Raw genomic sequence first — 109,404 nt, forward strand, 5'->3', positions numbered from 1 at the left:
AGGGAACCTTACCAATGGTATGAATGGACCGTCCTACCTCAAGGGATGACTAATAGTCCTACAATGTGCCAATATTTTGTAGCTGAGGTTTTACGACCCTTTCGACAGCAGTTCCCACAGCTCTACCTCATTCATTATATGGATGACATCTTACTGGCAGGGCCCAAGAAAGAAAGGCTTCTTCAATCTTATGAAGTCCTCCAATCCCTTCTAAAAGGGGCAGGGCTGGTCATAGCACCCGAAAAGGTGCAGTTTCAACACCCTTACAATTATTTGGGATACATCATTAATAACATAGGAATCTTTCCCCAGAGACCCCAGTTCCAGATAAATCAGCTCAAAACTTTACATCAGTGGCAGACATTCCTCGGAGAAATACAGTGGCTGCGCCCATCCTTTCATATTCCAACTGGAGAGCTCAAACCCCTGTATGACCTCTTGCGAGGAGATCCTTCTCCTACGTCGTATAGAGTACCTACACCAGAAGCCTTACGAGCACTGAGGCTAATAGAAGAGGCTCTGCAGGACATGCAGATTACGCAGATAGATTATTCTCTGCCCTTGTCATTTATAGTTCTACCTTCTAAAATTACTCCCACAGGAGTGTTCTGGCAAACGGGTCCCATTTATTGGGTCCACTTGCCGGCTTCTAACCCCCGGGTATTGACTCCCTTTTATGAGCTAGTTATTAACTTAATTTGGAAGGCTAAATATTTGGGTGATGCATTGTTTGGAAAAACCTTTGACATACTTATTCAACCTTACACTCAAGATATGATACACAAGTTACAACAAGAACATGACCTTTGGTGTCTTTTCCTGTGCAGCTTCAAGGGTCAGATTGATAATCACTTCCCTAAACATAGACTTTTGGAGGGCTTTAAAAGGTGTCCCATTATCTTTCCAAAGATTATGAAAAGGGAACCTATTCCAAAGGCCCAAACTGTATATACAGATGGGGCCAAAAATGGATTTGCCGTCGTTTTTGATGGATCTCAAATTCTCCGACAACCTGTGTCAGGTCAGTCGGCCCAAAAGGCAGAAGTTGAAGCTTTAATCATAGCTCTCAAAGTCTATAGTTCTATTCCTCTTAATGTATATACTGACAGCTTGTATGTAGCCAATCTGACTCTAGTCATAGAAACAGCATCATATATTGGAAAGCAATCCACCATCACAGAACAACTACAGGTAGTTCAGCTTCTCATTTGGGCTAGACGAGATCCTCTATACATCGGCCACATCCGAAGCCATTCAGGGCTCCCTGGACCTTTGTCAGAGGGCAACGCAAAAGCAGACGCTGCTACTCATGCTGTCGGCCTTTCCTGTGTGACGACCAAATATGATAAGGCCTTACAATTCCATAACAAATTTCATTTAAATGCACAGTCTTTACGCTTCCACACAGGATGTTCACGAGACCAAGCTTTACAGATTGTCTCATTATGTCCAACCTGTGCACCATTTATTCATTCTCCTTCCCTTGGGGTTAATCCAAGAGGACTACAACCTAATGATGTCTGGCAAACTGATGTTACACACTTCCCTAGCTTTGGTAAGCTCTCCTTTATACATGTTTCCACTGACACATATTCTGGCTTCATTTTTGCCACCTTACATACTGGAGAGAAGGCTAAGGATGTAATCAGTCATCTTCTAAAAGCCTTTTCCTCCATGGGCACCCCACGATGCCTCAAAACCGATAATGGTCCCGCATATGTAAGCCAGGCAGTTCAATGGTTTTGCACCCAATGGGAAATTAATCATAAGACTGGAATCCCTTATAATCCACAGGGACAAGCTATCGTGGAACGAGCCCATCAACATTTAAAAACTTATTTACAAAAAACAAAAGAGGGGGAGATATACCGGAATTGTCAGGGACCACAAGCACTTCTAAGCATAACCCTATTTACTTTAAATTTTTTACTCACTGACACTGGAGGGCACACAGCTGCACAACGCCACTTTTCCCCTCCCACTGTACAAGATGCTCAAATAAGGTGGAAAGATTTATCCACCGGAAAGTGGCAACCCCCGGCTCCACTCTTAGCTAGAGTGAGGGGAGCTGTATGTGTTTTTCCCCCAGGAACTGAGAAGCCCATTTGGATCCCGGAGCGCTGCACCAAACCGGTGAATGAAAATTCAAGACAAAATGAAGTTCCCAAGATGGCTGATCCTGCCGCTGTTGTTCTCACCCCTTCAAGTGAGTGCCGAGACACACCTCATGAACTGGACCCCGCTTGTGGCATTCCTTCTGGACAGGTTTGCTGAAGGAGGGCTTGACCCCCCACCTGGGAATATTCATGAATATCTTTTTGGAGCCCCTTGTGAGTGTAAGGGAGGGCCCCGGCACTCGGCCCCCTCTGGTTATATCTAGAGCATTGATTGTGGGACTAAAGTAGCCTACATGGCGGCTGAACTCAATGAAAACATCGGAGGATTTAAGCAACCAAAATGGGTATGTGTTAATAAGCCCGGACTTGTTGTCCCTAATCCGACCGAGACTCTTGGAAGCTGTTCCACCACTTGTCATTACACCCCGGCAATGCACATCTCCTGTTATACATCGGCCTCAATTTGTGTTAATAATCAAGGAAAACAGTATTTTGAGGCCATCCTAACTAACACCCGTGGAGAATGGGGGACCACTTATAATTATATTCCTTTTCTTGGTGACCGGGGAGGGGAGGGCATCACGACTCGGTTAACGGAGGCGGGATGTGAGGGCGTCGTGGGTAAACCTTCCTGCTGGCCCATGCAGGCCCCTATCGAATCTCTGACGGAGGGGGACCCACTGATGCTATCAAACACCTTCAGGTGATTAAGCTTTTAAAGCCGGAGATCCCTAAGCCTACATACCACCCCTTGATATTGCCCAAATCCCAGTTTCCTGATTTAGATGCCAATACATTAGATATCCTAGAAACTACCTTTTCTTTACTTAACAGTTCCAACCCTACCCTTGCTGGTGATTGCTGGCTCTGCATGATGGCAGGTGCAGTCATGCCATTGGCGGTTCCCATCAATTATACCATTGATGATGACAACACATGTCAATCTGGGCTACCCTTTAAGGTGCAGCCTCTAGGTGGTTTTATGTCATGCCTTCTAGGCATGATGCAAAATAATACCTATGATGTTGATGTTGGAGTCTCTTCCTTTGGAAACTGCTCATTAGTAAAGAATAACTCCTCACCTACTCCGCCCATTTGTCCCCCTAATGGTACAGTCTTTATGTGTGGTGAAAATTTAGCTTTTCCCAGGCTCCCAGCAAATTGGACTGGTGGTTGCGTTCTGGCATTACTGCTTCCTGATATCACAATTATCTCAGGAGATGAACCCCTACCCATTCCTAGCCTAGACATCTTAGTTAGAAGACACAAGAGAGCTGTTCAGGCCTTACCACTCCTTGTTGGCCTTGGAATAACCGCTGCTGTGGGTACAGGCATGGCAGGATTGGGTACGGCTATACATTCTTACCGCCGCCTATCTCAACAGCTTATAGATGATGTGCAAACCCTGTCGGGAACCATTAAAGACTTACAAGACCAGATAGACTCCCTAGCAGAAGTAGTTCTTCAGAACAGGCGGGGTTTAGACTTGCTTACTGCCAATCAAGGGGGAATTTGTTTAGCCCTTGGGGAGAGGTGCTGTTTTTATGCTAACAAGTCTGGCATAGTTCGCACAAAAATTAAACAACTCCAAGAAGACCTAGAAAAAAGGAGGAGGGAATTATTTGAGAACCCTCTCTGGACTGGACTTAATGGATTTTTGCCTTATCTTCTTCCCTTATTGGGACCATTGTTAGGCCTCCTTCTAGTAGTGGCAATAGGACCCTGCATTGTAAATAAGATAGTACAATTCATTAAGGATCAAATTAATATCTTAGCCTCTAAGCCGATACAGGTTCACTATCAACGCTTGAAGATAGATGATCGCCCCTCTGAGATATACTTCAGACGGATCCGAAGATGAGTGTCCTCCTTAAAAGAAGAACTCCTGCCATATCTTTTCTCTATGCATACCTCTCCCTCTTGCCTTCCTGTACTAGGATCTTTGCTGTCTAATCTCTCGGTCCAATCACATCTGCCATTCGGCGGTGACGGTCGTGGGTCCCGTAGGTGGAGACGGTTAAGCGTTCACCGCAATAATGTCTTGATAGGTCATAACACCTTGAGCTGATCTTGTAGTACCCAGTGACGGGCAACTTTCACGCTTGCTGTGCGACCTAAGCCAGGGAATCGGGGCCTTCCCAGAGACGGGTAAGCATCGCAAGGGCTGTGAACGACCTAAGACAGGGGCTACTTGATTCCCACTGGCATGCAAAAAACAAAAGAGGGGGACTTGTTGGCAACAGGTCCACCTTGGCCCCTGGAGCCCTACCTCCACTAGTTTGTTCTGCATGCCAGTGTGGCCAGCTCACAAGGCCATGGCGAACTTGCGGTTTTTCTGTTCCTGCTTGTCCGTCTGAGACATATGTATCCCACGGGAATGCCTTGACCTTTTCTGGTCTGATGGACTTATTGTTAAGGGAGGTTTCGGTACCTGACAATAATAGATGTTGAAACTAAATTTCTCCCCCCTCCCTCCTGCTTTTGGGTAGTTTTCCACTTCTGCTGCTTGGGGTATAAAAAAAGGTGTGTTAGCAATAAAGATTATTGACTCCTGGATGAAGAACCTTGGTGTCCTGTGTGTCTTTTAACCTCGCCGTCCCTCGCCGGACTCGGCTCCCTTGGCCGGACGCGGCAGGGAAGGATAAGGAGAATGGTAATAAACAAGTTAACCAGTAAATAATTGCGGGTGGTGAGAAGTGCTCACCATATAGTAGCCAGGTGACAGAGGTGGCTTCTTAGTTTCTTTCTTTCTTGGTACCAGGGATTGAACCCAGGGACGCTTAACCACTGAGCCACATGCCCAGCCCTTTTTTTATACTTTAACTAGAGACAGGGCCTCCATAGGTTGCAGAGGCTGGCTTTGAACTGGCAATCCTTCTGCCTCAGCCTCCCGAATCTTTGGGATTACAGGCGTTTATAACTGTCCCCCAGTGAGATGGCTACTTTAGACAAGGTAAAGGAAGGCCTCACGGAAGAAGTGGCATTTGAGTGGAGATCTGAGATGGGTAAACTTGGTGAGTTCAAGTGAGTGCATTTACCGAGATCAGCAACTGCCATATTCTTTCCCCAGTGGTTGCACCATTTCACTTTCCTATCAGCAATGTATGAGAAACACTGTTTTCTCCTCATGATCAGCAGCAATTGGTGTTATTGCTTTTATTTAGCCATTCCCGGAGGCCTGCAGTGCTGTCTCCTTGAGGCTTCAATTTGCATTTTCCTAGGCTAATGGTGTTGAACATCTTTTCATGAGAATATCTGCCACTTGTGACATCAGTGAAATGTCTGTTCTTGTCCTTTGCCCATCCAAGCTAGATTACTAGAAGGCAGGAATGAGACACGATTGAAATTTTACAAAGATGGCACAAGCAGCTTTGACAATGAACTACAGTGGCCATCCACATGGAGGCTGCACTCTAGAATACTGAGTACACTGGAGGTAGAGTTTACAGGACTTCCAAGTTCCTGAAGCTTCTTTTAGAAGGAGAAAACAGGTTTGGGCCCGGTGCGGTGTCACACAACTGTAATCCCAGTGACAAGGTAGGCTGAGGCAGGAGGATCACAAGTTTGAGACCAATAAAGCAACTTACAGAGACCCTGTCTCAAAGATTGAAAAAGGACTGAGGATGTAAGTTAATACTAACGTGTCCCTAGGTTCAATCCCCAGTTTAAACAAAAACAAAACAAAACAGGTTTGTGGGAAGGAGAAGCAAGGCTCTGGGCTTGAGTTGGAAGTGCCTGCACTCTCCAAGGGGAGAGGTCACAGATAAGGAGAGCTTGACCCAGGCTGCGCCAGAGGAAGGATTTGAGAGGCACCGGGAGGGGGAGAAGGGGATTAGCAGGAAGCGGCTTCAAAATGGGGGTGGGGACGTGGAAGTTTCGCACTTCTACGCTTGACTACGTGGGGACTCGGAGGCGCCCAGAAAAATGAAGCCGACCCAACCCTGGCCCGAGGGACGCTCCAGGGCGGCGGAGCAGGGAGGGCCGGGCCACCGCTCGCTGTAACGTGAGCCAGGCTGCGGCGAAGGGCGGCGGGGGCCATCCAGGGTTGACTCCGGGAGCAGCGCGACAGGAGCCAGACAGCGCTTCGTCCTCCCGGGCGAGGCCGGCCGGCGTCCCCGAGGTGGAAGAGCAGCAGAACTTCCAAGGTCGCGGAGAGACGCCGGGGAAGGACCTCTGTGCAGTTGGAAGGGCAGGGTCCTCAGGACCCGCGCGGCCCAGGAGAGGGGCGGGACCCGGAGCCACAGCCGGTGTCCACTCGGGAATCTTCGGCCGACGCTCGGCAATCCCCTTCACCTCCGGCCTGGGCCGCGGGTACGGGGCCGATCCGGAAACAGCCGAGCGGATCCGGAAACAGCCGAGAGGACCCGGAAGCGGCCAGCGCCGTCACCAGGGAGTGCGGGAATCCGCCGTTTGCACTGAGGTAATGGCGGCAGCTGCGCCGGCGGCCGCGAGCGAGGACGGGCGGCTGCTGCGGCCGGGGGCCGGTACGTCGGGGAGCGTTCGTGCACGCAGGGGGCGCTGGAGCCCGAGGCGGAGCCGAGCTCGGCCGCCGGGGGGTGGGGGGAGGAGAGGGGAGGCTGGAGAAAGGGGCGGGGCCACGCCGTCGGGAAATGGGGCGGGGCCTTGAGCCACCGGCGCAAGGGGCGGGGCCTGGTGGCTCGAGGGGAGGGCCAGTGGCAGGTGAGAGGCGGGGCGCAGTGAGGAAGGGGCGGGGCCACTGTGGAGGTCGCGTTGAAGGGAAGGGGAGATTGGGTGAACCGAGGACCGGCTGTAGGCATCGCCAGGCAGAATGAAGTGGGAGAGAGGCGAGGAAGGGGCGGGGACCAGGTGAGTGGGGCGGGGCCAGGTGAGTGGGGCGGGGCCCGGTTGAAGGTGGCGCTGCAATACCGAGTTGAAGGACTTGCAGATTTGGTGGGTGGCCCGGAGTGTTGGGGATTCGTGAAGTAATGGGCATAGAGACTGATTCCTGTCCTCCACAGCCATGGACCCCCAGTCCCTTGAAGGTGTAAAGGTTGAGACCGAGTCAGGTGAGCTCAGCCGGCTTCGGGCTGAGCTGGCAGGCGCCCTGGCAGAAATGGAGACCATGAAGGCGGTGGCGGAGGTGAGCGAAAGCACCAAAGCCGAGGCTGTGGCTGCAGTGCAGCGGCAGTGTCAAGAGGAGGTGGCCTCGCTGCAGGCCATCCTGAAAGGTGAGAGGGGCTCTCCCCCAGACTCCCCACCAGCCCATAAGAGGGAGTATCCGCAGGATAAGAAGGAGGACAGATCAGTGGTGGGAGGGTTGCAGGGTGGTCTAGCTCAGGGTATGCCTATGGCCCAGAGCTAGGGCCACCCTTTTCTGATTTGCATAGAGGAACCACACGTGATGGCAGCCACTCTTGTTCGTTATAGCTAAGTTTAGCTCCCTGCTCTGTCTCTTTCCTTGTTCTCTGTCATTTCTCGTCCCTCACTGATGACTGATCAACCTTAAAGATAACCAAGAAACTTTTCAGTTCCCTGAATGAGTCTTATTTTAGTCTGGGCTTTTGGGTTATAGACTCAGCTTGGGGGCCCAGTCTGTGAATGTGATCCTCCAATTTCTGACCTTCCCCAGGCACCCCTACCCACCCCTCCCTCACACATACACCTCCCTCCCTCCTCTCTACTTGGGAAGCACCAGCTCTCTTGCTCCCAGGTCCCTGAGATTCTTTTCCTAATTCCTGCCTCATCATTTAGTCAGTGGCAAAAGTCTTTGAAACATATGACAGACCTGTCGCCACCTGCTGTAATGGGGCTCTGTCTGCTTTCTCCTAGACTGTTGTCCCAGCCTCCTCACAGATCTCCCTCAATGATCTGGCCTTGACCCTGGTTTCCAGAGTAAACTGCCTAAAACTCCCATCCCACCATGCATTTCCGTATCTGGAGCTGTCTCCTACATTTCCAGGCATCCATACTTATGCAATGTAGTTATATCTTCATACAACTCATCCTGTTATTGACTTCATGTTCTTTAAAAAAAAAATTTTTTTTTTTTTTGGTACTAGAGATTGAACCCAGGGGCACTTTACCACTGAACTACATCCCCAGACCTTTTTATTTTGAGATGAGATCTCACTAAGTTGCTTAGGGTCTTGCTAAGTTGTTATGGCTGGCCTTGAACTTGAGATCCTCCTGTCTCAGCCTCTCAAGTTGCTGGGATTAGGGGCTGTGGTTGAGCGCTTGCCTCACATGTATAAGGCACTGGGTTCGAGCCTTAGCACCACATACAAATAAATAAATAAATAAAGATATTGTGTCCATCTACAATTTAAAAAAATATTAAAAAAAAAAGTTGCTGGGATTACGGGCATGTACCACCATGCCTGGCAGTATTTGTTCTTTTAATAGATTTACTTTTTAAAAGCTTACATACATGTATTAAAGGAAGCTTCTTATCTCTATAAAAAATAAAAAGGTGTGTCTCAAATAATAACAATAGCTTTTATTGAGCACTTATATATGCCAGGCACAAAGCTAAATATTTTATGAGTATTTCATCTTCATAACAAACTATGAGGTAGGAACTATTATCCAACTCCATTTGACAGAGGGAACTCTGAGTCCTAGAGAGTTTAAATAACTTGCCCAAGGTCACACAGCTAGACAGGAGCAGATTTGGCAGGTAATCTGGCAACTGAACCTTTACTCCTAACATTAGTACACATTAAGATAAATAAACGTCTGTGCCGATAGAAAATGTTTTTGTTCTACCTACTGTTAGTGCCACAGACCTGTAGTGTAAATTCCAAACCTCTTGGTGTGGCATTCAAGGCCTCGGGAGCCATGCACTGCCACCCCCTCCACCCTTCCCAGCATCTCTCCTCAGGAGCCTTCACTTGGGCTTTTCTAACATGCCGCTGTGCCCAGACACATTCGCCACTTTCCACCTCTGGGCCTCTGCTCCCGCTGGCCCTGTTACCTGGACATAGCTCAGTGGTAGAGCACCCCTGGGTTTAATCCACCCCAAACCAAAAACCCTAAAATATTTGTTGTACTGATACATATTAATAGGAATCGCGGTTGTGTTTTCAGAGTCTATTATAGGATCAGTTGGACAGTTTATCTCTGAAGATCAGATTCTTCAAATTCTCCCAGTGATTCTGTATCTGAACAGTGTGCCCCTGTAGAAGTTACAGAGATGGTAATTACTGCTTTAACAGAAATTCTGGCCCATCCTGTTGTCAGCATATACAGTTTCCATCGTGAAGTATCCAAGCATTACTTTGAACTGTATCCAAAACAGCTTGGTGGCCCAGAGAATTTCTTGCAAATCCAGTCCTGTTTTGACCACAAAAGCAAGTATCATCACACTGTGCTCCAGAGCACAAAATAAAGGTTTCTGGTATCTTAGATCCTACCCATCAACCAGCTGTTGGTTATCTGGAAATTGTTGGCAACCATTCTGTCTGGTTGTGCCACCCACCCTGATTCACGGGCTGCGTATCACCTTCAGTCCCTCCTTCACTCTGAGTATGCCCAGATTAGCTGTCACGATGCCAGCTTCTCTGTCCTGTCACTTCTTGGTGAATTTATGTGGTACAATTGATTTGGACATAATGCTTCCAGTATAAACCCAGGCAGTGTGGTGACTGAGCCTTTACTTCTAAAATTAGTCCACATCAAGAGAAATACTGCAGCCAGGCGCAGTGGCTCCATGCCTCCCAGTGGCATGGGAGGTTGAGGCAGGAGGATCGTGAGTTCAAAGTCAGCCTCAGCAACCCCAAAGTGCTAAGCAATTCAGTGAGATCCTGTCTCTAAATAAAATACAAAGTAGGCCTGGGGATGGGGTTCAGTGGTCGAGTGCCCCTGATTTTAAAAAATCTATCTATCTATCAATCAATCAATACTGCATATATCAGAATCGTTTCCTGCTAACTAAAATGGTGTTTGACTTTCGGTTTTAGTATAAATGTCAGGGACCAGGTCTTTAATCAAATACATCTGAGAGACAGATTGGCCATTGGTCCCTGTCGTGTGCCAGGGAGAGGGCTGAGCACCTTACCCATGTCATCTCACTTGGTCCTGTAACCAGCAGTGGGTCAGCAGCACCCCGTTTTGTTGCTGGGGATGCTAAGACACACAGAGGCCGAGGCCGGCCCAGCTCTGTGTGCAGAGCCCTGTGGTGCCTACCGTGGTAGATGGCCTTCCAGAGGAAGGCAGCGCATTGAGAGCGCCACCCTTCCCCCCGCAGACTCCATCAGCAGCTATGAAGCCCAGATCACGTCCCTGAAGCAGGAGCGGCAGCAGCAGCAGCAGGACTCTGAGGAGAAGGAGCGAGAGCTGGGCCAACTGAAGCAGCTGCTGGCCCGGGCCCACCCCCTGGACTCCTTGGAGAAGCAGATGGAAAAGGTTGGGGTCAGAGTGGCCTGTGCTCCCCCTGGGCCTCGGGAAGGTGTTGGGTGGGAATCACTGAGGTGCCCGTCCACAGTCACTGGCGCAGGATGCGGAGCGATGACTCCGGGCGGAGCACAGGGCACCGCAGACTGCTGACCCCTTGGCACAGTCCTGGCTTGCCCTGTGCTGGTGGGGTGACGACTTCGTTACCTCCAAAGCCAGATCAGCCATGAAAGGGGGAGGGAACTAACACTTCAGGGAACCTCTCATGCACCAGGCGCTGGGTGCTTGGTGCTGGGCAGAGCTGGGGCCTCCAGTCTTTGCCCACCTGTGAGGCAGGACCATCAGGTCCATTGAGCAGGTAAGGGGAGGCTCAGGGGGACTCAGTGATGCTCCCAGCTTTTGCAGATATAAAGAAGCGGAGTTGGCATCTACCAGTCCAAGCAGTGAGGTTCTGAAGTTTTGTTCTTAACTCTATGGTACCTAGCCTCCTTTATTATTGTTGTTATCATTAAACAAAGATAGTGAGCTGAGTGTAGCTCCAGCCAGTCAGGAGGCTGAGGCTGGAGGATGGCTTGAGCCTAGGAGTTTGAGGCCAGCTTGGAGAACCTTGTCTCTTCAAAACAAAAAAAAACATATCTATCTGTATATATGTTTAATTTGTATGTGTGTGTATGTTTGTATACACACACACACACACACATTGGGCTGGGGATGTAGCTCAGAGGTAGAGCACTTGCTTAGCATGTGCAAAGCCCAGGGTTCAATCTCCAGCACCACGTAAACACACACACACACACACACCTAAAAACAACAATAGGAAGCACATATTTTCAAATGTTTCATCTTTCAAAGTGAATTTATACCGCTGCCTTGTTTGATCCACACAGTAGCCCTGTGAGGTACTCAGTTAATACCTCATTTCATGCTCCAGGAAGCTGAGGCTTGGGGAGATGGAGGGAACTGCCCAGTTAGAAAGACAAAGGTCAAAACAGGAGCCCAGAAAGGAAAGCCTCCCTCTACTCCTCAGCTTCCGGCAGAGGCTGCTACTTGCATCCAGTGTTTCTCGGGGAACATTTGCAGAATGGTAAGGAGGAGGATCTCGCTCAGTGACAGCCACCTCCTATGGAGGAAGGCAGTCCGGTCTGCAGTCAGGCAGGGGCTAGTTTGGGCAACCCCTGTGTTCAGCCATCACTGTCTGTTGCTTAGGCATCTGCAGAGTATATTCGAGGGCTGCAGATGAGATTGGGGTGTTTTGTTCTGACCACACAGGTTTATACTGCCCATTGCAGCTGTTCCTATAAGAGATTTGGAGGGTTAAATTGAGCTTATGTGGAAAAGTGATTCAAGAGATAGATGGCATGGTGGTGCTTACCTGTAACCCCTGAGACTTGGGAGGCTGAGGCAGGAGGATCACAAATCTGAGGCTAGCCTCAGCAACTTAGCAAGATCCTATCTCAAGATTAAAACAAAAACAAAGAACTCAAAAAGGCTGGGGATATAGCTTAATGATAGAGCCTAGCATGCACAAGGCCCTGGGGTCAATCTTCAGCACTGGGGGGGGGGGGGGGAAGAAGAACTGGATGAATTGGAAGACGGTGGTAACAGAAAGGATGACTGGCCAATTTCTGCCTTGAACACCTGGGTGGATGACAGGGCCATTCTCAGTGACCTGGCACTTGTGGCGGGAGGAACTGCATTGGTGATATGGCCCAGTTTTGGTTGATTAGGTTAGAGAAGCCAAGTGGACACATGCAGGGGCTCTTGCTCTGCAAGCTCAGCAGGAACAGAAAAGAAATAATCACCCTTAGGGTCGTGTTGGGAGTGTGGGAGGACATATCAGTTAGGTTAGGATGAGGTTTGTCTGCATGTAATTGAAGATCCAGTTCAGCAATGGCTTAAATAGAAGTTTATTTTTCTTAAAGTCCAGACTGGGGTAGCAGCTCAATAAGTCATTAGGAAGCCAGGCTCCTCCTACATTGCTATTTTGCCATAGAGAGCAAATTGCCTCATGGCCCAAGATGACTCATTGAGTGGCTGCCATCACATCCACATTTCAGCCAGCAAGAAGAAGTACAGAAAGACATATCCTCCTGTTCCTTTAAGGAGTTGCCCTGGAAGTTCACATGTGGCACATCTGCTTACACCGCATTAGCTGGAACTGAGTCATAGGATCGTGTTATAGGAAAGCTGAGAAATATAGATGGTGTGGCAGAAGTTACGCCAAGTGCTCGATTTAAGAAGTTTTAGGGTTAAAAAAAAAAAAAGATGTTGGAGAGGAAGTGGGCAACAGGAAGATAGTCAGGACCTTGACCCTTTTACCTACCTCCTGCCCCGAAGCGCTCAGAGGAACCTTGAACAGAACTGAGGGGCCCAGGGGCTGCCCGGTGCTGTCCTGCCCACTCACCTCCTGACGTCCCCCAGGCCCACGAGGACTCTGAGAAGCTGCGAGAGATTGTGCTGCCCATGGAGCAGGAGATCGAGGAGCTCAAGGCAAAGCTTCTGAAGGCGGAGGAGCTGATTCAAGAGATCCAGGTGAGGGGCGGCCGGGGGCGTGGGGCCGGGAAGGGGCGCCCAGGAGCCGGCTCCCCAGCCTCTTTCCTGCACCTTTCCCTAGAGACGTCCCCGGCACCCCCCTTCCCTGCACGGCTCCACGGAGTTGCTGCCGCTGTCCCGGAACCCATCTCCGCCCCTGGAGCCCCTGGAGGAGCCGAGTGGCGATGGGGGCCCAGCCGCCGAGGCCTTCGCCCACAACTGTGACGACAGCGCCTCCATCTCCTCCTTCTCCCTCGGCGGAGCTGGCAGCAGCGCCTCCCTGCCCCGCAGCCGCCAGGGCCTGAGCCCCGAGCAGGAAGAGACGGCCTCCCTGGTGTCCACGGGCACCCTGGTCCCTGAGGGCATCTACCTGCCCCCTCCTGGGTACCAGCTGGTCCCAGACAATCAGTGGGAGCAGCTGCAGGCCGAGGTGTGTGGATCGGGTGGACAGGGCAGGTGGCCTGTGGCAGCATGCCACCCTGACCCAGGCCCCGAGCTAGAGCTAGAGTGGGGAACGCCACGAGGAAGGAGGCACCGTCCCCTAGGGAGCGGGAGTCAGACACCAGCACACGTGGACACACAAAGTGGATAAGGTCACAGGGCGAGTCGTCCAGGACACAACGGAAGAGGGCGGTGGGGCAGAAACTGTCAGTGTGGGACCTGAGACCCAGATGGTGGCAAAGTGGCACTTTGCAGGGGCAGGGGCAGTGGGGCTTCGAGTTCTAAGGCCCTGAGGATGAGCAGGCCCTGCTGACTGACGGCAGGAAGGCCCGCCAGGAGAGAGGTCAGGAAGGAGGCAGGGGCTGTGACCGGCCAGCGGAGCCTGCACTTCACACAGGCCAGGAGGAAGCGCCAGGCCCAGCCAGGGAAGGCCTGTCTGGCTTCCTGCCTGGGGAGCCCCTTGGGCCTGTGTGTAGTGTGGGCTGTGGGGGGCTGGGGAGCAGCTGGATGACCAGGACTGGTTGGGACTGTGGCTTAGGAGAAAGCAGGGACTGGACCAGGAGATGGCAGCAGAGACAGGAAAAGTGGGTGGGGCTGGAATCCAGGCTGGAGGAAGAGTGGGCGGGGCCTGCGAGGGAAGAGTCGTCCCTGAGCATCTGGCTTGAGGGGTCCAGGGGACGATGGCACCATGCCTGCCGGAGAGGGATGGCCTCCCTTGGAGACTGAGACAGGTCTGGGCCTCTGGCAGGGCCGGCAACTGCAGAAGGACCTGGAGAGCGTCAGCCGCGAGCGGGATGAACTGCAGGAGGGCCTGAGAAGGAGCACCGAGGACTGCGCCAAGCAGGTGGGTCCCAGCCTCTGCTGTTGCCCTCAGAGGGCCTCTGGCCACCTGCTGCCCCCAGGTGGCCCTGACCTCACTGATGCCCTCCTTCCACCCCCAGATGCAGGTGCTCCTGGCCCAGGTCCAGAACTCAGAGCAGCTGCTTCGGACCCTGCAGGGGACCGTGAGCCAGGCCCAGGAGCGGGTGCAGCTGCAGATGGTGAGTGCTGGGGACGTGTGGCAGGAGGAAGCGGGGTCAGGCTACTTGGGGCACCTGTTCCTCCTCCGGCTGCTCTGGCCTCCCCAGGCATTGGTGCCAGGTAGGTAAAGGGTTTGGGGGCCGCCCAGCCATAGCCAGCGCTCTTGTGATCTTGAACTAACCTGCGACCCCAGGGCCTCTGCTTCACCCTCTGTGAGGTCGAGATAATGAGGCCTGGATTGCGGATTGTGAAATGGAAAACAAGCCCCGTGATTACCGAGGCCAGAGGACGGGGAAGGGATCAGATGGCACCAGGTGCCTGGTAGGAAGGTGTGGTGGTGGCCTGGCCCAGGAGGAGGGGTGCTGAGGGGACGACTGCTCAGTTACTCAGATCCTTCCTGCCTGGAGTGCCAGCTCCCTGCAGCTAGACATTCTGATTTTTCAAGAGAAGCCAGAAATCCCCATACCTGTGTATCAGCTCCCAATTTTCAAAGTTGGCAGCGACTTGAGGGTTTTAGAAACAGTGTGGACCAAGTAAGGCCCAGCATGGAGTGCAGCTGCCCACCTGTGCTCCAGGTCAACAGGAGGGTGTCTAGAGCCTGGAGCCAAAGCCAAGCAGTAAGGGGGCGTCTTCCTGCCTCAGCACATCAGGAGCCAGCCTGCCCTCCTCACTGCCATGTTTGTCCCCAGGCAGAACTGGCCACCTCTCACAAGTGCCTGCACCAGGAGGTAAAGCGGCTGAATGAGGAAAACCAGGGGCTCCGGGCTGAGCATTTGCCCTCTTCAGCCCCCCAGAGCCTGGAGCAGCTGGAGGGCGAGGACGAGTCACTGCCCAGCTCCGTGCAGGTGAGCAGGGTGTGGGCACCAAGAGCCCTGGGCAACCTGTGGGCCCTTCCTTTCCAGGCAGAGCAGAGCATCTGGGGACCCCGGGGACAGACCCTGGCTGCTGTTTTGGCTGCTTTGCCTTGGCCAACCCACTTGACCTCTTTAAGGCTCGGTTTCCTCATCTGAGAAATGGGACCATAGTGGCTTCCCAGCATTGACATGAAGAAGAGTTAACAATTCCTGACCCAGGAGGCAACAATTTGGTTTGTTTCCTGTTTTTAAGAGACCTGAGATCCTTAAACTGAATTCATCGTGATCTTTGGTTCATAAGCCCTCATCATTGATCTGCGCATGGCCTTTGCTGATGTAATTTATGAATAATGTAATTTATTCAAAATGCAAAGATCCCCGGACCTGTCCCTACCTGGCGGTTACAGCGCACATCCACTTCTGCGGTGCCCATTTCCTGGGCCCTGTTTCCTCCTCTCGTTCTTCTTTGGTTTACTTTTCAGTCCATAAATAACGGAGGGCTGGACTCTGTTGCTTGGGGGCTTGACCCAGGGGTCTCTTGGTCCTCTGGAACTCCGGCCCCGCCCCATTTCTGAGTCCCTGCGCTGTGCGGTGGGCGCGGTGCCTTGGGGTGTTATGCGCCCTCCCACCTGGCATTTGGGTTCTTTCCTGTTGGGGCAGTTTCCTTCCTTCCGCTTCCTCCCCGCAATCCCGCTCTGGCCAGCGGCCCCGCCGGCCCCTGCCCTCCTGCTCTTCTGCCCAATGCCCAGCGGGCCACTCGCGTCCCTTCCAGGAGCTGCAGCAGCTGCTGCACCGCACGCGGCAGGAGGCGCGCGCCCGGCTGCAGGCCCGGGAGCACGAGGCCGAGCGCCTGCGGATTGAGATCGTTACTCTGCGGGAGGCCCTGGAGGAGGAGACGGCGGCCAGGGCCAGCCTGGAGGGGCAGCTGCGGGTGCAGCGGGAGGAGACAGGTGAGGGCCCAGCCAGCTCCCCTGCCGCCAGGCGCCTGACCTCCGGTGGGGCCACCTGGGCAGAGGAGGGGAGACGTGGGAGGACAAGCCTCCACAAACTCTTCTTTCTCTCCTCCCCCCACCCCAACAGAGGTGTTAGAGGGTGAGTATGGGAGGCGCCCTGGCCGGGGCTGGCCGGTGGGGAAGGAACCAGTGGGGGCCTGACTTGCAGCCTCCTTGCGCCTGACTTCCCAGCCTCCCTGTGTAGCCTGAGGACCGAGATGGACCGGATCCAGCAGGAACAGAGCCAGGTGAGGCAGAGCCCAGGGAGCAGACCAGGGTGTGAGGGACCGCACTGTGCAGAGAAGGCCTAGCAGGCCCCTCCTGTCCTCTGTCTCCTTCAGGCCCAGCGCCAGGAAGGCCTCCTGCAACAGCCAGGCTCTGGCCGGACAGAAGAGGTCAGAGTCAGCTGGTGTGGAAGGGGTGACTATGTGGGGACATCTCGGTGCTTGGCCACACCCCCTCCTGGCTGGCCCAAGGCTGAGCCAGGCCCTAACTCAGCGTCTTGTCCCCACAGGCCCAGCTCAAAGACCTCCTCTCAGAGCAGAGGGCCAAGGTGCTGCGGCTGCAGGCTGAGCTGGAGACCAGCGAACAGGTGCAGAGGGACTTCGTGCGACTGTCCCAGGCCCTGCAGGTATGTCGCCCCCACCCCCCCATACTGGTGTGGTTTTCAGTGACTTGCCTTGTGTCTTGTGAGGACAGTCCCTCAATTGGGGGAGTCCCCATCCTCCGCCCAGGGCTGGCATGGTATGTAGCCCTGAATTATTGCCCCCAAAGCTGAAGCTCTTTGGGTATATCTTGTGTCGATCCCAGGATGCCCTTAGCACAGGCTTGGTGGCACGGAGGGTCTGTGCCATCAGCACCACCAGTGGCAGCTTGGGCTTCCTCGAGCTGTCCTAGGACCCGTTCTTTCCCTTTCCCCTGGTGGCAGCGGGGGCTCAGGGGGGCGGGGTGCCCCTAGGTGCACTGGTCCTGGGCCCTGCCACTGGGGGTTGGCAGGTGGGGTAGGAGCTGTTTCCCTACCAGGGACTTCTGCGTCCCTTGCCTGATTCCCCAGGTGCGCCTAGAGCGGATCCGCCAGGCTGGGACTCTGGAGCAGGTGCGCTGCATCCTGGATGAGGGATCCCTCAAGGATGTGAGGGACATCAAGGACACCTGAGGGGCCCGGCGAGAACCATCGCTCCCCGCTTCCACCCCCCCTGGGGAAGACTGCCTTCCTCCAGTCCAGACCCTGAGGCCTGGGCTTTGGGGTGTCAGGACGGAGCTCTCACCCTCTCCAAGCTTGGGATTGGGGTGCCAGGGCCACCACTGCCCAGCGCCTCCTCCCAGAGTGGCTGGGCCTTCTGCTCTCAGGGATGACACCGCCCCCTCCTGGAACCAAAGGGCAGGCTGAACCCTGCGGCTCTCTGGCTGCCGTGCTGCCTCCAGCGCCCCCGCTGGCCAACAGCCACGCTGGCACAGTCCGTCCCCGTCTGTCCCGAGGCACAGCCGAGCTGTGTGGTGGCTGGCAGCCTCTGTCAGCATCAGTGGGTCCCTCATGCACACCCTGAGACAGGCAGCTGCTTTCTGGACGCATGACACTAAGACGCTTGTCCACGGGGCCTGACGCAGGCCTCGAGACGTGCACGGAGGCGAGGCCAGAATTTTCTGTCATTTATTTTCAATAAATAAGCAGCTCAGCTCAGTCGGTCGCCTTGTCCCTGCAAGCCCCACGGGGTTGGGAGGGGAGGATTTCCAGGGTGGGGAGGGAGGACAGGTTGCGGGGGAGGGGATGTTGTGTTTATAAACAGAAACATGTCGGGTTGGGAGGAGTTGGTGCCACAGCCCTGGTGAAGATGCGTCGCTATCAGGGAGGAAGGGGCAGCGGACGTTACTTCCTTCTCTCATCTTCTGGATCTGGAAGGAGAAGGGGAGGGATGGAGCATGTGGGGTGGGGAGAGGGGTCCCTCCCAGTGCCCGTCTGCTGGCGCACAGCCTGGAGGTCACCGCGGCCCCTTTCCTCCCTGCACTTACCTGTGTCCCCAGCTCCGGACCCTCCCACCCACAGCCCCAGCAGCAGAGGCAGCCAGCGCCACGCAGCGCAGCCCAGCGGACAGTGGTGCCCGGAGGCTGGGCACCACCAGGGTGCCCGGGCCCTGGCAGCGGTGCTGGGGCCACCGCGAGGGCAGAGACCAGCCGTGTGGAAGCGCGGCAGTGGCAGCAATGGCAGTGGCTCCAGGTGGAGCTGCGAGCGCAAGTGACCTGGGATGCGCGGGCGGCTAGGGGCAGGCGGCGGGGCGCAGCAGCTGGCGCGAGGGCAGGGAGGGAGGGTGATACCTGTGACACGGGTTCAAAGACATGGAGGAGGGGGACGGTTATCCTATGGCCAAGAGGACAGAGAGAGCTGGTGTCAAGGAGGGAGGTGGCCTGCGGGCCAAGAGGGCTGAGCGGGCTGGGGGCCACCCAGGAGAGTGACCCTGCCTGGAGCGGCTGGAGTAGAGAAGGGGCCTGGGCGCCCCTGCCTGGGGACACTGGTCCTACCAGGGCCACAGAGAACTTACCACCTGCAAAGGAAGAGGGCGGGGCGGGCGCGCTTCGCCGCGCGGAGGGCAACGGGTGCGCTCAGGGCCTGGGGCTCCCGGGGCCAGAGGAGGGGCGCTCCTTACCCTCTAGGTAGTTCCGAGCAATGAACTTGAGGATTTCGTCCAGCCCGATGACCGGAAGGGAGATCTTGAAGACCATGAGCCACTGGGTGACGTCCAGGGCCCTCAGCTTGAAGATCATCTGGGGGTGGGGACGGCAGCCGTGAGGAAAGCAGGTGTCCTCTTGGGAGGAGGTGGAGAGGGAGCAGGGGGCCAGGCACCATCTCGGCCAGTCCCACCTTCTCGTCAGCACCTCTAGTGCAAGTAGCCACAGGCCCTGTGTGGGCTCCCCGGGGCTGGGGGACAGGTGGCAGAAGGGGGCTCACCGGCAGAGGGTCAACATAGAGGATGAGGAAGTGGAGGGACATGGACAGGCAGATGGAGCCCAGCAGCCAGATGTTCACCCAGGGCGGCATCCGCAGCAGGGACTGATTCTCAGACAGGCTGCAGCAAGGGCCGAGCGGAGCCACAGAGGGGGACACAGAGAGAGACCGTGAGGAGAGGAGGGCAGGGGGTGGAGGCCCAGGCGCTGGCCCCACATGGCACTGGGGCGGGCAGGAGGCCCTACCTGTTGAGAGCGTTGCACATCTCGATGGTGACCAGCACGGACAAGGCCATGGTCATGGGCTCGGGGGCCTCAAAGACCTCACAGTCGAGGCCATCAAAGTCAGGGTTGTGCTCCGTGCACTGCATGAAGTGGGTCTGCAGAGGAGGGGACAGGAGCCTGAGGTCCCGTGGAGGCCTCTACACCACCCTCCTAGGGCCCAGCTCTCTGTCCCCTCTTACCAGCTGGTTGTAGGTGACATGAGGCCCGTCGTCTGCATACAGGAACCACCAGGCAGCTGCTCCCACAGTGGCTGCACCCACGTAGCCTGTGTGGGAAGATGGGGAGGGGTCAGGGCCAGGAGGTGGCCAGCGCGGGAGGGCCTTCCAGACTGGTAACAGCTGGGTGAGGGAGAGGACCAACTGGGGGGCTGCACTGGGGCAGCTGGTGTCCTGAGGAGGGGGTCAGTCCCAAGGGCTGGGAAGGACGGTGGGGCCCCATCTTGCTTACCCCCGATGGCCATGTAGCGGAAGAAGAGCCACCCGCTGATGAGGGGCTCCTTGGGGCTCCGGGGGGGCCGGTCCATGATGTCCAGGTCTGGGGGGTTGAAGCCCAGGGCCGTGGCCGGGAGCCCGTCGGTCACTAGGTTCACCCACAGCAGCTGCACGGGGATCAGGGCCTCAGGCAGCCCCAGGGCGGCTGTCAGGAAGATGCTGCCAGAAGGAGGTGGTCACACACCTGTCCAGGCCCCGCCACCCGCCCCGCCACCGGGCCCTGGCGCTCACCAGACCACCTCGCCCACGTTGGAGGAGATGAGGTAGCGGATGAACTGCTTCATGTTGTTGTAGATGGCGCGGCCCTCCTCCACGGCCGCCACGATGGTGGAGAAGTTGTCGTCGGCCAGCACCATCTCAGAGGCCGTCTTGGCCACCGCCGTGCCAGAGCCCATGGCGATGCCGATCTCGGCCTTCTTCAGGGCAGGGGCGTCATTGACACCGTCCCCTGTCTGAGGGGAGAAAGAGGGGGGCTCAGGGCCCCTTCCACACCCCTCCTTGAGGTTCTCCCCCCAGAGCTTGGGTCCTCCCGCCCATGCGCCGGACTCCGTGGACACTCGGGGCCCTCACCATGGCTGTGATCTCGTCGTAGGACTGCAGGTACTCCACGATCTTGGACTTGTGGGAGGGCTCCACGCGGGCGAAGCAGCAGGCGCGACGGCAGGCTTCCCGCTGCTCAGCCAGGGGCAGGTCGTCGAACTCGCGCCCCGTGTAGGCACGGTCCGTCACCTGCTCGCTCTCCGAGAAGATGCCGATCCGTCGGCAGATGGCAATGGCCGTGCCCTTGTTGTCTCCGGTGATCATGATCACACGGATCCCAGCGTCGCGGCACAGCTGGATGGAGCCTGTGACCTCCTTGCGGGGCGGGTCCAACATGCCCACCACCCCCACGAACGTCAGGTCCGTCTGGGAAAGAGCGGACGGCGGTCAGGGAGGGACTCGGACACGAGCCAGGCGGGGGGAAAATTTGAGGAGGCCCTGGTGTTGGACCTCAGCAGGGACAAGAAACATTTCTCATTCCTACATGTCCCTGCAGGTCCTCGCAGTGCCAGGCCAGCCACAGTGCCACCCTGTGCCCTTCACAGAATACATGCTAGAGGTAAGAGCAAGTGGCTTCTGCTATCAGCAGGGCCACCTCTTGACCCACAACTTCCAGCACATCCCTGTGACCTGCCAGGCCTCAGTCTCCCTCCGTGAAACGAAGGCAGTGGGCTTTTGGTGCCATTCAGAGTCCACGACTAATACGGGGCCTACACCAGAATGCTCATGCCCACCTTGAGACATCCTGGTTATGGAAGGCCCATGAGCGAGCCCCTCCATGCAGTGACACTGATTCCCCCCCTGGGGCGAGAGCCTCCCTCCCCTGGTCGCAGACCATCCACTGGTCACACTTAACGTAGCCCAGGAGGCTGGGGAGCAGCTCAGCCACGGTATGTTCTTAGCATGTGTAAGGCCCCGGTTCCATCCCCAGCACCACAGGTCAATAAAATAGAGCAGCACTGGACTGGATGCTTTCTAGGGCTCTTTTGAAGACTAGTGTCCTGTGATTTCGTGACCCGTACAGAGCCACCGGTTTGAGATGAGAGGGTGCAGGGAGGCAGGCAGTGGGAAATCAGCCTCTTGGTGACGTCTAGGACAACGGAGCCTTCCCCCACTCACCTCATACTCCATGAACCTGGAAGAATCATCTAGGATCATCTCCTCTTTCTTGGGAGGGGTATCCCGGGTGGCCAGGGCCAGGCAGCGCAGGGTGTCCCGGCCAGTGCCCCACTCCTTGATGACCGACATGATCTTCTCCTTCACGGGGCCAGTCAGGGGCACCCGGGTGGTGCCAACTCGCACATAGTTACAGCGGTCAATGACGCCCTCAGGGGCACCCTAGGAGACCAGAACAGCGTTCAGAGACCACTGCCTGCCCGCCAGGACACAGTGAGAGGGGTTGGGCACAGGAGAGGGGGCAGGATTAGAAGGAGAGGGGTGGGAATACATTCCAATTTCTGACCTTGACGAACATCTTGTTGCCCACAGCAGCCCGGGAAGACTTGGCCGGTGAGCAGTAGACAGACATGGACTTTCTGTCCCGGGAGAACTCCAGGGTGAATTCCTTCTTCATCAGCTGGCGGATCACCTGGGAAAGAGGAGACCAGGCCCCTTAACACAGTTAAAAAGGGTTTGGAGGTCACAGTGGACCCCCAGACTAATGCTAAGGCTGATACCTGAAGTACAAATGGAAAGAATTCCAAGGCTAATGCTGCCATAGTGTTACAGTGACTGGTTTAAAGCACAACAGAAACAAGATGGTCTTGTGTGGTATGGTCCAACAGGACTCTGAGAGGTGACAGAGATCGGCAGTCCGCACTGTTCAAGCAGGTGAGCCATGGCCACTGAGCACTGGGAATGAGGTCAATGTGACTGAAAAACTGCATTTTCATCTTTGTTTAATTTTAATTAATTCAAATGTAAATAATTGCATGTATTGTTGGTTAGGCCTCATACCTGGCATGCAGAAAAAAGCACTCCTCAAAAATGAGTGAAAGGGGGCTGGGGCTGGGGCTCAGCGGTAGAGCGGTTGCGTAGAACGTGCGAGGCCCTGGGTTTGATCCTCAGCACCACATAAAAATAAATAAGCAAAATAAAGGTTTTGTGTCCAACTACAACTAAAAAATAAATATTTAATTTAAAAAAATGAATGAAAGCTTTTTTTTTTTACCAAATACACATGGCTACCTCTCCAAAAATAAGAGAAAAGTCAAAATAACAAAAAATGAAGTAAAAATGAATTTATATCATCATTTGTAAATCTTTAAAATTAAGCTTCCCTGGCTGGGTGTGTGTTGTACGCCAGTAATCCTAGTGACTTGGGAGACTGAGATGGGATCACAAGTTCAAGGCCAGCCTGGGTGACTTAGTGAGACCCTGACTCAAAACATGAGGGCTGGGAGAATAACTCAGTGACAGAGCATGCCTGGGTTCCATCCCATGTACCAAATCATCATCATCATCATCATCTTCAATAGACCTAGATTGTTTTTACTTTTTTAAAAAATTAGATTAAATAAAATGGCAATGAGATTTTGCACATGGCGGGGAACTTTGCCTAGGATGCTCAGGTTCCCGGGTTCAGTCTCCAGCACCTCATGAAGAAATGGCAGAAGAAATGTAGGAAGCTGTGTGCAATGGCACATGCCAGTAATCCCAGCAGCTCAAGAGGCTGAGGCAGGAGGATCACGAGTTCAAAGCCAGCCTCAGCAACTTAGTGAGGCACTAAATAACTCAGCAAGACCCGATCTCTAAATAAAAGACAAAAAAGGGCTGGGGATGTGGCTCAGGGGTCCCTAGGTTCAGTCCCTGGTACAAAAGAGAGAGAGAGATGTAGGAAAATAACACCTCAAGAGACTCAATATGGAAATTCAGCCAATATTAATAGCAAGAGCTCCGAGTGAGTGTAACGGAATTGGCCTTGGTCATCTGGACAAGGATGGTCCTGGCCTGTAGGTGCAATGGCCACATATGCCCAGTTCTAAATCAGGACCTGAGATCTGATGGGACGAGTATGCTCCTAGAGACAAAGGGATCAGGCTTGAAATGGGGGCTGGCCAGGATGGGCCATGTGGTGTCTGTATCCACCTCTGTCCATTTCAGCTTGGGACATGACTGTAAGAAGTGACCTTCCAGGGCACTGTGGCCAGGCAGAAGAAAAACCCATTTAACTGCAGGGACAGTGGGTTCCCCTGAAGAGCAGCAGGTCCACCTGCGAGAGTTGGGGTCCCAGCACGGGGTGCCTGGCCCGGGGCTGCTTGGGGCTGTGTGACATGAAGCGAAGGCCCAGGGAGGGGTGTCCAGACTCACTGAGTTGCAGGCATTGGCCCTCTCCACCTTGGAGAGGCTTCTCACGTCCGTGTTGAACACGTTCATCTTCTCCACCAGCGTGGTGAGCGCTGTCTCCGTGGCCTCCCCCACCTTCTCATAGACACCTTTGGTCTGAGGTGGGCAGAAGAGGAAGAGGAAGTGGGTGCCCTGGCCCCCACCATCACACCCACCTTCCACTTGGACGGAGTGAGAAGGGAGCCAAGAACTCCTTTCCCTCGAACCCTGGGGCAGTGGCCTCAGCTCCCTGCCCCTTCCTGTGACCCTCCCTCTGGGCCTGCTCAGGAGGCCCAGACTCCGAGCCAGCTGGAAGGGAAGAAGGGGCCGCTTTGGGGGTGGGGAGGTTACCTCATTAAAGTCCAAGGATGAGTCATTGCAGAGGGCACAGATGGTGGCCAGCTCCACCAACCCATCATACTGCCCTGACCGGATTGGCTTATCGTTCTTCATGCTGGCAGCAGGGTGGGGAGGAAGGAGGGAGAGAGACAGTGGAGAAGAACCCGGAGTGAGACGCAGAGAGCAGGGCTCAGGGAGATGGCAGTGAACTTGGAGATCAGAGATGGGCTGGGAGGGAGAACGGGAGGGAAAGGAAGGGAAGAGAGAGAGGAGGGCAAGAACTGAGGTGGGGGCAGACAGGGGCGCTGGGGACTCCTGGTGACTTACACCTCTCCCTCGGGAGCATAAGTGGAGCCAGTGATGGAGAACTCGTTTAGCTGGCACAGGTCCCCGTCCACCTTGTCAATGATAAACATCTGCAGGGGAGAAGGACACACATCCATGTCACCTCTTCCCCTCCTCGAAGGCAGGCATTCGCACTGAGGCCCACGCCCCGAGGTCCAACCCCCTGGACCCCACACTCCGAGCAGACTGAGCAAACTTCCTGGCATCTCCCTCCAGATCCTTCCCTGGTTCCTCCCTGTATCCCCCGCCCCGCCATGGCTTAGCAATCAATCATTCTCCACGTTCTGTCTCCATGGACTTCAAACAAAAGTTACTGCAGGCCACGTCGGGGCTAAAGAAGATCAGTTAATAAAACGGGGCAGTCCGGGAAGGTATGGGGTGGACTGCAGCGAATCCACCCGTGAGCACCTTGCCCACCTACAGTTCCAGTCCCTTTTGGCCAGATCTTCCAGTTTTGCAGGAAGAGCTAGAAATTCAGGTTACTTTTCTATGCAATCTCATCTCTTCAAATGTCAGCAATTAATTTGTTTTTATGAAAGAGGACAGGAGCCAAGGTACACAAGCCTGTGGCCTGGCTTTGAAGCCTGTGCATTAGAGGGATGAGGAGGAATGACTTCCAGAGGGCAGCAGCCCAGGGATCCCACAGCAAGCTCCAGGGGGGACTGGGTTTGTCACTCCTGAGAAGAAAAATGCTTTCCCAGGTTCCTGGGAAACTCTGGTTAGACAAAGTGGAATCCATCATTTCTACAGCTGGCCTCTCCAAAGCTTTCAGATGCTAAGAGGGCTCTTGTGGGTCTCCACAAGGGGTCAAGGGCACAGCCTTTCTTGCCCTGATCTGACCACATAGTCCTCACTCCTCAAAGCAGGTACCTTCCCCACCCCCACCCCATTCTGGGGATCAAACCCAGGGCTTCACACTTGCTAAGCATGCCCTCTGCTACTGAGCTAAACCCCAGCTCTATAGAGCAGCAATTTCTATGTCAAGAACAGACAATTCTGTAACCAATGTGATTCTGCAATCTGTACACGGGGTAAAAATGGGAGTTCATAACCCACTTGAATCAAAATGTGAAATATGATATATCAAGAACTATGTAATGTTTTGAACAACCAACAATAAAAAAAAAAAAAAAAAAAAGAACAGACAATTCCACAGAGCTCTGTTTAGGGCAGGGATTCTTTACCTAGGGTCCATAGTCAACCTCTCAGTCTGTGAACTTACTCAGAAAAAAAAAAATTACATCTTTTATTTTGTCTCTGACATATAGCAAGCATTTCCTTTCAGTTTGGGGTTGGTAGTCTACATTAGAATTAGTAAAACCTAGCTGGGTACGGGGCCACAAGCCTGTAATCCCAGCAGTTCACAAGGCTGAGGCAGGAGAATTATGAGTTCAAAGCCAGCCTCAGCAAAAGCGAGGCACTAAGCAACTCAGTGAGACCCTGTCTCTAAATAAAATACAAAATACAGCTGGGGATGTGGCTCAGTGGTTGACTGACCCTGAGTTCAATTCCTGGTATGCCCCCCACACACAAAAAAAGAATTAGTAAAACCTGTGACTTTGATCTGAATGTGGTCCCAGCTACTTGGGAGGCTGAGGTTGAACCCAGGAGTTCAAGACAAGCCACAGCATTACAGAGACCTATCTCAAAACACAAACCAAAAATCCCCCAAACTAAACTTTCAACTTTGTCATAAATATAATCACAGCTGGGCTGGGGTTATGGCTCAGTGGTAGAGCGCTCACCTCGCATGTGCAAGGCCCTGGGTTCGATCCTCAGCACCACATAAAAACAAATAAATAAAATAAAGTTACATATATATATATATATATATATATATAAAATGTCAGTCTGCTGGTCTTCAAGGAATAGTATTTTTTAAAAAATATATAATCACAGCTGCTTCCTGTCACTTTACCTTTGCTGCGGATCTCTCAAAAGAGCATCGTCACCACTTCAACATTGTTATAATTTTTAAACCTGCTGCCAGAGCTCACTATTTAAATGCATTAATAAATAAACACATGTTACCAAATTACATGTTTTTAAAATATTTTGAAGAGGCTGAGGAGGGAGGATTTCAAGTTCAAGGCCAGCCTGAGCAATTTAGTGAGAACCTGTTTCAAAATAGAAAGGGCTGGGAGTGTAACTCATGCTAAAGCATCCCTGGGCTCAATCTCCAGTACCCGCCCCCAAATATATATATATATATTTATATACCTATAGATAGATAACTGTATTTCAATCATTTCAATCATTAGTTACTTCTGTAATTCTATGTATTTGTTCTGTTTCTTTTCTTTCTTTTTTTATTTTTTGTACGGGCAATTGAACCCAGAGGTGCTTTACCACTGAGCCATATCCCTAGCCCTTTTTATTTTATATTTTGAAACAGGATCTTGCTAAATTGCTGAAATCCTTGCTATGTTGCTGAGGCTGTCCTCAAACTTATGATCCTCCTGCCTTGGCCTCCCATGTTGCTGGGATTACAGGCATGCCCCACCATACCTAGCTGGTTTTTTTTTTTTTTTCCTACTTCTAAAACAGAATTCTGTGGATTTTGTTTTACATATTCAAAATTTTACACTGAGGAGCTCAGGGGTGTAGAATGCTTGCCTACTAAGCATGAGGCCCTGGCTTCAATTCCCAGCATTATAAAAGAAAAGAGCTGGGTGCAGTGGCGCAGGCCTGTAATCCCAGTGGCTTATGAGGCTGAGACAGGAGGATCTTGAGTTCAAAGCCAGCCTAACCAATTGTGAGGTGCTAAGCAACTCAGTGAGACCCTGTCTCTAAATAAAATACAAAATAGGGCTGGGATGTGGCTCAGTGGTTGAGTGTCCCTGAGTTCAATACCTGGTAGCCCCCACAAAAAAGAAAAAAAAATATTATATATACAAACATACACATTATATTGAGAAGTCCAACTGCCAAGGATCTAATACACAGAAAAGATTAAGAATTCTCAGTTTAAGCCGGGTCACGATGGCGTATGCCTGTAATCCCAGCAGCTTGTGAGGCTGAAGCAGGGGGACTGAGAGTTCAAAGCCAACCTCAGCAATTTAGCAAGGTCCTAAGCAACTCAGCAAGACCTTATCTCTAATAAAATACAAAAAGGAGCTGGGGGCTGTGTTGTAGTTCAGTGGTAGAGGCTCACCTCTCATGCATGAGGCCCTGGGTTCAATCCTCAGCACGGTATAAAAATAAATAAATAAATAAATAAATAAATAAATAAATAAATAAATAAATAAAAATAAAGATATTATGTCCATCTACAGCTAAAAAATTTTCAAAAAATAAAACAAAAAGATGTTGGGGATGTAGCTCTGTGGTTAAGTGCTCCTCAGTTCAATCTCTAGTACAAAAAAAAAGTTTTCTTTTCACAAATGCTGCTCAGGAGCTGGGGATGTGGCTTGGGGGTGGAGTGCTTCTCCAGCACCCTGAGTTTGACCCTAGTAACCACAAAAAGGAAGGAAGGAAGGAAAAAAGAGAGGGAAGGAAATGCTGTCCAGGATGGGCGCGGCTGGGCCTGCTGGGGGCGGCCGTGACCCGAGCTCTCTGGAGGCAGGTAATACACAGGAAGGAGCTTGAGGGCTGCACAGACTTGGGTCTGGCCCTCAGATCTGCTGCCTGTCTTTTTGAGATGGGGTTTTGCTATGTCGCCCAGGCTGGCCTCAAACTCCTGGCCTCAGGGACTCTCCTGCCTCAGCCTCCTGAGCGGCAGGGACAACAGCATGCAGCTGTGCCACCCGTTACCTGTGCATCTTTCAGCCGGCCACTGACTCCCAGAGCCTCAGTTTCCTCCTCTGAAAAACTGCGTGACTGAGCCCTTCCCCTGAAGGGGCTGTCACAGAGGATGCGAGGACATGCAGCCGTGACTGGCAGGGGATGGTGGCCCTAGCGTACTGGCTGACTGGTCCCTTTCAGAGTGGCAGGATGGACCCCTCTGCTCTTTGAGCATATTCCAGGCCAGGCAGAGAAGCTGCCAGCGAAGAAGGGATCACCCCATGTTTGGAGGGCTCATTTCACCCCCAGAACAGGCTTCTCTTCTGCCCACACTGCTCCTGACCTTGCAGACAGACATCTGGTTGGTGGTGAGGGTGCCGGTCTTGTCGGAGCAGATGACAGAGGTGCAGCCCAGGGTCTCTACGGAGGGCAAGCTCCTCACGATGGCATTCTTCTTTGCCATCCGACGAGTACCCAAGGCCAGGCAGGTGGTGATGACTGCAGGAAGACCTGTCAGGGGAGAGACGGGTGCAGGGTCAGTGCAGGGCAGGAGGGAGACCTCAAGTGGTCAGCTAAGTACCTACTGACCCCAAGGCGATCAGCTTTGTATTTTTTTTTTTTTTTGTGTGGTACCAGGGACTGAACCCAGAAGCTCTTAACCACTGAACCACATCCCAGCCCTTTCCTTTTTTTATTTTGAGACAGGGTGTCGCTAAGTTGCTGAGGGCCTTGCTAAGTTGTTGAGGCTGGCCTTGAACTTTCCATCCTCCTGCATCAGTCACCTGAGTCGCTGGGATGACAGCATGCGCCACCACAACCAACAAGATACCAACTTTTAACCCCTGGAACTGTCACTGTTTACTTTATTGTGCAAAAGAGTCTTTGCCACTGATATTAGGAAATGGAAGGAGAGAGAAAGGCTGCCCCATACCTTCTGGGATTGCAGCCACAGCCAGGGCCACGGCAATCTTAAAGTAGTAGATGGCCCCACGGAACCAGGATCCCCCGTGGACAGGATCATTGAAATGGCCAATGTTGATGAGCCAGACAGCCACGCAGATGAGGGAGATGACTTTAGACAATTGCTCTCCAAATTCATCGAGCTTCTGCTGCAGTGGGGTCTTGTCTTGTTCCGTAGCCGCCATTTGGTCTCGGATCTTCCCAATCTCAGTGCTCACACCAGTCGTGGCCACGACGCCCAAGGCCTTGCCGGCAGCAATGTTGGTGCCCTGGGTAGGTGAAGAAGAAGCGACAGGTGATCTTCATGCCACCTCCGCCCAGTCAGAGGGCTTCAGCTCTTCTCAGGCCACCACGTTTCTCTCCCAAACCAGGCCCTCGGCTTGAGGGCATGATAGCTGGCCCTGGATCGCTCACCGAGAAAAGCATGTTCTTCTTGTCCTGGTTGACAGCTCGGGGGTCAGGGACGGGTTCTGTGTGCTTGATGACAGATACAGACTCGCCTGTAGAGAAGGGGCCAAGGGGACACTGAGATGACAGTATGTTCTTCTCCTTGCCTTCCTGTCCCTAAGTCCCTCCCTGCTCAGAAGGACAAGGTTGCCAGGACCAGGCAGCCTTCTTGGAGGGAGTCTGGCCTCTGGAACAAGCTGGGCAGGGCAAACGGAACTCCATGGCACTTAGAGGAAAAGGGCTTTCACCTGACTCTGATCGGTTAACCACCTGCTCCCTGAAATGCAGACAAGATGGGGTACACTTGAGACAAATCAAATGAGCTGGTAAATGTGGAGGGCGCTGTACCGTAGAGCAGGCTCCTGGGAGGAGGGGCTGTCCCCGGCTGGGATATGGCCTCCTCCTCCCTAATGGCAGGGGCTCAGGCATCTTTGCCTTCTTGGACCTAAAGTAATGTCCACAGTCCCCTCTCCCCCCAGTAAAGGGAGAAGCAGCCATGGTTTGAAGAGCATCTGAACCCTCCACCTTGTCGCAGAATCTTATGGCTTCTCACTTGGGCACTTTTGAGCTTCTAGAGGAGACAGGACAGTTCTTGGGTATGTGTGTCCCTATGCCTGTGTGGAAGGGGTGGGTTGAAGGCCATATGGGGAGTGGGCACGAACATCCAGCTCTCCCCCATGACCCCTGTGGAAGAGCGAAGGCCGAGCCATGCTGTCTTCGCTACGGCCAGCCAGGAGGAGGCCTGTGGCTGGCTGTTCTACTTTGTCCACCTGGAACCTCGTCCCTGTCCACCCAGCTTCTCCCTCAGTATGTCCTCCCACCCCGGCCAGCGGACCTGTCAGGATGGACTGGTCAACCCGGAGGGTGGTGGATTTGATGGTGAGGATGCGGATGTCTGCGGGGACTTTGTCCCCCACTGTGGAGAGATTAGAGAACAGTGAGATCAGTTGGGAATGGAGTTGTGTTCCTTCCTAAGAAAAACCCAGTCCATGTTTGACTCTTCACCTCACCCATCCTCAGGTCTGGGTATCCACCCCGGGCTTTCCTCAGGCCCTTGGCATATGCTCCTGCCACCTCAGCAAGCACACCCCTCCCACTGTATAGCACCATTCCTTCTGCCCCCCTTGTTGAATTCTTTTCTTCCCACTAGCTCCAGCCTGGGAAGGGAGGGCCTGGTGTATTTCCTGGCACATAGTATGTGTTCATTAAAACAACCAAGGGGAAAATCAGGGACAATCCAGCTAAAGCTGGACAGAGAGGGAGACAAGGGTGAGAAAGCTGAGGAGGGCAAGGCAAGAAGGTAACTCAGAGAACAGGCTGCGTTGGAGAGAAGTAGCACCAGGCAAAACAGGAAGCGGACAGTCAGGGAAGGCAGGAAGAAACAGGAAGAAGTCTAGAGTTGAGAATATCAAGGTCAAACTAGAGAAAAAGTGGAGTGTGAAGTAGGAGAGGAGTGCCCACGAGGGAGGTCAAAGGAGGATGTGGGAGGAAAGGAAGGCGCACCCGTGGTCACAGAGGAGATCACACATCAGAACCTGGCAGCCAGGCCTGAGCATCTGGGGGCATGTGGGAGCCAGGGGTGAGCAAGTTGAGGGGAGAGGAGGATAGTCTGCAGGAAACAAGGCTCAGGGCCATGGGAAAACCCACAGGAGAGCCAGAAGGCTGTGGTGGGCGAGGGAGGTGCCCAGGTAGGAGGCCCCCACACCAAAAGCACCTGGGAGGAGCTGAGAGGCAGATGCCCCACAGACTCAGAGACCTTTGGGGGAGGCTGAACAGTTCCCAGGGCCTCTGTCTAATTCTACCCTGGTCCCACAGATGGCCCAGGGGACAGGGTTCACTGTCTCTCCTTCCCTCAGTTTCTAAGGTCCCTTTTCCTGGGCCAGAGGAAGCAGACGGAGGAGGGAGGCGGTCAGTGATGGAGTCTGACACCCTGTCACCCAAGCCCCGGTGATATTTATAGATATCCATGGCGCTGACTCCAAACTGTCACCGGGGCAGGACAGCATCGGGGTCCTTGGCCTGCCTGCCCTCCTCCCTGTGTTTCCCGTGGTGGTGACATGGGTGTCTGGTGAAGGGAAGGAGGCCTAGAAAGATACCTTCCCCATGCCAGGGGCCTGGAGACGCGGGAAGGCCTGCGCAGGGCAAAGATAAAAACCGCTGAAGGGGGCAGAATCCCAGTAATCTTAGCCACCCGGCCCCCACCCCTCCCTGGGAAGGCATTAAGTGTCCCTTGCTGGGGGCGGGGCCCTCCTTGAGCTCCCCTCCTCCCAGGTCCCGTGCTCTGAGCTGGGACCAGAGTTTCCCTTACATGGTCGGGGGCTTGATCCTTGGCTCCCCTCCTCCCTTCTACCCTCGCTCCTTCCCCTTTGAGAGGCCTCAAGGGCACTGAGAGGTCAAGACTGAAAGCTGACCAAGCTTGGGGGTGGGTGGAAGGAGAGGGAAGCCAGGCCCCACGAGGGGGTGGAGACGGGGCCGTTGGCAGAGACTGGGTTCCACCTGTCGCTTGCAGTGCTGGGGGAGAGGAGGGGGAGCAGGGGGTCTGCCTGCAGACTCAGGGACAGGACTGGCTGTTCCTGCGGAGGCTCTGACTACTGTGGCTGCAATGTCCTGGGGTGACCTCTTAAGGAGTCTGGGAAGGAGAAGCCACCCCACCTTCTTCTTGGCCTCAGACCCAAGACCTCCCATCCTGGACCACTCATTCCCATCACTCACCGGCCACCTCCACAATGTCCCCGGGGACGATGTCCCGAGCCTTGATCCTTTGCACTGACTTGCGGTCAGCCCGGTAGACCTTCCCCATCTCGGGTTCATATTCCTTCAGCGCCTCAATGGCGTTCTCTGCATTTCGCTCCTGAGGGACACAGGTGGAGGAGGGCAGGGTCATCAGAGGGAAGAGGAGAGTAGGGAGGGAGGGGACTGGTTTAGGAGGATTGTAGGTCACAGGTGAGGGGTGCAGAGATGGAGGAGCAGGGACCCAGATTCTAGGGGACTTAAGACCATCATAGGCAGAGTTATGTAGTTCCATCTGGGCACAGCAAGTAGACAAAACCCCACAGGTGTGTGTGTGTGTGTGTGTGTGTGTTAAAAAAGCTGTCACCTATGGCTAAAAACAGGGAAGAGAGTTTTGAGCAGAGAGAGAGAAAAAAAAAAAAAAAAGAAAAACAGGAAGCAGGGACAAGGTCAGTAGAGGTGGTGAGATAAGAGGAGGAGGAAACCAAACTAGACCACTGAGCTCCTACTGTGCACCAGGCACTTTCACGCTCATCCTGTTCAATTCCACCACAATCCTGAGGGACAGGATTATTGGCCCTATCTTACAGATGAGGAAACTGAGACTCAGAGATATGAAGGAACTTGCTCAGGGTCATACAGTGAACAAGTGACAGTGGATCTCAATTCTTTCCAACACTCCATCCTATTTACAAACTAGGTGAGAGGACCACAGGAACAGGAAGACCCAGGGAAGCCAAGGAGGAGGAGGAGACTGGAGGAAGGATGGGCCTCATGATGGGTGTCAGGACTCAGAGGAAAGGGGAGGGGTCAATGCTAACCTGCCAAACCCCCACGATGGCATTGGCAATGAGGATCAAGAGGATGACAAAGGGTTCAACAAAGGCGGTGATGGTCTCTTCACCTTCCTCAAACCAGGCCAGCACCTGGGGAGCAGGACAAGGGAGAATAATAGATAATAAAAACCTCCCCCCAACCTGGGCAAAGAAAGGAAGTGGAAGGGTTCCAGGTACCACTGCAGAGGTCCCTGTGCAGGAGCTTAGGGGACACAAAGGGACTGCAAGCCCACGTCTGTGGGAAGTTCTACCCACTCAGAGCATCAGCAATGGCCACTGCGGTGATTCAACTTGAATAGGCCAGCACAGACATGCACAATTTCAGGATTAGCTGCGAGTGCTTTCAGGTTTCCCTCACTGAATTGTTGGCTTGGGAGCAAAGCTCAGGGGACACCCAGGCCAACTACCCCCACAGCCACATCCATCCCAGGGGAGCCAAAACCCATAGGAAAAACCCTGTGGTCCTCAGAGGCAGGCGCCCAGCCCACCCGCAGCCCTCCCCCACAGGCGAGGTAAGGAAGCTCCAATTTCACGAGGGAGCAGGAGGGGGGATAGTGTTACCCGCCTCCTGTACACACCCCGCCCCAGCTGTTGCCACTGCCAGGCAACAGCCACAGGCAAATGTCAAGGAGCAAATCTGAGAAGGGAGGCCCTGCCAGCTTGCGCTCAGGGGCGGTAGGGCCTCCATTAAGGAGACCAATGGACAGGGAGGCTTCTAAGCCTCCAGAGCCTTATCTTCCAGCAGGACTAAGAAGTCAAAGAAAGTCCGAAATACAGGGTGGCCTGCTGGGATGGTGTCTGCGGAGGAGCCACCTGCAGGGTCCGTGGACACTGGAGGAGAACCCTCAGGGCAGGAGAGGTGGCAGGGGTCTGAAGAGGGGTGGGGTAGCCCTGCGGCTGTGAGGGGCCTGGGGCGGGGGAGAAGGGGTAGGGGTGTCAGCCTGGGTGGGTGAGGAGGAGTCCCAGGTTCCAGCCCTGTGGGGGTTGGGGTGGGGGTGACTCGTAGAGACAGATGAGGAGTTGGGGCGTTGGGGGCGCATCGGGAACCACCCTCGCACCAGCAGCGCTTTCCCGCTTCTCTGAGCCGAGTCTTTCCCTTGACCAATCAGCGTTAGAGAACGGGGAGGGCGGGGCAGGGGCGTTGGGGTGCTCTGTGATTGGTGGAGCGGAGTGGCCCGGGGCATGTCGGGAGTGGTCATTGCCCAGGAGCCTCAGCGCGCGGGCGTCTGAGCCCCGAGTGCAGCGCTAGCGGGGTAACCCGAGCCCTCGAAGCCCTTGAAGCTCCGAGGGTGGCTTAACTTCAGTGTTTTGGCTGAGAAACAGGCTTACAGCTTAAAATAAAACCTGCCTGCGGGGTGCGGGGGAGGACGGAGGGCGCGAATCAGCACTCAGCCCCCCTCAACTCTGGTTCTGGAAAATAAGGATGCTCAGGGCTTGGACTAGAGGATCCGCGACCGGGAGCCTTGCTAACCTCCGCCGCGAGCAGACTCCTGATCCCCCATCACACCCCAGCCAGCCCCCAGATGCGCTCCTACACTTACAAAGGAGATGCAGGCGGCCAGCAGAAGGATCCGCACCAGGAGGTCTTCAAACTGCTCTATCACCAACTCCCACAGGGACTTCCCTGGGAGGGGGGAAGGGAGAGGCAAGGGGAAGGGTCCCCCGGGTTAAGATCCAAAGGATGGAACTCTGGGACTTTGCATATAGGCTGAGGTCCAGGGAGTGTAGTGTCCTGAATCCCTAGGATGATGGGCAGGCGGCTTGTATGAGAGAATGGCAGAGGGAGCTGCCCGGAGTCCAAAAGGCAGGCTCCTCAAAATAGTGGGCAGTTATTCAAGGGTGGGACGCCTCAAGGAGAAAGTGCCTGGAGACTTCTGCCTTGGGTACTGCAATGTCTGGGAAGGGGATCTTTGCCTTTTGGAAAGGAGTGTGGGGTCGGTATGGCAGGGAGAAGGGTGGGTCATTTATGAGGGCTCAGGGCTTCCAGTACTTACCTTCCTCTGCAGGGAGCTCTATGCAGGGAAAAAGGAGAAAAGGACATGTTCATTTGGGGTTCAGCTTCATGGCCCCCACGCCCAAGAGTTTGTGGCTAAGGCCACCAACAGGGCACCTGAGGTTCACAAGGTCATCCCGTAAAACCTCCCCAAACTCCACATCTCAGACCCAGTTTGCTCAGTATCTCCCTGCTGCAACCATCAGACCATATCCCTAGGATACTCTGGAGGAGCAGCTCCAGGTATGCATGTGGGTGCTACCAATCTGTTCTCCAAGGGACACTTACCATTGGGGCCGTATTTCTCCAGATGCCGCTTAACTTGGTCCGGGGTAAGGCCCGTGGTCTCGCTCACCCCAAAATAGGCCAAACATTCCTCTGTGCTCTTGGCATGCGCAGCCTCCATTGTGCTCCCTTCTTGGGGGCCAGGGGGCGGTGTGTTCCTTTTTGGGGGCTCTCAGGCTTGGGGGCCTTCCTCAGTGTTTCTACCTGCCTATAGTCTGGGTTTCTTCCTTTTTCTCGCCTGCCCCCCCCCAGGTTTTCCTTCCCTCCACGAAGCTCTGACCCCCGTCCCACTTGCGGCAGCCGGCCACCCCCCCAGCCCCCAGCTGGTCCTTATGAGAGAGTGGGGGGGGCCAGGCTCCCCCCTCCCCCAGGTCAGGGATTGGCTGGCTGAGACTCCAGCAGGAGGGGTCAGAAGAGAGAGATATTTCTGCTGACAGAGGGGAACAGTGGGGCTGCAGCCTGAGATGTCACTCATGAGGGAAGCAAAGGTGGCCTGGCCCTGGGGGGGGCAAGGATAGACTTCATTATCTTCTGCTACTGACCCCACCCCCAATGGCCTCAACTTCCCCTGATGACTGAATTTCCAGTCCCAGACTCATCCCCCCAGTTCTTCCCTTTCGTCCTCTTCCACTCTGGGGCCTGGCTCTTTGTTTCAGTCACACCCTCTTTCCATCTCAGTCTTATCTACCCTGAACCTGTTTCCAGTGCCTGCCTACTGTCTCACCTAGTGTGTTGTGGGAGTAGCAGCAAAGATACTCCAAGCCTTCAGGGGACCAAAGCAGGGAAGAACATCTTTTGGGGACCAGAGGAAGTAGTTCTAGAGGGACAAGGGGAAGTAGGGAGGGGAGAGGGTCAAGGGGACAGGGCTGAAGATGGTAACCCTACCCTAGGGAGGGGTTGCTGCAGCCATCAACAAGGGATTTAGTGTCCAGGGCCCGGTGAGCAAAGCCAGCACTGCCTGTCTCTCCCCTAAACCGCCTCCCCCCATCGCTCAAGCTCAGCCTCTGGGAACACAGCCTTCAGTGCCCCCCCATCCCTGACAGGGAATCCTGACAGGAAAATGGGACACTCAGGCAGCCAGGTAACCCAAGAGGCTACAGAATGTGCTGATGGCAGAGGGGAGGGATAACTGTTTCAGGATGGGGGCGGGGGTCACCCCAAGTCATGGAATGAGTGTCGCTTCATTTCCCACTGTGCTCGCTCTGACCCAGGGGGGTTATATGGTAGACCCCAAAGCCTGTCGTCATCACTGTACTCTGGCACTGATGCCTCAACACCCTTGAGAGGGAATGAGGATCAGACCTCATTCAGACCTGGGCCTGCCCCACTGACAGGCACCCGGGAAGCTGGATAGAGCAGAGGCTCCGGTCCAAAGGAATGGGGAGGGGGCGGACTTGGGGAACAGGTCTGGGAGACAGGAGGAAAGGACAGAGCTGGGAAAGATGGGAAGTGTGAGAAGCAGTGGGGAAAAGGGACAGCGGGAGCTGGCTAGTGGCCGCCAGGTGGGCGGGGACCCCAGGGTTGGGTGCAAAGCCACAAGTTGTTGCTGAGCGGCTGGCCTTGGTGTCAGCTTCCTGAGAAGAGCAGCTGCTCTGAGCCGCCCTTCCCCACCCTGCGTCTTTTGGTTTCCACCAAGGCAGCTGCTGGAGAAGCAGACAGGGTACCAGGGCGCATGTGGGCAGGGGAGGGAAGCCAGCAGAGGTTCCATGAGAGCAGTGTGAAAGGTGAGTGACAGCAAGCAGCCCAGTGACCCTGGGCTCAAGTCCTTCTGTCTGGGCCTCAGTTTCCTGCTGTGAACAAGGAATGTACAGATGACTGAAAAGTTTTTATTATTATTAATTAATTAATTCGGTACTGGGGATTTAATCCAGGGGTGCTTTACCATTGATCACATCTCCAGTCCATTTTTGTTTTTTATTTTGAGATAGGATCTCATTAAATTGCTGAGGCTGGCCTCGAACTTGCAATCCTGCCTCAGCCTCCCGAATCACTGGGACTGAGATTGCAGGCTGTGCTACCACACCTGACTTTTTTTTTTTTTTTTTTTAGTACTGGGGATTGAACCCAGATGCTTCACGACTGAGCTACATCTCCAGTCCATTTTATTTTATTTTGAGACAGTCTTGCTAAATTGCTGAGGCTGGCCTTGAACTTGTGGCCTTCCTATCTCAGCCTCCAGGGTCGCTGGGATTATAATCTGAAAGGGTTCCTGAGGCTGCTTCTCCCCCTGGGCTCCAACTTGCAGACAGGACCAGGAGGCAGTGGGGCAGGGCACAGGGAAGCCCCTGCACTGGGGAGGGTATGGCCAGAAGAGGTGGATGCAACCGAGGGATTTGGCCTCCTAGAGTTAGGACTTGTGCTTGGAGTTGGGGAAGGATAGCCTCCAGGGTGAGTTGAGGACAAGGTGTTCCCTCCCCCTTTTCACAGTTCCCACAAACCCCTCCCTTGGAGTCCTGCTGTGACCTGGGAGGTGGATGCCTCAGACAATGGGGTGTGTATGTATTGGGGCTCACACCAACAGGCACCTCCACCTGGCCCAGCACCCGTCTCAGGCCAGAGTCAGGCCCAGCACTCGCCAAACTTTTTGGCACTGGCTGGCTTCTGTCCAGCAACACCTGGAGGAGTGACAGGGCCACTGTCTTACAGCAGCAGGAATGCCCAAACATGGAGAGGGGGAGACAGGAGATGGGTAGCTTCAGGGGAGTCAAGCATGAGACAGGGAAAGAGGCAGGCTTTACAGGCCGCTCCTGCCAACAGGGCCCTTTGAGGTTATTTGTTTCTGTCTCCTCCAGCTTCCCAGAGGGGCAGAATGAAACCAGAGAGGGAAAGCCAGCAGCCAGGAGCTGCAGGAGGCTTTCCACCAGGGAGCCATGGCTACGGTGGGGACTGGGATGGGGAGAATGGGCAATAAAGGGCTCTCTCAGACTCTCGACGGTGGTCTCTACGCCCAGGGTTGAAGGTGTTCTTCCTCCTGCTTGAGGGCTGAGCTGCCCATCCCCGACAGGTTCTGAACTTCAGTTTATAAAGAAAGGCTTAGAGGGAAGTTGTCTGAGGCCCCTCAGCTGAGATGTGCTTGTCTGCAGAGTGGGTAGGTATCTCTGCGCCCATCCCTGCTTCATCTCTGGAAGGCAAGTCCCTGAAGGCTAGCAGGGTTTTGGGGGAAGGGGAGCCTCAGAGGACCAGTTGCCGCTAAATTAGGAGGAGATCAGGCCCTGCCTACCCCAGGGGTGCCACCAGCCATCTTGCTTTGAGAACATAGCACCCAGGTCTCCAAAGCACTTCCCCACCCTTTGATAGCCAATTCTATCCTGTCTCCTGAGGCCAAGTTTTGGGGGAGCCCCAGGGATGAGACAAAACAGGGAAAGCCAGCAGGCTTCCCCCAGCCAGTCCCCAGCCTGGGTGGCCTGTGTGCCCAGCTGTCTCCTGTCCATCTCCCACAGGACACAAGGCCCAGAATAGCAAGGTCATGAGCATGGGTAGGGCCTCCTGGAGATGGGGCAGAGTCTGGGGGCTGAGAGGTGGTGCTGGGGTGGGAGTGAGAGACATGGTAGGAGACAGGGAGAGGGCTGAGCACAGAGGTGGGATTCTCCAGAACCTGAGTGTCCCCTTGTTGGCACCCATCACTCCAGCATTGCAAAGTCCAGGGGTGCCCTCTGTCGGAGGGTACAGCTGTAGCACAGAAGATCAATTCAGAAAGCTGAGTTTAAAAATGGGGGCACTGCAAGAAGAGAGGCCTTGTTAGCTCCATGCCCTCAGGCCAGGCCTGTAGGTGCAGGCAACGAGCTGGTAGGGATGTGGCAGATGTGGAGTCTGGACCCACTCGACTGGATCTTCTGACTTTCAAGGGAAGCCAGTAATCTGAACGTGTTTGTGACACTCAAATGGAAACATTATCCAGACCAAACAAATCACTTCAGCAGCATGACTGAGATGAAACCTCATCTTGGTTAAGGACACCAGGGCCCAGAGCAGGAATACCTGGCCCCCAGGGCACACAGCAAATGAGAAAAGAGCCAGAGCTGGAAGCCAGTGCTCCGCCATTCAGCTTGCCCGTGTCCCTCTGCCCATTAGCTCTCTGCCTGCTTTCTCTTCAGGCAGGAAGGGCCTTTAACAATCACCAAAGTCCTGTCCCATTAGGACACCTTATTGGAGACCCCAAGAAGCACTGCTGAGCTTAGCACTCGCCAAGTCAGACAGGTGGGGAGCCACAGGGACCCTGGCTCTCCAGCCTCCCAGCTCTGGAGCTCACAACAGTGAGTGGCCTTCCCGACTCACCTGTCCTGCTCCCCGCTACAAACACTAGCCACAGCCATCACGGTGGAACTGAGATAAACCCTTTTATTTATTTATGCTTCTCCATTTTGTTTAAAACAACAACAACAACCACCTTAATATAACTGACAGCCCTTCCCCCCATCACCCTTGCTTGGGCTGGGGGGTAGTTGATGGGGAAATGGCCCCCAGGGATGGGGCTGACCATAAGAGCCCCTCAGGGAGGTAATGGAGCCCAAATCCCCTGCCTAGGGGATGGGCGCCTGTAGTGTACGAACTAGGGAGTTGACAGGGCTCTCGAACCTCTGCTTGTACCAGCACGTATGCCCTTGACTGACAAGGTCAGGAAGCCTGTGGGAAGGGGACTCCCAAGTCTCCTCTATGTCCCTACCCAGCCCACCTCACGACCCGAGGACTGAAGAGCAAGAAGAGTGGAGAGAGGGTGGGGTGGGGTGTCTCACACCAAGGAGTACTGGTTGTTAATGGCTCTGGGATGACCCCCTTCTTCTCCGTTGCCCCCTAGTGGTAACTGCTGGAGCTGCACAATTGGGGTCACCCCAATGTCCCCACCAGAGCCAGCACCACCCTGGGCCTCCATGCCTGGTGCTATGGCCTCTTCCAATTCGACCACGGGGACCAGCTCAACCACGGGGACCAGCTCTTCCTGGACCCCTCCACTGCCCGTTTTCTCTTTCTCTTGCCTCTCTTTGGCTGCTGGGGCTGCTGCTGCCGCCACTTCTGGCGCCCCCGACGCCTCTTCTGCCCCAGGATATGGGGAATCTGTCCATGAAGGGGGTTCAGGGGGCTGGGGTAGGTCATGGGAGGTGTTCGGTTCTGGATAGGAATGGTAAGAAGACAGACTGATGGCTCCTGCAGGACCTGCCCCTCGTTCATCTCCCCAGGAGCCATGTGCTATCTCCCCCCAGCCCATCTCCTGAGCACCCCCCATGGAAGATGGATCATGGGCGGAGGTGAGAGGAGGACCACACTTACACACAGTCACTCGCTCCGAAGGGCATGAGGGTGGAGGAGGCATCGGGGTAGCATCGATCTCCCTCGCACACCCCTGCATGGCTCCCAGCCTGCTCCCGGCCTGGGGGGGAGGGGCAACGTGGGGACAGATGGGACATTGGGGTGGGGGAGAGGGAGAGATCAGACAGGGACATCAGACATCAAGGGAGGAGGGAGGGGGATCAGACCAAGCATCCCCCAGGAGGGCAGGCCCAAGGCAAGGTAGTGACGAGGGGCAAAGACAGGGCTGGGAGGATGGACCAGGAGACAGACGGACGATGGAACGGAGGAGTCCGATGGAATGGGGATGCACCAGCCCAGCTCTCCGCTGCCGCCCGGCCCTGGCGAGGAGCCCTCCTTCCTACACCCTAGCAGCCTTCCTCCGTCCCTTCCAGACCCCTGGCAAGGAGCCTCTGCTGCCCTGTCTCCCCAACAGCCTCTCCTCACATCCCCCCGCCCCGGCTTTCTGGCACACACACCTCACTTCTTGGGTGCACGGGCACCTCCTCCCCTGCAGACCTGCTCTGCTCACCCTGCTGCCGCTGGGAGGGCACATAGCTGACAAGGACAACATCACTGGAGCCTCCAGACTCCAGAGGGATGGGGTGCACCCGGAAGTGCTCGAGCATGTCGAAAATGGACTGGAACCACAGATGCTGGACCCGGCACTGGCCCTCCTCGTTCAGTGACAAGCGCAGGTGCTGAGGGCCGGATGAGCAAGTGAGGTGGGAGCCGAGGCCCCTGCAGCCACAAAACCCTCCTCCCCTGGACAGCGGTGTCCCCCAAGCTCCCCAGTCTGCATAGAACAGAGCCTGTGCCTCAGGGGCGCTCACCTTGGCCTTGCCCTGGAAGTTGAAAGTGAGGACATATTCACCCCGCCTCGTTTCGCTCTGACGTACCAGGAAGACACCGTGGGAGCCGGTGCCTCCTTCCAGCACTAGCTGGGCGGCCTTGAGTCGAGAGAGCATCCCGTGGAACCAAGGATATCCTGAGAGGGGCTGGTCCCCCTCACCTCCCTCTGACTCCCCCTGGAACAGGAAGGACCCTTCAGGGAGGAGAGAGGAGGGAAACCTGGGTGTTAGGGAAGCTTCCCCATCCTGGGAGGAAAAAGCCTTGCCCGCCGCTTGTAGTGCCTCCTCCCCTCATGTGCCACTCCTTCCTCCAGGGTCACATCCCTTGGAATCCCACGACAGGAACGTCAGGAAGGCAGGCAAGTGGCCTGGAGAGACACCCATGCACCCCTCTGGTACCTGTGGCTGTTTCCGGAGTGTCCAAGGGAGGGTAGGGAGTTGAGAGGGGATGAACTGTTCCTGCAGGGGGGCCCTCCTCAATGGGGATGCGGGGGGGCAGCTCTGGGGGAAGCAGTTCCATGGAGTCAAAATGGGAGGCAGCAATGGAGGCCGAACTAGGGGAGATGGATGCTGAGGGCCGGTCTGAGAGGCCCCCATATGCCCCTGAAAAAAAATAGGAGGGCAAAGTTGAGAACCGGAGAAGAGTCTGTTCTGCAGGCCTGGCCTCCTGCCCGTTCCCCACTAGCAATCTACCCAGACCCCTCTGAGGCAGTGACCCCTGCTGATTTCTAACTGATGGCTCCTGACTTCCACTTTCTGCACTGTCGAGGGACTGCAGTTGTTGTAAGAAGGTCCTAGAATCCAAATGTGCCTATAGCTTTTCTGAATCAATAGCGGAAAAATTGCTGCAGAGGTGTGGGGATAGACTCTCTCAAAAATTCTCACATAAAAAAGGAGTCCTTTTTTTGGAATATAGGACAAAGTCCCCAACTCTCAGAGGCATCAAAAAGCCTCCTTCTAGCTGGTGTGGTGCCACATGCCTGTAATCCCAGCACTTGTGAGGCTGAGGCAGGAGGATTGCACATTTGAGGTGAGCCAAGGCAACTTAGTGAGACTCTGTCTCAAAATACAAAGGGCTGGGGGTGTAGCTCAGTGGTAGAGCACCCTAGAGTTCACTCTCCAGAATCTCAGCAAAAATTAAGACTCCGCCTACTTCATCTTTACCTTAATTTGCATCCATGTGGCTTTCACTTCAGCCTATCCAATTTTTCGAAGTATCCTGAGCCCTCCCCACCTCAGATCTCTGCACTGGCCTTCACCTGCTCCGAGTCATGTTCTCTTGTCTCACCTTCTCTGTGTAGCACTCCGTCTACTCCACTTTCCCTGTGCTCTTCCTCCTGAGCTCCTAAGGACTTCCTGCTTGTGCTGTTCAGAGGATACTAAGCAGACACTGTTTTGGGACCTGCTTTTTCTCAGGAGTGATGTTGTGCCAACCCATGGAGGGTAAAGAGCTCATCTCAGACATCTGAGTTGCCCCTTCCATCCTGCCCCAGGGCTAGCACAGGGCCCTGTATGGACTAGGGCCTGCCTGAATGTCTGCCGAGTGGCAGGCCTGGGCCATGCTGAGAAGCCAGGCAGGTGTGGCGAGGAGGGCTAGGGATCAGGAATGAAGATGATGTAGCCCATCTTTATCAGTGACTCTCAGGTGACCTCAGAAAAGCCACTCCCTCTCTCTGATCTCCGCTACTTGAGTTCTGATGCTGTGTGAATCCATTCTAGCTCCAAGAGTCTATGATTTCTTTGTTCATTTGCTGAATAGAGCCGTGTGCTAGGTACTGTCACATTGAAACCCAGAACAGCGGCCAGAAGAAAAGGGTAGAGTGGAAGTCAAATCTAGAAAGGCGAGCCGGGCTAGGCAGACACGTGTCTTTGTGTTTGGTCAAGCCAAAAGATACAGAGATAAAAGAAAATTTGGCGACCTCAACATATACAGAGTGAGAACAAAACAGAAACGCCTACAAAGTGTTTTGGAAGCTTGGAGAAGAGAACCATTATCTCCAGTAAGAGTAGTGGCCTGTGGGAGACTTAGGGAAAAAGTGACAAGGCTGGGCACAGAAGTTGACAGGGAGTTTCCTTGGGGCCTGTGTGGGATGGTAACAGTGGTGGTGCTAAACGGCAAGCTGTGGCTTAAGAGTGCTTGGCGTGTTTGGAGACAAGAGACAAGCAATTGGTGGGGCAGCTGGGGGAGAGGATGGGGTGCCCAGGAGAACCTGGAAAGAGGGTGTGGGGCCTGACAGCAGGAGCCTTGCACGGAAGCTCCGAGGCTCCCAGGTCTGAAGGCCCCACCTTACCTTGCGAAAGGCGATCATTGCTCTCACTGGGTCCCAGAAGCAGATCCTGGCTGGGCAGACTCTCTGAATGGTTCAGGCAGGGCAGCTCCAGGCCATCTGTGTTCTCTTTTGTGAGGAAGGAGGTCCCAGGAGCCAGAGGGAGGGTCATGGGGCGGGGACTGGTAGCAGGGCAGGGTCTGCAGAAACAGGAAAAATGGTGTTGGAGAGAAAGTCACCAGCAGAGAGGCATAAGGCTGCTCCCCACCCCCACCCCCAGGTCTCCTCAGTGACAGAGGCAGGTCCTCACCCTGGGCTCAGGCATTCTTGAATGTCAGACACCCAGGCCTTCACATGGAGAGCATCAGTTGTCTCCAGGATGTACTCTGAGGGGCCTTCCACCTGTGGGGTCAAGAGGAGGACCTCAGCCTGGGCAGGGGCCAGGGACGTAGTCCCAAGGCCACATCCACCCCTAATGAAAACATCTTCCACTCTAACATCTCCTAGGGAAGCCACAGTCCTGCAGTCACACTCCTGAGGCACCTGACATAGAAATACCTCTCGCAGACAACGATGCTTGCTCAAAAGTGCTGAGAGCTTTCTCCCGGCATAAGCACTGCAGAGAGGTGGGGTGGAAGGCTCGGAGCTCCTACCTTGACCACAAACGTGTTTTCCCGGTCAGGCATCTCCAGGGCTGTGGTTGTCCGAACATCCGTGATAGTAGAGCAGGGAATGCTGAGCCGGGGCCTAGAGGCCTAAGTGAGAGGGAATGAGATCCAGCCTTCCAGTGTGCAGAGGCCCACTCTCCCCTCCCTCCAGACATGCATCTTTCCTTCCTCAGGCCTTTCTAAGGCAGTTGGGCAAAAGGCAGGAACACTGCTGTCTCAGTCCTGCCCACAGCTACTATCAGACTCAAGCCCACTTTGAAAACAGTCGTGAAGCCATGATTGTGGGCCGGCAGAGCCTGGGCTTATGTGCACGGCTGAGTAAAGACTCTGGCTGCTCCATCAGTGCTCCCAGGGGCCCACCCTCCTCCTGCCTCACCTTGGGTGGTACAAAGAACTCCAGGCGACTTCCTCCTCCTCCTTCGCCTTCACTCCGAAGCAATAAGCGACACTTCTGCCACTGGGGCTGCCCTCCTCCCCCTGAGGTAGGCCCAGCTGCCCCTCCTCCCCGGCCTGCTCCCGCCGGGTCAGGGGCCGCCTCTTCGGCCCCCATGAAACTCAGCAGCTCTTCCCTCTGCACCACCCCTGCTCCATCCTTCAAGGTCCCCCCTCCCCGACTTAGTCTCAGCCTCTCAAATCGGTGAGTCCATCTTTCCCCAGGGGACGTGCCATCACTAACCAGTCCCCGACCAACAGTCCCAGCCCCACCAGAGGAGTTGGAGTTGCTGTTTCCACCCAGGACTGGGGGGCCTGATGAGGTCTCCAGGGGACTCGCTGGGGAGGGAGGGTCAACAGTTCCCCGCCACTGCAGGATGCCACGGACAGAACCTCGGACCGAGCGACCGACTGAGCGGAGGGAGAAGCGTTTCTTGAGCTTCGGCTTCGAGGAGGTCGTAGAAGAGGAAGAGACTGAGGAGGGGAGGGGGCCGGCCAGGTCCTCGGATGATCGAGAGGGACCCAGCACAGCCAGGGGCCCGCCCACCCTGCAGCTCTCGAGGGACAAGTCATGTGGCGGAGGGATCTCCACACCGGGACTCAGGGGAGCTATAACTGGTGGTGAGAGGGAGCCCGAGGCCCGGGCCACCTCAGCTTCAAAGTGCTGCAGGAAGAGCTCAGCGAAGCGGCGAGAGAAGGCAGCCTCCGCCCCAGGCCCCGCGTACTGGGGGTGGGAGGCCAGGTAGAGGCGAAAACGGCGGGCAAAATCCAGGGCTGCAGCCCGGGCGTGGGACTCACAGAACTCCCGCCAACTTGGGGGAGGGGGTGGTGGCAGGGGGGGAGGGGAGGGGGAGGCCCCATCCTCTGGGGAGGGGGCACCATTCATGATGGGCCCCAGGAGGTGGAGAGGGGGAGCCTGTGGGGAGGGGCAACAAAGAGGGAAGCGGCCAGAAGACACGGGGTGAGCGGCAGCAGCTGCAGGAGAAGAGAGAGGTACATACATGGAGTCACTGCAGAGGTGGGACTGGAGGGCATGTCCCACCCCAAGCCAGGGACTCCCTACTCTGGTTCAGACTCCTCAGAGGGCAAAGGTGGAGAGAACCAAACTGCCTCCCTTTCCTCTCCCAGATTTGCATGCTCCCCATGCCCCAGGGTAGTGGCTTCCCGGTGTCTAGCCTGAATCTCTCCTGCTGCCTTTCAGGCCATTCTCCCTGTGTGGGATCCAGGAGCAAGAGGACCATGGAGCACCTTCCTCCACAAAAGACTTTCCCCATCACCATTATCCCTTCTCTAAGATGGATCCTCCACCATCTACCGCACAGTCCTCGTGAGCCATACGAGAGGTTTCCATGGGGTCATCTTACCTTTCCCTGTGAGAGAATTTAATAACCTCTCCAACAGATGAGGAAACCGAAGCTCAGATAACTTTCAGAACTCGGAGTCTACTGTTTTCCCACTGTATAGTCCTTGTCCCCAGAGACTGGCTGGACCAGCCTCAGGGACAGCTCCTTACTACCCCAGCTCTCAGGGGGCCAATGGGGTGCTTAGAGCTTAGAGATCCTGCCTCCTGCACCCTAGGGTCCAGCTCTGAGGAGGGAGTTCACACGTTCAGAACCATTGATGGACAATGAATTCAAACAATTGTTTTGGAAGTTGACTCCAGAGCCCAGCACCTAAGCACTGCATGAAGGAGACTTGGCATGGCTGGCACCCACTTGAGCTCCCCATCAGTCTAGGGGCACAGCAGCAGCACCACCACCAGAGGAAGAGATGGTGGGTTGTGTCAGGGTAAGTCTTTGCTGGCCACAAAACAAAACATCACAGAGCACTGGGTCCTAGGATCTGCCTCCCTTTTCTCTTCCAGGGGAGTGTTCCATGAAGGCTGGTTAGCCTAATGGTTAAGGCCAGGGTTCTGGAGTAAACAGATTACACATCCTCTCTGAGCTGTGAAACAGCTAATGATCTCTACTCCCTACAGTCCTTCGGAAAACGGAATGGAACATGTCAGTGCTTGACACAAAATAAGCACGTGAGAAATGACTGCCATTACTGCTATCTTTATGAGGGAGAGTACTGGGGTTCCAAGTTTTTAAAAGAGAAATTGGAGAAAGGAAGAGGCTTCTCAAAAGTCTCACCACTACAAAGTGGCAGAGCTGGTGACGAATTTACAACCCTTGGATCTTTGGTTAGTGCTCCTCCCCCATGCCACACTGGAAATGACTGGCCCCAGGTCTGGGCCAAGGCAGCTCAGGAAAAGTGTCCCTGATCCATCAGCAACCCCACACTCCTGCTCAAATCCACAGCCAGGCTGCAAGTCTGCGACCCTCCCCTTCCTCTATGGCCTAGGCCTTACATACTCAGATGGCCCCCAAAACAGGGACTACTCCAAACCCACGAGAAGCGGCCAGGAGATGCGGGAGTCATGGAGCACAGGGGAACCGAGCCAAGAGGTGCAGACAAAGCAGAGACGGGTCCCCAGCCAGAGGCCACCTCGGCTCCTACAGGCCCACCCAGTCCTCTGCACCAGGCAGAACCAGCCCCCTTTCAGGCCTGCTGACCCTGTGGCTCCTGAGCTGGTGGCTCAGTTTCTCTTCTGCCAAGCAGGACTCAGAAACATTTTCCCGGTGCACCTGCCTCTTGGCTCAGTTCTGACATTTCCCGAAGGGCGGGTGGTGGAGGGTGCAGGCTCCGCTCCCGGCTCGGACCCTCCGGGCCCCGTGGTCAATCCACTCCGACCCGACCCGACTCGCTGGACACCCCCTCACGCGCATTCCCCCGGGCCGCAGTCTCCTGGGGACCAGCCCAGTCTGCTGCATTCCCCGGGGCAAAGTGCCCCTCCTGCCCCCGGGGCCCCACGCCCACCCCCACCCTGGGCTCTTCTCAGGCTCCGGGGTCGGGTCGCGGAGAGGGAAGAGGCACTTGAAGGGGGGGTTCCGGTTCCGGTCCTACCTGCATCTCGGTCCCCGCGGTTAGCTCCGGCGGTGGCGGCGGCTCCCGCTCCCTGCGCCCCCCCCTCCCCGCTCCGCGACGAGAGCCCAGCCCGGTGCTGCGCAGGCGCCAGGACCCCTTTTCCCGTCGCCGAAGGAAGCGACCATAGAGAAGAGCGGCGAGAGGGAAGGGCAGCTTCTTACTCACTTCCGCCATCCTCCTACTCAGTGCGGACCCCTCGGGAGCGAAAAGCGGGTGATTCTCGTAGGGTTGTAGGGACTTCTCCGGTTGCATCTAAAAGGGGCCGCAGAGGCAGCTGTGGGGAGGGCTTGGGTTCCACCAGAGCGTCCTCTCGGAGGAAATTCCGGACAAAGGAGAAAAGTCAACCATAGAGAAGCCACCTTAGGGGATAGAGTCTCGAGTCACTGCTGAATGCTAGAGTAGCCGCCGAGTCCTGGAAACCAGAGAGATGCCAAGGCTCTCAGAAGGTCCCGCCGCAGCCTAGAGCGCCTGGCCCTGCAGCTGAGGGACGTGGACATCGCCCCCAAGGAGCTGGGCGAGGGAAGAAGCAGGTGACCTTGGGGAGGCCCCGCGAGGAGGCGGATCCCTAACTTAATTTGGCTGCTTCTGTGAGGAAAGGGGCAGGTGGTCCAGGAGATTACGTCCCAGGCGAAAAAAAAAAACAACGGGGCCCAGAAATAATGAGGTGTGTTTGAGGACATCAGGAGGTATAAAATCTATGGCTCAAATAATTGAAAAGTCCAGAGTGGGCCAGGATCGGCTGAATGCAGGGGCCAAAATATATGAGGAACCTGTGGCTCACCATCCCTAGTTCAGTTTTCCCATGCATTTAGATTCACCCTCAGGCAGGGTATCCTCTCTTGGTGGCAAGATGGCTTTCCCTATCTCCAGACGTAATTCCCAACAGCTTAGCAACTTGGTAGAAGGAGAACACTTTTTTTTTTGCCCCCTGAGATTTCCGATAAAATTTCCAGAACTAACTGATTGGATCAAGTGCCCATCCTGGAACACAGAGGTAAGTAACCCAAGAGATGGAGATAAATGCTCTGACTCGCATAAGACTGAGGGCAGCCAGATGGGGCTGGAAGAACTTACTGTGAAAAAGTAATTTCTGACCTAGCCAATCTGCTGGCTCTAACCAAGCTATCATCATGTCAGAGACGGCCTTTGTTAGGTTCTTCATCATCATCTTTGTCTACCCTGCTTCAGAGAGAGATGCCAATGGGAGGGAATCTCTATCTGTGATCTACCCCTGCATATCTTTATACACCTTCTGTAGTTGGGCCATCCACCCGGGGGAGAGACAGCTGAGGAATACAGAAGGGCAAAGGGCTGTTGATGAGTTAGGTTTGGAAGTGTTGTGTCTAAACTGCCCAGGAAAGTGTGTGTGTGTGTATGCTGGGAATTGAACCCAGGGCCTCACACATGTGAGGCAAGCACTCTACTGCTGACCTACATTCCCAGCCCCCAATAAAACCTTGAGATTACTGAAATATTCTACATTAACATTTTGTATTGCAGCCATGACCACATATGGCTATTAAGCACTTGAAATGTGGCAAGGATGACTAAGGAACTTAAGTTTTAATTTTTTAAAATAGTCACATGTAATGAGTGTCTACTGTATTAGATGCATCAGGAGGTGTTCTTGAAGAGCTAGGTGGAGCTGTCCAGCAGAGATGAATTTACAGTCTGAACTGTACAAAGCAGTTTGGTGATCAGACATGAGGAACAACGGTTGAAGCCATGGACATGAATGAGACAGTCCAGGTAATATATGTAGAGAAGAGACCTCGTTCTGGGAAACAACCCTAAACAGGCAGAGAAATAGAAAGTGTTGAGATGATGTTTTGAATCATTTCCCAGAAGTGTTCTGAGATGAGGGTTTGTGTTCAAATGTATTCAAATTATTTATTAAGAAAGTGCTACCTGGAGCTGGGCATGGTGGCACATACATCCCTGTAATCCCAGAGATTCTGGAGGCTCAGGTGGCCTCTACATTTTAACAAAACCCTATCTCAAAATAAAAAATAGAAAGGACTGGGGATGTGGCTCAGGGGTAAAGTACCCTTGGATTCAATCCCCAATATCAAAATGCAACAAAGCTACCTCAGCTTGGGGTGTAGCCCACTAATAGAGCATGTGGATAGCATACTTGAGGCCCAGAGTTCAATCTGATTGCCATCCCACCAAAAAAAAAAAAAAAAAAAAAATGCTACCAAGAGAAACCAGTAAGGGAGCAGGAGGAGAAAAAGGAAGCCAAGCAAGCACATGATTATTGGGCAGAGAGTACTTCAGTTAGAGCCACAAGGGAGCCCTGGAAGTAAGTTATGCCTCAGATTTGTCCAGAAACAAGGGATTTGGCCCTTTTGTACTTTCACATCCCTCAGAAGTCGAGTCCCAGGCACTTCTGTCAAGGCAAAGCCCTCCAGCAGCATGAGGAATAATGAATTAATAAATTATAAAAAGGCGGGAGTTCTAACTGTTGGAAGAGAAGCCATATGCCAAAGGTGGGCACTGTGGTAATACAGGACGTGTGAGAGGGAAATGGGCAAATGCACAAGCGCATACAGGACATGAAAGGATCCATGGGAGTGGTGCTACGTACTGCCACTGTCTCTTACAGAAGATGTTGATACGGAGAGATTGCTAAGTGACCTTGGGGAAAGTAATTTTAGGGAGGTGGTGGTAGCAGATGCCAAGTGTTAGTGCTTTAAGGAGTGAATGAAGTGGAAGGAGGAATGGGGAGAGCTGTTTTACAGGTGTGCTGAAAAGGGAAGGTCAGAAATGGAAGGTTGGAGTTTGAGAAGGTAGGAAGGGGCTGGCGGGGTAACTCAGTGGTAGAGTGCTTGTCTGGCATGCACTGGGTTCAACCCCCAGCACCACTACTACCACCCCCAAAGGTGGGAAGGTTTGCTGAGGGAGTCTTGGAAGTCTAAGGGGAAGGAAGCTAGTAGACAGAATGGCCATTGAAGGAAGGAGTTTTGGGGAAGATGGGACAGGATGGCATCTTGGGCCAAGTTAAACCAAGGTATTAATATGAAAGGGAGAAACATTTCTTCCTCAGGAATAGGTTAATACTCAGGGTACCACAAATGATATAAACCCCAATTCAAGCTAGTTTAAACATGAAGAGGGGGTAGTTTGTCAGTTAAAAGAATTAAATAAGAAGTAATGACTTCAGGCATGGCTGGATCCAGGGGTTCTAACAATGTCATTTTGAACTTGGCCTCTGGCTCTTTTAGCTCTGCTTTCCTCTGGGCTGCCTTTATTCTCAGACAGGTATTCTCCTTGATAGCAAGATGGCCCACAGCAGCTCTAAGCTTTGTTCTACAAGCTCAAGGGAAAAGATCATAGCTTTCCTGATGGCTTCACCAAAAGAAATAGGGCAATCATCAGCTCAGCTTTTAGTCACCTTAAGACCATCTCTTGGATAATAATTTGTCACTGGGTATGGTGGGACACACCTGTAATCCCAGCAACTTGGGTGGCTGAGGCAGGATGATCACAAGTTCAAGACCAGCCTGGGCAACTTAGTAAGGACCTATTTCAAAATAAAAAATAGTGCTGGGGATATAGCTGAGTTGGTAGCGTGCCTGCCTCACATGCACAAGGCCCTGGATTCAATCCCCAGCACCACACACACACACACACAAAATAAGAAAAAAAAAAAAAAGGGAAAAAGGTGGGGGCTAGGGTTGTAGTTCAATAGTGAAGTGCCCCTCGGTTCAATCCCCAGTACTGAAAAAATAAGAATTTTATTCTTTGTCCCAGGTTCCTAGCAGAGCTGCTAAAACATGCACAATTTCCTAAGTGATAGAAACAATTTATGAAGAATCCCTTTGGTTATACTGAAGTTTTTGCTAATGAGTATTCATGGCAGCCCGTATGTAGCTTCAGTATGGGGCGAGCACCAGAAAGAACCTGGTGATTTGTGGATTGGAATTTGGAGCCTGTGGACCTGGAGATTGAAATGATTCACATGACCAGTGATTTATTAATCACCCATGCCTAAATCATGAAACCCCAATAAAAATTCAGGATGCTGGAGACCAACAGGTGTGAATGCACCGATGTACCAGGAGGGTGAAGTACCTGGAGTTCACAGGGACAGTGTCCTGGAACTCTGCCTTTGACTCTCCCAGAATTTGCCCTGTGCCTTTGCCTGTTATTACTTGGCAGGTCTTAATTTGTATCCAATGAAACGAATCCCAAGTGTAGCACTACCTGCATTCTGAGTCATTCTTGTGACTTACTGAACCTGAGAGTGTGGCCGCCTCTAAGGCAGCCATGCATGGCTAAGCCACCTAGGCCACCTCTCAAATGCCTTTGATTGAGCAGCTTTTGTGATGTTCACAGTATTTCCAATTTGGATACCTTCTTTCACAGCTGAATGACACGTGTGTGGTCAGCACTGTTTGAAGGGCACCCAGGGTTGGCGTGCAGGGGTGGAGGGCAGATGGGTAGGCCTGGGTACAGACAGGAAGTTGGTGCAATGGTCCAGGAAAGGCTGATGCTAACCTGACAAAGGCAGTACAGTGGGGCCTGTACCCAGGGGAATATCCAGAGATTTTTGAGGACATAGTGCCAGGCTGGCTGGTGGGAAAAAGAGTGCAGGATGCCATTGAACTTCTGTAAGGGCCTGATGAGTGGCACTGAGGACAAAGTTTTGGGATTTCTTCCTCAGTTAGCTACTATGCACTCATTCAAATGACAATAACAAGGCAGGAGAATCACAAATTTGAGGCCAGCCTGGGCAACTTGATGAGACCCTATCTTAAAAAAAAAAGGGGGGGGGCTGGGGCTTAGCATGTAGTGGAGGCACTGGGTTCGTGCCTCAGCGCCACATAAAAAAGATAAATAAAGGTGTCCATCTACAACTAAAAATATATTTTAAAAATATTTTTAGTTGTTGATGGACCTTTTATTTTATTTATTTGTATGTGATGCTGAGAATCAAACCCAGTGCCTCACGCAAGCCGGGCAAGCACACTAACACTGAGCCCCAGCCCCAGCCCACAACTAAAAATATTTAAAACAACAACAACAACAACAAACTTGAGAGGGTCTCTAAAAACTTCAGAAATAAAAAAAATCTTAGAGATCATAGTTAACTTCCATCCCCAATTTATAGATAATAAAGCCAAGGCCCATATAGATGCAGCAAATCATTTTTATTTACAAAGTGGATATGAATACAAATTTTGTTTTCCATTAAAAACATCAAGAAACTTAAAAGCCCAACAGAAAGGCTCAACTGATTGATACAAGTCATTTCTTCATTGAATGATTTGTTCATCTAAACGTCACTATTGTTAAACAATAAATTCTTGTTGTCATAAGCTGGTGAGACAGGATAGCAGAAACAGAACCAAGCAAGCTAGTAATTTGGGATATCTAGGTGCTATGAAAAAAATCAAAGGACAACTGACAAGAGGGCTACTTGAGGTAAGAAGTGATGTCGTCCCAGGTAGACTGTTGAATGAGGACAAGCCATGGGGAAAGCTGGGGGCAGCATTCCAGGAAAGGGAAGAACATTTGCAAAGATCCTGGGGGAATGGTCTGGGGCTGTGGCTCAGCAAGCACTCATCTCACACGTGTGAGACCCTGGGCTCGATCCAAGTGAAATAAAGGTGTTGTGTCTAACTACAACTAAAAAAATATTAAAAAAAAAAAAAAAAAGATCCTGGGGGGAGACAATCTTAGGATGTTTGTAAAACAGATGACCTGTCTGGCTGCGGGGAGAGTGAGTGAAATGAGTGATATTAGATAGATTCAAAGGTGGGCAGGGGCCAGATATGCAGCCACAGGGAAGAGTCTTGATTGTGTGTTGACACCAGCCATATTAAGATATAATTCATCTATCACCTGCTCCCACTGAGATGCAACTCACACATTTAAAGTAGAAATTTAGATTTCATTCTAAGTGCAATGAAAAATTACTCAGGTAAGATGGATGTTTGTTTATTTACTTACAGTGCTGGGGATTGAACCTAGGGCTTTGCACATGATAAGCATGTGTTCTACCACTGAGCTACACTCCAACCCCCGACCACATTTTAAAGACTGTGTGGAGAGTGGACTTGACAGATATTAAGAATAAGAACAGAGCCTACAGGACCTACTAGAGAGCTCTTGAGGTAACCTAGATGATGGACGATCCCAAAATGAACCACAGTGTTAACAGTGGTAAGGGTGACAAATGGTCACATTTGAGATCTAGTGTGGGGAGGAAACCTACAGGTCTGGGTACTGGGTTAGGTGTGGGAAAAGGGGAAGAGAGTGTGGTATTGCCTTTTATTTAATGTATAAGAGTGTCAGAAGCCAGGTGTGGCGGGCATGTGCTTGTAATCCCAACGACTTGTGAGGCTGAGCAGGGGGATCCCAAATCTGAGGCTAGCCTAGGCAACTTAGTGAGACCCTCTCTCAAAAATAAAAATTAAAACGGCTGGGGGTGGAGCTCAGAGGTAGAGTAGCCCTGGGTTCAATCCTACAATACCCAGTAATAGCAGGGGTAAGGGAGGAGAGTGTGGGAGAAAAATGAGCCCTGTTTTGCATATATTGAGTCTAGTACCATAATACTGGCCCCTTCAGTTGGGAAGACTGATTAGTAGTTCAAGTGTACTGCGTGCATGACCGATGTGATTCTGCAACATGTACAATCAGAAAAATGAGAAATTATATTTCATTTATGTATATCAAAGTACATAAATGATTGTCATGTGTAACTAATTAGGAAAAATTAAAAAATTAATTTAAAAAATAGTTTTAAGGGTGGGGTTGTGGCTCAGTGGTAGAGTGCTCGCCTACCATGTGTGAATCACTGGGTTCGATTCTCAGCACCACATATAAACAAATAAAATAAAGGTCTGTCAAAAACTAAAATATATATATATATATATTTCAGAGGCCTACAGATGAAAATGGCCAGGCACAAAGGACAGAGAAACAGATGAAGCCTACCCCCAGCTCTTCTTAAGTCACTGTCTCAGGATCAAAACCCAAGAAATATATCTTGGTACCACGCCCTGTTGAGAGATGGTAGTTAAGGGGGCTGAGGATGTGGCTCAAGCGGTAGTGCGCTCGCCTGGCATGCGTGCGGCCTGGGTTCGATCCTCAGCACCACATACAAAGATGTTGTGTCCGCCGAAAACTAAAAAATAAATATTAAAAATTCTAAAAAAAAAAAAATTCCATCCCAGGGACTGGGTTGTAGCTCAGTGGTAGAGCGCTCGCCTCGCACGTTCGAGACCCTGGGTTCAATCCTCAGCACCACATAAAAATAAATAAGTGAGAGATGGTAGTTAGGATGTATTTGGCTGCAAAAAAACCCCCAGATGATCCTGTTTAAACCATAAGGACACTCCTCATTTCACATCAGTAGTCTTCTTGGGCATTCTTTGCTTTGTCCTTCTCTGGGATTTGGCCTTGTCATCAACTGGGAGAAAGATGGGCACAGCAGTTCCAGGTTTCCTATCCAGACCTCACAACATCCAGAGAAGGATGTGCATCTCTTCAATGCCTCCTTAACAATAAGGAATCCTTGCCAAATTATTTTGTTATATTATGTGCATGTATAGATATATAATGAATTTTTTTTTTGTTTTAGATGTTGATGGACCTCTATTTTATTCATTTATTTACATGCAGTGCTGAGAATTGAACCCAGTGCCTCACACATGCTAGGCAAGCGCTCCACCACTGAGCCACAACCCCAGCCTGATATATAATGAATTTCACCATTATAATTATAATGCTCCAAAAAAAAAAATATGGGTCAGGGTGAGGAATTCTTCCCTGACCCGCCCCCCGCCCCAAGCAAGCAGATCTCTTACTAATCCCTGGTCTGAAAGAAGTCACACATCCAGCCCTAAACAAAACCCCTGCAAGGAGAACTGGCCCACTAAAATTGGAATAGACCTGTTAGGATTTCTTCCTGGAGCTGGGGAAAAGGCCATCCTGAACTAAATCAGAACACTGCTGGGAGAAAGAAAAATGGCTGTTAAGCAGGAGTTCAAAGTCTGCCACACAGTAGAAAAAACAGATTGCTGGGGTTGGGAGGTGGAAAGCCATTTGATTTTAAGAGCATCTTTCTAAGGAGTTCAAGATTCTAGGACAAGCAAGGTGGAGCAAACCTGCAATCCCAGTGACTTAGGATTTTGAAACAGGAGGATCACAAGTTCAAGGCCAGCCTCAGCAATTTAGGGAGACCCTCATCAACTTACACCCTTCCTCAAAATAAAAAGGACTGAGGATGTAGCTTAGAGGTAAAGCTCCCCTGAGTTTGATTCCTAGTACAACAAAAGAAAAGTTCAAGATTCTGCATAAAGAATTTTTCTTCCAACTGTAAACACATAAATGTTTGAGAGAGAAAAATCTCCAAGCAAATTCAGCCTTCTAAAGTTGCAAGTATTTCAATTTCCTTTGTCTCCACCCCTTATACACATGCTATTTTTCTACAGTGGCCAGGAGCTCTTCATTTAACGTTGCTCACAGGTGTTTTCACAGGTGTCTGGCTCTCCTGGACTCTACCTCTGAACCTACATTTCACCCCAGTTGCTCAGGAGGCAAATTTGAGGCCAGGTGGTGCAACTTAGTGGCACTCTATGGCAAAATAAAGTGCTAGAGATGTAGAGTTCTTGCCCAGCATGCACAAGGCCCTGGGTTCAAGCCCCAGAACTGCGAGGGCGGGGTGGGGGACCATGTAACCATATCCAGACTAGACTGGACCTTTGTGCTCTTTCCACTCTTTCACAGTAATATGGTCGTAAGTACAGAGGGACATCTTGAAGAGACTGTACATCTGAGGAAATTCTCTGCAGTCAAACCTGTTCCCCAATATCAGTGTCAGTCAACTTCTCAGCCTCCACTGATGTAAGAACACTGACATGTCATTTAAGATCCTTTGATGAGACACATCCATGTGAGGCTTTGGATGTGCTTGGTTTTGGGGTTGGGGAGAGGGAAAGTCACTTTCTTGATGTAGAACAAGCTTTAGTGCCACTAGCAGTAACTGTTAGAGATGAGTCTAAATCCTGGCTTATAGTATTTGTTGGCAGTGGCAGCAGTTTTATTTTCAATTTCTTTTTTTTTTTTTAAATCTTCTTAGTTGTAGATGGACAGAATATCTTTATTTTATTTATTTATTATGTGGTGCTGGGGATCGAACCCAGTGCCTTTCGCATGCGAGGCGAGTACTCTACCACTGAGCTACAATCCCAGCCCTTCTTCTTCTTTTTTTTTTTTTTTTAAGCAGTTACCAGATGAGATCCATTCTATGGCTTGGAACTGTTCCTCAAACCTGTGTCCTAAGTCTGTAAGCTGCCTAATACCCTTAATAAATCCCTCTTTGCTTAAATCAGCCAATGTAAGTCTGATATCTGTAAATCAAGATTCCTGATGTAGGGGGAAATGCTGGGGAGTGACATTGGTCCAGTTATGTTGTGTGCGTGTATGAATATGAAACAAATCATTACAACAATAAGGCACAAATTTAAAAAAGTGAAAGAAAAATCCGTTTATAGAAGTTGCTATGGGGCTGGGAATGTGGCTCAAGCGGTAGCGCGCTCACCTGGCATGCGTGCGGCCCGGGTTCGATCCTCAGCACCACATACAAACAAAGATATTGTGTCCGCCGAAAACTAAAAAATAAATATTAAAATTCTCTCTCTCTCACTCTGTCTTTAAAAAAAAAAAAAAAAAAGAGTGTGAGATGCTTTATTTAAAAAAAAAAAAATTGCTATAGTCAGCAGCTGTAGAAAATATTTCCCCCATTTTGGACTCTTATCCTGAGCACTGTGTTTCTCAAATTTCAGGCATTCACACTCAGCTTTCCCAAAAATGTGTCATAGGTTCATAACACCCATTATGTTACCTACCAAATAGTGTACTTTAAAAATAAATTGTTTTTTTTTTTTTTTTGAGGGGGTGCTGGGGATTAAAGCTCATACATGCTAAGCAAGTGCTCTAATTTTTTTTTTTTTTTATTTGGAGACAAGGTCTCACTAAGTTGCTTAGACTGGTTTCAAACTTGGTGATCCTCCTGTCTCAGCCTCCTGAGTCGCTGGGATTACAGGAATGCAATACTGCACCAGGCTTCCCTCCTCCTTTCTTTCCTGTGGTGTTAGTATCAAAATCAGGACTTTGCACATACTAGGATAGTACTTTACCACTGGGTTACATTCCCATGGGTATATAATGAGTTTCAGAAACATAACTTAGAGTTAGGCAGCCACTGTCACCACCTCAGGGTGAGGTCACAGAAAGCTGCCATGAGATGATGGATGTGAAAGGTCATTTACTACCTTGCACTCATTCATTCAATCAAAATTTACTGGGCACTCACTCACTGCGAGCCCCATCCTGTGTTAAGCGCTGGGGCCAGGGCGGGACCAAGACTCAGGGCTGTCCTTAAAAGGCTCCCCAAGCCCGGCGCGGTGGCGTATGCCTGTCATCCCAGCAGCTCGGGAGGCTGAGGCAGGAGGATGGTGAGTTCAAAGCCAGCCTCAGCAACAGCAAGGCACTAAGCAACTCAGTGAGACCCTGTCTATAAATAAAATACAAAATAGGGCTGGGAATGGGGCTCAGCGGTCATGAGCTCGAGATCAATCCCCCCTAACAACAACAACAACAAAAGGCTCCCTAAGGTGGTCCTTCACCCTCGGTGTCATCTGTAAAAAATTCTGTGGGTGGGAGACGACCAAGGGAATTGCTTCTTAGGCTGCAGAAGGGTCCTAGGGGCGTCCGGCAAAGTTGTCCTGGTGGCTCTGACTATGTGAGGTCAGCGTCCCCGCAGGTTGTGAGACAGGAGCGCTGGTATCTGAGGTCGGGACTGGACGCCCCGGGATCCCTTCCCAACTCCTCCCAGTTCATTCCTTCTCAGATCTCCTTCTGAAGTGGAAGCCACTATTCCCATTTTGCAGCTAACAGTTTAAAGAGAGACGAGTCACACCTGAGCCCCCGTCCAGGCACTGGTCCTACCTCCAGCTGTGGCAGAGGCCGCCAGATCGCTCAGGGAATTCGGTGCCGCTCTGCGCCGGGACCAGGATGTTCCCGAGCAGTCCTTGCGGTGGCCGCCCGCAGGCCGGGGCCTTCTTCCCTTTGAACCCAGCCTAGCCCTACCTAACCTCCGAAGTCCGCTGCCCTGGGAACTACAAGCTCATGAGCGGTCGGGCCCCTGGTACATTACCGGGCGCCCTCCAATGCTCCGCCATCCCGGGGAACCTTCGTCGCCCCTCAGCTTGCCAGGCCTGAGGGAGCTGTGGAAACTTTAATCCTTCCCCGCCTCCCTGACACAAACACCCTCCTCTTCCGCCCCACGCCCGGAAGTCGGCTATACGCCCATAGAAACTGGAGGCTAGAGGAACCCAGACCTGCCCTCACTTCCGCCGGATGTGACCTGCAGCCGCAAGTGCCCTTCCTCGGTTGCACGCGCGGGTTCCCGGTACTCACTACTGGCTCTCGGGGGCAGAATACGACCACAATGGCGTCCGCCACCCTGCTGCGCGCGACGCCCCGCTTTAGTGGTGAGGAGGCAGGGAGGGCGATGGTGGCCTGGAGGCACGTGCGGGCTTTGCGGCAGCTGGGCTCGGATTCACGCCCTGACTCCGCGCCCCTGTCTTGGCAGGTTTCTGCGCCAGCCCGACCCCATTACTGCAGGGTGTGTTGCGACCGCTGAAAGCCCGGGCATTTCCCCTCTTGTACCGCAGTCTGGCTGTGGAAGCCAAGAAGACCTACGTGCGCGACAAGCCCCATGTGAATGTGGGTACCATTGGCCATGTGGACCACGGCAAGACCACACTGACTGCAGCCATCACGAAAAGTGAGCAGGCTTGGGGTGGGGGCGTCCGCCAGAGCCCTATCTACTTGAGGGACTGGGAACCAGGGAGGTGGGGCCACCACGGTGTCAGTTGGTAGAGTTTACTGTCGCCCCAAGAGAACTCGAACGTGGGGGAGGTGATTTGGAAAACGTAGGAGCCAGATTTCCCTGAACTTTATACATTAATTATGTAAAAATCCTAAGGATGTATATTTAACTATGTATATCTTTCCTTTGGCCTTGGGAAATGCTGATAAGAGGCTTCCCCATAAGTCACTGGGTAGGCCCTTGAGGTCTTTTAAATTTTTTTCTGGCCCAAAGTGGTCTCCGCTGGAAGAGACTTTTTAATTGGTGCATTATAGTTGTATATAATGGTGGGATTTGTTGTTACATATTGTATATACACACAAAATAACTATAATTTGCCCAATATCATTTCCCAGGATTAACTCTTGCCCCGCCTCTCCCCCACCCCGCCCCTTTTCATCTACTGATCTCCCTTAGGTTTACTTAGATGGGAGGGACCCAGGGGTGTGGCCTGAGTTCTGCCTCTAGCTTTGAACTTGGGCTGAGAGGTGTGTTCTCTTCCCTCCAATTAGTTCTAGCCGAGGGAGGTGGGGCTAAATTCAAGAAGTATGAAGAGATTGACAATGCCCCGGAAGAGCGAGCTCGGGGTATCACCATCAATGCGGCCCATGTGGAATATAGCACTGCTGCCCGCCACTATGCCCACACAGACTGCCCGGGTCATGCAGATTACGTTAAGGTGAGGGTTGCTAGGAACAGGTCCAGAACCTGCCTCCTCTCAAGATAATGATAGGCTTTGTGGGGAGGGGGTGCTTTAGGATAGATTCAGATGTTTGGATGTGAGATCAAGGGTTTGCCATGGCCACAAGTGGTGGTAAAGAGCTGAGGAGGTTGTTTTCTGTCCTTCTACCCAGAATATGATCACAGGCACTGCTCCTCTTGATGGCTGTATCCTTGTGGTGGCAGCCAATGATGGTCCCATGCCCCAGACCCGAGAGCACTTATTACTGGCTAAGCAGGTATTCAAGAGCCTGGACGGGGATGGAAAGAGGAAGAGTGGGAACTTGAGTGACTCTGAACTTTGACTCTATTCCTTTCCCATTTACAGATTGGGGTGGAGCACATTGTGGTGTATGTGAATAAGGCAGATGCTGTCCAGGACTCTGAAATGGTGGAGCTAGTGGAGCTGGAGATCCGGGAACTGCTCACAGAATTTGGCTACAAGGGGGAGGAGACACCAGTCATTATAGGCTCTGCTCTTTGTGCCCTTGAGGTAAAGGCAGGGGTTAGTGCTGATGGATGATGGGGCTAGGAGGGTATTCAAGGGCTTTGCTATCTATCTGGGGGAGTGGCTCTTGGTGAGAGAAATAAAGGAAATTTCAGAATCCTACCCCATCCCCCAACAGCAACGTGACCCTGAGCTAGGTGTGAAGTCGGTGCAGAAGCTGCTGGACGCTGTGGACACTTACATCCCAGTGCCCACACGGGATCTGGAGAAGCCTTTCCTGCTGCCTGTAGAGTCAGTTTATTCTATTCCTGGTGAGGACTCTGCCTGTTCATCACTTCCCACAGCAACAGCCTGACCCAGGGTCTGACATCCTGTCCTCCTTTCTCCTAGGCCGAGGCACAGTGGTGACAGGTACATTGGAACGTGGTGTTTTGAAGAAAGGAGATGAGTGTGAATTTCTGGGACATAGCAAGAACATTCGCACTGTTGTGACAGGTATAAGAAGCAAACCCTGGCATCCAGGGACTGGTTCCAAGATGACTTTCTCTTGTATCTTGTCTACCCCCTCCCTTTTCTCTTCCCCATTAGGCATTGAGATGTTTCACAAGAGCCTGGAGAGGGCAGAGGCAGGGGATAACCTTGGAGCCCTGGTCCGAGGCTTGAAGCGGGAAGATCTGAGGCGTGGCTTGGTCATGGCCAAGCCAGGTTCCATCCAGCCCCACCAGAAGGTGGAGGCTCAGGTGAGGGCACTAAGTAATGGTGGCAGGGCTGAGCTAACCTGTCCCCTGCAGAGCAGCAGGGCTTCTAGCCAAGCCCAGCTCCATCCTCATTGCTCTTTCCTCCAGGTTTACATCCTCAGCAAGGAGGAGGGTGGCCGCCACAAGCCCTTTGTATCCCACTTCATGCCTGTCATGTTCTCCCTGACTTGGGACATGGCCTGTCGTGTTGTCTTGCCTCCAGGGAAGGTATGGTGGGTATAGGGAATGTGAAGGCACGAAGGGAGTATTATTCCTACCAGCTCTCATAGTTCAAAGATGTCATAGAAAGCTCGGGTGGGTCTGTTTCCTTGGGTTAAGAGAGGCTGGTGGCTGCTGCTGAGAGAGCACTGGAGTTGGGAGTCCTCATCCAGCATGCCCTAGGCTGAACTAGGTCAAAAGCCCAGCTACATCACCATTTACCCACAAAATTTCCCTGGAAAGGATGCCTCTTGATGAGTGTTGTTAAATACAAAGTCTTCTGACAAAGAAACCTGTTAAAAGCAAAGTTTCTAAATATTTTTCTTAAGAATGTACCTCAAGCTGGGTGTGGTGGTGCATACTTGTAATCCCAGCAACTTGGGAAGCTGAGGCTGGAAGATTGCAAGTTCAAGGTCAACCTCAGCAATTTAGCAAGACTGCCATCTCAAAATTAAATAAAAAGGCTGGGCATGTGGCTCAGTGATTAAGCAATATCCAGTACCAAAATGTGGTGGTGGGGGGAGTACCCTACTCTAGAAGCACAGGGTTTCTTGAATAATGTCTGTGGTCTGATGGTCAGAATACATGAAGCTGTGCCCAGACAGATTCATCACCCTGCTGCATTTTCCCGTGACTTAACCTCCACAGCAGCCAGCAGTTAGACTGCTAAGTCTGTGTCTGGTCCATCTCTCCACCTCTTTTAGGAGCTTGCCATGCCTGGGGAGGACTTGAAGCTCAGCCTAATCTTGCGGCAGCCAATGATCTTAGAGAAAGGCCAGCGTTTCACCCTGAGAGATGGCAATCGGACCATTGGCACAGGCCTCGTCACAGACATACCAGCAATGACTGAAGAGGACAAGAACATCAAATGGAGTTGAGTGTGGACCTCTGCTCAGGTTCTCTTAATTTTAGAGCTGCAATCTCGCCCAGTGCAGCTAGATGGACACTTTCCCTGGTTACATGGGGTGGCCTGCCAGGCAAGGTAGGGCAATAAAATTTGTGAATAATAAGCTAGCCTTTGTGTCTTATGTCCTTTGCATAAATTGAAGTGACAGGAGATTACGTAAAGGAAATAAAGCCCAAGATGGATGAAGAGCTTAGTTCAGTCCATCTCTATGGGGGTTATATAAACTAAAAGCTCTTCAAAGCCATCTTAACTGCTATTGAGTTTGAGAAGTAGAATCTACTATTGGTGAGCTTATGATTCCTAAAAGATTTGCCTGTCGCTTGGAGACACCATGGAGTCAGCTGTCACTAAGCACTCATCTTCTTTCTTGACCACCCATTTAAGTGCTATGTTAGTGGGGACTATACTTTGTTCATCTCTGGACCTAGCAGCCAGTGTATAAGAAGTACTAAGTACATATCTCAGAAAGCCAAGTAATCATTCCTGAAGAGTACTTGAGTGGTCATTACCGCTCTATGACTGGTTTCAAGTACAGGAATGAGAACATTTAAGAATGCAGTTAGGGCTAGGAGTGTAGCAAGCTCAATAGTAGAGTGCTTGCCTGGCAGCATGCAGCCACATGTTCAGTCTGAGATTTGAAATTAAGGAAAAGGGAATGTATCAAATATATAAGGAATGAAATGCTTAGATCTTTAAAAAACAAACAACATGGTATGACTGCCACAGAAGCTGATCCCAATTAAAAAAAAGTGGGGATTTTTATAAATGGGCAGGCCTGTCAAGCTTGCATCCTGATGCCTGAACATCTCATGATACCTGCCCATTCAAGGGCAGACTCAAAACCTGATCTATGACTCCAAAGCAGAAGCAAACTAAGAAAAAATGGGAAAGAGGCAAAGAGGATGGATGCAAAAGGAAAATATTTGCAAAAGCAGCATCCTAAGACAAGGCAGGTTTGTTTCAGCACCCTCCTGTTCAAGCAAGGCTGAGAGTTTTCATGGGAACTGCTGACTCCATGAAAGCTAAAGCTCCAACTTGAGATTTCTGCCTAAAGATGATAAATCAATCTACAACCTTCCCACAAAGCATCAAAAAACTACTCCATAATATCCGCAAATACCTTCCACAATAACTAGACATACATCCTGAGCCCAAATGCATGCAGGCTTTACAGCTGTTTCTATTGCTGACCCTGCCCCTTTTATACTTGGGGTTGAACCCTGGTGCACACACTACCACTGAGCTACATTCATAGCCTTGCTAAATTGCCCAGACTGGCCTCAAAACTTGATGCTCCTGCCATAATTTCCCGCATTGCTGAGATTACAGGTGTATACAACCACATGGGTTTATTCCCATCTGGAGGGCTCTTTGCTTAGAATTCCAACCCTGGCCAATGGCTCACATTTTTTTTTTCCCCCACTTAAAATTTTCATTTAAAGCCCCTCCCCTCCTCATACACCCTCAAGTTTTTGTTTCAAGTGGTTAACCCTGACACTGAGCACTGGTCCCATCTTCACAATCCTGGAAGGAAGGAATAATCTCATTTTATGGACAAAAATCACCGAAGTCAGATCACAAAGAATTCCAAACTGCCACCTTGAAAAAAACACCTCATCTGAAGCCTATTACCATTTCAACACCCCATGCTTCTTGTCCTAACCCCTACTCTCTCCCTAAACTGGTTCCCCAATCCACTTCTCTCCCCCTTCTAGCAGCTTTAACTCTAGGTTTTTACCCACAGCCGAGACCTCTAAGCTGTGCACCAACCAATAAGGCTGATTATTTATTTATAACTTTTCAATGGCCAGAAACAAACTGCGTTCAATAAAGAGATACACACAACTGGGTGGAGTGGTACAAGAGTATAATCCCAGCACCTCTGGAGGCCAGTTTTGACAACTTAGCAATATCCTGTCTTAAAATAATAAAAAAGGCTAGAGCAATAAGTAGTTCAGTAGTATAACATCTGCCTAGCATATGAGGCCCTGTGTTCTGCCCCACTACCAAAAAAAAAAAAAAAAAATACTCCCCTGATACTTGTACTTTTCACCATCCAGTAACACAAAAACTCCATCAATAATCACAACTCCACGTTAAGACTGGAACTCACTTTTCAAATGAACAGCACACAACTCGAGGTGGTTCCTTATCCTAGGTTCAGAGAAACTGCTACTTTAGACAAAAGGAGAACAGGTGACATGATGAATGTAATCCTAGTATCACCTAAGACTGAACTATAACCAACCTCTCATCTCTAAAGAGCAAACTATAAGTTAAGTTAGTTTAAAATTTTATTTTTTTTATTTATTTTTTAATATTTTTATGTAATAAAAAGTAAAAGTCCTTGTCCAACCATCCTTGTGGGGCATCTGTCTGTCTCTCACGCAGGTCACTCAAGTTAATGGGGAAGAAAGAACAGGGGGCCCAAGTCTGAGGTTATAAATAATAGAAAATAAAAGATCTTCCGTCTCCAGCGGGGGGAGGGAGGAATAGATGAGAGGATGGGAGGGCAAGATTGGGTGGGAACAGGCAGGGGCAGAGCAGGAACCCCCCACCCCTGCAGGACCCTGGCCCTGCCCACTTTGAGGCCCCTCCCATTCAAGGTGCTTGGCAGGAATTCCCCAGCTCCCCCAGGGGAAAGGGGGGGTTGGGGGGCTGGGACTGGTCCGAGCTGCTGGGGGAAGAGACATAGATCACTCTTCCCTCCACTCATGGAGGTCTCAGGTCGCGGCCAGGACAATCTTCAGTTCCCCGGGGGGTGGAAGGGGAGCTGCTGGGAGGGATGAGATTGAACTGGTTGGAGGGGAAAGAGAAGAGAGCAGGAGCATTAGAACCCAAGCAGCTGTCCCTTCATCAATGCGTCCAGGGGCTGTGGGGGTGTGTGGGTAGGAGCGGCCTCCTCAAGGTGTCTCATGGGGCTGTCAGAAGCACAGGTCAATCGCTGTTTCCCAGTAAGCCAGAGCCCTTACTCGTGTGCCCAGCTCAGCCCCCCACACCCCAGTCTGGCCCTGTCTGCTGCGCTGACCTTACCTCGGCTAAGTCAGGAGACAGTCGGGGTCACTGAGAGCTGGGGAGGCAGTGGGGAGGGGGGCTGCTGGATCACAACTGAGCGAGGACGGAGGGAAGCAAAGGACAGAGCCAGGAGCAAGCCCCTGGCGGCGGCGACTGTGGCTTCTGCCCACCCTACATACTTCACAGACAGGTGCAGGTCGGCGGGCGCCCTGTGGGACAGCCCTGCCTCCAAGACCCCTCACTCCCCACCCAGAACCCGTGCATCCTGCCCCACCTGCAGCCCCTCAGCTCTTCCATGCCAAATTCCCCCAGCTAACGAGAACTCACGAATCCTGTCATCGGCTCCTCCTGGAAATCCAGGCGCCTGGCCAGGCTGCTCACCTTGGGGGTGTCCGATGTAGGGGTAGGGTGAGGGTGTGGAAGCTGAGAGTGCAGGCACCCCACTCTGGGGCACCGCGCCTTGGGGGGGCCCCCCATGGCTCTGGGGTGGGTGCAGCAGCATCACCTGGGGCGGGTGGGGAGCCCCAGGGTGAGGGGGCGGGGCTGCTGTGATTCCAGTTTGGACATGGGCCTGTCAAGGAGAAAAAGCAGCTAGGAGAACCACAGAAGTCTGAGATGGAACCCGAGAATCCTAGCATTGGGGATACTCCTGCAAGAGGTATAGTGTCTCCAGAAAAGGACAATGTCAAGGCTCATTTCCATTGGCACAGAGACCCAGCCGGATCAGTCCCTTGGGTGCTTACCTGGGTAACATGGGCCATATTGGTGAAGCCGTGGGGCAGCTGCTGGTGGGGATGGATGGCATACACAGCGGCTGGCTGGGGGAAGCTGCTCTGAGGGGACTGGGCAGAAGGTCCCGGTGGCAGAGAGGGCGGCGTGCCTGTCAGGGCCCCTGGGTGGTACAGATTCTGCTGTGGCTGTCCACTGCCCAGGTGTGGGGCCTGCCCCGCCTGGTGCTGTTGGAGAGGTGAAGGGAAATATGAGTGCCATGTACTCCTCTGGTACCAGGCCAATCACTTCTGACCCAATCTCCAAATGGGAAATAATGCCAGGCTCTCTATTCTTCTAGCCACCCTTCCTGCCCCAACCATTCAGATTCCCAAGAGCAGGCACCTGGACGGGACTGGGGGCCGCATGCTGTGACTGCGGCTGGCTCCCAGTAGGTGTGGTGGCCGGCTGTGGCTGGTGGGCATGGAGTGGCGTGGCATGGTGTGGATAGGACTGGTGAACGGTGGCTGCAGAGGAAGAAGGAGAGAACCAATGCTGAGCACGCCAGAAGCCACTAGGTACAGCCCAGAGCAGACAGGAAAAGCACAGAACTCACCATAGAGGGCTTGGGGGGTGGGCTGCTCTGCAGAAGGGTACTGAGGAGTGGAGGATGACACAATGGCCTGGGGATGGCTACCCGACGTCAGCATGCGTGGGCTGCTTTGAAGCATGGGGGCAAACACCGGCTAATGGGACAGAAAGAATTTAGTTCAGCCAACTAGGGAAGTTGGTCAACGTGTGCATAGCACTGCTTGGGCCTTAGCAGATACCTTATTTATTCAAGGTTTACAGTAATCCTTTCAAGCAGATGCTAATTCATTTACACTTCAGAAGAATAAACTCAGAAGTAGGTGTTCAATGACTGTTATAAGCATTAAGCCCTGTTAGAGCCTGGATTTCAGCACAAGTCTGACAGTCAATCATGCAACTATCTCCCTCACCCAGCACCTAAGTGGTGGAGACGGAGAAGGTGGGATCCCTTGCAAGGGCTCTGTACCACCCCCCTTTCCCTCCTGTGCCATGGTCACCTGTGAGGGGTAGTGGGCCATAGGCTGCATCATGGCAGGCTGGCCTGGGAACTGCTGCGGGTTGTAGGGGATGTAGGAAGAATAAGGTGTAGCAGCCACCAAAGGTGGGCCAGCAGCTGCAGCAGCCTGCATCATCGGAGGGGCTGAGGCTGGCTGGTGTTGGTCTGAGCGCTGGGGCGGGAGGGAGCCTGAGGGTGGGGGGAAAAGAGCGCAGAGCTCAAGCTCCATCTGCCAGGAGGTACCAGGCAGCCCCACCAACTGCCCCTTCTCACCCTGCTCACCTTTTGCTCCTCGGTACTTGCCCTGCTGCCCAGGCACCGAATTGGATACAGGATACGGATACATCTGAGGTGCCTAGGACAAGGACACATGAAGCTTGGCTTGTTTATTGACATTCAGGACTGGCCTGACCTGGTCCATTGGTCTGCCCAACAAAACTCTACTTCTCTTACCCTAGGCCCCAAGGTTCTTCTCTCCTACCTGTACAGCTGGTCCCATATGGATCTGAGGTATGTAGGAGATGTACTGGGGGCTGTAGAGCCCACTCTGGCCTGCTGTCAGCACCGGGATGGAGGGAGTTGAATGAGTTCGGGGCCCTGGAGAAGTTGGGGTACTGGTGGATTTGTTCTGTTAAGAGACAAGGGAGGACAACATTTTATTTCTATATCCCCACTCCTACCCTGGCCGTAACAGCCATTCACAATGTCGTGTGCTAAACACATTTTGCACATTCTAACCTTCCCATCAAACCCTGACATGGGCATTCACAAATTACAGGTGGGAAAACAGATTAAATGGCTTGTCCAAGACCTATGAACTATGTAAGCATACAGGTTCAAGCCAAGTCAGTCTAAATGAAGCCCAAGCTTCGAACAGTCTCGCTCAAATACTCCAAATGCTAAGAACTTCTTGGAGAAACTAAAGCCTATCAGATTCACCCAACCCTCGAGACTTCTTTCTTCCCAAACCAGCATAACTGCTGCTGCTCTACACTTCTGTATTATCTCCTTTGCACTACTGGACAGCCCAGTGGTCCTGGCAATGAAGTGCTCCCCTCCACTGTGTAGTGCCTGCTCCCAAAATTCCCTCATGGAAACCCAAGTCCCCACTCTTCATGCCCATCTCACCACAGACAGCAGAGGCTTTGTGGGATTAAACTCCTTGGCATTGGGGTTCAACGTTGACTTCTTTACTTGTCTGTGAGATAAAATTAAGTTAAGTCCTCATGGTTTCCCCTCACCAGCCGACATCCACCCAGCTCCCCACCTCACTTACTCAGCAACAGGGCCCTCATCCTTGTCATCTCCCTTGATGAGCCCCACCGGGGGGCTGCCAGTTTGATTTGGGCAAGGTGGTGGGGGCTGCTCTGGCCCCTCAGTGCTTCCTGCTGGTGCCAGGGCGGGTTTGTCTTCCTTATCCGATACGGATTCTGTCTTAGATGAGACTGGGGACCCCATAGGTTCTGAAGTCAATAGACCATCAACCTCCTTCTCCTTCCCTTTGACCTCCTCCTTTAAAATCCGAGGAGGAAAAGGATCCAGGCTGGTCTCAGGGGAACTACTGGGCTGAAGCTGGAAAAAGAAAGATATGTATCATGATCCAGATCCCAGGCTGGACTCCTCTTGTCAGCTTCAGTTCATCTCTTCTACCCAGCTGACCCTTTTGTCTCTTCTATAAATCCTCCATACCCCCTGCTGACATCCAATTCATTTCCACATTTCATGTACCTTAAACTGGGCCCCAAACTTTCTCAGTTCTTCTAGTTGAAATCGTTTCTGCTCATTCTGAAGGCCAGGGACTATGAAAAAAATGATGGAAAAAGGAGAAAATATAACATACACCTTTCTCAAAGGTGTCTACACAATACTAGTAGCTCAAGGACAAGAAATCAAAGACAAATGAGGAGAATTCCAAAGAAATAATTATAAGTGAAGGGGTAACAGATAAATGTCTGTTCCTGAATCCCAACAAACTTCCTGAAATGCTCTCCTCAACAAAGGGGCATCAGACCGCAGCACAACAAACCGGACTCACCTTTCCCAGCTATCCGGGGCAGCTCCTGGGACTCCAGAGTTCTGCCAGGTTCCTTGGTTGGGAGGTCTTTTACTGACAAGGCAAGAGAGAGATGCCTGAAGGTCCTCCTGTCCAGGGCCACATTTTACATTGTCCACAGCACTCAACCATCTGACTCTTACCATCAGTGGGGGCCAGTGAGATCTTTGGAGAAGCTGGGGAAATGGAACCCACTCCAGGATCCACAACTGATGATGTTACAGGGATAGGGGCTGAAGAGGTCGCCACTGCAGAGCCGATAGGAGGTTCAGGACAGGAAGCAGAGATTGGGGCAGGGGCAGCAGACTTGGGAGAGCGTGGAGGGTACATCCGGCCCACTGGAAGAAAAGGGAGAGCTGTACAATGGTTACTGCTGGTCAATAAGCAGCAAGTACAGGAAACTTACTAAAACCCAAAGCATACACATTTATTACACCTCAAACCAAGGCCAAGGTAGATAACAGAAAGCAGGTTAATAGCCTCAAGGGCACCATGAAGGGCTGGAATGCTTAAAAGAAACAGGTGTGCTTCTGGGCCAGCTAGAGCTATGCAGTAAGACAGGCTCAGTGTTGGAAGAATTTCACGTATTTCAAAAATGGTCTTAAAAATTTCTATGACTTGTCATGTTTTAAAACTGTTGGTCAAATTCAAATCTAAACCAAAAAAAAGAAAAAAAAAAAAAGACACCTGTCAGCCAATATACAACCCATGAACTGCTAGGTTAGATTTCATACTAGGAAAACTGAAAAATTTCTTCGCCTAAAGGATAAGAACAAGCTCTCTAAAACAATTTATTCTCCCATCCCAGCATTCCAAGGGACATGTTTATCTCCCTGTACAAATTTCTACCCATTTCTTCATATAACAGCACTGAAGCTTTACCTGCAGGAGGAGGTGGAACAGAAGATTCTCCAGAAGGCCTGCTGTTGGGTGAAGACAAAGTCTTGGCACCTCTCAGAGGGCGCTGTGCCTTGGGGGACATGCGGGAAGGACCTATTTTCAAAAGACAGAGAATATGAAGGGACAGAGAACCTGCATTATCACCAACTCATCATCTTCTCCAAATGGTCTAAATCTTTTCAATCACCTTTTCCACTTTCTTTCCATCCCATCTGTCATACGTCTGCTTTATAACTCACCTCCATTGATACCACGTGCCTCAGAACCTGGGCCAGGGCTACTATTGTCAAGATGATGAGGGCCACGAGGTGGCAAAGAGCTAGGGCCAGGCCGGCCACCCCGAGAACTGCTGCACCGAACTCCTCCCCGGGGACCTTCTCGAACTCGTTGAGGCAGAGGGATATACTTGCCCTCCCTAGGAAAAGAGTTTAAATAAGGGAAGGCAGCCGCAAAACCCACACATTTTGGCTAGGGATGTAGCTCAACAGTAGAGCACTTGCCCACTTGCCTAGCATGTGAGGACCTGGTTTCAATTCCCAGTACCAAGAATACCTCACACAAATTGGCAACATGAGACCTTTCTGAAGTCCCCCTGTGGACACACTTCCTGGCTCTAGCTTTTGTCACTATTGTACCTGAAAATCACAGAGTTAAATGTTGAGGCTATAGGCTTATGACCTTGTGTTACATGAACCCTGACCCAAACAATTGTGGTCAATGCTCCACAATTCTACCACTCCTGACTCTTAGGAGGAATCAGACTACATTAAGGAGAAGCTTTCACGAGAAACTGTTGGTAAAGTTTGATTTATTTTTTATTTTTTTTGGCGCGGTGGTGGTGGTGGGGGGTACTGGGAATTGAACTCAGGGGCACTCACCAACTCGGCAACTGAGCCACATCCCCACATCCCCAGTCCTATTTTGTAGTTTATTTAGAGACAGGGTCTGAGTTGCGTCAAGCCTTGCTTTTGCTGAGGCTAGCTTTGAATTCGCAATCCTCCAGTCTCAGCCTCCTGAGGTGCTGGATTACAGGCATGCACCACCATGCCCAGCTGATTTCACTTTGATAAACAGAAAAAACACAGTATAACTTTTTTTTTTTTAAAGGCTCTTTTTTTTTAAATCTATACGCCTTGGCCTTGTTGCAAATTATCTCCCTAGTTTCAGTCTCCCAACTCAAAAATTGAGAATAACAAGGCATTAACTTTTATCTAACAAAGTGGTGAGATTTAACAAACTGTACAAAGGTCTTAGACCAGGTCGTGAATCCTATTTGTTGAGCCTCAAAGAGTCCTGGCTGCCCCCATAAATACCTGGATGCCAAGCTGGGGCTCTCTCTCCCTGACCCCTGCCGCTGAACTGCACTGTGTTTCTCCTCCTCAGTGCGCCCGTCATCATTCTCCATGGCGATCCGCAGGCGGTACTGCGGGCTTGACTCAATCTCCCGAGCCAACTGGGCTGCACGCAGCTCCCGCTGACGGAACTCTTCGGAGTTGTCCTTTTCTAAGGGCACCCTGAACAAACACCCACAGACCACCATATCCCATCACCCACCAGGGAACAAAAGAAGAAAATGGAAAACATTCCTATCAGTCCCATAACCACTTTAGGCATTCAGGCATACGGTACTTAATTCCTTCAATAACAGTTTCTCTTCTGCAGTGCTGGGGATCAGACCTAGGGTCCTATGATGCTAGTTAAGTGCTTTATCACTGAGCCACACACCATCCCAGTCAACAAATATTTAAATGAGTATTTACTGGGTATTAGGCAGAGAACCAAGTTATGTTCAAAATCTTTTTTTTCAGCCCAGGTGATTGAACCCAAGGGTGCTCTGCCACCAGGCCTTTTTACTTTTAGTCAGGATGTCACAAAGTTTCCCAAACTGGCCTTAAACTTGCCATCATCCCATCTCACCCTCCTGATGAGCTGGGATAACATGAATGCACCACCATGCCCAGCTAGCATATCCTAAATATAATGCTTATGCTTTTTATTTTTTTTTTTAATAATCATTTTTTAGTTTTTGGTGGACACAACATCTTTGTTTGTATGTGGTGCTGAGGATCGAACCTGGGCCACACGCATGCCAGGCGAGCGCGCTACCGCTTGAGCCACATCCCCAGCCCCTGCTTATGTTTTTTATACTCTAGAGAAAAGATATGGGTAGATGAATAAGCAAGTAGCTAGTTCTATACATGGGTGGCCTGGAATCAGAATACCTTTCAGGGAGCAGTTCATAAGGCAGCCAGGAAAGGAAAGGGGGAGGGTTACCTAGATACTCAGAAAAGCATGTGTAAAAACTATGTTCCACCTAGATATCTGCCTTCTGTCAGTGACCCCACAACCCCAACTGTACCTCCTGGAAGCACCAAAATACTCACGTGTAAGAAGAGAGACTACTATCATAGGTGGTCTTTACACCATAGTTCTCCTCATTGAACTTGAACATTTCATTGGGGTCCCATCCATTGGACTAGGGAAGGGAAAGGGAGAATGTTTTAAAACTCAGCAAGAAAAGGAACCTGGTTTTTCCACCTGGTAAAGAACAAAAATGTAACCAATCCAAGAATGTAATAATAGTACAGGGCTAGTGAGAGCATCAACTAATAATGCCAATTTGTAGCATAAATAGGCAATAACTAATGTAAGTGGAAAGTCCTAACAAATCCATTTTCAGGTTTATGTTCTTGAAAAATTCTAGCTTGTATGTATGGAAATACATGTTCTAAGGTCCAGTATGACACTATTGGGCAAGCAGTACTGGGGCCTGAACCCAGAAGTGCTTTAACATTGAGTTAAGATCCCTAGTCCTTTTTATTTTGAGACAGGGTCTGATTAAGTTGCTGAGGCTAGACTCAAAACTTGTAATTCCTTGACTCAGTCTACTGAACCACTGGAATTACAGATGTGCACTACCACATTCAAAAAGATGCTATTTTTTTTCTTCTTTTCGGTACTGGAAAATTTAGCCCAGGGGCCCTATTTATTTTTTGAGACAGAATCTCGCCACATGGCTTAGGGCCTTGCCAAGTTACTAAGGCTGGCCCTGAACTTGTGACCATCCTGTCTCAGCTTCCCAAGCCACTGGGATTACAGGAGTGCACAGCTGTGCCCAGTGAGACTACAGTGTGGGTTTTAATAGCAAAATAATGGTAACAAACCAGATAAGTAAAAGAAGAAATAAAATTTGTTGTGTATATACACTGATACATGTATATAGTGTTAAAAACAACCAACTAGGGCTGGGGCTCAGCGATAAGGCACTCCCCTGGCATGTGTGAAGCACTGGGTTCGATTCTCAGCACCGCGTGTAAATACAATAAAGATCTATCAACCACTAAAAAAAATACTTAAAAAGCAACCAACTAGACCTGTGTATGAGTATGAAAAGTTCGAATTAAAAAGACTTTTGTACAAATTAAACAAATTTTTCATTCAGAAGAATCTAAAAGTATGAAGGTAGTCGTTTTACAAAGACAAATGGGTCTACATTAGTCAATCTCACTTCTACTTTTTGTCATATTGGAAAAAATGATGCCATAAAGCAAAGTTAATCATTGTCAATTACAAAGAAGTAAAAGAACTGGTACTTTTGTTTAGCTGTTTTCTATTTGACCACACACACACACACAAAAAAAAAGCAGCAGTCAATATTTTCCTCCCTCATTTTCAAGAATCAACTCCTTGTTCCAACAATGTCACTGTCATCAACCCACACTGTAGCTGCCCAGTTCTCAAGGAAGGAAACTATACCATGTCAGACTCGAGGTCATAATCATCACTGTTGCTGTCACCGCCCTCCCAGCGCTGAAGCACTTTCTCTTTGTGCTCCCCATTCACCTTCGAGTTCATGGCAATGGCTGAGTCAGTGAACTTGTCTGTGGGGGCAGAGTTGAAGATCAGAAGGAGTCAGGTGACATTTGACAGCTTTCTTTCCCCTCACCTTTACCCCCTCCCCTCATAAATAGTTCAGAAACAAAGGTATTCCAACAAACCCAAATTTAGGGTATCTATTCTTATGGGGCATGGAAGGTAGGGCAGAGCATGAAAACCCTGATCTTGATAGTTTAAAAGGAGTAGTAAGTTGAAAACTAACCAGAGAAAATATGAAGTACCACAACACAGGCCAGAATTTGCCCCACCATGTATTAGATATCAAGACACATTTTCAAGAAGAAAAATTCAGCCATCTCCCTTAGTTATGAAGGGTAGTAAAGAAAAAGTTAATACATTCTACCTGCACACAAACTTCCCTCTACAAAGCCTGACACAATAGCCTAGAGCTATAATACCTTTAGTAGCATAATTGAAGTCAACATTCCGGAAATGGACAAGCATGACATCACTCGGTTTAAACACCATGGTGTCTACAATGTCTTCTCGGCGAGGGCCACCTGCTGGCTCAGATGCTTTCCGGTGTACAGCGTCTACTGCCAGTTCAAACTACAAAAGCCCCATTCCCCAACACCCAAGGGTCAGTATCAAGAAATGCAAAGGCAAAATATGACTTGTATTTCTCTTAACCCTTTCCATATTTTGCCCTACATCTCATTCTCATGTGCCTGTATTCAACATCAGCCATAGGACTCAGCAAAGGCTTAAAGTTAAAATTTAAAATTTTGGAATTTTAAACATACGTTCTACATAAATGATTGACAGTACTTTCTAATACCACTGAAAACACACCCGAAATGTCATTCTCTCCCTCCTTCTCACATGCAGCACCAAAACCAAACTAATTCGAGTACACTGACCTTTGAGCTCAGAGTCTTGAAAATGCCTTCATAGGTGGTGCCATTTTTCACCTTTACATCACAAGTGGAGCCCTAGGAGAATGGAAGATTAAGCAGAGTGACTCTAGAAAACTGATGCACTGCATTCCTTAATCAACCTAGGAGTTAAGTCCTCACTTACCACAACAGCTGTCAGGAAATGCAGCATCCTGGAGTTGTTATAAACACCTTCAAACACCTGTCAGTAACATAAGAAAGAGAAATAAAGAAGCAGTGAATAAACACTCCACTTTCTAAATGGCCACACTCTACTGGCACCCACCTCATTTGTGTAGTGCCTCTGGCCCTTCTGAGTCCATTTGACCATCTCAACACCTATTCTGCCCTATACTCCCATATATTTCGCTTTCAGGTTTTTGAATCCTATATAGGAGGGAAAAGGAACTCACAGGTGATTGTGGGGGCCCCTTTCCTGTGCTCTGTCCCCTAAAAGAGAGGGAAACAAGAAACTAGTTACTAATCAGCATTGATGATTTAGCCTACAAGGCAATTAACCAAAGATATTCTTATACTCTAAAAAAGGAAGAAAGTAGACATTAAATGCCAATAAACACATTTAATCTAAATGCCCGTAAAAAAAAAAAAGACCCCAGTCAACAATGGCTGTCAACTGCTATAACAAACAGCCAATGCAACACAGCCCTCTCACTTTTTCCAAGGGGATAGGGCTGCATGCTTAACAGACAAATGCTATAGCATTCAATAACCAGTAACCCTCCCCAGATGTGAAGGTGAATGCTCAGGGGCGCGATGCAGAACTACTCAGCTCAGGCACACTACCTCCCAGACGGTTAAAAAAAAAAAAAATCATTTTCAGTAGCCTTATGCCCCAAACCCTGGGAGGAGGGGTGTTCCCTCCATACCCCACCCCATCACCCTCATTATTCATTCAGCCTGTTACCCACACTGCAGGGGTCACCAATCGACAGGTAACACTGCTCCTCGATGGCTGATGTAACCGGCAGTTGAGGAGGGCGATGAGGGGGCCGTTGGCGGGGCTGGGGGACAGCGCAGCCGCAAAAGCCATCCACCGGGAGGCCTCGCCCGGTCTGCGCCTGCGCACTAAAGCCCACGGGCCTCTTCAAAATCCCCCCTCCCGCGATCAGAACCCACTGCGCCTGCGTGCACCGCGACTCTCAATCGTATTAGCACACACAGAGAAGAAACTGAGTGGTGCGTCCACTACTCATCCACCCAACACCAGACGAATCCCTCCATGCACACTCCCAGCCCCTGCCCTAAGAGTTACCAGGACACGCGAATGCCCGGGTCATAAGACAGAGCATCCGCGCGCACGTACGGGAAGGGCGCGCGCGCGCTGGAGGTTCCCGGCCCGCAGTCCTCCCAGTAGTCGCTCCTTCCGTGCCCCCTCCCACCCCGCTCCCCTCCTACTGGCCAGACCGGCAAAGGGGAGGTAGCAACTCGCTCCCAAGTCCCTCCCTCCCCATTGGCCAAACTGTGGGCCGCGCGCCCCCCTCCATTGGCTACGGCCGGGGACCCTTTCCAGCAGCTGACTCCCCATTGGCTGAAGCCGGAGACCGCGAGACCCTCCGTGGTAATGGAGCCGGGGACCCCGAGCACCTCCTCACCCCCCCCAACTCCCGGTTCCGACGGCGCTGGCGGGACGCGCCCCGCCTCCCCTCAGGGCCAGAGACCCGATCCCCAATTAGGCCCCGAGAGCCAAGCATGGCTCCTAGATTTCCTGGTGGTCGCTTAGGGACCCTTTCCCTTTGACCTGTTGGGACCGGAGAGGCCACCCCTAGCTTCACGGGGATCCTAGGCTCCCGGCGCCACTAAAGGCGCCGGACTGGGGCCCGCCCCGCTGGAACCGAGTCGCCGCCGCCTCCTTGGAGCCTGGGTTCCCGCGCCAGGAAGCCCACCCCTCCTCACCTGGCGCTGCCGATGGCGGCTGCCCCTGGCCTCTCTTGATGTTGCGGCGGCGGCGGTTGCGGTGCCAGGATGCTTTCGGCTCCCCGGCGGAGCCCGCTACCGGCAGCAGCCGCAGGCCCCAGGCAGGGAGAGGCAGCCGCGGGAGTCCCTGGGGGAGCAGCGGCGGGGGCCAGCGGCCCCGGGAGGCCGCCGTTGGGAGGGCTGGTGCCGCCGGGAGGCCGGCGGGCCACGGCCTGTTGCGTGGGGGGCGGCTGCTGGGGCTGGGAGGTCTGTTGTGGCGGCTGAGGCTTCAACATGATGGCAGCGTCCGGAAGGGGAATCGGAGGGAAGGGAGGGAGAGAGGGGGCCGGGGCTGGGTCCCCGCCAAAGAGCGCGGGAAGCGAGGGGGATCGGGAAGCTGGGGACCCGCCGATGGCGGGCGGGGGGAGCCCCGCGGTGTCGGGGGTGGATAGAGAAGACCGCGGCGCGAGGCGGAAGGGGAGGGGGGTCTCGCGGGCCGGAGGAAAGCGAGAGGGCGCGAGCCGGTCTGGCGCGCGTGCGCGTCGCCGGGGAGAGGAGAGGGGAGGAGCGCGCGGGCGGGAGCTCCGAAGGGGGGGCGGGGAGGAGGGAGCGCGGCGCGAGGTGCCCGCGCGCACCGGGAGGTTAGCTCCGGCGAGAGGCTGGGAGAGAATCAAATAGGTGACCCTCGCACCCCTGGCCTTTGGTGTGGGTAAGGAGCAGCGCGGGCGCTCACGCGCGCCAAGGATTTAGGGTCTCTAGGGCTCAAACCGCCTTAAAGACTGGCGGCCGCTGTCGCTTCACAATGAGCGTGTGAAGCTCTGGGGGAGGAGCCGAAGAAGCGGAGAGAAAGGACCGGCCGCCCCGCCCACGCCGCCGGCGTAACGTCAGGATGCCTCCGCTGCAGTGTGAGCTGTCACGTCGTGGCGTGAGGTTCTTCCGCCACTTGAGTGCTGGTGGGCGGAGTTAGGTGCCAAAAAATCCCTGGGACTGGACGATTTAGTCGCTGCTCATTTAGGCAGGTGGTAGGTTTCCCAATGAGCTATGCTTCATTGTATCTACTTTAAATAAAAAGATTGATGCATATTAAAGTAATTAGTTTGAGCTGGGTGTGGTAGTGCACGCCTGAAATCCCCCCGACTCAGGAGGCCAAGGCAAGAGAATCACAGGTTCGAGGTCAGCCTCAGTAATTTAGCAAGTCCTTGCCTCAAAAAGGACTGGCGATGTAGTTCAGTGGTAAAGTGCTTCTAGATTAAAAAATAATAATAAATAAAAAAATTTTTTTGAGCGTGCTGTACCTATGCCCAATCCTAAATTTTAAATTTCAGTAAGTTTAAACCTAAATTGTCATTTCTCCGTGCCTGAGAATGAACCCTTGAACCGTAACATGGAAGGCCAGAGTTCCTAGGGTCTACTTCAAAGCCCTACACCCGATGACTGGGGGTATCCGTAGCTCAGCGGTAGATCCCTTGCCTACCATGTGCTAGGACCGGGGTTCGATCACCAACATCGCAAAACAAAACTAAAAATCCTTTGCCCAAGTCTACAATGAAGGCAGCCTTTATTCATTCGAAATGAGTTGAACATTAATCTAGATGCCTTGCACACAAGAGTAATTAAACTACTTGTTGCTCTCAAAGAGTTGAGGCTTGGCTAGAATATGGGATCCTCCTGCCTCAGCCTCCTGAATTGTGAGTCGCTGGGATTACAGGTGTGTGCCACCTCGCCTGTCGTTTAATCCCAAAGTCTCACTCTTTCTGCTCTAGGCACCAGCACTGGGACTCTTCCCAACTCCTCCCTCCCAAACACAAACACGCCTAACTATGAGAGTCTCTCTTACTCTTTGGGAAATATTGTCACCTCTGCCTCAGTCAAATGTGTTAGGTTCCTCTCATGGGTGCCTGCCCAGAAATTTACTCTCTTCTTTTTCTAAGCTTGCTGAATTCTGTCTTCCTGCTAACGTAAATTCCCTAATGGCTGGGGCCTTGACACTTATTCCCTCCTGTGGTACCAGCATAAGGTAGGCAGTCAGTTGAATATTTGTAAGGTGAATGGATCCAAATGGTATTTTAAGGACCTTCTCATTTCCCTGGTACCATAACAGTGCAGTTTTTTTATCTGCACCACTTGTGAGGCACCAGCTCTCCAGCCTCTCTGTGGGTCTCTAACTGCTCCCCATCCCTTCCTCCTCCCACACCCAAATTCTAAGTTTTAGCAGGTTCAAGTCCTTTTTCCACAACAAGCGTTGTCCTTATTCAACTCTGCCTGCCTGAGTACTATTTCTACACACAGAATTCCCTTCTGGTTCTCTGCTTTCTCATTTCAAGCTCAGGTGTCAGTTCTTTCAAATGTTTCTTGTTTTGACTCCTTCCTCCAGGCCTCCAAAGCACTATGTTTTTGTACATTTGTTTCTCTTGGAGTCTGGTATCATGAAGGGCATTTCTCTATTCCTCTATCCCTCTATCAGCTCAGTGGCTAGCACCCACGCACTCACTAAATTGGTAATTGCCCTCTTAGTGTATGCGATTTAAAAATTAGAAAAGAGAGCTGGGCACAGTGGCTCACGCCTATAATCCCAGCTACTCACGAGGCTAAGGCAGGAGTATTGCAAGTTTGAGTCCAGCCTCAGCAACTTAATGATGATTTAAGCAATTTAGAGAGACCCTGTCTCAAAAATAAAAAGCACTGGGGGGGTGTAGCCCAGTGACACAGCACCCCTGGTTCAATCCCCAGTAATAACAACAACCGAATTAGCTGAGGGGCATACACCTGTAGTCCCAACTACTTGGGAGTCTCAGGCAGGAGGATTGCTTGAGCCCTGGAGTTTAGAGCCATCCTGGGTGTCATAGCTTAAAAAAGGAATAATAATAATATGCTACAATGATTGACAAGACATGTTGTTAAGAAAGCGAAGTTCCTAGGCTGGGACTGGGGCTCAGCGGTAGAGCGCTCGCCTAGCACATGTGAGGCACTGGGTTCGATCCTCAGCACCACATAAAAAAAAAAAATGAAATAAAAATATTGTGTGTCCACCTACAACTAAAAAATAAATATTAAAAAAAAAAAAGCAAAGTTCTGGGCTAGCTTTTGTATAAGAAAGGAGAAAAAAGAAAGCAGATGGATATGCCAGGTTTTTACAAAGAAAAATACAGAAAGAATAGACCAAAAATGAGTCCAGTGAGTTACTTATGGGGAGAGGGGGAAGTGAGGATTTCTTGGGTTACAGTCTTGTTAAAGGAAGCTATAGAGCTCCGACTGGGGCAGGGAGACACTGCTTTCAGTAGATCTTTCTATGGAGTTTTTACTTCAAATCGTGTTAACATATTCCAAAATATTCCACAAGTTAAAATCAACAAGGGTGGGGTTAAGTACTTTAGAAATGGAATGCATATATAAACAAAGAAACTCAACTCTTTTTCTTTCTTTCTTTTTTTTTTTTTGGTGAGTGTGTGGTACTGGGAATTTAATCCAGAGGTGTACTCTACAACTTAGCTTCATCCCCAGCTCTTAAAAAAAAAAAAAAACAAATAATGTTTTTTTAAGATTTTGAGACAGGGTTGGGGTTGTGGCTCAGCGGTAGAGCGCTTGCTTAGCACGTGCGACGCCCTGGGTTCAATCCTTAACACCACACAAAAATAAATAAACAAAATAAAGATATTGTGCCCATGTGTAACTAAAAAAAATATATTATAAATAAATAAAATAAAGATAGTGTGTCCAACTACAACTAAAAAAAATATTTAAAAAAAAGATTTTTGAGCGAATTTCACTAAATTGCCCAAGCCAACCTCAAACTTGTGCTCTCCTGCTTCAGTCTGCCAAGTTGCTGGGATTACAGGTATTTGCTACCAGGTGACTCAACTCTTTATTGGTACTGGGAGTTGTACCTGGGGCCCTCAATCACTGAGCCACATCCCTGCCCTTTTTTATTTTTTGAGACAGGATCTTGCGAAGTTGCATAGTCCTCACTGAGTTGCTAAGGCTGGCCTTGAACTTGTGATCCTCCTGCCTCAGCCTCCCAAACTGCTGGGATTACAGGTGTACCCAGAAATTCTGTACCTATTTTGCCTGTTTTATAGGATGAAGCACATGAGTAAGTATGGATGTTGTTGAGAACCAGAGACCTCAGCTGGAGAGAAGGGAGACACAAAAATTTCTTGTGATTGAATTGGAAAAAATATCAGTACAAAACCCGTGGATAGACAGATACCTAGGACTCAGATCTTGCTTTCTAAATACCATTATCCCCTAAGAGCACCTGCAGCTCTTTGAAGAAAGGCTGATTCTAGCCAGGACAAGAGCAAGGAAGGAATGAGATGAATTTGGAATATTTTGTTGTCAGAAACAAAGTACGTAGGCTGGGGGGTTAGCTTCGTGGTAGAGCACTTACTGTGCACATCTGTGAGGTCCTGGGTTTAATCCCAGCACTAGAAAGAAAGAGAGAGGGAAAGGGAGGGAAAAACTTAAATTATATGACAAAGAAACACAAGGGCTAACTTGAAAAAGTATCCCACCAGTCAAATCTGGGACAATTTAAGCTGCAAAATAAATAAGAACAGAAATAGGTGATACCAGTAACTGTATAAAACCATATCATCTGATGCTGGAGGCAAAGAGTATTAGCACCCAGGTAAAGCTCTGATTGAGGGATTCTACCTCAAGGATGGGAAAGACAATGGAGAAACAGAGGGGAGAGAGAGAGATCGGCTGCTCCCCAAACATGGAGAAGAAAGCCTTTTATCAGCCTGTTATTGGAGTGGCCTGGGGTCTGGTTGCGCATTACCTCATTCTGGTTTTGCCAGATGTCTCTGGAGAAATCCTTATCACTGAGGGGTAACCTCCATTTGTTTTGCAGAGTGTTTATCAGTGGGTCCTGACAAAAAAGGGGACAGGCAACTTGGTTCCCATGAGGTGATGGTTTCCACCTTGGGGAGCAGTCACCACCATCTGCCTGCAAGGCTGCACTGTTGCTCAAAGTGTGGGGCATGACCGGAGGATTCTAGGTGCCATTCCAGAGTCTGGGAAATTGTAAAAGCTGGCAGTTGGGTATCCTGCAAATCCTGAAAATCCATTAATCACTCTTTTTTGTTGTTGTTCCGGGGATTGAACCCAGGGGTTTTACCACTGAGCCCCATCCCCAGCCCTTTTTATTTTTTATTTTGAGACAGGGCCTCCCTAAGTTAGTAAGGCTGGCATCAACCTTGTGATCCTCCTACTTCAGCCTCCCAAGTCGCTGGGATTCCAGGGGTGCAGTATCATGCACAGCTGCAGTAGTTTCCCTATCTCTGATTCTTCAGCCTTGAATCGGGTGGTTGTCAGCTTTACATGAACTTCCCTCAAATGACTAATATGCCCGTGTGCACAGCAGAGTAGGTATCAAACACAAAGCTTAGAATAATAAAGAAGCCGAGTGCGGTGGTACACGTCTGTAATCCCAGTGACTCAGGAGGCTGAGGCAGGAGGATTGCAAGTCCAAAGCCAGCCTCAGCAACTTATTGAGGCCCCAAGCAATTTGGTGAGACCCTGTCTCAAAATAAAATATAAAGAAGGGCTGGGGATGTGGCTCAGTGGTTAAGTTTGATCCCTGATACTAAATAAATAAAGTAATAAAGGGGACAGACGGATAAGAATAAGGCAGAGATGCCAAGCTTTTATCCTACTTTCAGTAACCCATCAAGCATCTATAAAATAAGAGAAGAGTGAGCTTCTTAGCGAAAGAAACCTCTGTAAGTCCTTGTTATAGTCTAGTTTTTGTGGTACTTTTTTAAAAACACATTTTTATGTCTTTATTTATTTTTATGTGGCACTGAGGATTGAACCTAGTGCTTCACGCGTCCTAGGCAAGCACTCCACCAGTGAGCCACAACCCCAGCCCTGTGGTGCTTTCAATTAGTAGATCATGAGTTTAGGACTTGGGAGGGCATCTGCCCTTTGACCCTGTAGTAGTCTCTAATCATCTCACGTTTCTGTTGTTAACAGGTGTTAACATCCACGAGGAATACATAAAAAGAAAACCAAGCCTAGGGTCATAGCTCAGTGGTGGAGTACTTGCTTTGGATTTATGAGGCACTGGGTTCAATCCTCAACACCACATTAAAATAAAGGTATTTGCAGGGCATGATGAAGCATGCCTTTAATCCCAGGGGCTTGGGAGGCTGAGGCAGGAGGATCACAAGTTCAAAGCCAGCCTCAACAAAAGCAAGGCACTAAGCAACTCAGTGAGACCCTGTCTCTAAATAAAATACAAAAATAGGGCTGGGGAAGTGGTTCAGTGGTTGATTGCCCCTGAGTTTAATCCCCTGTACCCCCCCACAAAAATATATATGTTCATCTATAACTAAGAATACTTAACAAAACAAAACATTATTCTAGTGAATCTACCAATCAGATAATGGAGATAAGTCAGCCAGCCTGAAGATCCTGAGAACTGTTGGACCACCATCTTCTCTTTTGGTCCCAGACTGATGTCATCCCCACATACCTTCCCATGCCTGCCCTCACCAAATTTCCTTTAGTAGCTGGGCTTGGTGGCACACCAGGCAACTCCAGAGGCTGAGGCAGGAGGATTGCAAGTTCAAAGCCAGCCCCAGTTTAGCAGGTCCTAAGCAACTTAGTGAAACATTTCAAAATAAAAGAGTGGCTCAGTGGTAGAGCACCCCTGGGTTCAATCCCCAATAATAAATAAAAATTAATCATGCAGGAGCTCACTGGTCTTTAGAATTCTTCCCTTTTCTTTTTTCTTATGCTGCAGTTGTGGAATTAGCTATAGTAGATTCTCAGTTCTCTACCTGGTATCTGTCTCCTAAGGTCTGTTATCTTAATCAAGAACTGGAATGTAAACTTTGTACGAGTCATTTCTCAGATTCCTTTGAGATCAAAAGACAAATAAGGGGTTGGGGGGTTCTCTTTAAAAATCCAGAATGCTGCTGAGCACACTGGCACAGGCCTGTAATCCAAGCAATCAAGAAGGGAGGAGGGTGGCAGAACCAAAGCCAGCTCAGTAGTTTCACAAGGCCCTAGGTGACTCAGGGAGACCCTGCCTCAAAATAAACAAATAAAAAGGGCTGGGGATGTAGCTCAGTGGTAGAAGTGCCTCTGGGTTCAATCCCCAGTACAAAAACAAACTCCTTTAAGACTTAGCAGGTGCTCTTAATTTATTATTTAGGATAAGAACATCAGCCATAAATAGATCATCTTCTGTTGAAGTTTTCCTAACTCTGTCCTACTCTGGAATACCTCCAAATCCTATTTAAAACTCTGTAAAAGGTCTTTGTGTCATCATCTTAAAAATCATAAATTTTCAAGTGCATTTAGATGATTTCAAGTCTTTGTGATATTCTTTTCATAAGGGACTAAGATGACTTTTTCTCTTTTTGGTACCATGGGTTGAAGCCAGGGGTGCTTTACCACTGAACTACATCCCCAGTCTTTTTTATTTATTTATTTTTATTTGCTACAGGGTCTCACTAAATTGCCAAGGCTAGCCTCAGACTTGGGGTCCTGCTATCTCAGCCTCCCAAGTCACTGAAATATAGGCATGTGCCACCATGCCCAGCTAAGTCTTCTTTTTCTTGAGGACATCAAAAGTATAGTTTGGTGGATCCTGAGGCTATGTCTGCTTTTTGGAGGTGAAGATGCTCAAACCACCAATAATCTGCAAAAAGAATGATCTTGTTCTTGTTTTGTTTTGTTTTTTAGTTGTAGGTGGACACAATAACCTTTCTTTTTATGTGGTGCCAAGGATGGAACCCAGTGCCTCATGCGTGCGAGGCAGGCGCTCTACCACTGAGCCACAGCCCAACCCCTTGTTCTTTTTTCTTTTTAGAAAATTTTCAAAGTGGATAAACTTCAAGATAATTGGTAATTCAGTGTCTATCCCTGAGATCTCACCCCTCAGGTACATAATAATAGCTGGGATTATTTATTTACTCATTTTGGTGGCACTACAGATTGAACCAGAGACACTGGTTTCAAAGAAAGCCCTTCTTTCTTTTTTTTTGAGGCAAGGCCTTACTAAATTTCTGAGGCTGGCCTTGAACTTATGATCCTCCTGCCTCATTCCCTAGAGTAAATGAGATTACAATAACTGGTATTATTTTAAAGCAGAAGTTTTAAAATAATTATTTTTCTACCAAGGATTGAACCCAGGGATGCTTAAACACTGAGCGACATCCCCAGCCCCCTTTTTTAAAAATATGTTTTTGGTTGTTGATGGACATTTATTTATTTTTAAATATTTTTTTAGTTGTGGGTGGACACAATTTTATTTATGGGGTACTAAGGATCAAACCCAGGGCCTCACACATTCGAGATGAATGCTCTACCACTCAGCCACAGCCACAGCCCCTTATTCATTTATTTTTATGCGGTGCTGAGAATTGAACCCAGTGCCTCACACATGCTAGAAAATTGCTCTACCACTGAACCCCCCTCATCCCTCCAGCCCCCCCACCCCCCCGCCCCCAGCCCTCTTATTTGCTATATTCTGAGCCGGGGTTTGTTTAATTGCTGAGGCTGACTTTGAATTTGGAATCCTCCCACTTCAGCCTCCTGAGCCATTGTATTACAGGCATGTGCCACACACCTGGGTTGATTGTTTTCTTTAATACAGTTTGGACCAATATAAATTAGAGAGTGAGGAAACATGGCCTACACATGGGACTGTACATTTTAATTTAACATTTCAGTTTGACTTGTTCTGTAAACAGGAAGGAAAATGGACAGATCTGACTATCTACCTGGTTCTTTTCCCTGATATTTTTCTTTTTTAAAAAAATGGTTATTCTAGTTGGGCATGCTGGCCCATACTTGTAATCTCAGCAGCTTGGGACGCGGAGATAGGAGGATCTGAGATAGAAGTTCAAAGCCAGCCTCAACAACAGCAAGGCGCTAGGCAACTGAGTGGGACCCTGTCTCTAAATAAAATACAAAATAGGGCTGGGGATGTGGCTCAGTGGCCTAGTGCCCCTGAGTTCAGTCCCTGGTACCACCTCCCCCCAAAAAACAAAGTTATCGTAGTCAGGCATAATGGCGCATGCCTGTAATCCCAGCAGTTTGGGTACTGATGCAGGAGGATCACAAGATCAAAGCCAACCTCAGCAATTTAGTGAGGCCCTAAACAACTTAGCTTGTCCCTGACTCAAAACAAAAAATAAAAAGGCCTGGGAATGTAGCTCAGTGATAAAGCACTCCTGGGTTCAATCCCCAGTACCAAACAAGCAATTAATTATTCAAGGGTTATTATTTTAAGCAGTTATTTAATGGCTAACTAATTCCCAAATGAAAAAAAAAAAAAAAAAAAAAAAAAAAAAACAGGGATCTTCCCCTTTAGAAAGCCCTAAAGAGGAGGGTAAACAGGGGGATGTTGACTTGGATCTGCCTCGGGGCTAATAAACAAGTAGTCACCTGAACCACTGCTTCATAGACTCTGCCCGACCATCCCCAGCTAGATGGGCCTCCTCCATATCTGTGTCCCCTGTGGTGTAATCTGTTGCTCAGTGTGTCATTTGATAACCTTCTGTGTCAGAGTATGTTTTGATTTTTGGTATTCTAAATCTGGTGCATGCTCCTACCTATGAAGACCTAAAATCTAGTAAATGATAATTATAAAATATTTGTTTTCTGCCTTTTAATGCATGTTTGTATACCTGTATATATTGTATGTCTACTTGTGTGCTTGTGTATATATCTGTATTCATGGTACCAAATTGATTTAGAGATAAAGGAGGGATGATCATTTTAAAAAACTGAATCTAAAAATGTCTCTTAGTGGGCTGGGGATGTGGCTCAAGCAGTAGCACGCTCGCCTGGCATGCGCAGGGCACTGGGTTCGATCCTCAGCACCACATAAAAATAAAGATGTGTCCACCGAAAACTAAAAAATAAATATTAAAAAATTCTCTCTCTCTCTCTCTCTTTAAAAATAAAAAAATAAATAAACAAAAATGTCTCTTAGTTCATTTGACTTAAATAAATCTTTGACAAATAAGTTAATTTAAAATTTTTGGTAAAGTCACAGTAAAGATGTTTTTAGAATTATTAACATGTTTTTGCCCAGATTACTACCAATCAGGATTACATTTGTCTCCATTAGGATGTTTAAAATATTGTGTTCATTGCTTTTAGGGATTTCATTTGACAAAAAATTAATAACTATTAACTATGCTTATCTGAGATCTTGGTTTTCATGGGTAATTTTAAAATAGGTGTTGAGCTGAGCATGGTAGCCCATGCCTGTAATCCCAGCGCTGACTGAGAGTGTCAGGCCGCCTCAAACAAAGGACAAAGGTCTATAGCTTTATGGCATCTGCCAGGTAGGTAAGAACTTGGTCTCAACGTTATCACATGTAGAGGTGGAATTTTAATAGTGTCTGAGCTGCTCTTTATCATATTTCTTTGTGCGGCCTGTGTCCCATTGCCATCTTAAGTCTCCACCTAGGGGTGTGCATTTTACTAAGCTAATAAAGTAAAGGTAGCTGCTGGGTATGTATGTGGCTGATCGACACGTGCATTTGCCCTCATCACCGGGAACTGCTCCTAATCATCTGAGAAAATCCCTAATGTTATCTTCAAAACCGGGCAGATTATTTATTGTCCTGTTTTGGTGAGTTGGGTTTTAGAGACCTTGGCTTTCTGAAGTTTCTGCTAACCACACAGTTTCAAAAGACTGAGCTGGCTTCTCGGTCTCCCATCTCTTGGTGTGCTCTCTTAATTCCAGAACTTCCACACTGGTCCACTTTTTTAAGTCCTGATTCTATAGTATGTCTCTTAACCCTGTAAGACTGTGCTAGCTTGTCTTTCTCAAGCCCACATTCAGGATCTTTCCCTGTTCAGCCCCACGTCAACCAGCCTTTTTTCCTTAAATACTATTCTCATTCTTAGATCTGTCATAATTTCCCCAGTGCCCCTCCTATGTTTATTTGATTTCTTTTTTTTTTTCAGTGCTAGGGATTGAACCCAGGACCTTGTGCATGTTGGGCAAATTGTACCATGTTGGGCAAATTGTACCACATTGGGCTGGGGATGTGGCTCAAGCGGTAGCGCGCTCGCCTGGCATGCATGCGGCCCGGGTTCGATTCTCAGCACCACATACAAACAAAGATGTTGTGTCCGCCGATAACTAAAAAATAAATATTAAAAAAAAATTCTCTCTTTCTCTCTCTCCCTCTCTCACTCTCTTTAAAAAAAAAAAATTGTACCACATCCCCAGCCCTCTCCCTCCTATTTTTCATGGCTCAGATACCACACACTGACTGAGAGTTCACCTCTTCCTTGACTTCAGACGCCTTCTGTTTTCTCTGGTTTTCTACTAAGCTCTCCTTCTCTTCCCCTCCCCATTCCTAATTCTCTTCTAGTTATATTCAAAACATTTTAAGTTTTAATTGATGTGTGATAATTGCACATATTTGTGATGCACAATAGGATACCTCTATAAATGTAAACAATGTGTAATATCACATCAGGGTAATCGGCATATCCATTGCCTCAAACACCTTTCTTTTGTATTGAGAACAATCAAAATCTCTCCATTAGCTTTTTTTTTTAAATTAAGGGTCTATAAATTTCAGCACATTTGGTTATTTTGAACTATTTAATTGTTGTCAAGCTTACTGTACTTAAAATAGAAGATATCCCTCCTATCCAATTGTACTTTGTACTGTCAATCATCCTCTCTCCACCCTTCCCATTCCGCATTTGTGTGAAGAATAAGTGAAGTTTTCACCCTTTCCCTAGAAAGAGTCCCATAGTCTCAAAGGTCAGCCATTGTCCTTCTGAATATTCTGCTACATAACACTAAATTGTATAAACATAAAATGAGGAGAGAAAAAGGAAATAGTTTGCATATACAAATAAACACATGCCTATTAGGAAAGAGAAAATACATCAAGCTGCTAGAGTCCCCATTTCTGTAATTGGTCATAAGTTCCAAGTTGGATACTATGGTTCCTTCTTTAATTATTCAGGTCATATTTACCTGGACATCACCTAGAATCTTAGATAACTAGAATTTTACCTGGCGAAATGAAGCCAAACTCCATTCCTGAAGGTCAGCCATCATCCTGCTGTCTTTTAGTTACTGTAGTCTTCCACTGGCCTTTGCCATTGGGCTTGGAAGTAGTCAGAGCTACCTGGCAGAACCCCTGGGTTCCCATAGACCATTCTTGCCCCTACTCATAGTGGGGCCCACTTTCCTCCTACTCAAAAGAATCAATGACTCTTGCCAGTAGAGTTATCCTTTTGTCTACAGTTTGTTCAGTGGCATGAAAAGTCTACAATGGCCAGGTGACAGTCTCATCTTCCAATACAATGAAACCATTGTTGTGTCACCTGGAGGAAGAATTTCTCCCTTGGGAAATAAGACCTCCAAATCAGCAAAGCTCAAATTGGACAAGATGGGAAGCAAAAGTTCTACAAATGGGTTATTCAATAGAGTAGGGAGAAGAACAAGATCCAATTCCACTCCTTGGTTCTGACTCATCTGTTCGGGCTATACAGGAGACAGCACCACATAATGGTCTCTGATTAAAGTACATCCTGCTTCCTATAAAATAGAACCTCATTTTTTAAGGATGTGATCTCTCAAGTAATGCCTACATGAAGTTATTGGTTAATTGATTGATTGTGGAACTGGGGATTGAACCCAGGGCCTAATGCATGCTAGAGCCAAGCATTCTACTATCGAGCTATATCCTCAGCAGCATCCCCAGCCCCCACTGACCTTTTTTGTTACCAGAGATCAAATCCAGGGTCACTTCATAACTGAGCCACATTCTCCAGCCCATTTTATGTTTTTATTTTGAGACAGGGTGTCACTAAGTTGCTGAGGCTGGCTTTGAACTTGCAATCCTCCTACCTCTGCCTCCTCAGCTGCTGGGATTACAGGCATGTGTCACCATGCCCAGCTTCTTGGCCCTTTTTAAAAGTTTGAGACAAGAGTTTTTGTAAATTACCCATGCTGGCCTCAAACTTGGAGTCCTCCTGTCTCAGCCTTCTGAGTAACTGGGATTACAGGCATGTGCCACCACCCTGATTAAGTGTGGGTTGTTTCTTCTCCCTAATGCACAGTTACTCTAGTAAACGGGCACTGTCCCTTTATCAAGGAGACTCAAACTTCTCTTCAACTGAAGGACTCTGGATATATGCTGACTTGGGTCTGGAAACTGGGAGAGGGACCATGAATCTCCATTGTGGCAACTCAAGTTGGGCTTTTGGCTACCAGGGTAAGATTTCATTCTGTTATATAAATCAAACAATTATTTGGTGGCTGCCCATCCATTTAATCCTAGGAAGGTGGTGAAGAGTTATCCACTGCCAAAGATGGTTACTAGGATGTCCCTGCTGCCCTTTAACACATGCACCTATCTCATCTTGGGTGACAATGTGCTTGATCTCTTCTGTTTCAGGTTCCCATCATACCACTGACATTTCGTTGGTGGCAACCCTGTGGTCATACCTTGCTTACACAAACACTGAGCAACAGCAGGGCATTTCAGAAATACAGATGTTTTCCTCAGTGATCTATTTCTCAATGCCTTCATGAAAGAAGTATCTTCTAGGTCTTCTCATCGAAAGTATTTAAGGGATGATTATGTCAGTTGCACATGATGTAATCTCCATAATATTGGAGATTAACTCCAGCATTCCTATTCCCTTAACCCTTCAATTCCCTCCTCCAAATCTTGGCAGGGAAGCTCTGGCATCTCCATTAAAGTTATGCCATCGTTGAGGGCATTTTTTTTCAGTAAACTGAGTAAATTGTTAGAACCACCTCCAACTGCATGAGCTAACATTAAACACAGACTTCTAGTAAGTGCACCGATGTCCAAGACTTCAACCCAATATAGTGCTCTGTTTTGCTCTACTTAGTCTAACACCCTTTCATACGCATTGCCCAGCGTTCTGTCCACATATTTTAGTAGTCTTGCAGTTATTTTGTTGTGTAAGTTATTTCTTTCTAGATGATACCATGTGTATAAACCTCAACCCTCCAGAGCGTCCTAAGATTTTACTCTTGGAAGATTAAATGTTTTAGGTTTTTTTTGGCTCTGGGTATTGAACCCAGGGGTGCTTAATCACTGAGCCACCCTTTTGAGATAGGGTCTTCTTAAGTTACTTAGGGCCTCACTAAGTTGCTGAAGTTGGCCTCTAACTAGCAATCCTCCTGCCTCAGCCTCCCAAGTTGTAGGGATTACAGGCCTTAGTCACCACCTCTGACTTCAAAGATTTAATGGCAACATTTGTGGTAATCTTGAGGAGAACGCTTTTTTTCAAGGAATATGTTGCTGATGAAGTTGTTACAGAGATTTCTAACAAAGAACCTCAGATATTAGAAGGCAAGGCAAGATATTCTTCTTTTTTAACATTTATTTATTTATTTTTAGAAATAGTTGGACACAATACCTTTCTTCTTTTTTTTTTTTAAAGAGAGAGTGATAGAGACAGAGAGAGAGAGAATTTTTTAATATTTATTTTTTAGTTTTCGGCGGACACAACATCGTTGTTTGTATGTGGTGCTGAGGATCGAACCCGGGCCGCACGCATGCTAGGCGAGCGTGCTACCGCTTGAGCCACATCCCCAGCCCCCCTTTCTTTTATTTATTTATTTTTATGTGGTGCTGAGGATTGAATCCAGTGCCCCACACGTGCTAGACAAGCACTCCACCACTGAGCCACAATCCCAGCCCCAAGGTCTCCATCATCATCTCCTCCTCCCCCTCCTCCTCCCCCCTCCTCCTCCCCCCTCCTCCCCCCTCCTCCCCCCTCCTCCCCCCTCCTCCCCACCTCCTCCTCCTCCTCCCCACCTCCTCCTCCTCCCCCCCTCCTCCTCCTCCCCCCCTCCTCCTCCTCCCCCCTCTTTGTGGTAACGAGGATTCAACAGAGACACTTTGCCACCGAGCTACATCTCCAGCCCTTTTGTATTTATTTATTTATTTATTTTATTTTATTTTATTTTTTTTAAAGACACAACATCTTTATTTGTATGTGGTGCTGAGGATCGAACCCAGGGCCGCACGCATGCCAGGCGAGCACGCTACCACTTGAGCCACATCCCCAGCCCTGTATTTATTTATTTATTGGGTGCCAGGGATTGAACTCAGGGGCACTTGACCACTGAACCACATCCTCAGCCCTATTGTGTCCATCTATAACTAAAAAAAAAAAAAAATTAAAAAAAAATTCTCTCTCTCTTTAAAAAAAAGTTAACAACAACAGCAAAAATCAACAACCAAAATCAAAAAAGCAAAACCATGAAACTTCAGCCCAGTTAAGACATCAAACAACTGTGTGATAGGGTGATAGGGCAGGTCAGGGATAATCAGCTTCTATTTCTAATAGAAATTCATAGAACTGATGATGGCTAAGTCTATACAAGCAAACAAAGTTCACAACACTGGTTCAACATCATATGACAGATTTTAAATTTCTTGCAAAATGTGGTGAACTAATGAAAAACAATTATCAGAAGTTTTAAACATGGCCAGGCATGATGGCGCACACCTATAATCCCAGTGGCTTGGCCAGTCTCAGCAATTTAGCGAGGCTCTAAGCAACTCGGTGAGAACTTGTTACCCCTGGATTCAATTCCCGGTAACAAAAAAAAAAAAGAAAAGAAAAAAAAGTTTTAAACATTTTACATTTTAGTAAGCTTTGTACATTTGTCCAACTAAGGCTTTCTCTCCTTTACATATTTTTACCAACATTACTTTTAACACATCTTTGTAGATTCCACTTTCATTCATACTGAATTAGTATTTTCTCAGTTTCTAAAAGAATATTCTTGGGCTGGGGTTGTAGCTCAGTGGTAGCTCACTTGTAGCTCACTTGCCTCGCATGTGTGAAGCACTGGGTTCGATTCTTAGCACCGCATATAAACAAATAAATAAATAAAGATACATTAATAACTTATAAAAATATTTTTTAAATAATATTCTTTAAGACTATCCATAGAGACTAATTTTGGGGTCATTTCAGTTTCAACATTGGTTCTTCAAATAAACAACTCTAGCTGAGCAGTATTGATAAAATCTGTTAAATCAAGAGTCAAGAAAAATCAAAATAATTCACCTTTTAAATTGTTATTGATGTTTCTCTTGATTTCTTCAACTCTTTGAGCAACTGTTCTCACATAAGAGTTTTGAACAGTTTATCTTCTCTGGATACTGTAATCAAGAGTAATTTAATCAACTCACCATCAAAGAGTTTTGCTCAACTAGCCACTTGGAATCTGACTTTTGTTGTAGTCACTTTGTTTTTCTGTTTTGTTTTGTTTTCAGGCTGGGATTGAAACTATGAGCACACTACCAATGAGCCACATCCCCAGAGTCATTTTTATTTTTTGTTTTGATACAAAGTCTTGAGATACAAAACTTGAGATCCTCCTGCCTCAGCCTCCTGAGTAGCTGGGATCACGTACATATATCACCACTTGTATCTCACTTTTTTCATTTTTTAATTTTTGTGAAGAATTTCTCCTGTGGTTAAATATTCTATTTCAATTTCCTAAATTTTTTGACTGTTGCCTTCCTATGAATTAGGAATATTATGATGAGTGCTTAGTCTGGTAAAGTCAATGTGTATTATATCCTTCTAGCATCTCTATAATGTTTGTTGTGTAATAAACACAAGGACTTTCCATTGAATTTAATTACAAAATAACCTACTCTTTGAGTGCTACTTTTCTTTATTGACATGATGGGTATGAATTGGTGTTTGGGGGAAAAGGTTGCAGTATGATGCCATGCATGGCGTTTGAAACACTGTCATGTTAAATTGTGCTACTGTGATTTTCAGTGCCCCTTGGATCAGTATGAAGTGGTGAGAACACCAGCACATACAGTCTCTTCAGCAACTGTGGAAGTCATTGTTGTAGCTCAAGAACAGCAATAGACAATTGTGGCTGTCTCTGATAAAATTTTAATAGATGCTAACGTTGGAATTTCATGAAATTTTCATGCGCCCTTCTTCTTTTGATATTTTAAAAATATCTTTGTTTCATTTTTTGTATGTGGTGCTGAGGATGGAACCTACTGTCTCACGCATGTGAGGTGAGGGCTCAGCCACTGAGCCCTAGCCCCAGCCCCTCTTTTGATTTTATAAAACCAATCAACTGGCTGAAAAAAAAACATTGTTGGTTCACAAACCATTAAAAAAAAAAAAAAAAAAAAGAACAGACAGTTGGCTGGATTTTGCCCACAGGCCGAGGCCGAGCCCTGAATGTAAACTCAGTACACTTATCCCTAAATAGTTAAGGATCTATATTGTTAAGTAGAGTGCAATGTTTCTTTACACTTTTCTTCTTTTGAGGTATAAGTCGCGTACAATGTTCTAGATTTTAGTAGGGTGTGGTGGCACATGCCTGAAATTCCAGCAATTTGGGAGCCTGAGGCAGGAGGATGGCAAACCTGAGGCTCTGAGGCCAACCTCAGCAACTTAGTAAGGCCCATCTCAAAATAAAAAATAAAACGGATGGGGATATAGCACAAAGGTAGAGTGCCCCTGGAGTCAGTCCCCAGCACCACCCACGCACACACACATGCACACACACACGCAAATGTTGTAGAGTTCATATAAATGCAGTCATGCACTCTTTTATGTCTGGCTTCTTTCACTCAGCACAATTATTTTGAGATTATTCCATGTTGTTTGTAAGAATAGCTTAAATCATGGAGTAAATACTCCATATTGTGAAATTTTCACAGTTTGCTTATCCATTCATTTGTTGATAGACATTGGATTGTTGCCAGTTCGGGGCTATTCTAAATAAAATTCCTGTTAGTATTCATGTACAATCTTTACATGGGCATATGTTTTCTTTTTCCTTGACTGGTGCATATTGTAGATATATGTCTAACTTTTTAAGAAACTGCCAAACCATACCTACCTCCAATGCATGAGGGTTCGGTTGCTTTAAATCTTTATCTGCACTTGACATGGTTAATAACTTTTTTTTTTTGGTAGTGGGGAATGAACCCAGGGTTGCTCTACCATTGAGCCACATCCCCAGCCCTTTTTATTTTTTTGAGACAGGATCTCACTAAATTGCCTGGGCTTGCCTCAAATTTGTAATCCTCCTGCCTCAATCTCCTGAGTAGCTGAGATTATAGACATGCATCACCACACTTAGATATTATTATTACTGTTGTTGCCATTATTATTTTTATAAATATTCTCAGTTGACAGCTTATTTTTTATTTCACTGGAAATCTTTTAAACAGCATATGTTTTTGACTTTAACAACATATAATTTGTGGATTTGTTCCTGATCTATTGTAGTTTGGGTGTCAAATCTAAGAAATCTTTCCCTAAACAAAAGTCACAAAGATTTCCTCCTATTTTCCGACTCCTCCATGTCTTCCTCCTCAGACCCCATTTCTTGTCCTCCTGTTGTTCTAGACAGAGTCTTGCTATGTTGCTTAGGCTGGTCTTAAATTCCTGGGTTCAAGGGAACCCCCTGTTTTAGCCCTGTGAGACACTGGGACTACAGGGTAAATTGTAATTATGCATGATAGTGGGATTTATTGTTACTTAGTTGTACATACACACAATGTAACATATAATTTGGTCAATATTATTATTTTTTTAGTTGTAGTTGGACACAATACCTTTATTTTATTTATTTATTTTTACATGTGGTGCTGAGGATTGAATCCAGCGTCCTGCACTTGCTAGGTGAGTGCTCTACTGCTGAGCCACAACCCCAGCCCCGATATTATTCTTTTTAAAAATATTTTATTTGTTCTAATTAGTACAGTTGATTTTTTTATATATATTTTTAATTTTTTTAATATTTATTTTTTAGTTATCAGCGGACACAACATCTCTGTTTTGTATGTGGTGCTGAGGATCGAACCCGGGCCGCACGCATGCCAGGCGAGCGCGCTACCGCTTGAGCCACATCCCCAGCCCAGTACAGTTGATTTTTGCACATTGAGTTTGTATTCTACAATCTTACTAAAACCAACCTTAGTTCTCATAGCATTTTTTTAGATTCCACTGGACTTTCCGCACACTGATTGGGGGTCTGTGTGGGGAATCTCTGGGAAATTAGACAGTTTTCCTTCTTCCTGGGTAAATCTGTTCCCTGTTAATCCATTTTAGAAACAGAACTCTTCCACACAATTTTTATTTTTTATTTATTTTCACCAAAATCAGCTCTGTGGCTATAAAAAACCAATAAATACTCTTAGGACTGCCATGGGATCGCTCTTGTTCTCAGATCAGGACATGAGCTGGGAGTTCAAGAACCTGAACTTGTCATGTTCATTCTGGAGCCATCTAGTGCCCTTAGAAGAGCCCCCTAGCCCACAGCCCTGGTGGTCAGCACTGCTGACCTAACAGGTGCAGTAGCCCTTTGGCTCCCAAGGCGCCTGCTTTATTTGGTTGTTCAACAAAGTAAGCAAAGGCTCGACTGTGATGTCACTATAAAGTGTGGATCACTAACCTCACATTTCCACTGTCAAGGAACTCAGCACCACACTCACATTGAAGGTGAATATTTAATATATTCACTTATATTCAAGGGCACGACCAAAATGACTTCCAGGTTCTTCCCTTGTAGCTCTACATGTGGGCTACACACCTGGTACCAGTTCTTCTTTCTGCCTTTCTCAAAGGCAGAAACCACAGAGTCATTTATTTTCTTAATAAGAGACAGAAGTTTGCTAGATGCCAGGCTGAATGTCCTGCCTCAGTTCCCCAAGCAGCTGGGACTATAGGCATGAACCACTGTGCTGGCTGCACATGGTAATTTAAACAGGGAAGGTTTAGCAGGAAGAATAATGAACTAACTCAAACCTAGAGGCTCAGGAGGCTGAGGCAGGAGGATCAGCAACTTAGCGAGACATTGTCTCAAACTTTTAAAAAAGCCAGCCTCAGCAAGTTAGCAAGGCTCTAAGCAACTCAGCAAGACCATCTCTAAGTAAAATATCTTAAAGGACTGGGATGTAGCTCAGAGGTAGGGTGCTCTCAATCACCAGTGCCACAACCAAAAAAAGAAAAAAGCTCTTTACAAGGATACTACTAACTGTGAATAAGAGAGAAACAAAACAAAACAAAACCTGTGGTGGAGCACTTGCCTAATATGATGAGGCCCTGAGTTCCATCCCAAGCACCGCGGTCAGGAGGGAGAGCCATACCACACACACACGCGCGCCCCAAAGCTAAGGGAGGACCCAGGTAAAGCAAACCTGAGAGGGCAGGTGCCCTCCCCAAGGCTGGGATTCAGACCCCAGTGGAGAGGTGTGACTGCAGGCCCACACTGGCCCACAGCCAGCAGAAAGAGGCTGGTGGTCAGGGAATTGCAAGCAGGAAACCTTCCCACTGAAGTGCTGTCTGGCAGGGAGCAGGGGCCTGAAGGCCACTGGGCGTCCCAGACAGGGGTGCCTGTCCCCAGGGTGAAGGAGGCAGCAAAGAAAACAAGACCAAGAGAAGCCTCTTTCTTCCTGCTGCATCCCTCTGATGCCCTCTACTGGGAAGAAATAGTTACCAATTTCACTTCTAGTAGCAAGCAGAGGAAGAAATGGGTACCAGACCAAAAGGCAATAAATTGATAACTGGCGTGAATAAGTACTCAGGAAAAAAGAAAAGAAAAACAAAACAGTTTCACTTCAGAATGTCCTTTTTTAAAAAAATATCTTTATTTTATTTATGTGGTGCTGAGGCTCAAACCCAGAGCCTTGCACTTGCTGGGCAAGCTCTCTTCCACTGAGCCACAACCCCAGTCCCAAAATGCCCTTTTTATTTTTTTTTTATTTGGTACTGGGGATTGAATCCAGGGGTGCTCTGTCACTGAGCTACATCCACAGTCCCCTCTACCTTTTGAGACAAGTTTCTCTAAGTTGCTGAGGCTGAGGTCTCCAACTTGCAATCCTCCTGCCTTAGCCTCCAGAGTCACTGGGATTACAGGTGTGAGCCACTACACTGGGCTTCCCCGATATTGTTAACTAACTTTTTAAAATATTTATTTTTTAGTTGTAGTTGGACATAATACCTTTATTTTATTTATTCATTTATTATTTATTTTTATGTAGTGCTGAGGATCGAATCCAGGGTCAAGCATGTGCGAGGTGAGTGCTCTACTGCTGAGCCACAACGCCAGCCCCTTAACTAACTTTTGAAAACAACTCTGTCAAATTGTATGGTAGTATATCCACAGTTATTTGAAAAATACCCTTCCTTTTCCAACTATATATCTGTGTGAGGCTGGATTTTCTTTGTACTTCAACTAAAACAATACGCAAACCATATTGTACGCAAAAGCATATATAAGAATTCAGCTTTTATTAGGCAAGACATTAAAGAGATTTGCAAAAAGATAACATGTAGTTAATTTGCTATCTGTATTTTTATTTATTATTATTATTATTCGGTACTGATGGTTGGAGTGCTCAACCACTGAGTCACATCCCATCCCTTTTTATTTTTGGAGACAGGGTCTCACTAAGTTGCTTAGGACCTCGCTAAGTTTCTGAGGCTGGCTTTGAACTTTCGATCCTCCTGCCTCAGCCTCCTGAACCCCTGGGATGCACCATTACACCTGGCAGACTAGAATTTTAAAATATTTGTCTCTGTTTCTCTGGGACCCTCCATCTCAGGCAGGCAAGCCGGGGAGAGGTGGGCTGTGGGGAAGTTGAGAGCCATGGAGAAAGGATCTCAGAGGTTGGCGGGGATCAGTCTCATTTTCAAGAAGAGGCCCATCTTGAGGAAGAGGTGGGTTGAAGAAATAGAGCTCTGTCTCTACCTAAGAGGGCTCAGAGAGCAACAGTCCGGAGGCCAGAGGGCCACGGGGCAAGGGGAGCCTGCAGAAGAGGGTCTCCGAGCGCTGACCATCACTTTGTGGGTGGTGCTAAATTCAGCTGAGCGCTGGGCACGAGTGGAAGCTTTGCCTTCAGGAAGAGAAGCTGATGGGATTCTCCTTGGACCCTTCATTCTCTTCTTTTTCCTCCTCTTCTACATCAGGCCAAAATGTGTCCCACAGGGGCACACCTGCCCAGGGCTGTGCCTCACCCTGATGGGCCGGGAGCAGTGCAGGCCTGTCAGGTCTGCAGGAGGAGCCGGGGGGGAAGGAGGGATGGTGGGGAAGTCCAGGGAAGGAAAAGAACTAGTCGAAGACCAGTGAAGGCAGGAAGGTCAGAGAAATGCAAAGTAGAGGATGAGAGAAGGGGGGAAAGACGGAGGGAGATGAGATGAGAAGGAAGGGGGACTTGGCACAAGTTGGAATCAGCTCAGAGTCCCAACTCCATGACCAACAATCACACCCCAACACGCTGGGTGAGTTAGATGGAAATAGACATCTTCTTAGAAACGCACAATGAAAACGGATTCGGGAAGAAATAAAAATCTGAATATATACCTGTCTCATTCACACCCAGTCGTGCCAGGGCAGTGGGGTAGGCCAAAGAAAGTGCATAGGAGATGCAAGATTTGTCAGGAAAGGATCACAAGAGATCAGAGAAGGCACCAAGTGGAGTTCAGTGGCGACAGGCTGAGTAGACAGCACCTCTATCCTTGCAGGTGCTTCTCCAAGCAGTACCTCCTCTCCTTCCTGGTGGCCAGCTGCGTGAATGACACATACCTTCCCATAGTGCCCTGGGGTTCATGTCCGACCCCACTGAGGGGGGATTTTGTCAGTCAGGCTGCAGGAGCAGTGACATCACCAGTATCAGCTTGCTTGGTCTGCTTGCATGACCAGCACCCCAAGGAGCAACTGCCCAGGCGTACAAGCAAGAAAGCAGCTTTCTACAGATCGCAGACTTACCGCAGCTCCCAGGGTTGCATAAGAGACAGTGTCCTTCAAAGCATTCCTGGCTGGGCTTGCTCTCATTGTTCCCTTGGGTAGGTTTTGGGGAATAGAAGTTGGGCATTCAGGGACATGGTGTTTTAACGTCCCCTTTTCATACTGCAACACGAAAAGTTTAAAAGTTAATATCATATTTATTGATGAAAGACAAAACTTTTCCCTGGAGATCAGGAACAAGACAAGAATACCCACTATGGCCACTTCTACTCAACATTAAAATCTCTAGTTTGAGCAATTAGGCAAAGAAACAAAAGGAATCCAAACTGGAAAGGAAAAAGTAAAGTTATATTAGTTTGCAGATTACATGATTTTATATGTAGAAAACCTTAAAGATCTCTCTCTCTCTCTCTCTCTCTCTCTCTCTCTCTCTCTCTCTCTCACACACACACACACACACACACACCTGTTAAAGCTAATAACTGGGCTGGGGATGTGGCTCAAGCAGTAGCGCGCTCGCCTGGCATGCGTGCGGCCCGGGTTCGACCCTCAGCACCACATACAAACAAAGATGTTGTGTCCGCCGAAAAACTATAAAAATATTAAAATTCTCTCTCTTTCTCTCTCTCTCTCTTTCTCTCTCTCTCTCTCTAAAAAAAAATAAAGCTAATAACTAATTTAGCAAAGTTTCAGAATACAGTCAACACAACAAAAATGAGTTGCAATTCTTTATGCTAACAATGAATAATCCATAAATCAAATTAATACATAGTGGTACACATCTGTAATCCCAGAGACTCAAGAGGCTGAGGCAGGAAGATCGCAAGTTCAAAACCAGCCCAGCAACTTAGCAAGACCCTAAGCAACTCAGTGAGAACCTGTCTCAAAATAAATAGTAAGTTATTCTCTGGGCTGGGGTTGTAGCTCGGTGGTAGAGCATTTGCCTAGCACGTGTGAGGCCCTGGGTTTGATCCCCAGCACCACATGAAACTAAATAAACAAAATAAAGCTATTGCATCCATCTACAACTTAAAAATAAAAAATAAAAAATTTTTTACTCCATGTATGTGTAAAGTATCAAAATACACTCTATTGTCATGTATATCTAAAAAAGAGCAAATTAAAAAAATAAAGGACTGGAGATGTAGCTCAGTGTTTAAGCACCCCTGGGCTCAATCCCCAGTGTGGACACACACACACACACACACACACACGAAGAGAGTCTTGAAGAAAAAGAAAATTTGGAGGACTCACATTTTCTGATTTCAAAACTTACGCCGGTGGACAGACAGCATAAGGACAGACATACAGATCAATCAAATTGAGTAGCCCAGAAATAAACCCTCACATAGACCCGCACGACTGAGCTTTGACAAGTATCCCAAGACCATTCATGGAGAAAAAAAGTCTTTTCATCACATCTCAGTGGGACAACTGGACACCCCCACACAAAACCAGAAGATTAGAACTTCACCTAAAACCAGGAATGAAAGTTGTGAGGCACTGGGTTTGATTCTCAGCACCTCACAGAAATAAACAAATAAAACAAACATCCATTGACAATAATTTTTTTAAAAAATCAGTTGACTGTGTATGTGAGGGTCTCTCTCATTTCCCTATTCTATTCCATTCGTCTCTTTGTCCTTATGCTCACACCATGCTGAGTACTGAAGCTTGTGATGGCAGTGGTGCTGGTAATGGGCATTGAACCTGGGGCCTCTTGCATGCTAAGCACATTTTCTTGTCTGATTGCTTATTTTTTTTATACAGAAGTACGGCTGATCTTTGTCTGTTGTTCTCATATCCTGCTAATTTGTTGAATTAATGAAGGGGCTCTAACAGTTGTTTGTGGCATCTTAAGTATTTTCTACCTATAAGATCATAATTTCACCTTTCAGTCAGAACCACCATCTTCCAATAATTTGCCAAATGTCAAACACAAAGGAAAAGGGGAGAGGCACCCACTCCGTGTTCTTCAGACCTTTTGGAAAGCACTGTTTCTTCGTTTTCTGTATTACTGTCTTCCTTTTTGTTCAGTTAATTTTTGGAGAGTAGTGAGATAATTTAATTCCTTTCTCAATTTATTTTATGTATATTCTTTTTTAATTGCAGAATGCATCACAATTCTTATTAAACATATAGAACACAATTTTTCATATCTCTGTATATAAAGTATGTTCACACAAATTCGTGTCTTCATACCTGTGCTTTGGATAATGATGTCCATCACATTCAACCATCATTGCTAACCCCCTGCCCTCTCCCTTCCCCTCCCACCCTTCTGCCATATCTAGAGTTTGTCAATTCCTCCCATGCTCCCTCTCCCTACCCCATTATGAGTCAGTCACCTTATATCAGGGAAAACATTCTCCATTTGTTTTTTTTGGATTAGCTAACTTCACTTAGCATTATCTTCTCCAACTGCATCCATTTACCTGTAAATGCCATGATTTTATTCTCTTTTATTGCTGAGTAATATTCCATTGTGTATATATGCCACATTTTTAATTGATTCATCTACTAAAGGGCATCTAGGTTGGTTCTATAATTTAGCTATTGTGAATTGTGCTGCTAAAAACATTGATGTGGCTGTGTCCCTCAGTATGCTGTTTTTAAGTCCTTTGGGTATGGTCCGAGGAGAGGAATAGTTGGGTCAAATGGTGGTTCCATTCCCATATTTCCAAGGAATCTCCATACTGCTTTCCATATTGGTTGCACAAATTTGCAGTCCCACCAGCAATGTATGAGTGTGCCTTTTTCCCCACATCCTCACCAACACTTATTGTTGTTTGTCTTCATAATAGCTGCCATTCTGACTGGAGTGAGATGATATCTTACAGTAGTTTTGATTTGCATTTCTCTAATTGCTAGATGATGAACATTTTTCATATATTTGTTGAGAAGTGTCAAGTGTCTGTTCATGTCCTTGGCCAATTTATTGATTGGGTTATTTTATGTATATTCTATGGCTTTTTTATTTTTGATTACTATGAGGATTACAATTGATATCTTTAAGACATAACATTCAGCTGTGTGCAGTGGCACATGCTCATAATCCCAGCAGCTCAAGAGGATGATGTAAGAGGGTCCTGAGTTCAAGGTCAACCTCAGCAATTTAGTGAGTCCCTGTCTCTAAATGACATATAAAAAAGGGCAGGAGGTGTGGCTCAGTGATTAAGTGCCCCTGGGTTCAATCCCTGGCACACACACAGAAAAAAAAAGAAAAGTTATAACATTCATTTGAATTTATCACAGCTTAATTTTAGTTACATACAAAAGTTCTTCCTTTACAAATCTGTCCTCACCTCTTTCATATGTTAACATCATAGAATTATATCTCTTTGTATTGTGTGTACAAAACTGCAAACTAGTAATTGGGTCCCCACCCACCCACACCGCCCCATGGTACTGGGGATTTTTTTTTTAAATATTCTTTTTTTTTTTTTAAGAGAGAGAATTTTAATATTTATTTTTTTTTAGTTTTTGGCAGACACAACATCTTTCTTTGTATGTGGTGCTGAGGATTGAACCCAGGCCTCATGCATGCCAGGCGAGCGCGCTACCGCTTGAGCCACACCCCCAGCCCATGGTACTGGGGATTGAACCCAAGGCCACTTTACCACTGAGCTACATCCCAGCCCTTTTTATTTTTTATTTTGAGACAGGGTCTCAGATAAGTTTCTGAGGCTGGCCTTGTACTTGTGATCCTCCTGGCTTAGCCTCCTGAGTTGCTGGGATTATTGGTGTGCATCACCCACCTGGCCTCCTTTAGCATTTCTTGCAGAGCAAATCTAGTGATAACAGATCTTTCAACTTTTGTTTATCTGGGAACATGTTAATTTCTTCATCACTTTGGAAGGATAGCTTTGCTGAATTCTTGGTTAACAGACTCTTTTGTTTATTTAGCATGTTGACTATATGAGCCTACTACCTTTTGTTTCCAAAGTTTGTAATGAAAAATCTATGGATAAGAATGTTGTGCATCCCTTGTATGTGACAAGTCACGTCTCTCGCTGCTTTTAAGATTCTGTGTCTTTGACAAGTAAGATTCTGTGTCTCAGTCAATGTAGTAGTTATATTTAGGTGTATGTCTCCTTGAGTTTATTCTATTTGAAGTTTATTGAGCTTCTTAAATATTTATGTCTTTCATCAAACTTGGAAAGTTTTCAGTCATTATTTTTTCAAAGAATCTCTCTGCACTTTCTCCCTGTTCTCCTTCTGGAACCCTAAAATGTCTATATTGGTTTCCTTGATGATGATCCAAAGGTCCCTTAGACTCTGCTTGCTTTTCTTGAATCCTTTTAATCTTTGTTCCTCAGGCTAAATAATTCAAGCATACTGTATTCAAGTTTGCTGATTCTTTCTTGTGCCTTCTCAAATCTGTCTTTAAATTCCTCCAGAGAATTATTCATTTCAGTTGAGACCAGATCTCACACCTAACTCCACATTCAACCTCACATGAGATGCTGTGAGTTTGACGATCAGCAAGAGGCCTCAGGACAGCCACCCTTGTAGCCTACCCATTGGACATCACGTCAGGAACTCCGAGTGGGCAAACTAATTGGTGACAAGCATATCCTAAGGAACCTCACTATGAGGAAATTAGGATCACTGTGTGTCATTTCAATTTGTTTTCTGTCTCTTTGTTGACATATGTTTTGTCTGTCCGGTTTTTTTTTTAATTTTTCTTTTTTCACATCTTCCTTTAGTTATTTAAGCATATTTCAGAGAGTTGTTTTAGAATCTTTGTCTAGTAGTAGGTATACCATCTGACCTTTGTGAGGGACAGTTTCTATTGTTTTGCATTGCTCCCCAAGAAGTGGGCCATAACTTCCTGTTTCTTTATATACTAGTGATTTTTTGTTGTTGTTGAAAACTGAACTGTTATTCTAATAATATGGTAATTCTGCTCCAGGGTTGCTGTTTATTGTTTCTTGTTGTTTGTTTTCTAAGAAGTATTAGGCTATAAATCTTTCTTAGTGCTCACTGGCCTGAAAACTAAGCACAGAAATAGCTACTTCCTCTTTGCCTTGATGTCACAGGCAGAGCAAAGCAGTCATGTCTGTGGTGTTGGCGGTCCCAGTCCAGCATCTGCAGGGCAGCTGCTTTTGTTTATTAATCGTTGTAAGTGATATCCCGTAAAAAGGATCAGCCTGAGGTGCAACGTTAAAGTCTTAGGTCTTTACAAGACCTCCTTTAATCTGGGCATGCAAGGTGTCTTTTTAATCTTCCCCATACTTGTGGTGACTTTTGAATGTCTTTGTCTTTCATGTCTAGATCCCAAAAGGGGAAAAAAAAGAAAAATGAAAGGGAAAAAAATATCCTGGCATTTAAAAATCCTCTGGAAGTGCTTAAGCCAGTGAGGGATGGGTTTGAACAATGGTGTGTGTGTGTGTGTGTGTGTGTGTGTGTTTGAAAAAAAAATGGTCTCTGTGGTCAGAAGTGGCAATCAGGGGTTGGGGTGTGGTGCAGAGGTAGAGCACTTGCCTGGCATGCATGAGACCCTGGGTTCCATCTTCAGCACCACACCCTACACAATTATGGCAATTTTTTTTAAATGTGGCAATTATTCATCAGAATGTAGTTCCCCCATATTTAGAGAGTGGGACCCTGAGTGCCCACACCCTGGCTCTGATGTGACATCCATGCTGATGTATATCAGCAGTATAACTGCCTGCAGAGGGCTGGATAGCTGCTGCTAAGAGCTGAAATTCATCACAAGTCACCATCCAAACTTTCCCCGTGACACCAGTGGGAGGTCCAGTTAGGGTTCAGGTTCTTGGCATCGTGAACAAAGAATTGAGCAAGACAGACAGAAGCAACAGGCAGAGCATAGATTTATTTAAAGCGAAAGTGACACTCCATAAAACAGAGCAGAGTGGGCCAAGTGAGACTGGCTCAAGGCCCAGGGTCCAGGCGAGTCTCATCCTACGCGGTGAGCTGCGCCGGGATCCCTCTCTGCACACACCTGATTGGAGACCCTGCCCCATTTGTTCCCATTGGTTACTTGATTTTTGCCTAATTAGAAGACAGTTTCTATTGGTCACTTGATTTTCACCTGATTAGAATACAGAACCTATGGTGGGCGTTGCCATGGTGATATGCCCTCAGGGGTGGGAGTTATCATGGTCATAGTGTACACAGGGACATGATGACTCTTCTCCTACTCCAGCCCGGTACACTACCTCTGCCATGTGGGCATCCCCAAACTCCTATCTCACCCTGGAAGTCACCAACTTTCAATGGAATCCAGAGCTCCAAGATGTTACTCTGGACACATTCTGCTAGTACTCTTGCCAGCTGGGTTAGGGAGACCGGTTGTTGGTGCTTCCTAGTCTGCTATCTTCTTCCCCATCTTTCAACTTTTGGAGAAGTTGTAAGGGATCCATGGCAATTCTGCAATGTTTAGTAGAATTCAAAACAAAGCCATCTGGTCTGGAATTTTCTCTCTCTATATATTTTAATTGTCAATGGACCCCTGGAATTTTCTTTACAGAAGTTTTATTTTGTTTTGTTGATACTGCAAATTGAACTCGGGGTGCTTTACCACTGAGCTACATCCCCAGTACTTTTTATTTTCTATGTTGAGACAAAGTCTTGCTAAACTGCCCAAACTTGTGATCCTCCTGCCTCAGCCCCCTGAGTTGTGATTACAGGCATGTGATTACTGGCATGTGGGAAGTCTTTTAAATCAATCATTCAATGCCTTTACATTTTTCTACTCAGATGTTATATTTCATAAATTAATTTCATTATTTTGAATCGCCCTAGGAATTTTTCCATGTCATTTAGGTCATCTAATTGTTGACACACAAATGTTTTCAATTATATTTCTTTTCTTTCTGCAATATCAGTCATGATGACTTTTTTTTTTTTTTTTTGGTGGTGGTGCTGGGGATTGAACCCAGGGCCTTGTGCATGTGAGGCAAACACTCAACCAACTGAGCTATGTCCCCAACCGATGTCTTCTCTTTTGTTCCTGTTTTATTTATGAGTCTGTTCTGTTTCTCTCTTGGTTGGTCCATTTAGATTTGTCAGGTTTGTGATTTTTCAAAGAATCAGCTTTTGTTTCATTTACTTCTTTACTTTTTTTTTTTTAAAAAAATATTTTTTTAAAGAGAGAGTGAAAGACAGAGAGAGAGAGAACTTTTTTTTAATATTTATTTTCTAGTTTTCAGCGGACACAACATCTTTGTTTGTATGTGGCGCTGAGGATCGAACCCGGGGCCGCACGCATGCCAGGCGAGCGCGCTACCGCTTGAGCCACATCCCCAACCACTTCTTTACTTTTTAATTGTTGCATTTCTTTGTGCTCATGTTTATGATTTCCTTCCTCTGCTCTCTTTAGGTTTAGTTTCTTCTTTTTATTGGGAGGCTTAGGTTATTGGTTTGAGGTATCTCTTCTTTTTAAATATGTGTTTATAAATTTCTGAGAACTGCCTTAGCTGATTCCTGGTATTCCTGAGTCCTGGTATGTTCTCTTTTTGTTTTCATTCCTCTCAAAGCGTCAGTGGGTTCTTGTCCATTCCATGAGAAGAATTGGACAAAGGAACGACAAGAGGGTTACAAGATTCTTCCCTGGGGGCTTCTGCTCAAAGAAGGAGGGAGAGGGAATCAATTTGTTTCAAACTAAAGACAAACACGGACTAGCCCCTTGATGCCACCCCGAGCAGAGGAGAGCCTATGGTCTTCATCATTCCTGGTCCCCTACAGCATGTCTCATAACCACCTGAAGTCCCCAATAGGGCTGAGCTTTTTACTCTGCCAACAAAGGTAAGTGTGGGCTACTTTAGTGACTGTTCTATGCATACATCTGCCCCTGGCCACCTGGGGTTGCTCCTTATCATCTGGGAAAGTCCCTAATATTATTTTAAGAGCAGGGCAAACTATTGTCCTGTCACGATGTGTTTTAGTGATGTTGCTTTGTCTGGCTCTGGCTTCTTGATATGGTCTCAGAAGGCAGAGATGACTTCTCAACATCCTGGTGTGTTAATTCCATAGCCTCAAAGAGTAGTCCTTTTTTTAAATCCCAATTTTCTGTTATATCCATTAGTTCTATGGGATTGAGAGTAGCTTGCCCATCTCATTCCCCCTTTAATTTTAAGGGGTTTTGTTTTTCATGGAGGAGGGTTCCCGTCTTGAAAGCACTTTCTAAGTTTCCCCTTGATTCATTAATTATTTAGATATGTGTTAATTTCCACATATTTGTGAATTTTCTAAATTTTTTCCTCTTCTTCCCCCCATCTTTCTTTTTCTTTTATTTTTTTTAAAAAAAGAGAGAGAGAGAATATCTTTAATATTTATTTTTTAGTTTTTGGCAGACACAACATCTTTGTTTGTATGTGGTGCTGAGGATCGAACCCTGGCCGCACGCATGCCAGGCGAGCGCGCTACCGCTTGAGCCACATCCTCAGCCCTTCTTTTAATTTTTGAGACAGGGTTTTGCTAAGTTGCTTAGGGCAACCCTAAGTTGCTTAGGCTGGCCTTGAACTTGCAATCCTCCTGGCATGGTGTAGTCCACCATGCCAGGCTCTCACTGTCCTTGATCCCTAAGATAATTCCGTTGTTGTATGGTTTCAATTCTATCTTAAGACTTGTTTCGTGGCTAATGTATGTCATCACAGAGAATGTTCCAGGTGTACTTGAGAAGAACGGATCTGTTGTTGGGTGGGGTGTTCTGCAGATGCCTGTTCAGTCTGGTTGGTTTGTAGTGTTGTCAAGTCTTCTATTTACATGTTGCCCTTCTGTTTAACCTTATTGATAGTGGTGCCAGATGTGGTGGCACACACCTTTTAATCCTAGCAACTTGGGAGACTGAGGCAGGAGGATCACAAGCTTGAGGACAGTCTCAGCAACTTAGCCAGACCCTGTTTGGAAATTAAAAAAAAAAAAATTTTTTTTTAAAGGGCTGGAGATGTAGTTCGGTGGTCAAATGACCCTGGGTTCAATCTCCAGTACCAAAAACAAACAAACAACAACAACAACAAAACAACAACCAACAACCACAGTGATGTACTGAAGTCTTCAAAGATTAGTTGTGTTGTCTACACCGCCCTTAAGTTCTACTGGCTGGCCTGAGCTCACAGGGAAGGCCAAGGAGAGTGTGAGGGAGGAAGGGACTGGTAAAAGAAACAGAGGCTACTGTGGTCCTTTCAGTCCCGTTTGCTGCTTTCGTGCAAGAGGGAGGAGAGTGGGCCTGGGGCTGTGTTTTGTGAGATGGCAGCGCCCCCTGGGGAAGTAAAGTTGGAGAGCAAATGTGCCTTTCTACTCTGAGACTTGAGGGTTGGTGGC

At 49.2% G+C, this 109,404-nt stretch overlaps 5 protein-coding genes, 4 long non-coding RNA genes and 1 other non-coding gene across 46 annotated transcripts; 5 read left to right on the plus strand and 5 right to left on the minus strand.

Moving 5' to 3' along the window:
- Positions 1-5,995: 5,995 nt before the first annotated feature.
- Positions 5,996-17,989, plus strand: Rabep2 (rabaptin, RAB GTPase binding effector protein 2). Of its 4 annotated transcripts, none has more exons than XM_046454574.2 (14): positions 5,996-6,601; positions 7,097-7,306; positions 10,324-10,481; positions 12,891-13,001; positions 13,084-13,431; positions 14,191-14,286; positions 14,384-14,482; positions 15,152-15,307; positions 16,089-16,266; positions 16,397-16,408; positions 16,501-16,556; positions 16,650-16,703; positions 16,823-16,939; positions 17,363-17,989. In XM_046454574.2, the coding sequence occupies exons 1-14, from the start codon at positions 6,541-6,543 to the stop codon at positions 17,462-17,464; spliced, it is 1,758 nt and encodes a 585-aa protein (XP_046310530.1). In that variant the 5' UTR covers positions 5,996-6,540; the 3' UTR covers positions 17,465-17,989. The 4 variants fall into 4 exon arrangements, with proteins under 4 accessions (XP_046310530.1, XP_058438628.1, XP_046310532.1 ...); XM_046454576.2 differs by having other exon boundaries at positions 5,997-6,537; XM_046454575.2 differs by lacking the exon at positions 5,996-6,601 and adding an exon at positions 6,824-6,944.
- On the minus strand, positions 17,944-35,799 carry Atp2a1 (ATPase sarcoplasmic/endoplasmic reticulum Ca2+ transporting 1). Of its 2 annotated transcripts, XM_046454573.2 has the most exons (23): positions 35,550-35,799; positions 35,263-35,280; positions 34,810-34,892; positions 33,254-33,358; positions 32,415-32,553; positions 30,538-30,618; positions 29,670-29,755; positions 29,227-29,524; positions 28,639-28,805; positions 24,555-24,643; positions 24,240-24,342; positions 23,874-24,005; positions 22,027-22,152; positions 21,684-21,902; positions 20,595-20,930; positions 20,256-20,476; positions 19,981-20,183; positions 19,713-19,798; positions 19,495-19,628; positions 19,253-19,370; positions 18,951-19,068; positions 18,622-18,664; positions 17,944-18,201 (listed from the first exon to the last, which is right to left on the minus strand). In XM_046454573.2, exons 1-22 carry the CDS (start codon positions 35,665-35,667, stop codon positions 18,660-18,662), a joined length of 2,985 nt encoding a protein of 994 aa, XP_046310529.1. In that variant the 5' UTR covers positions 35,668-35,799; the 3' UTR covers positions 17,944-18,201; positions 18,622-18,659. The 2 variants fall into 2 exon arrangements, with proteins under 2 accessions (XP_046310529.1, XP_046310528.1); XM_046454572.2 differs by lacking the exon at positions 18,622-18,664.
- LOC124099459 (uncharacterized) lies at positions 20,813-22,676 on the plus strand. Its single transcript, XR_006853957.2, has 3 exons — positions 20,813-20,924; positions 21,061-21,123; positions 22,053-22,676. It is a non-coding gene; the product is annotated as an uncharacterized LOC124099459 (long non-coding RNA).
- Positions 35,800-39,870: 4,071 nt separating the features above from the next.
- Sh2b1 (SH2B adaptor protein 1) lies at positions 39,871-48,322 on the minus strand. Of its 9 annotated transcripts, none has more exons than XM_046454496.2 (10): positions 48,183-48,322; positions 44,992-46,022; positions 44,601-44,702; positions 44,258-44,349; positions 43,972-44,147; positions 42,080-42,283; positions 41,663-41,874; positions 41,309-41,530; positions 40,812-40,911; positions 40,513-40,652 (listed from the first exon to the last, which is right to left on the minus strand). In XM_046454496.2, coding segments are annotated over exons 2-10 (2,052 nt in total). In that variant the 5' UTR covers positions 45,934-46,022; positions 48,183-48,322; the 3' UTR covers positions 40,513-40,650. The 9 variants fall into 9 exon arrangements, with proteins under 9 accessions (XP_046310454.1, XP_046310455.1, XP_046310448.1 ...); XM_046454494.2 differs by lacking the exon at positions 48,183-48,322 and adding an exon at positions 47,997-48,107; XM_046454497.2 differs by lacking the exon at positions 48,183-48,322 and adding an exon at positions 47,682-47,861.
- Positions 48,323-48,464: 142 nt separating this feature from the next.
- LOC131424546 (uncharacterized) lies at positions 48,465-57,354 on the plus strand. The gene is made up of 2 exons (XR_009227800.1): positions 48,465-56,870; positions 57,253-57,354. It is a non-coding gene; the product is annotated as an uncharacterized LOC131424546 (long non-coding RNA).
- Positions 53,152-59,303, minus strand: LOC131424548 (uncharacterized). The gene is made up of 2 exons (XR_009227802.1): positions 58,977-59,303; positions 53,152-57,637 (listed from the first exon to the last, which is right to left on the minus strand). It is a non-coding gene; the product is annotated as an uncharacterized LOC131424548 (long non-coding RNA).
- Positions 59,304-59,365: 62 nt separating this feature from the next.
- Tufm (Tu translation elongation factor, mitochondrial) lies at positions 59,366-63,035 on the plus strand. The gene is made up of 10 exons (XM_046454736.2): positions 59,366-59,521; positions 59,623-59,817; positions 60,414-60,580; positions 60,756-60,860; positions 60,950-61,114; positions 61,248-61,380; positions 61,460-61,564; positions 61,658-61,809; positions 61,915-62,034; positions 62,730-63,035. The coding sequence occupies exons 1-10, from the start codon at positions 59,479-59,481 to the stop codon at positions 62,901-62,903; spliced, it is 1,359 nt and encodes a 452-aa protein (XP_046310692.1). The 5' UTR covers positions 59,366-59,478; the 3' UTR covers positions 62,904-63,035.
- Positions 63,036-65,208: 2,173 nt separating this feature from the next.
- On the minus strand, positions 65,209-77,907 carry Atxn2l (ataxin 2 like). Of its 25 annotated transcripts, none has more exons than XM_046454468.2 (24): positions 77,382-77,903; positions 75,881-75,917; positions 75,613-75,669; positions 75,453-75,524; positions 74,991-75,141; positions 74,452-74,576; positions 73,080-73,171; positions 72,009-72,209; positions 70,935-71,110; positions 70,678-70,788; positions 69,939-70,151; positions 69,778-69,849; positions 69,471-69,541; positions 69,019-69,314; positions 68,871-68,940; positions 68,224-68,370; positions 68,025-68,097; positions 67,744-67,931; positions 67,272-67,401; positions 67,061-67,182; positions 66,691-66,903; positions 66,275-66,518; positions 65,966-66,125; positions 65,209-65,705 (listed from the first exon to the last, which is right to left on the minus strand). In XM_046454468.2, exons 1-23 carry the CDS (start codon positions 77,675-77,677, stop codon positions 65,971-65,973), a joined length of 3,312 nt encoding a protein of 1,103 aa, XP_046310424.1. In that variant the 5' UTR covers positions 77,678-77,903; the 3' UTR covers positions 65,209-65,705; positions 65,966-65,970. The 25 variants fall into 25 exon arrangements, with proteins under 25 accessions (XP_046310424.1, XP_046310423.1, XP_046310442.1 ...); XM_046454467.2 differs by having other exon boundaries at positions 65,209-65,728; XM_046454486.2 differs by having other exon boundaries at positions 65,966-66,002; positions 66,329-66,518; positions 77,382-77,902.
- On the plus strand, positions 76,958-94,295 carry LOC131424547 (uncharacterized). Its single transcript, XR_009227801.1, has 3 exons — positions 76,958-77,046; positions 90,444-90,598; positions 93,653-94,295. It is a non-coding gene; the product is annotated as an uncharacterized LOC131424547 (long non-coding RNA).
- Positions 94,296-105,066: 10,771 nt separating this feature from the next.
- On the minus strand, positions 105,067-105,202 carry LOC124099583 (small nucleolar RNA SNORA43). The gene has a single exon (XR_006853998.1). It is a non-coding gene; the product is annotated as a small nucleolar RNA SNORA43 (small nucleolar RNA).
- Positions 105,203-109,404: the final 4,202 nt, after the last annotated feature.

The sequence above is a fragment of the Marmota monax genome, unplaced genomic scaffold, assembly GCF_021218885.2.
Source record: "Marmota monax isolate L192 unplaced genomic scaffold, Marmota_monax_Labrador192_F-V1.1 WCK01_AAM20220418_F8-fsc00086, whole genome shotgun sequence".
In the NCBI taxonomy this organism is placed as follows: Eukaryota; Metazoa; Chordata; class Mammalia; order Rodentia; family Sciuridae; genus Marmota; species Marmota monax.

Coding starts and splice junctions, on each gene's coding strand:
- Tufm (XM_046454736.2), top strand. CDS start 59,479: ATGGCGTCCGCCACCCTGCTGCGCGCGACGCCCCGCTTTAGTG. Junction 59,818..60,413: donor GACTGCAGCCATCACGAAAA/GTGAGCAGGCTT, acceptor CCCTCCAATTAG/TTCTAGCCGAGGGAGGTGGG. Junction 61,810..61,914: donor ACCAGAAGGTGGAGGCTCAG/GTGAGGGCACTA, acceptor TCTTTCCTCCAG/GTTTACATCCTCAGCAAGGA.
- Sh2b1 (XM_046454498.2), bottom strand. CDS start 46,050: ATGTATGTACCTCTCTCTTCTCCTGCAGCTGCTGCCGCTCACCCCGTG. Junction 44,350..44,600: donor AAAACACGTTTGTGGTCAAG/GTAGGAGCTCCG, acceptor TTGACCCCACAG/GTGGAAGGCCCCTCAGAGTA. Junction 41,531..41,662: donor ACTTCCAGGGCAAGGCCAAG/GTGAGCGCCCCT, acceptor TCCGGCCCTCAG/CACCTGCGCTTGTCACTGAA.
- Atp2a1 (XM_046454572.2), bottom strand. CDS start 35,667: ATGGAGGCTGCGCATGCCAAGAGCACAGAGGAATGTTTGGCCTATTTT. Junction 30,619..32,414: donor GGACATTGTGGAGGTGGCCG/GTGAGTGATGGG, acceptor ATCTCTCCACAG/TGGGGGACAAAGTCCCCGCA. Junction 28,806..29,226: donor TGTGGCTGCAATCCCAGAAG/GTATGGGGCAGC, acceptor CTCCCCTGACAG/GTCTTCCTGCAGTCATCACC.
- Rabep2 (XM_046454574.2), top strand. CDS start 6,541: ATGGCGGCAGCTGCGCCGGCGGCCGCGAGCGAGGACGGGCGGCTGCTG. Junction 14,287..14,383: donor CCGAGGACTGCGCCAAGCAG/GTGGGTCCCAGC, acceptor TTCCACCCCCAG/ATGCAGGTGCTCCTGGCCCA. Junction 16,557..16,649: donor TCCAGCAGGAACAGAGCCAG/GTGAGGCAGAGC, acceptor TGTCTCCTTCAG/GCCCAGCGCCAGGAAGGCCT.
- Atxn2l (XM_046454468.2), bottom strand. CDS start 77,677: ATGTTGAAGCCTCAGCCGCCACAACAGACCTCCCAGCCCCAGCAGCCG. Junction 74,577..74,990: donor CTTCAATTATGCTACTAAAG/GTATTATAGCTC, acceptor CTGCCCCCACAG/ACAAGTTCACTGACTCAGCC. Junction 67,183..67,271: donor CACCCCCCAAGCCCTCTATG/GTGAGTTCTGTG, acceptor CTTCCTCTGCAG/CCACCGTTCACCAGTCCTAT.